Source organism: Bos mutus, unplaced genomic scaffold (assembly GCF_027580195.1).
Source record: "Bos mutus isolate GX-2022 unplaced genomic scaffold, NWIPB_WYAK_1.1 CTG255, whole genome shotgun sequence".
Taxonomy (NCBI): Eukaryota; Metazoa; Chordata; class Mammalia; order Artiodactyla; family Bovidae; genus Bos; species Bos mutus.
The window spans coordinates 7,372-151,550 of record NW_027219759.1 but is presented as its reverse complement, the minus strand read 5'-3'; the positions used below and the strand labels follow the sequence as shown (position 1 = coordinate 151,550).

At 36.7% G+C, this 144,179-nt stretch overlaps 1 protein-coding gene across 2 annotated transcripts; it reads left to right on the top strand.

The window, feature by feature from the left end:
* Positions 1-24,055: 24,055 nt before the first annotated feature.
* On the top strand, positions 24,056-131,792 carry KLHL4 (kelch like family member 4). Of its 2 annotated transcripts, XM_005910702.3 has the most exons (11): positions 24,056-24,625; positions 68,067-68,234; positions 68,598-68,734; positions 74,148-74,344; positions 77,898-78,110; positions 80,554-80,740; positions 87,488-87,712; positions 92,536-92,698; positions 96,677-96,889; positions 128,415-128,586; positions 129,806-131,791. In XM_005910702.3, the coding sequence occupies exons 1-11, from the start codon at positions 24,207-24,209 to the stop codon at positions 129,863-129,865; spliced, it is 2,154 nt and encodes a 717-aa protein (XP_005910764.2). In that variant the 5' UTR covers positions 24,056-24,206; the 3' UTR covers positions 129,866-131,791. The 2 variants fall into 2 exon arrangements, with proteins under 2 accessions (XP_005910764.2, XP_070223010.1); XM_070366909.1 differs by lacking the exon at positions 96,677-96,889 and having other exon boundaries at positions 129,806-131,792.
* The last annotated feature ends 12,387 nt before the right edge of the window (positions 131,793-144,179 follow it).

Here is a 144,179-nt window from a genome sequence, read left to right as displayed (position 1 = left end):
TCTGGAGAGTTTTTATCATAAATGGATGTTGAATTTTGTCAAAGGCTTCCTCTGCACCTATTCAGATAATCATATGGATTTTATTTTTCAATTTGTTACTGTAGTGTATTACATTGATTGATTTGTGGATATTGAAGAATCCTTGCATCCCTGGGATAAAGCCACTTGGTCATGATGTACGATCTTGTTAATGTGTTGTTGGATTCTGATTGCTAGAATTTTGTTAGGGATTTTTGCATCTATGTTCATCAGTGATATTAGCCTGTAGTTTTCTTTTATTGTGGCATCTTTGTCAGGTTTTGGTATTAGGGTGATAGTGGCCTCATATAATGAGTTTGGAAGTTTATCATCCTCTGAAATTTTCTGGAAGAGTTTGAGTAGGCTAGGTGTTAGCTCTTCTCTAAATTTTTGGTAGAATTCAGCTGTGAAGCCATCTGGACCTGGGCTTTTGTTTGCTGGAAGATTTCTGATTACAGGTTCAATTTCTGTGCTTGTAATGTGTCTGTTAAGATTTTCTATTTCTTCCTGGTTCAGTTTTGGAAAGTTGTACTTTTCTAAGGATTTCTCCATTTCTTCCAAGTTGTCCATTTTATTGGCATATAATTGCTGATAGTAGTCTCTTGTGATCCTTTGTATTTCTGTGTTGTCTGTTGTGATCTCTTCATTTTCATTTCTAATTTTATTGATTTGATTTTTCTCCCTTTGTTTCTTGATGAATCTGGCTAATGGTTTGTCAATTTTATTTATCGTCTCAAAGAACCAGCTTTTGGCTTTGTTGATTTTTGCTCTGGTCTCTTTTGTTTCTTTTGCATTTGTTTCTGCCCTAATTTTTAAGATTTCTTTCCTTCTACCAACCGTGTGGTTCTTCATTTATTCCCTTTCTAGTTGCTTTACGTGTAGAGTTAGGTTATTTATTTGACTTTTTTCTTGTTTCTTGATGTATGCCTGTATTGCTATGAACTTAACACTGCTTTTACTGCTTTTACAGTGAACTTAGCACTGCTTTTATAGTGTCCCACAGGTTTTGGGTTGTTGTGTTTACATTTTCATTCGTTTCTATGCATATTTTGATTTTTTTTTATTTCTTCTGTGATTTGTTGGTTCTTCAACAGCGTGTTTTTCAGTCTCCACATGTTGGAATTTTTAATAGTTTTTTTCCTGTAATTGAGATCTAATCTTACTGCATTGTGGTCAGAAAAGATGCTTGGAATGATTTCAATTTTTTTGAATTTACCAATGCTAGATTTATGGCCCAGGATGTGATCTATCCTGGAGAAGGTTCTGTGTGTGTTTGAGACAAAGGTGAAATTCATTGTTTTGGGGTGAAATGTTCTATAGATATCAATTAGGTGTAATTGGTCTATTGTATCATTTAAAGTTTGTGTTTCCTTGTTAATTTTCTGTTTAGTTGATCTATCCATAGGTGTGAGTGGGATATTAAAGTCTCCCACTATTATTGTGTTATTGTTAATTTCCCCTTTCATACTTGTTAGCATTTGTCTTACATATTGTGGTACTCCTATGTTGGGTGCATATATATTTATAATTGTTTTATCTTCTTCTTGGATTGATCCTTTGATCATGATGTAGTGTCCTTCTTTGTCTCTTTTCACAGCCTTTCTTTTAAAGTCTACTTTCTCTGATATGAGTATTGCTACTCCTGTTTTCTTTTGTTCTCTATTTGTGTGGAATATCTTTTCCAGCCCTTCACTTTCACTCTGTATATGTCCCCTGTTTTGAGGTGGGTCCCTTGTAGACAACACATTTAGGGGTCTTGTTTTTGTATCCATTCAGCCAGTCCTTGTCTTTTGGTTGGGGCATTCAACCCATTTACATTTAAAGTAATTACTGATAACTATGATCCCATTGCCATTTACTTTATTGTTTTGGGTTCGAGTTTATACACCCTGTTTGTGGTTCCTATCTAGAGAAGATCCTTTAGCATTTCTCGGATAGCTGGTTTGATGGTGCTGAATTCTCTCAGCTTTTGCTTGTTTGTAAAGCTTTTAATTTCTCCTTCATATTTGAATGAGATCCTTGCTACACACAGTAATCTGGGCTGTAGGTTATTTTCTTTCATCACTTTAAGTATGTCCTGCTGTTCCCTTCTGGCTTGAAGAGTTTCTATTGAAAGATCAGCTGTTATCCTTACGGGAATCCCCTTGTGTGTTATTTATTGTTTTTTCCTTGCTGCTTTTAATATTTGTTCTTTGTGTTTGATCTTGTTAATTTCATTAATATGTGTCTTGGGGTGTTTCGCCTTGGGTTTATCCTGTTTGGGACTCTCTGGGTTTCTTGGACTTGGGTGATTATTTCCTTCCCATTTTTAGGGAAATTTTCAACTATTGTCTCCTCAAGTATTTTCTCATGGTCTTTCTTTTTGTCTTCTTCTTCTGAGACTCCTATGATTCAAATGTTGTGGCATTTAACATTATCCCAGAGATCTCTGAGATTGTCCTCATTTCTTTTAATTTGTTTTTCTTTTTTCCTCTGATTCATTTATTTCTACCATTCTGTCTTCTACCTCACTAATCCTATCTTCTGCCTACGTTATTCTACTATTTGCTGCCTCCAGAATGTTTTTGATTTCATTTATTGCATTATTCATTATATATTGACTCCTTTTTATTTTTTCTAGGTCCTTTTTAAACCTTTCTTGCATCTTCTCAATCCTTGTCTCCAGGGTATTTATCTGTGATTCCATTTTGATTTCAAGATTTTTAGATCATTTTCACTGTCATTATTCGGAATTATTTATCAGATAGATTCCCTATCTCTTCCTCTTTTGTTTGGCTTGGTGGGCATTTATCCTGTTCCTTTACCTGCTGGGTATTCCTCTGTCTCTTCCTCTTGTTTATATTGTTGTCTTTGGGGTGGCCTTTCTGTATTCTGGCACTTTGTGGAATTCTCTTTATTGTGGAGTTTTCTTGCTGTGGGTGGGGTTTTATGGGTGGCTTCTCAATGTTTCCTGGTTAGGGAAGCTTGTGTCGGTGTTCTGGTGGGTGGAGCTGGATTTCTTCTCTCTGGTGTGCAATGAATTGTCCAGTAATGAGTTATGAGCAGTCAATGGTTTTGAGTGACTTTGGGAAGCCTGTATATTGAAGCTCAGGGATGTGTTCCTGTGTTGCTGGAGAATTTGCCTGATATGTCTTGCTCTGGAACTTGTTGGCCCTTGGGTGGTGCTTGGTTTCAGTGTAGGTATGGAGGTGTTTGATGAGCTCCTGTCGATTAATGTTCCCTGGAGTCAGGAGTTCTCTGATGTTCTCAGGATTTTGACTTAAGCCTCCTGTTTCTGATTCTCAGTCTTATTTTTACAGTAGCCTTAAGACTTCTCCTTCTATACAGCAACGTTGATAAAACATCTAGGTTAAAGATGAAAAGTTTCTCCACAGTGAGGGACGTGCAGAGAGGTTTACAGAGTTACATGGAGACAAGAAGAGGGAGGAGGAAGATAGAGGTGACCAGACTGAGATGAGGTGGACTCAAAAGAGGAGAGAGCAAGCTAGCCAGTATTCATTTCCTTATGTGTGATCCACAGTCTGGACCGCTCAGAGATGTTCATGGTATTATACATAGGAGAGAAGAGGGAGGAAGGAGACAGAGGTGGCCAGGAGGATAAAGGGGGGAATGAAAAGGAGAGAGACAGATCCAGCTAGTAATCAGTTCCCTAAGTGTTCTCCACTGTCCAGAACACACAAAGAAATTCACAGAGTTAGGTAGAGAAGAGAAAGGGGAGGGAGGAGATAGAGGTGACCTGGTGGAGAAAAAGGAGAGTCCAAAGGGGGAAACAGTGGTGAAGCCAGTAATCTCGCTCCCAAGTAAAAATGGGTACTGAAGATTGGGTTCTTACAGGTACAAAAGTGATAACAAATACCAAAAAGCAAAGATTAAAAATCTAGAGTAGAGGTTGGATTTTCAAAAATACAATATTAAAGGGAAAAAAGTCACAAAATTATAAAACATATATATATATGAAGTTTGCTTTAAAAAATAGGGTCTCTCTCTCTCTCATTTTTTTTGCTAAGTAATAGTAGCTTATAAAAAATGAAACTTAAAGGAGTAATAGAGGACTTAAAAATTTTAAAAAAAAATTAAAGAATGATTAAAAAAAAAAAAATCCCATGGACGGAGGAGCCTAGTAGGCTGCAGTTCATGGGGTCGCTAGGAGTCGGACATGACTGAGCGACTTCACTTTCACTTTTCACTTTCATGCACTGGAGAAGGAAATGGCAACCCACTCCAGTGTTCTTGCCTGGAGAATCCCAGGGATGTGGGAGCCTGGTGAGCTGCCTTCTCTGGGGTCGCACAGAGTCGGACACAACTGAAGTGACTCAGCAGCAGTAGCAGCAGTAAAAATATATCTAGGACTTTCTCTGATGGTGTTGTGGGCAGTGTGAGGTCAGTTCATTTTTGGATAGTTCCTTGATCCGGCTTATATTTATCAAGATCTATAGGCCCCTTCCTATGTAGTTGGTACTAACTACAGGATTTTAATCTATTGTACCTGTCACTTCCAAGGAGGGTCCCTCTGTTTTAGTTTCTTCTGTTTGCTCATCTCTTCAGTGTCTAATTTCTTCCTTGACACAAGGGGGAGGTGGGGGACACTTTTTTAGGCTCACTTGTTCAGTCGTGCTGTGGGGAGGGAGGGACTCTGCAAACAAATAACACTGGCATGTGATCGCAGTGTCTTGGCCACACTGGATATATTCTTTTCCTCTGGTCAGGTACTCCAGTCCACTCTCAACTGATTTTCTGCATGCACTTCTGTGTCTGAAGATATATTCCTTATGTATCCATAGAGAGAGGTATACTCTACATCCACCTACTCCTCTGCCATCTTGTTCCCACTCTCTTGCCACCTCTTTTAATATCTTTTGTTTCTGTTAAGTCCATACCATTTCTGTCCTTTATTGTCCCCATCTTTGCATGAAATGTTCCCTTGGTATCTCTAATTTTCTTGAAGAGATCTCTAGTCTTTCCCATTCTATTATTTTCCTCTATTTCTTTGCATTGATCACTGAGGAAGGCTTTCTTATCTTCCCTTGTTATTCTTTGGAACTCTTCATTCAATTAAGTATATCTTTCCCTTTCTCTTTTGCTTTTAGCTTCTCTTATTTTCTCAGCTATTTGTAAGGCCTCCTCAGACAACCATTTTGCCTTTTTGAATTTCTTTTTCTTGGGAATGTTCTTGATCCCTGCCTCCTGTACAATGTCAGGAACCTCCATCCATAGTTCTTCCAGCACTCCCTCTATCAGATCTAATCCCTGAAATCTATTTGTCACTTCCAATGTATAATCACAAGGTATTTGATTTAGGTCATGCCTGAATGGTCTAGTGGTTTTCCCTACTTTCTTCAATTTAAGTCTGAATTTGGCGATAAGGATTTCATGATCTGAGCCACAGTCAGCTCCCAGTCTTATTTTTGCTGACTGTATAAAGCTTCTCCATCTTTGGCTACAAAGAATATAATCAAACTGATTTCAGTCGATACTGACCATCTGGTGATATCCATGTGTAGTCTTCTCTTGTGTTGTTGGAAGAGAGTGTTTGCTATGACCAGTGAGTCCTCTTGGCAAAACTCTGTTAGCCTTTACTGTGCTTCATTTTGTACTCCAAGGCCAAATTTGCCTCTTACTCCAGGTATCTACTGACTTCCTACTTTTGTTTTCCAGTCCCTATAATGAAGAGGACATCTTTTTTGGGGGGTGTTAGTTCTAGAAAGTCTTGTAGGTCTTCACAGAAATGTTCATCTTCTTCACCATCACTGTGACTTAGATTACTGTGATACTGAATGATTTGCCTTGAAAATGAACAGAAATCATTCTGTCCTTTTTGAGATTGAATCCAAGTACTGCATTTCAGACTCTTTGGCTGACTATGAAGTCTACTCCATTTTTTCTAAGGTATTCTTGCACACAGTAGTAGATATAATAGTCATCTGAGTTAAAATCACCCATTCCAGTCCATTTTAGTTCACTGATTCCTTAAATGTCCATTCTTGCCATCTCTTGTGTGACCACTTCCAATTTACCTTGATTCATGGACCTAACTTTCCAGGTTCCTAAGAAATATTGTTCTTTACAGCATTGGACTTTACTTCCATCACCAGTCACATCCTCAACTGCATCTTTTTTTTTTTTTTTTTGCTTTGGCTCTGTCTCTTCATTCTTTTATGCCATAGTAAATTTTTATATTAAAATTTTATGCTACATGTCATGGAAAGCCTTTGTAATATGATGACCAATATTTCCAGGTATCTCAGCAAAATTTCTGGTTTCTTTACCATATATACCATTCCATCTGGACATGTTCCTGTTCATCATGTTCTTAAGAGAAATATACCTAAGTGTGGTCTGACGATTACAGAGTAAATTTAGAGTTCTGTGCTCTGTATCTGTATTTGAGATTCTTATTTATTCACCTAAGAGACGCTGTGAAAGTGCTGCACTCAATATGACAGCAAATTTGGAAAACTCAGTAGTGGCTACAGGACTGGAAAAGGTCAGTTTTCATTCCAATACAAAAGAAAGGCAACGCCAAAGAATGCTCAAACTAACACACAATTGCACACATCTCACATGCTAGTAAAGTAATACTCAAAATTCTCCAAGTCAGGCTTCAGCAGTACATGAACCATAAACTTCCAGATGTTTAGGCTGGTTTTAGAAAAGGCAGAGGAACCAGAGATCAAATTGCCAACATCCACTGAATCATTAAAAAAGCAAGAGAGTTCCAGAAAAACATCTATTTCTGCTTTATTGACTATGCCAAAGCCATTGACTGTGTGGATACAATAAACTGTGGAAAACTCTGAAAGAGATGGGAATACCACACCATCTGACCTGGCTCTTGAGAAACCTATATGCAGGTCAGGAAGCAACAGTTAGAACTGGACATGGAACAACAGACTGGTTCCAAATAGGAAAAGGAGTACGTCAAGGCTGTATATTGTCACCCTGCTTATTTAACTTCTGTGCAGAGTACATCATGAGAAACGCTGGGCTGGAAGAAGCACAAGCTGGAATCAAGATTTCCAGGAGAAATATCAATAACCTCAGATATGCAGATGACACCATCCTTATGGCAGAAAGTGAAGAGGGACTGAAAAGCCTCTTGATGAAAGTGAAAGTGGAGAGTGAAAAAGTTGGCTTAAATCTAAACATTCAGAAAATGAAGATCATGGCATTTGGTCCCATCACTTCATGGGAAATAGATGGGGAAACAGTGGAAACAGTGTCAGACTTTATTTTGGGGGGCTCCAAAATCACTACAGATGGTGACTGCAGCCATGAAATTAAAAGACGCTTACTCCTTGGAAGAAAAGTTATGACCAACCTAGATAGCATGTTGAAAAGCAGAGACATTACTGTGCCAACAAAGGTCTGTCTAGTCAAGGCTATGGTTTTTCCAGTGGTCAAGTATGGATGTGAGAGTTGGACTGTGAAGAAAGCTGAGTGCCGAATAATTGATGCTTTTGAACCGTGATGTTGGAGAAGACTCTTGAGAGTCCCTTGGACTGCAAGGAGATTCAACCAGTCCATTCTGAAAGAGATCAGCCCTGGGATTTCTTTGGAGGGAATGATGCTGAATCTGAAACTCCAGTACTTTGGCCACCTCATGTGAAGAGCTGACTCTTTGGAAAAGACTCTGATGCTGGGTGGGATTGGGGGCAGGAGGAGAAGGGGACGATGGAGGATGAGATGGCTGGATGGCATCACTGACTCGATGGACATGAGTCTGAGTGAACTCCGGGAGTTGGTGATGGACAGGGAGGCCTGGTGTGCTGTGATTCATGCGGTCGCAAAACGAGTTGGACACGACTGAGCGACTGAACTGAACTGAACTGAAGATCTCATTGGTTATTTCTGTAGTCATATTCAACTGTTGATGTGAAAAATCATAGAAAGTTAGAATTTCAGTGAACCACCAAAATATTTAATCCAGTCTCCTCAGTTTGCAAATAAAAAGACCAAAACTCAGAAAATAAAATTACAGTAAAATCCTGAAACAATTTTCATACTGTTATAAATATCTCACTGTATTTTGTTCTTATTTTATTAGAAGTATAAAATTTCTTCTTAGTAGGTTTGGTCATTTTTTTTCCCAGGCTGTTAAGAGATTTTTGCTCATTGAATATGTCAAATAATGTATTTGACCATCTCTAAACTTCACTGCATATCTGAATCACCATTTCTTCACCCAGTCAATGTTTTACAAAAACTTTAAAATAGAATAGGATAGAAGACCTCATTGCTACAACATGAGAACTGTTCCTCTAGTAAGACCTTCATGCCTTTACTATCTGTCTATTTAACTAGTTACAGATATTTCCCTGTCTTATTGATTTGCTTTTGCATGTTATGGGGCTTCCCTGATAGCTCAGTTGGTAAAGAATGTGCGTGCAATGCAGGAGACACTGATTTGATTCCTGGGTCAGAAAGATCCACTGGAGAAGGGGTAGGCTACACAATCCATTATTCTTGGGCTTCTTTGTGATTTAGCTGGTAAAGAATATGCTTGCAATGTGTGAGATCTGGGTTTGATCCCTGGGTTTGGAAGATCCCCTGGAGAAGAAAAAGGCTGCTCACTCCAGTATTCTTGCCTGGAGAATTCTACGGACTGTATAGTCTATGGGGTCACAAAAAGTCAGATACGACTGAGTGACTTTCACTTCACTCCTCATGTTATACCATCAACAGGCTAATTTCTTCACTGTATTCCACAATCCAGTAATTTCAACTCTGACTGCACATTCCGTTTGCTTAGCTTGGAATAACTTCACTCATCTATTAATTTCTTTATCCTTTAAGGCCTCTTTGTAGATTTCCTGGATGGCTTAAATCCCCAGTGACTTCTCTTTATAAGGGAAGTCCCTCTCCATTTCTGAAGTATATTACTTAATATATGTTTATATTTTCTTTTGTATTCTCTAATAATTTTCTATGTGAACATTGCATCACTAACATTTTTAATGACACTGAGTTGACTAGCCTTGCATTACAAACTATTATCTGACCACTAAAAACTATAGCTAACTTCATACTCAGTGATGAAATGCTGAAAGCATTTACTCTAAGATCAAAAACAAGACAAGAATGTCCTCTTTCAGGCTTTCCTGGTGGCTCAGTGGTAAAGTATATACTTGCTTCAATCCCTGATCTGGGAAGATCCCATATGCCATGGAGCAAATTAGTCCATGGCACCATAACTAATGAGCCTGTGCTCTAGAGCCCATACCCTGCAACAAGAGAAACCTACATAATGAGAAGCGACTAGAAAATAGTCCCTGATTGCTGCAACTAGATAAAAGCCTGGGCAGCAATGTGACCTAGCACAGCCAAAAATATAGATAAATAAATAAATAAAATTATTAAAAAGAATGTTCTTTTCACCATTTTTATTCAACATACTATTGGGAGTCCTAGTGACAGCAATCAGGCAAGAAATAAAAATAAAAATAATCCAAATTTGAAAGGAAAAGTAAAACTGTCACTGTAAATGGCATAATACTACATATAGATAATCTTAAAGATACCACCAAAACTACGATAACTCATCAAAGACTTTGGTAAAGTTTCAAGATACAAAACTAATGTACAGACATCTATTGTGTCTATATATTATTAACAAACAAAGAGAAAGACGAAGAAAAAGAACTCCTTTTAGAATTGTATCAAAAAGAATAGCAATCAGAGCAGAAAAAGAAATAAAAGGAATCCAGATGGAAAAGAAGTAAAACTCTCACTGTTTGCAGATGACATGATCCTCTGCATAGAAACCCTAAAGACTCCACCAGAAAATTACTAGAGCTAATCAATGAATATAGTAAATTTTCAAGATGTAAAATCAACACACAGAAATCTCTTGCATTCCCTTGCACTAATAATGAGAAAATATAAAGAGAAATTGAGGAAATAATTCCATTCACCATTGCAACGAAAAGAATAAAATACTTAGGAATATATCTACCTAAAGAAACAAAAGACCTATATATAGAAAACTATAAAACACTGCTGAAAGAAATCAAAGAGGACACTAATAGATGGAGAAATATACCATTTCCATGGATCAGAAGAATAAATATAGTGAAAATGAGTATTCTACCCAAAGCAATCTATAGATTCAATGCAATCCCTATCAAGCTACCAACGGTATTTTTCACAGAGCTAGAACAAATAATTTCACAATTTGTTCAGTTCAGTTCAGTTCAGTTCAGTCACTCAGTCGTGTTCGACTCTTTGCGACCCCATGAATCACAGCACGCCAGGCCTCCCTGTCCATCACAAACTCCCGGAGTTCACTCAGACTCACATCCATCGAGTCAGTGATGCCATCCAGCCATCTCATCCTCTGTTGTCCCTTTCTCCTCCTGCCCTCAATCCCTCCCAGCATCAGAGTCTTTTCCAATGAGTCAGCTCTTCGCATGAGGTGGCCAAAGTACTGGAGTATCAGCTTTAGCATCATTCCCTCCAAAGAAATCCCAGGGCTGATCTCCTTCAGAATGGACTGGTTGGATCTCCTTGCAGGCAAAGGGACTCTCAAGAGTCTTCTTCAACACCACAGTTCAAAAGCATCAATTCTTTGGTGCTCAGCTTTCTTCACAGTCCAACTCTCACATCCATACATGACCACAGGAAAAACCATAGCCTTGACTAGACGAACCTTTGTTGGCAAAATAATGTCTCTGCTTTTGAATATGCTATCTAGGTTGGTCATAACTTTCCTTCCAAGGAGTAAGCATCTTTTAATTTCATGGCTGCAATCACTATCTGCAGTGATTTTGGAGCCCAAAGAAATAAAGTCTGACACTGTTTCCACTGTTTCCCCATCTATTTCCCATGAAGTGATGGAACCAGATACCATGATCTACGTTTTCTGAATGTTGAGCTTTAAGCCAACTTTTTCAGTCTCCACTTTCACTTTCATCAAGAGGCTTTTCAGTCCCTCTTCACTTTCTGCCATAAGGACGGTGTCATCTGCATATCTGAGGTTATTGATATTTCTCCCAGCAATCTTGATTCCAGCCTGTGCTTCCTCCAGTCCAGCGTTTCTCATGATGTACTCTGCATATAAGTTAAATAAGCAGGGTGATAATATACAGCCTTGACGTACTCCTTTTCCTATTTGGAACCAGTCTGCGTTCCATGTCCAGTTCTAACTGTTGCTTCCTGACCTGCATACAGATTTCTCAAGAGGCAGATCAGGTGGTCTGGTATTCCCATCTCTTTCAGAATTACAATTTGTATGCAAATACAAAAAATCTCAAATAGCCAAAGCAATCTTGAGAAAGAAGAATGGAACTGGAGAAATCAACTTGCCTGACTTCAGGCTCTACTACAAAGCCACAGTCATCAAGACAGTATGGTACTGGCACAAAGACAGAAATATAGATCAAGGGAACAAAATAGAAAGACCAGAGATAAACCCATGCACCTATGGACACCTTATCTTTGACAAAGGAGGCAAGAATATAAAATGGAGAAAAGACTATCTCTTTAACAAGTAGTGCTGGGAAAACTGATCAACCACTTTTAAAAGAATGAAACTGGAACACTTTCTAACACCATACAGAAAATAAACTCAAAATGGATTAAAAATCTAAAAATAAGACCAGAAACTGTAAAACTCTTAGAGAAGAACATAGTCAAAACTCTCTCCAACATAAATCACAGCAGGATCCTCTATGACCCACCTCCCAGAATATTGGAAATAAAAGCAAAAATAAACAAATGGGATCTAATTAAAATTAAAAGCTTCTGCACAACAAAAGAAACTATAAGCAAGGTGAAAAGACAGCTTTAAGAATGGGAGAAAATAATAGCAAATGAATCAACTGACAAACAACTAATCTCAAAAATATACAAGCAACTCCTGCAGCTCAGTTCCAGAAAAATAAACGACCCAATCAAAAAATGGGCCAAAGAACTAAACAGATATTTCTCCAAAGAAGATTTACAGATGCCTAACAAACACATGAAAAAATGCTCAACATCACTCATTATCAGAGAAATGCAAATCAAAACCACAATGAGGTACCACTTAACGCCAGTCGGAATGGCTACTATCCAAAAGTCTACAAGCAATAAATACGGAGAAAAGGGAATCCCCTACTGTTGGTGAGAATGAAAACTAGTACAGCCACTATGGAGAACAGTGTGGGGATTACTTAAAAAACTGGAAGTAGAACTGCCACATGACCCAGCAATCCCACTACTGGGCAAACACACCGAGGAAGCCACAACTGAAAGAGACACGTGTACCCCACTGTTCATCACAGCACTGTTTATAATAGCCAGGACATGGAAGCAACCTAGATGTCCATCAGCAGATGAATGGATAAGAAAGCTGTGGTACATACACACAATGGAGTATTACTCAACCATTAAAAAGAATACATTTGAATCAGTTCTAATGAGGTGGATGAAACTGGAGCCTATTATACAAAGTGAAGTAAGCCAGAAAGAAAAAAAACACCAATACAGTATACTAACACATATATGTGGAATTTAGAAAGATGGTACTGATAACCCTGTATGTCATTTTATATAAAGGACTTGAGCATCCTTGGATTTTGATATCTGTGGGGGCTTCCTTGTACCAATCCCCTATGGATACCAAGAGATACACACATACAGATACATACATGAATGTGTCCTGTTAATACAACTAAGTAGTAAGTCTCCACATTTTACCTTCATTTCTCACTATCCTGCTTTGTTCTCTCCCCTACACTCTCAAATACCCTCCTGGGCTTCAGATATGTGCTATGATAAAGGGAAATTTCTCCCAGTGTATTATTTTTGTACAGAATTTATTCTATATAAGCAACTTATTCTATTTTTTTTACTTAATATTATGATTTTAAAATTATCTTCATAATGATTGGTTTATCTCTAATTTGTTTATTTTTCCTTTTGTGCATCAGTTCAGTTCAGTTTAGTTGCTCAGTCCTGTCCAACTCCTTGTGACCCCATGGACTGCAGCAAGCAAGGCATCACTGTCCATCACCAGCTCCCAGAATTTACTCAAACTTATGTCCATTGAGTCCGTGATGCCATCCAACCATCTAATCCTCTGCTGTCCCCTTCCCCTCCCACCTTCAATCTTTCCCAGCACCAGGGTCTTTTCAAATGAGTCAGCTCTTTGCATCATGTGGCCAAAGTATCAGAGTTTCAGCTTCAACATAGTCCTTCCAATGAATAATCAGAACTGATTTCCTTTAGGATTGACTGGTTGGATCTCCTTGCAGTCCAAGGTACCCTCAAGAGTCTTCTCTAACACCATAGTTCAAAAGCATAAATTCTTTGGTGCTCAGCTTTTTTTTTTTTAATACTCTCTCACATCCATACATGACTACTGGAAAAACCGTAGCCTTGACCAGATGGACCTTTGTTGGCAAAGTAACATCTCAGCTTTGTAGAATGCTATCCAAGATGGTCATAACTTTTCTCCCAGGGAGTAAGCATCTTTTAATTTCATGGCTGCTGTCACCATGGGCACTGATTTTGGAGCCCCCAAAATAAAGTCAGCCACTGTTTCCACTGTTTCTCCATCTATTTGCCATGAAGTGATGGGACCAGATGCCATGATCTTTGTTTTCTGAATGTTGAGCTTTAAGCCAACTTTTTCAGTCTCTTCTTTCACTTTCATTAAGAGTCTATTTAGTTCTTCTTCACTTTCTGCCATAAGGGTGGTGCCATCTGCATATCTGAGGTTATTGATATTTCTCCCAGCAATCATGATTCCAGCTTGTGCTTCCTCCAGCCCACGGTTTCTCATGATGTACTCTTAATATAAGTTAAATAAGCAGGGTGACAATATACAGCCTTGACATACTTCTTTTCCTATTTGGAACCAGTCTGTTGTTCAATGTCCAGTTCTAACTGTTGCTTCCTGACCTGCATACGGATTTCCCAAAAAGCAGGTCAGATGGTCTGGTATTCCCATCTCTTTCATAATTTTCCACAGTTTGTGGTAATCCATACAGTCCAAGGCTTTGGCATAGTCAATAAAGAAGAAAGAGAGGTTTTTCTGGAACTCCCTTGCTTTTGCGATGACCCTGCAGATGTTGGCAATCTGATCTCTGGTTCCTCTGCCTTTTCTAAATCCAACTTAAACATTTGGAAGTTCATGGTTCAGGTATTGTTGAAGCCTGGCTTGGAGAATTTTGAGCATTACCTTACTAGCATGTGAGATGAGTGCAATTGTGTAGTAGTTTGAGCATTCTTTGGCATTGCCATTCTTAGGGATTTGAATGAAAACTGACATTTTCAGGTCCTGTGGCCACTGCTGAGTTTTCCAAATTTGCTGGCATATTGAGTGCAACACTTTGACAGCATCATCCTTTAGGATTTGAAATAGCTCAACTGGAATTCCATCACCTCCCCTAGCTTTGTTAATAATGACACTTCCTATGGCCCACTTGACTTCACATTTTAGAATGTCTGGCTTTAGGTGAGTGAACACACCATTGTGATTATCGGGGTCATGAAGATCTTTTTTGCACAGTTCTGTGTATTCTTGCCACCTCTTCTTTGTATCTTCTGCTTCTGTTAGGTCTATATCATTTTTGTCTCTTATTGTCCCCATCTTTGCATGAAATGTTCCCTTGGTATCTCTAATTTTCTTGAAGAGATCTCTAGTCTTTCCCATTCTATTGTTTTCCTCTGATTCTTTGCACTGATCACTAAGGAAGGCTTTCTTATCTTTCCTTGCTATTCTTTGAAACTCTGCATTCAAATGAGTATATCTTTCCTTTTCTTCTTTTCACTTTTCTTCTTTTCACAGCTATTTGTAAGGCCTCCTCAGAGAGCTGTTTTGCTTTATTGCATTTCTTTTTTGGGGGGATGGTCTTGATCCCTGTCTACTGTATGTCACGAATTTCCATCCATAGTTCATCAGGCACTCTGTTTATCAGATCAAGTCCCTTAAATCTATTTCTCACTTACACTGCATAATCGTTAGGGATTTTATTTTTAGGTCATACTTGAATGGTCTAATGGTTTTCCCTACTTTCTTCAATTAAGTCTGAATTTGGCAATAAGGCGTTCAGGAGCTCAGCCACAGTCAGCTCCCGGTCTTGTTTTTGCTGATTGTATAAAGCTTCTCTATCTTTGGCTGCAAAGAACACAATCAATCTGGTTTCGGTTTTGATCATCTGGTGATGTCCATGTGTAGAGTCTTCTCTTGTGTTGTTGAAAGAGGGTGTTTTCTATGACCAGTGCATTCTTTTGACGAAACTCTATTAGCCTTTGTCCTTCTTCATTCTGTACTCCAAGGCCTCATTTGCCTGTTACACCACCTGTTTCTTGACTTCCTACTTTCACATTCCCACCCACTATAATGAAAAGGACATCTTTTTTGGGTATTGGAAGGTCTTGTAGGTCTTCATAGAACTGTTCAGCTTTCGCTTCTTCAGCATTCCGGGTCGGGGCATAGACTTGGATTACTGTGATATTGAATGGTTTGCCTTGGAAACAAACAGAGATCATTCTTTCGTTTTTGAGACTGCATCCAAGTACTGCATTTCAGACTCTTATGTTGACTCTGATGGCTACTCCATTTATTCTAAGGGATTCTTACCCACAGTAGTAGATATAATGGTTATCTGAGTGGAATTCACCCATTCCAGTCCATTTTAATTAGCTGATTCCTAAAATGTCTACCTTCACTCTTGCCATCTCCTGTTTGACTGCTTCCAATTTGCCTTGATTCATGGACCTAACATTCCAGGTTCCTATGCAATAATGCTCTTTGCAGCATCGGACCTTGCGTCCATCACCAGTCACATCCACAATTGGGCATTTATTTTGTTTTGGCTCCGTCCATTCATTCTTTCTGGAGCTATTTCTCCATGATCTCCCTAGCATATTGGGCACCTACCCACCTGGTGAGTTCATCTTTCAGTGTCTTATTTTTTTCCTTTTCATAGTTTTATTATATATCTGTATCAAAACATGTTTTTGTTACCAAATCCAGAGGCATATGTTTTTTGTTCCAGTTTCATTCTATTGCAAATAATTGCACAATGAACAGTTTTGTACATGTCTCCTAAGGTGTATATGTGAGAGTTTCTATTGGTCACATGTTTGGGAGTGGAATCCTTGCATTACTTTTATTGGGAATGTGCATTTAAAGTTTATTAAATGTTGGGGAAATTATTTTACTAATAATTTAAAGGTAACTCTTTTGACATAATCTCATATCCTTATTAATTACTGGTATTTTAAGTCTATTTAGTTTGTGCCAATGGACATGAAATATGAGATAACTTTCATATGTCATTTGTACTTTTCTGATCACACATGATTCTGAGCTTTCCTTCACATTTTGAGGGAACACACAGTTTTTTCCCTTTTCTTCTGGATTTCCTTTTCACATAAATTGTTCTCTTTTTATATTTCTTGCCTAAATTTACTGTATTTTCGCAAAATAATTGTGGACAATACCAATTTCCTACACAGGAACCTGTGTGTGTGTGTGTTGTGTACTGAGAGCAGTTTTATGAGAACAAAGTTTACATATTAAAACAAAATTCAGTAAAATATTTTGGCAGATCATAGGGTTTTCTTTGTAATGTAAACTAATGCAGTTTTAAAAATCAAGACTAAAATGTTAGCTTTCCTATATTGGGTTGGCCAAAAAGTTCATTCGAGATTTTCTGTAATGGGAACAAATGGTTTGGCCAGGCCCAATATTGTGTACTGAAAGAGGCTAGCATATTTTATTTTTTCTCTCTTTCCTTGGACAGCACATAGTGCACTTTTCCACATTTCTTTATTACTTTACTTTGATCATTCTAAACTGACAGTCATGTTTATAGACTTACATAGAAGAGACAAATGGCATCATTTAAGTGAACTGTTAACTGTTAAGAACATTTTGTTTACCGTTTTTATGAGAAAACAGTAACTCCTTTTAAGTCTTACAACTCTTAACCACCTTTCCAATCATCCCAATATGTTCTGTCCTTCCATTCACTAGCAATTTACTCAGTATTGAGGGCTATGACTTTTCTTGATTTTTTCATAGTATTCCATAAAACATAGGGATGTGTTCAAATAATTTTTTCCAGCAATAAAACCCTCTGAAATAATGGTTTTATAATGAGAAATTGTATTTTTACTTTGCCTATTTTTAGACACCTTATAGACTAAATTGCCTATTTTGCCCCCACAGTATCTCACAAACTAGGGAAAGGGCATATTTTCTTTACTTTCTTTTACAAAAACAACTTGAGGCACAAAGCAGTTTTCATGATTTTACTCACACAGAACAGATAAGGGAACTGAGAATAAGATCAGTTCAAAGATTTCTTTCTAGGAAATCTTTAGTGACCTCCCTCTAGTTACCTTTTGATGACTATGCTACTTTCATTTTATGTCTTATTTAATCCAGGGGGTCCTTGAAGCCACATGCCCTGGTAAACTTAAGCCATTCTTTTCGAATGGCATTTTATTCAAAACATTTTAACTATAAGCTAGGTATAACCATTTCATGAAGCTCATCATTTTTGCATGACCAAGGAGACATTAGCCAGATTTTAAAGAAATAAAACTGTTAAACAGAGCCCTTAAATTATTATAAATGTCAACATATACATGTTCACTCAGCCTTGATATTAATTAACATCTACAATTGCCTGTGGAAAGCTTCAGGTAAAATTTCACATTTGTGTGCACGGTTTCATTTGTCCTCACAATTCATAATTTGAGAAATGTGTTTTATATAATGTGTATTATAAGAATTTCCACAGCCTGCACCTCTGTTTTCTAGTAGGTAGTTAATATTAAAAAAAAAGACTCATGAAATTTTCTCTACTGTTACTAAGCAGATACCAAGCACAGAGTTATACTTAAAACTTCTGACTTGTAAACATGAGCTCAGTTTTCTGCTCTATATAATGTTGTTGTTTAGTAGCTAGGTCATATCTGACTCTTGCAACCCCATGGACTGTAGCCTGCCAGGCTCCTCTGTCCATGGGATTTCCCAGGAAAGATTCTATATTATATAACAATATAATTTAAGCTGTATTGAAATTACCTTGAATCTGGCTTATTATGCCAAATTCATTTAGATTTTGGAGTTACAATTTTAATCGACTTTCTCTTTCTGTATAGAATGTTGAGAACCTTGGGTTCTAACTAAAAATATTTCCTAAATTGTTTGCTCTGTCCCTCTCTTATTCTCTTCCCTCAAATCTACTTGACATCTTTACATAAACTGATCCACTTATAAGCCTTTTCATTTTTATATATATATATACATATCCCCTTCATTTTGGATTTCCTTTCATTTAAGTCACCACAGAGCATTGAGTAGAGTTCTCTGTGCTACAGAGTAGGTTCTCAATAGTTATCTGTTTTATATATAGTAGTGTATATATATAAATCCAAGTCCTCCAATTCATCCCACCACCTCCTTCCCCTCTTCTTGATATCCACATGTTTGCTCTCTCTATGTCTCTATTTCTGCTTTGCAAATAGCTTCATCTATACCATTTTTCTAGATTCCACATATATGCATTAATATATGATATTTGCTTTTTCTTTCTGACTTCCTTCACTCTGTATGACAATCTCTAAGTCCATCCATATCTCTGCAAATGTCACAATTTCATTCCTTTTTATGGCTGAATAATATTCAACTATATATATATATATATATGCCACATCTCTTAAAAATTAATTTATTTTTAATTGAAGGATAATTGCTTTATATAATTAATTTTGATGTTTTCTGTCAAACATCAACAAGAATCAGCCATAGGTACACCCATGTCCCCTCCCTACTGACCCTCCCTTCCATTTCACTCCCCATTGTGCCACATCTTTATTCATTATTCTGTTGATGGGCATTTAGGTTACTTCCACGTCCTGGATATTGTGCTGCAATGAACATTGGAGTGCATGTATCTTTTTGAATTATGGTTTTCACCAAGTATATGCCCAAGAGAGAAATAACTAGATCACCTATTTTTAGCTTTTTAATAGACTCCCATACTGTTCTCCATAGTGTTTGTATCAATTTACATTCCCACCAACAATGTAGGAGGGTTCCTTTCCTCTCCACACACTCTCTAGAATTTATTATTTGCAGACTTTTTGATGATGGCCATTTTAACCAGTGTGAGGTGGTACCTAATTGTGGTTTTGATGTTCATTTCTCTAATAATTAGTGATATTGAACTTCTTTCTATGTGCCTTTTGGACACCTATATGTCTTCTTGGAGAAATGTCTGTTTAGGTCTTCCCCAATTTTTGAGTTTTTAAAATATTCTAGGGATTTATATATTTTAGATATTAATCCCTTGTTAGTTGCTTAATTTGCAAATATTTTACCCATTCTGAAGGTTGTCTTGTTTATGGTTTCCTTTGCTTTGCAAAAGTTTTTGAGTTTAATTAGACCCCATTTGTTTATTTTAGTTTTTATTTTCATTAGTTTAGGAGGTAGATTAAAAAAGATATTGCTGTGATTTTATGTCAAAGTGTGTTCTCCCTAAGTTTTCCTTTAAGAGTTTTATGGTATCTGGCCTTACATTTAGGCCATTAATCCATTTTGAGTTTACTTTTGTGTATGGTGTTAGGGAGTGTTCTAATTTTATTCTTTTACATGTAGCTCTTCAGTTTTCACAGCACCACTTATTGAAGACACTTGTCTTTTATCCATTGTATATTGTTGCCTCCTTTGCTGTAGATTAGGTGACCATGGATAGATATATGGGTTTATCTCTGTGTTTTCTATCCTCTTCCTTGATCTGTATTTCTGTTTTTGTTCCTGTACCATATGGTCTTGATTACTGTAGCTATCTAGTATAGTCTCAAGTCATAAATTGAATTTTATTTTTTAAATTTCTTTTGATTCTGAACATAATTTTTTCTTTGGAGGAGCATTTTAGCTATTAGTATAATAAACAAAACAATAGAGATCCATTTCATATTTTTAAAAGATATTGAACACATTAAAATTTTATTGGGAACTTATTAGTAGAGACAGATGAGTCTACTTTTGTGCTAAGTTCAGGTAATAACAATGGCTATTACTTTTTAATGAAATGAGACAGATGTGAGCAAAATTTAGTCATATTTGTTATTATAGATATGAGCACTGAAGAAAGTTAGTTCATCTAAATAAGTGGATAAAATGAAGGAGTTTCCTTCAATTTATTATTCAATTATTTGATATTCTTTTGCAGAGTCAGGAAACTGATAGGGACTATGAGTCAATATTAATGTTTTTTAACCTTCTTCAATATTTCATAGTGATTTTGGGCACAGTGACTTAGGACAGGATTGGTTGAGAGCCATGTGCTTAGCATCCGACTTTCCCAATCAGATATTGCTTTTCTTTTCACCATAGTGCTACCTGTAGTGGTTTGTGTCAAATGAATAGTTCAATGTCAGGACCATGATAAGTTGTTGATATGTAGCCTTTATTGCACAGAAATCTATGACCATGTTACTTTAAGTCTTATAATCATATAATTACTGGAAAGAAGTAAAACTAATTATTCCTAAGTACATTTGGATAATGTTAACTATGGAGGTGCCCTAGTAGCTAACTAATTTAATTTGTTGGCCAGGATTTTACTCAGAATGCAGCATCATTAGTGCATATAGCTGCTAAGCTGGTGTGAGTTTTCAGTTGGTTTAAAGACTTGTTCCCCAACCTGTATAATTATTAATGATTTAGAAGGGTATTTTATTTTTTATTTTTTTAAAAATTTTTTAAAATTTTATATTTTTAAACTTTACATAATTGTATTAGTTTTGCAAACATCAAAATGAATCCGCCACAGGTATACATGTGCTCCCCATCCCGAACCCTCCTCCCTCCTCCCTCCCTACACCATCCCTCTGGGTCGTCCCAGTGCTCCAGCCCCAAGCATCCAGTATCGTGCATTGAACCTGGCCATAGCCATTTTTGCATTTTCTTTTTAAAATTCCAGCACTTATTGAGATAATAAATTCTGTGATAATAAAATAATTTAGAATCTTTCATTCATTAGTTCTACTTGGTAATTATGAATATTGACTATTTAATATTTCATTAATTTCATGTATATTAAATAGTATTAACAGATAGCAAGTAGATAATAAGGAAATGATTAATAAAATATAATTCCTATCTTCACATACAACTTTATTTTTGTTTGAATATGCTTAAACTTTCTTTTATAATCAGAAACTTCAAAGGGACCCTCATGCTTCATAATGTATTATTCTTTTTATTTTCTAGATGATTTATATACTTTTTAGTCATTCTAAAATTTTGTGTCCAAAAAAAAAAAATAAAATAAAATAAAAAATAAAATTTTGTGTCAATATCTAAGAAAATGGTCATAATCTACATACTTTAAACAAACAAACAAAAAAAAAAACTCTTGGTAGAATCATACAAAGTATTGTATTATCAGTGATTAGATTTTGACAAGTATTGTTTATAAAAGATACACAGGGAAATACACAATTATATCTGAATTGTTTACAAGCTCAGGAAATATATAAAAAATTAGGTTGCTGATTCTTAGTATCCAAGAAGATATTATTTAGAGCTACTTAGATGGCCAATGTAGTGATTCTTCTTGTGCTTACTACATACTGTTTGCACTTCTATTGTAATACTTTATACATTCTGCTTGGTATTTGCAGTTTGTTTACCCTTTGTCCAACATTGTGTTTTAGGCATACTGGGGAATACAAAGATCTTAAATATAAATCTTGACTCTAGGCATTTGTTTGGAATGTTATCTACCCAGATAAGAGAAAGGGAATTTATGTTTAGTTGTCAGGACTCACTGTGCCTGGGACTCATCAGAACTATTTGAGATTCCCTTCAATTATTTATATGTTAAATATCAGCAACTGACATTACACTCACCAAGAAGAGAGGATGATAGAACTGAAAATTGAGGTTTAAGGAGCCTATTGGAAAACGGATTGGGAAGTTGGAGAAAGGAGTAATGTGTTTGTAACTGGTACAAAAATCAGCTGTATATCTATCTGTGTATTTATTAATTTCTTAGTACTAGAAAAATGTAAATAAATAAATTAATAGATATTGATTTATTATAAGGAATTGACTTGATTATGGAAGCTGACAGGTCAGTTTATCTTAATCAATCTTAATCAGCTTAAGATTGTAGTCAGCAAGTTGGAGACCCAAAAGAGCTGATGGTATAGTTCTAATCCAAAGGCCTTGCAGGCGTTGAGACCCAAGAAGAGTCAATATTTCAGTTTGAGTCTGAAGTCAGGGAAAAAAGATAGTGTCCCAGCTTGATGGCAGTCAGGCAAGGGAAATTCCCTCTTGTTTGGGGAAGTGTCAGCATTCTGTTTATTCAGGCTTTCAGCTGATTAGAAGAGGTCCACCCACATTATAGAACTTCCCTGGTGGCTCAATCAGTAAAGAAACCACCTGTAATGCAGGAGATAGCCTGCAATATAGGACACCAGGGTTCGGTCCCTGGGTTGGGAAGTTCCCCTGGAGAAGGAAATGGCAACCCACTCCAGTATTCTTACCTGGAAAATCCCATGGACAGAGGAGCCTGGCAGACTACAATCCATGGGATCACAAAGAATTGGACATGACTGAGCGTCTAAACCACAACCACCCACATTAGGGAGGACAATCTATTAGTCTATTGATTTAAATGTTAAACTCATTCAAAAATATGCTCACAGAAACACCCAAAACAATACTTGACCAAATAGCTAGGTATCCTGTAGCCCATTTAAATTGACACAGAAATTTACCACTATACATACACAAAAAAGAGGGGAAAGGAAATGGTATATTAGATTTACAGAAAACTGCACGTAAATTTTCTATTTATAAATTTTTAAAAATTCATTGTAAGTATAAACTTGGAAATTTGTTCAGCCACTCCATATTATATATTAAGAAACAGATACAAACAAGTAAATGACTTGTTCAAGATAATACAGTTCATTAACCATAAAACCTGAACTAGAATCAAAACCTTATAATTTCAGCATTCTTTCTAAGGATACAGTGGTACAATTCCCCCTTATCACATGTGTGCATGACATGTAAGCTATAAAGTTCAAACTAAATTTCAAAATGGTATTGGTGAATATATTCTTTATACATTACTATTACAGAAACATTTACCCCTGTACAAAGTAGAGATTCTGAATCAGAGATCTCAAAGTACTTTGTGCACAGTTATTACTGAGATATGTGACAATTTGGAGTTACTTCAAAACATGCCTTTTGCGCATCCTCTCATACAAACTTTTGAACAAAGAAAATAGACCTTTAACACTGCCTGTGAGAGTAAAGAGCATGATAAGGAAATGTTTATACAGGCATGGAGCCAGAATAGACTATTCATTTTCAAATTTTGGTTCGTGAGAGAAGACATGTCTTCCTACCTATGAGCTTAGAAAAACACTGTTCTCTTCTTTCAGGTGTAGACTTAAAATACTGTTAATACATCCTTTAGTGTTTTTTAGCCTTAGGTAACCAACACGTTATGTTTCTGAAATTGTTCAGGTTTTCAAACAAATATCTCTATAAAGACAGTCACATTTTCAGACATTTTGTAAAGAATAACTATAAATGTGCATGAGGAGACTGGTGACAAGGTACTTTTTCTTAATGAACTACTTTCAAATTTTCCATAAGAACACCAAAATAGATCATAATGAATTCCTTGTTACAAATTCTCCTAGGACAAAATGTCACATTTTTAGAAGTGGGCTGCCAGGAAATAATATCTGACAGAGGGTGGGGTGAGTGAAATTTAGAAACAAGTGTTTTTAAACACTTTGCTTTTGTTCACTTGCTTGGACTTAAAAGCCAAAGCTACTATACTTCAGTTAGGAAAGAGCTGGGTTAGATATTTGCAAGTCCAGGCGGGAAGGCTGGGAGTTTGCAAATCTAGCAGCTGGAGTCTGTTGTGGTGGCTGCTTTCCTGTGCTAAGCTGATTTACTTGTTTAAGGTCTGACCTCATCATCCTGTCGGTATGGGGTCCCACCTACACTGTTAGCTGCCGCTTTCTGCTTCAGCTGGAAAGCTGGAAGTATTCGCAGTGTATCACAAACAGTGGGGGAGGGGGGAACAAGAAAGACTGCTCTCGACACTTGTGCTTTTGTTAGTCCTACAGAAGAGGCAGAGAAACAAGAGATAACAAAGGCTGTTTCCTTTCTGTGAGAGAAGGCTTTCGTCTTTCCTCCTGCAACAATGTCAGTGTCTGGCAAGAAAGAGTTTGATGTAAAACAGATCCTAAGGCTACGCTGGAGATGGTTTAGTCATCCTTCTCAAGGCTCACCCAACACTGGAAACTGCCTTCAGCAGGAAGGATATGAGCATAGAGAGACCCCGGTTCAGGGCAGATTGAAGAACCACTCTTGGGACAGAAATGGACTGAAAAAAAGCAACAGTCCTGTCCACCACAGCATACTACTACCAGAGCCAGAATTGGCCCCTGCCCATCAAAGAGCCCTTCAGAACTGGCACTCAGGAAAACTGATAGAACATCTTCGAGCAAATGAAGATACTCCTAAAGCAGTTTCATGGAATTTGTTCAAAGAAGCTTATAAGAAACACCCACACGATGTGGAGATGATGGCTGATGACAATACAGAAGATTCTACAGCAGGGTAGGAGTTTTTGAACACATAACAAAGTCATAGCTTAGATTAACTTATCCTCTAAAGTGCTCATTTAGTGTTTAAATAAAAGTTATAATAATTTCTGAATTTGTATTCAGCCAATCAGGGTGTTCAAGTAATCCCCTTATCTAAGTCTATAAAAGAATATAGTCATAGTACATACTTTTGGTAATTAAGGGGAACTATGCTTTAGAGTTGTGAGTTTAGTTTCTCTATTCCATTCTGATTCTGTTAAGAATTCTGTTTCAGTTTTTAGAGATTAGCAATTATTATAATTGTTACTTTTCTGTATATATCCTCTGTGGCTTGAATGTTCAGATTGTTGTGTTTCTTTCTTTCTTTGTAAAATTGTGATGAATTACCTAGAACTCTTTCTGACTTTGTCAGACCAGCTCTGACTGCTCAGCACATCCTTGTCTATTCCTTAGTACATAGTTGCCATACTGATGCTTGATAAATATTATCTTTATGTGAGAGTATGGAAAAGTTTCTTTTGGCATTTGAGATTTATTTCAAGTAGTATTAGGTTCCATAGCTAGTTTGCATTTATGAAAATATTTTACATAAAACAAGTAATGAAATGCTGCTTATGGCAGTGAGATCTTAAAGTAGGAAATGGAACATATCAACTATTTTAAAATATTAAAATATAATAAGAAATGATAAAGTATTGTGTAAGTATAGCTCATAAAATCTTTGACCTCATTTTTATTTTTGTGTCTACCAGTATTGTTTGATTCTATTTTATATTTTGTTTTTTTGGCCACAAGGCATGTGGGATCTTAGCTCCCAGACCAGGGATCAAATCCACACATCCTGCATTGAAAGGTGGAGTCTTAACCACTGGATCACCAGGGAAATCCCACACCAGTATTGTTTGAGTAGAAGAAAAGTATGTTCCCTCCTCTAATGCTGTCTGGCATAATTTAATCTAGTGTATTTTAACTTTATTTTCCTTTTTTCATTATCAGATTTTATTTCCTCAACATGTAGACACAACTAATGATTTTGATAATGTAATTACAGTGTAAAAGGCTATAGTAGAAAACGTATTTTTGAAATGGCTTAAATTTTATAGCAGTTTAACATGAAGGTATGCTAATTTATTTAGAAATCTAGATATTTTGTATACTGTCTATAAATGTGGGCTTCCCCTGTGGTTCAGATGGTAAAGAATCTGCTTGCAATGCAGGGGACCCAGGTTTGATCCCTGGATTGGGAAGATCCCCTGGAGAAGGGCATGGCTACCCACTGCAGTATTCTTGCCTGGAGAATTCCATGGACAGAGGAGCCTGGTGGACTATGGTCTATGGCGTCATAAGCGTAGATGAGAAAGACTGGCAAATTTGCTTCTAGATAAGTTTTTTCAGTACATCTACCTTGACAGTTCCGTGCTTCCATGATTTCTAAGTATAATGAATAGAAAAAACAACATAATAATATTATGACAAAAGGCAAAGCAACTGTGCAAAATGATGTTTTACAGGAACTCAGGCTTTCTATATGAAATGTAAATAATGAAATGTAAATAACTGTGGGGATTACAGGTTGTATTTAGTACAAATACTTAGACTTTGAAAATAATATGTAGTCCATACTTTAGATGAAGGGGGTTTTCAAATTATCTCTCCTTATCATGAACAGCAATTTTAAAAACTTCTAAATTTGGAAGTTAATATTAAATACATCTGACTGTTCTGTGGGCTACCCTTATAGCTCAGTCGGTAATCTGCCTGCAATGCAGGAGACCTGGATTTGATTCCTGGGTAGGGAAGATCCCCTAGAGAAGGAAATAGCAATCCACTCCATTATTCTTGCCTGGAAAATCCTATGGACAGAGGAGCCTGGAGGGCTACAGTCCATGGGGTCGCAAGAGTCAGATACGACTTAGTGACTGTTATAGGGAAATTAAATTATCCACTGTGAATTCCCGACAAAATTTTTTTGAGGATCCTTAAATTGATTTTCCAGCATGAGAATATATTTATTAAGTTAAGTTAGATGCTAAATGAAAATGATAGATAAAATGTCAAATATAAAGTGTCAGCAAGTAATATTTTAAAAATATATTTCTCCTTTTATTCTTTACAGTGTTCATATTCTAAAAACCATCCATTAAATATTCTATGGTTACAGTGTAAAGTTAATATTTTATTAAAATAAATACAGGAAGTGGTTTTATAGATGTGCCAAGAATATTTTAAGCTGAAGAGAAGAGGTAAATTGAGCACTTAATTAATTGAAAATGATGGTTTATTAATCTATAATTACCCATTCTGAATTATTTCATCTTGGGTAAAAAAAGTTTGATAAGGAACTTTCTTATTTACCACTTCTCTAATGCCTCTTTTTAAGCAAAATTGGGGAGCAGGAGGAAAAGATCCTGCAAAGTTGGCAGCAACCTACTATCCCCTCAGTAGAACTCTTGTGGTTAAATAACAAACAAAAACGGCAGTGTGGAGAACACAAGGTGAGTTCTAACACTTGGGCAAAAGTAAGGGTTCTTAAGTCAACCTGCTTTCTACAAATATTGCAGGGAATAGAGAATGGACTAATTTACTAAAATATAATATAGTTGAATAACCTATAATTAAAAACAGATAGTAAAGCCAAGATATTAAAGTTATATTAGTACATTGGCTAGGGGATTTTAAAACTCAAATACATTCTATGTAATTGAATTTTAAGTTTGTATTTCATTTAGGAGCAGCTCTGTATCATGGTCCCACACTGTGAGTATGCACGTATCAGTATGCCTGTCATCAGAGGCCTAGGCTCAATTACCATCTCCTTTTTGCCCTCAGTTCAGTCAGTTCAGTTGCTCAGTCATGTATGACTCTTTTTGCCCTAGTTATGTACTAACTCTGCATCTTTGCTTCCCATAATAAGCTTGCTTGATGTCCTTTCTTTTCTTATATCATCCTTAGAATTCAAAAAATTAAACTATTTTGACAGTGTATTATGATCATGATTTTATATGACAGAATATTGTTATACAGTTATATATATATATATAAACTGCTCATACAGAGATGATTGTGTAAGTACCCAGGAGTATAAAGTTGTTCAACTGCATTTGCTGAGACAAATGTGGTTATCTCTTCATTGTGCTTGAGAACATGGAATAAAATCCTGATGATCTGTGTATGGGCCCAGAACAACATGCCCTAGTACGAAGCTGAAGATTCACAAGGATGTTTAGTTTTAAGGAATTGACAGCAATCGGGATCCTACCCTCACCCTATATGTTTTTGTGTAATTTGTTATTTGTATGATCTATGATTTTGTGTATCTTTGGCAGTATTACTCTGTTAGACAAGCAACAAAATTCCCTCCATTTTACACCTTTTGGATTTTCAAGTGAGGTGTGCCTAAGGAACAACAAGAAAGATGTCACTATAAAATGTGATATCCTGAAGAAAGGGGGATTGAATGAATAAGACTTAGAATTCATTAATAATTCATTCCACAAATATTGAGCACCATTGTGTGTCAGGTATACTTCTACATACTGGAGATAAATCAGGATCAAAACAGAGAATATGTTTTCATAGAGTATACATTCTAATAAGGAGAGAAATAATAAAAACAAACCAAATGTAGTACTTTAGTAGTTGTAAGTAGTATGAGGAAAAAATAATTAGAAGGAAGAGAGAGAAGAAAGGATCCTACTTCAGATAGGGAAGGCCTTTCTGATGAGGTAACATTTGAGCAGAGATCTAAATGAAGTGAAAGGGCAGTCATGAGGATGTCTGACAGAAGTCAAAGCAAGTGAGAGGTTACTGCTGCTGTGCCACATGGGAGTCCATAACCTCCATTCATATTTTTACTTATTCAAATCAATACCACATTTCCTCACACAATCCACTGATTAATGTTTCAAACATTCTCAACTTAAGTGGTGAAATAAAAAATATGCCCTGCCTGCTGCTTATTACAGTGACTTTAAGATCACATGCATATCCTCATGGCCACAGAGGTGACTTTCCAGTCATCCTTTAACCATGGTGCCATTTTGTCCTCTGGGGATCTGGCTATTCAGCCAGTAGACTATATGCTTCAGGTACAGAGGTCCCATGCCCTTTGTGAAAATGGACACATGATGGTTTATTTGTTTTCTTCACAAAACAATCCAGATAGGTCCAAACTAAATGCATTATGTGTCTTCATCCTCAACACAAATCCACCTGTAATATGAAATATGCTTGGGGAATATTTATGCATAAGAGAAATCTTAAATAATGAAGCTTACTGTAATATCTTTTCTCATAAAGTAGGAAGTAAGGTATGTGAGTATTTACAGGGAGCACTTTTCAGAAAGACAGAACGGCAATTTCAAGAGCCTTGAAATGGAGTGTTCTTCATATGTTCAAACACAAGAAGGCTAGTGCAGCTGGAGGAGGGCTTTCAAATGGGAGGTTAATAGCAGATAGCTTTGAAAAAACAACAATAACACAGCGTTAAAAATAATAAGCGTCTTTTATAGACATTTACTATGTGCCAAGCACTAAATACATATATTTTCTCATGTTCCCAAGAAAATTTTTGAATGCAAAGAATGTTCACGTCTTTCTCTTGGGTACTATTTTATTGCATATCTGTTGTTGTTGCTTATCTTCTTTCAAGACAATATTATGTGGCTTTATAAAGTTCAGAGTTAGGCTTGCTTTACTTAATTTTACACTGCACTGCTGAGTAGAAACTGTTACTTCAAAGGAAAGAATAAGGAACAAACTACAATTTTATTGTTGTTTATATAAAGTTTAAGATTAAATCCCTTTGTCTATGGGTTAAAATGTACAAAACTACACAAGTTATTCAATTGCTTTATTGAACTAACAGCATTTTTAGAGCATGTTAACACATAATTTAAATATAGTGCAATGTTTCCTAATATTCCTAATTTCTAATGGAACTTGTGTTGGTTGATTTTGAATCCTTGCTAGGCACAGCCCGTTTACTGAGAGTGAGGCACCATGGTCTTCATAACTCATTCTTAGCAGTGTGGTATTGTGCATATATTTAAGTTAACATTAGTTAAAATGTATTTAATATTTGAGAAATTTGGGGCTCCTTTCTATCTAGGGATCTGGCAATATGTTAAGACCATGTTTCTTTAACTATTATGATTACACACCTATAGTTGTTATTTCTGATATTTGAAAGACAAGAATCAGTTTCCTTCTGCATTTGGAAATTTAAATAAAGAACTCAAAGTATCTGGTGCTACTTAATATGTGATTTCAAGAGCAACATACTGATTATATTGACCTGCTACACATTGCCTAAATGTTCAGACATTTAATACTTTTAGACTTAATTTTTTAAACTTGTATATCTCCTTTCTGACTTTCATTAAGACATTGACCCCTTAATACTTTTTTGGGGTCGATGTCTTAATACTAATAATATTTTTTTCTTCTTTCCTATGACCTTATAATTAAAAATAGTTTCAATGCTATATATATATATATATATATACACACACATACACACACACATACACATGTGTACACAAATATGTAATGTGTATGCGTGTATGAAAAGGAAAAGTGTTAGTCACTGTTGTGCCCAACTCTTTGTAACCCCATGGACTGTAGCCTACCAGGCTCCTCCGTCCAAGGAATTCTCCAGAGAAGAATACTGGAGTGGGTTGCCATTCCCTTCTCCAGGGGATCTCCCTGACCCAGGGATTGAATCCGGGTTTCCTGCACTGCAGGTAGATTCTGTACTGTCTGAGCCACCAAGGAATCCCTGTTTACATGTATGTTATTGACATATATGTATAATATACACATGCACATATAGGCAAACATATATACATATATACATGTATGTGTATATGTATATCAGTGTGAAATTCTGACATTTGAAGGAGATAAAAACTAAAACCAAGGTGAAGGATTGGGAAACATTGAGTCCTTAATAAAGAAACATAAGTCAGTGCTCTATAAGCTGAACCTGAAACATCATGTTCCATAAAGTAGAAAATCCTCAAAAAAAATAGTCATGGGATTATGTTGAAGGGACACAGGAGCCAACTGAAAAAGCTCTCAATGGCCAAAGCTGGAACAATTTTAACAAACAAAAAAAGCATTATAAACCTAAGTGGTAATAAACATTCATAAATCTGTATTGATATCGATCAATAACTAAATAAATTAATTAGAGAAAAAACAAATCTCTTACGCAGAAGAATTCCAAGTGATTTGTGTACATACTCTTCCTCAAGGAGGTGGAGCTGAATACTGTGCCTTACGTGTGGGCTGCACATAGTGATAGCTTTTTTTTTTTTTTTTTTTTTGAATATTCAACAAGTTTTAATAAAACAGGGAAACACTGGGATACAATAATAACTGCAAATTCCATAATATCATATTTCTATTCAGTGTGATTTTTTTAGTTCTTTTTTAAATATAAATTTATTTATTTTAATTGGAGGTTAATTACTTTACAATATTGTATTGGTTTTGCCATACATCAACATGCATCTGCCACAGGTATACACGTGTTCCCCCATCCTGAACCCCCCTCCCTCCTCCCTCCCCATACCATCCCTTTGGATCGTCCCAGTGCACCAGCCCCAAGCAACCAGTATCATGCATCGAACTTGGACTGGTGATTCATTTCATATATGATATTATACATGTTTCAATGTCATTCTCCCAAATCATCCCACCCTCTCCCTCTCCCACAGAGTCCAAAAGACCGTTCTATACTTCTGTGTCTCTTTTGCTGTCTCGCATACAGGGTTATCGTTACCATCTTTCTAAATTCCGTATATATGCGTTAGTATACTGTATTGGTGTTTTTCTTTCTGGCTTACTTCACTCTGTATAACAGGCTCCAGTTTCAGCTTTTAAAAAAGTGAATATGGTCTGGAAGCGTTGTAGGGGAAGAATGCATTTACAGTGAAGAAACCTGAAGAATACTTGTCTCAGCCAGGTAATCTAGGTTAACATGAAAACTGCTTAGTCATGTTGACAATATATACACTTGGTATGATGTGGTGAGAATGGCACTTAACTTCTGTCCTCTACCTCCAAAAACTCATCATTCCCATCCCAATCTAATCATGAGAATAACATTAGACAGACCCAAAAGAGAGGACCTTTAAAAAAAAAAAAATACCTGGTCTTTAGTACTTAAACTGTCAATGTCACCATAAACAAGGAAAGTCTGAGAAACAGAAACAACCAAGAGTAGCTTAGGAAGACATGGTGAATAAATGTGATATGGAACACAAAAAAGGACTTTAGATAAAAACTGAGGCAATATGAATAAAGAATGGACTTTAGATAATAATGATGTATGAAAATTTGTTAATTAATTGTAACAAATGTTCAGACTAGTGTAAGATGTTAATAATAGGGGAAATTTGGTGTGTGCTTTATATCATTATACTATCACATTGTTTTTTAAAAATGTACAATATTTTAGGAAAGGATATCCTGTAAGGTAAGGGAGTTAGAGAAGGTGAGGTTCAGAAAAAGAATGAGACCAGCACTTTACAGGAACAGATCACCCTTAATGAGGTGAGAAGGGGCAGCAGTCAGATTAGCGAGGTGCTACACTTAACCATGGAGAAGGCAACGGCACCCCACTCCAGTACTCTTGCCTGGAAAACCCCATGGATGGAGGAGCCTGGTAGGCTGCAGTCCGTGGGGTCGTGAAGAGTCGGACACGACTGAGCGACTTCACTTTCACTTTTCACTTTTCACTTTTCATACATTGGAGAAGGAAATGGCAACTCACTCCAGTGTTCTTGCCTGGAGAATCCCAGGGACGGGGGAGCCTGGTGGACTGCCATCTATGGGGTTGCACAGAGTTGAACACGACTGAAGCGACTTACCGGCAGCAGCAGCACTTACCCAAGAAAAGAGTAAGTATATATAGGCATGTATGTGGAAAGTTACTGTCTTAAGGGGGCCTGTTCTTCTCCAAGGTTGTCCAGAGTAGTTATCTCTTAAACAGCTGGGGCAAGGAATTTTGGAGATCAGCCAGAGTCTGGACTGGCTGGGAGCTGGACATAATCAACCTTAATGTTCATTTCTTTTTGGGGGGCGGGTTGAGAGAGTTCTTTGTTTTCTGTAGAATGGTGGGGAAGACCTGGAGGGGAGTTTTAACTCCAGGCTATTTGGAGCCCATGTAACTTTCCTTCATATCCAATAAATAGATTTCATAAATGAATACTAGGAGACCACCCAATTATAAGAATTTAATACGTGTTGTTATTTGTTTTGCTTATTTTTGTTCTTTGGCAACTGATTAGAAGGATATCAAATCAGAATCAGTGGGCTGTTATTAAGTTGGTGCAAAAGTAACAGCAGTTTTGGACCCTGAATTTTAAATCATTATAACTAGGCTCAGATGCATCTTTATTAATCAAAATAGGAATCATTACAATCAACATATTTTTTCAATAAGAAATGTTCATGTATTCCTGTAGCAAAAAAAAAAAAAAAAAAAAATCCATGCTTTGAAATTTGGTGAACTCTTGGAAAGCATTTTCTATGTCCTGCTGGTTGTGGAAGCATTTTACCTGCAAAAAAGTTGTCAAGATGCTTGAAGAAATGGTAGTCAATTAATGAGAGATCAGATGAATATGGCAGATGAGGTACATGAACACACATGTCATGGAGAAGAATTGGACCCTTTCTGTGGACCAGTGCCAGCTGCAGGTGTTACAGTTTTTGGTGCATCTCACCAATTTTCTCAGCGTACCTCTCAGATGTAATAGTTTCACTGGGATTCAGAAAGCTGTAGTGAATCAGGTGGGCAGCAGACCACCAAACAGTGACCATAATCTTTTTTTTGGTTCAAGTTTGGCTGGGAAGTGCTTTGGAGCTTCTTCTCAGTCCAGCCATTGAGCTGATTATTGCTGGGTTTTGTATAAAATCCACTTTTGGGCGCACATCACAATCTGATCGAGAAATGGTTCATTGTTGTGTAGAATAAGAGAAGATGACACTTCAAAATGACAGTTTTTTTTTATTTGCAGTCAGCTCAGGATGCACCCACTTTTTGATCTTTTTCACCTTTCCAATTTCCTTCAAATGCCAAATGACTGTAGAATGATCAACATTGAGTTCTTGGGCAACTTCTTGTGTAGTTGTAAGAGGATCAGCTTCAATGATGTTCTCAGTTGGTCATCGTCAACTTCTGATGGCCGACCAATGTGTTCCTCACCTTCAGGGCTTTGGTCTCCTTTGCAAAACTTCTTGAACCACCACTGAACTGTACATTCATTAGCAGTTCCTGAGCCAAATGCGTTGTTGATGTTGCAAGTTGTCTCCACAGCTTTATGACCCATTTTGAATTAGAATAAGAAAAATGTTTGAATTTGCTTTTTCCTGACATCATTTCAATAGTATAAAATGCATACAAAGTAAACAGAAAGTAATAATTCATTAGCAAAACCATAAAGCAAGAAATGTGCATAAAATGATGTATAACATAACCACAGTCATTTAAGAATGTATTCCAGTATCAAATGGCAAAGTTCAACAGTGCAAAACTAAAATTACTTTTGCACCAACATAATACCTCTTCTAAAGCCTCTTGATGAAAGTGAAAGTGGAGAAGCTTTTAAGGTTAATTAGGTCCCATTTGTTTATTTTTGATTTTATTTCCAATATTCTGGGAGGTGGGTCATAGAGGATCCTGCTGTGATGTATGTCAGAGAGTGTTTTGCCTATGTTCTCCTCTAGGAGTTTTATAGTTTCTGGTCTTACGTTTAGATCTTTAATCCATTTTGAGTTTATTTTGTGTATGGTGTTTTCTAACACCACTTTCTAGTGGTCTAGTTTCATTCTTTTACAAGTGGTTGACCAGATTTCCCAGCACCACTTGTTAAAGAGATTGTCTTTAACCCATTGTATATTCTTGCCTCCTTTGTCAAAGATAAGGTGTCCATATGTGCGTGGATTTATCTCTGGGCTTTCTATTTTATTCCATTGATCTATATTTTTGTCTTTGTGCCAGTACCATACTGTCTTGACAACTGTGGCTTTGTAGTAGAGCCTGAAGTCAGGTAGGTTGATTCCTCCAGTTCCATTCTTCTTTCTCAAGATCGCTTTGGCTATTTGAGGTTTTTTGTTTTTCCATACAAATTGTGAAATTATTTGTTCTAGCTCTGTGAAGAATACTGTTGGTAGCTTGATAGGGATTGCATTGAATCTATAAATTGCTTTGGGTAGTATACTCATTTTCACTATATTGATTCTTCCAATCCATGAACATGGTATATTTCTCCATCTATTAGTGTCCTCTTTGATTTCTTTCACCAGTGTTTTATAGTTTTCTATATATAGGTCTTTAGTTTCTTTAGGTAGATATATTCCTAAGTATTTTATTCTTTCCGTTGCAATGGTGAATGGAATTGTTTCCTTAATTTCTCTCTCTGTTTTCTCATTATTAGTGTATAGGAATGCAAGGGATTTCTGTGTGTTGATTTTATATCCTGCAACTTTACTATAGTCATTGATTATTTCTAGTAATTTTCTGGTGGAATCTTTAGGGTTTTCTATGTAGAGGATCATGTCATCTGCAAACAGTGAGAGTTTTACTTCCTCTTTTCCAATTTGGATTCCTTTTATTTCTTTTTCTGCTCTGATTGCTGTGGCCAAAACTTCCAAAACTATGTTGAATAGTAATGGTGAAAGTGGGCACCTTGTCTTGTTCCTGACTTTAGAGGAAATGCTTCAATTTTTCACCATTGAGGATAATGTTTGCTGTGGGTTTGTCATATATAGCTTTTATTATGTTGAGGTATGTTCCTTCTATTCCTGCTTTCTGGAGAGTTTTTATCATAAATGGATGTTGAATTTTGTCAAAGGCTTTCTCTGCATCTATTGAGATAATCATATGGTTTTTATTTTCAATTTGTTAATGTGGTGTATTACATTGATTGATTTTATGGATATTGAAGAATCCTTGCATCCCTGGGATAAAGCCCACTTGGTCATGGTGTATGATCTTTTTAATGTGTTGTTGGATTCTGATTGCTAGAATTTTGTTAAGGATTTTTGCATCTATGTTCATCAGTGATATTGGCCTGTAGTTTTCTTTTTTTGTGGCATCTTTGTCAGTTTTTGGTAAACAAATGGGACCTAATTAACCTTAAAAGCTTCTGCACATCAAAGGAAACTATTAGCAAGGTGAAAAGACAGCCTTCAGAATGGGAGAAAATAATTGCAAATGAAGCAACTGACAAACAACTAATCTCAAAAATATACAAGCAACTCCTACAGCTCAACTCCAGAAAAATAAATGACCCAATCAAAAAATGGGCCAAAGAACTAAATAGACATTTCTCCAAAGAAGACATACAGATGGCTAACAAACACAGGAAAAGATGCTCAACATCACTCATTATCAGAGAAATGCAAATCAAAACCACTATGAGGTACCATTTCACACCAGTCAGAATGGCTGCGATCCAAAAGTCTACAAATAATAAATGCTGGAGAGGGTGTGGAGAAAAGGGAACCCTCTTACACTGTTGGTGGGAATGCAAACTAGTACAGCCACTATGGAGAACAGTGTGGAGATTCCTTAAAAAACTGGAAACAGACCTGCCTTATGATCCAGCAATCCCACTGCTGGGCATACACACTGAGGAAACCAGAAGGGAAAGAGACACGTGTACCCCAATGTTCATCACAGCACTGTTTATAATAGCCAGGACATGGAAGCAACCTGGATGTCCATTAGCAGATGAATGGATAAGAAAGCTGTGGTACATATACACAATGGAGTATTACTCAGCCATTAAAAAGAATACATTTGTATCAGTTCTAATGAGGTGGATGAAACTGGAGCCTATTATACAGAGTGAAGTAAGCCAGAAGGAAAAACATAAATACAGTATACTAACGCATATATATGGAATTTAGAAAGATGGTAACAATAACCTGGTGTACGAGACAGCAAAAGAGACACTGATGTATAGAACAGTCTTATGGACTCTGTGGGAGAGGGAGAGGGTGGGAAGATTTGGGAGAGTGACATTGAAACATGTAGAATATCATATATGAAACGAGTCACCAGTCCAGGTTCGATGCACGATACTGGATGCTTGGGGCTGGTGCACTGGGACGACCCAGAGGGATGGTGTGGGGAGGGAGGAGGGAGGAGGGTTCAGGATGGGGAACACATGTATGCCTGTGGCGGATTCATTTTGATATTTGGCAAAACTAATACAATTATGTAAAGTTTAAAAATAAAATTAAAAAAAAAAAAGAAAGTGAAAGTGGAGAGTGAAAAATTTGGCTTAAAGCTCAACATTCAGAAAATGAAGATCATGACATCCAGTCCCATCACTTCATGGGAAATAGATGAAGAAACAGTGGGAACAGTGTCAGACTTTATTTTTTTGAGCTCTAAAATCACTGCAGATGGTGACTGCAGCCATGAAATTAAAGGACACTTACTCCTTGGAAGGAAAGTTATGACCAACCTAGATAGCATATTAAAAAGCAGAGACATTACTTTGCCAACAAAGGTCCGTCTAGTCAAGGCTATGGTTTTTCCTGTGGTCATGTATGGATGTGAGAGTTGGACTGTGAAGAAGGCTGAGCACCGAAGAATTGATGCTTTTGAACTGTGGTATTGGAGAAGACTCTTGAGAGTCTCTTGGACTGCAAGGAGATCCAACCAGTCCATTCTGAAGGAGATCAGCCCTGGGATTTCTTTGGAAGGAATGATGCTAAAGCTGAAACTCCAGTACTTTGGCCACCTCATGCGAAGACTTGACTCATTGGAAAAGACTCTGATGCTGGGAGGGATTGGGGGCAGGAGGAGAAGGGGATGACAGAGGATGAGATGGCTGGATGGCATCACTGACTCGATGGACGTGAGTCTGAGTGAACTCCGGGAGTTGGTGATGGATAGGGAGGCCTGGCGTGCTGCGATTCATGGGGTCGCAAAGAGTTGGACACGACTGAGTGACTGAACTGAACTGAATACCTCTTCTATGGAAAAATCCTATACATTGGCAACCAGATAATATTCTAAAGGCAATCCTAGGAAAATCAGCTAAAGTTATGATAAAAACTAAAAGAAATTTCAGTTCCTATCCCAATGATATTGATTATGTGTAACATTTGGTGTGGACCAACTTTTAAGGGCATCATAATTGATAAAGTCATAGTTGGAAACTCAGTCACTCCAGAATAAATGAATTAAAGTCAGTCAGTCAAGTCCAACTGTTTGTGACACCTTGGACTATCCAGTCCATGGAATTCTCCAGTCCAGAATACTGGAGGGGGCAGCCATTCCCTTCTCCAGGGGATCTTCCCAACTCAGGGATCAAACCCAGGTCTCCTGCACGGCAGGCAGATTCTTTACCAACTGAGCTACCAGGGAAGTCCTTGAATCACTCCAGAACACCGTGGATACTAATGAAGTGGCATACATTTTTTGGTGCTTTCAAATAAAAACATAGTCTTCTATGTTTTTTCTATTTCTTTGTATTGCTGTCTGTGGTTTATATTTCCAAAGGAAAATAATGGTACACATAAAACACACTTCTATACATAAAAATCTTTACTATTCCATGCTAAAATGAAAGATACAGCTATTGAGTATATTTTATTCATGGTGATTATATCCCATTAAGATTATAAGTTCATTAAAGAGAGTGAAAATGTATATCCATAGTGACTAATAATTAAGATTTTTAAAATAGACTTTAAAAGAACTATCTAATAAAATGTAACTAAAAGTGAGAAAATCTAAATCAAACAGTTTTCATTATCTAATGTTTTAGGATGGAACAAGTTATTACTGAAAATGTATCCCACATAAGCTTTTGCTCTGAAAACATTATAAAATATGCATTTCCAAAATCAATGTATAGATATAATACATACCACTAGCCTTTGCACTGACGGAGAACAATACCAGTGATCATATTATTGAAGATATCAGAAGTGAGTGCTTCATTACTCGTGGTTAATCTTTCTTAGCCTGTTGCTGCCACCTGCTGCCAAGTCGCTTCAATCGTGTCCGACTCTGTGTGACCCCATGGACTGCAGCCTACCAGGCTTCTCTGTCCATGGGATTCTCCAGGCAAGAACACTGGAGTGGGTTGCTATTTCCTTCTCCAATGCATGAAAGTGGAAAGTGAAAGTGAAGTCACTCAGTCGTGTCTGACTCTTAGCGACCCCATGGACTGCAGCCCACCAGGCTCCTCTATCCATGGGATTTTCCAGGCAACAGTACTGGAGTGGGGTGCCATTGCCTTCTCCCTCTTAGCCTGTTACTGTTAGTCAAAATGACTTATCCTTTGCATACTTTCAAATGTTGTTTGACAGAACGGAACTGTTGCCCTCCTCACATACTGTCTATTGCTGTTGTTTCTTCAAGAGCCATACTAAACGCCTTGTCAATTTTTTCAGCGGTTCTTTAACATAGGTGATTTGTTCTTGGTCATTCCAGTGCTAGCTCAGTCAATAGAAGCTATCTGTTAAATATTTTTGTCCACATTTTCCCTGTAAAACTATTAATAGATTGCTTCAACACAGTGGCATTTAAATGTCCTTTTTTGGTGAATGTTGATCATATTAGCTATAATAATTCCAATCAGCAATTACATGTTTAACAGATGATCACATAGCACTTTAGGGCAGCACAACTATTTAATTTGGCCTGAATTCTGTTGTAATGTTCAACAAATATTTGTTTAACTAAGATGTTGATATTTGTTTGTTTCCTCCATTCAGCAAGTGTTTATTGAACTGGCACTCTGAAGATGAAAGATAAGTAATAGAGGCTGACTCCCACTAGAGACTTACAATACTGTTGGGGAGATAAACTGCATCCACTTGGAAAGTTTTATGGCAATAAAAAAAGAGTGTATTGCAAAAATAGTTTAAGTTGATTTGTCATTAAGACCAATAGGCATTCAGAGACAAATAATTCTTTTCACCAGAGCAACTGTAGAAAGCTTCATGTAGGAACACCGTCTGATATCAGTCTTAAGGATGGATAGCATTTTGATGCAGATATGGAAAAGAATTAATTCTAGGTAGGAGGACAAACACAATGCCTTGAAACAGGAATTGAAACATGGTGTGCTCAAATGGCAGATTTCACTTCAGTTTGGCTGAAGTGAATGATATATTTTGGAGAATAGCATAAAATTAAACAAGAAAGGAAAGTTAGGCATAGATTATGGAAGATCTTAAAAGACAGAAAAAGAATCATCTGGACTTTATCTTAGAGGTCTGGGTTTATTAACCTCCAAGAATTTACTGAAGTCTTTTGCATCTGTGAATAATTTTGCAAAGAAATTCCACTTGCTTTCTTCAGATTCTCCAACGTTCCACTACACCAGGAAAAAAAAAAAAAAAAGAACAATTAAAACATCTCCAGCTGGCACTGGAGCTGCAGCTGCATGGTGCTGGAGAGATTTTGAGGAGATACCCCACCTCCAAGGGCAAAGGAGAAGCCCCAAAAAGATGGTAGGAGGGGTGAAATCACATTTAGAATGAAACCCCATACACGCCAGAGATGCTCAAAGCGCTCAAACAAACCTTGTTTGCACCAGGACCCAGAGACCCCATAGAGGCTGAGTTTGAGTGTTTTGTGTTTGAGTGTCTCCTGTGGAGGTACGGGTCAGCAGCAGACTGCTGCAGGGACAGGGAGTCTGGGTACAGCAGACCTGGGTATGGCATAAGCCCTTTTGGAGGAGATCGCCATTAACCCCACCATAGAGTTGCCAGAACTTACATAAGACTGGGAATACAGATTCTTGGAGGGCACAAACAAAATCTTGTGTTCACCAGGACCCAGGAAAAAGGAGCAGTGACCCCAAAAGAAATTGATGCAGATTTGCCTGTGAGTATCCAGGAGACTCTGGTGGAGGCTTGGGTTGGTGGTGGCCTGCTACAGGGGTGGGGACACTGAGTGTAGCAGTGCATGCATGGAACATTTTGAAGGAGGTCGCCTTTATCTTCATTACCTCCACTGTAGTTTGGCCTCAGGTCAAATAACAGGGAGGGAACACAGCCCCACCCATCAACAGAAAATTGGATAAAAGATTTACATCAGAGGGCAGACAGAATGGAAACAACAATCACAGAAAACTAACCAATCTTATCACATGGATCGCAGCCTTGTCTAACTAAATAAAACTATGAGCCATGCCCTGTAGGACCACCCAAGATGGATGGATCCTGGTGGAGAGTTCTTACAAAACGTGGTCCACTGGAAAAGGGAATGGCGAACCACTTCAGTATTCTTGCTTTGAGAAACCCATGAACAGTATGAAAAGGCAAAAAGATAGGACACTGAAAGATGAACTCCCCAGGTCGGAAGGTGCCCAATATGCTACTGGAGATCAGTGGAGAAATAACTCCAGAAAGAATGAAGAGAAGGAGCCAAAGCAAAAACAACACTCAGCTGTGGATGTGACTGGTGATGGAAGTAAAGTCCGATGCTCTGAAGAGCAATATTACATAGGAACCTGGAATGTTAGGTCCATGAATAAAGGCAAATTGGAAGTGATCAAACAGGAGATGGCAAGAGTAAACATCGATATTTTAGGAATCAGTGAACTGAACTGGACTGGAATGGATTAATTTAACTCAGATGACCGTTACATCTACTGTGGGCAAGAATTCCTTAGAAGATGTGGAGTAGCCATCAGAGTTAACAAGAGTTGGAAATGCAGTACTTGGATGAAGTCTCAAAGAGGAGAGAATGATCTTTGCTCCTTTCAAGGCAAACAATTCAATATCAGAATATTCCAAGTCTATGCCCCGATAAGTAATGCTGAAGAAGCTGAAGTTGATTGGTTCTATGAAGACCTACAAGACCTTCTAGAACTAATACCCAAAAAAGATGCCCTTTTCATTATAGGGGTGTGGAATACAAAAGTAGGAAGTCAAGAAATACGTGGAGTAACAGGCAAATTTGACCTTGGAGTACAGAAAGAAGCAGGGCAAAGGCTAAGAGAACACACCGGTCATTGCAAACACCCTCTTCCAACAACACAAGAGAAGACTCTACATATGGACATCACCAGATGGTCAATTCCAAAATCAGATTGATTATATTCTTTGCAGCCAAAGATGGAGAAGCTCTATACAGTCAGCAAAAACAAGACCAGAACCTGACTGTGGCTCAGATTATGAAATCCTTATTGCCAAATTCAGACTTAAATTGAAGAAAGTAGGGAAAACCACTAGACCATTCACATATGACCTAAATCAAATCCCTCATGATTATACAGTGGAAGTGAAAAATTAATTCAAGGAATAAGATCTGATAGACAGAGTGCCACTATAGACAGTGGAAGTGAAAAATTAATTCAAGGAATAAGATCTGATAGACAGAGTGCCTGAAGGACAGGGGTTCATGACATTGTACGGGAGGTAGTGATCAAGACCATCCCCAAGAAAAAGAAAGCAAAAAGGTCTGAAGAGGCCTTACAAATAGCTGTGTAAAGAAAAATGAAAGGCAAAGGAGTAAAGGAAAGATATACCCATTTGAATGCAGAGTTTCAAAGAATAGCAAGGAGAGATAAGAAAACCTCAGTGATCAATGCAAAGAAATAGAGGAAAACAATAGAATGGGAAAGACTAGAGATCTCTTCAAGAAAATTAGAGATACCAATAAAACATTTCATGCAAAGAGGGGCACAATGAAGGACAGAAATGGCATGGACCTAACAAAAGCAGACGATTTTAAGAAATGGTGGCAAGGATACAGAGAGGAACTATACAGAAAAATATCTTCATGACCCAGGTTATCACGATGGTGTGATCACTCACCTAGAGCCAGTCATCCTGGAATGTGATGTTAAGTGGTTGTTATGAAGTATCACTATGAACAAAGCTAGTGGAGGTGATGGAATTCCAGTTGAGCTATTTCAAATCCTAAATGATGATGTTGTGAAAGTTCTGCACTCAATATGCCAGCAAATTTGGAAAACTCATCAGTGGCCACAGGACAGGAAAAAGTCAGTTTTTATTCCAATCCCAAAGAAAGGCAATGCCAAAGAATTCTCAAACTACTACACATTTGCACTCATCTCACATGCTAGCAAAGTAATGCTCAAAATTCTCCAAACCAGGCTTCAACAGTTCGTGAACAATGAACTTCCAGACGTCCGAGCTGGATTTAGAAAATGCAGAGTAACAAGAGATCAAATTGCCAACATCCATTGGCCATTAAAAACAAACAAACAAACAAACAAGAGAGTTCCAGAAAAACATCTACTTCTGCTTTATGGACTATGCCAAAGCCTTTGATGGTGTCAATCATAACAAGCTGTGGAAAGTTCTTCAAGAGATGGGAATACCAGACCACCAGACGTGCCTCCCGAGAAATCTATATTCGGGTAAAGAAGCAACAGTCAGAACTGGATGTGTAACTACAGACTGGTTCCAAATAGGGAAAGGAGTACGTCAAGTCTGAATTTTGTCACCCTGCTTATTTAACTTATATGCAGAATACATCATGTGAAATGCCAGGCTGGATGAAGCACAAGCTAGAATTAAGTTTTCCAGGAGAAATAACAATAACCTCAGATATGCAGATGACACCACACTTATGGCAGAAAGAAAAAAAGAACTAAAGAGCCTCTTGATGAAAGAGAAAGAGGAAAGTGAAAAAATTAGCTTAAAACTTAACATTCAGAAAACTAAGATCATGTCATCTGGTCCCATCACTTCATGATAAATACATGGGGAAACAATGGAAATGGTGACAGACTTTATTTTGGGGGGCTCTAAAGTCACTGCAGGTGGTGACTGAAGCCATGAGATTAAAAGAGGCTTGCTCCTTGGAAGAAAAGCTATGACCAACCTAGCCAGCATGCTAAAAAGCAGAGGCATTAGTTTACCAACAAAGGTCCGTCTAGTCAAAGCTATGGTTTTTCCAGTAGTCATGTATGGATGTGAGATGTGAACTATAAAGAAAGCTGAGCATAGAAGAATTGATGCTTTTGAACTGTGGTGTTGGATAAGACTCTTGAGAGTCCCTTGGACTGCAAGGACATCCAACCAGTCTGTACTTAAAGGAGATCAATCCTGAGTATTCATTGGAAGGACTGATGCTGAACCTGAAACTCCAATACTTTGGCCTCCTGATGCAAAGAACTGACTCTTTTGAAAAGACCCTGATTCTGGGAAATATTGAAGGAGTGAGGAGAAGGGGAAAACAGAGGACGAGCTGGTTGGATGGCATGACTGACTCAATAGATATGAGTTTGAGTAAGCTCTGGGCGTTGGTGATGGCCAGGGAAGCCTGGCATGCTGCAGTACATGGGGTTGCAAAGAGTTGGACATGACTGAGCGACTGAACTAAACTGAACTGAGAACATAAAAACTATGATTTTTTTTTTTTTTAATCAAGATCTGGTTGAATGAAATTTCAGTACTCAACACTTCACTATACATTTGAGTTAGTGATTTTTAATTTCTAAAAATATCTTTTAGATTTATTTTATTTTTTATTGTGACAGGAACACAATATTGAGATCTATCTTTTAAGTACACAATAGAGTATAGACACAAAGTTGTACAGCAGATCTCTAGAACCTATTCTTGTTGTATTATTGAAACCATACCCACTGAACAGCACCTTTCCATTTCCTACTCCCTTCCAAATACCATTCTACTCTATATTTATGAGTTTGATTGTTTTTTGTACCTCATAAATTTGAAATAATAGTTTTGTCCTTTTGTGACTGGCTTATTTCACTTAGCATGATGTGCTCCTGATTTACTCATGTTGTTATATAAAGCCCAATTTCTCCAAGGTGAATAATACTCTATTGTGTGTCTATACATAATACAACACAGTAATACTCTACTACAATAATACTCTGTTGTATTGTATATAACACATTGTCTTTATGCTTTAATCCATCAGTGGACACTTAGGTTGTTTCCATGTCTTGGATATTGTGACTAATGATGCAATGAACACTGTAGTGAGGATACCTCCACAAGAAAGTAATTTCAATTTTTTTAAAGATATATATCCAGAAGTAGAATTGCTGGATCATGTGGTAGTTCTATTATTAATTTTGAGGGGGAAGTTCCAGACTGTTTTCTGTAACAGCTGCACCATTTTACATCTCCACCAACATTGTACAAAAGTTCCGATTTCTTCACATCCTCATCAACACTTGTTATCACTTTTGTTGTTGTTGTTCTTTTTATCATAATAGTCCTTCTAACAGATTTGAGATAGCTCATTGTGAGTTTGATTTATATTTCCCTGATGATTAGTAATGTTGAGCACCTTTTTATATACATGTTGGCCATTTGTATGTCTCCTTTGATGAAATGTCTATTTAAGTTCTTTGCCGATTTTTAAATTAGGTTATTTCTTTGCTATTGACATGTGAGTCACTTATATAATTTAGATATTAACCCTTATCAAATAGATGGTTTATAAATATTTTCTTCCCTTATGTAGGTTACCTTTTGAGTCTTATTTCCTTTGCTATGTAGACACTTTTTAGTTTAATGTATTCCCACCCATCTTTTTTTTGGGTTTTGCTGGTGTTTTGGTATTATATCCACGAAATTATTGCCAATACCATTGTCATGAAGCTTTTCCTCCATGTTTTCTGCTAGCAATTTTATAGTTTCAGGTTTTCATTAAAATGTTTAATCCATTGAGATTTGATTTTTGTGTTTGGCATAAGGTCCAGTTTCATTATTTTGCAGGAAGATATCCAGTTTTTCCAACACCATTGTTAAAGAGGCTAGCCTTTTCCCAATGTAGGTTGCTGGCAGCCTTGTCAAAGATTAGTTAACCATATATGCATGAATTTGTTTTCTTGGCTCTCCATTCTGTTTCATTGGCCTATAAGTCTGTTTATGCCAAAACCTATGCTGTTTTAATTGATGTTGCTTTGTAGTGTATTCTCAAATCAGGATGTGTGTTGCCTCCAGGTTTTGTTATTTCTCAAGATCTCTTTGGCTATTTGAGGTCTTTTGTAGTTCCATATGAATTTTAGGATTTTTTCCTATTCCTGTTAAAAAATTCCACTGGGATTTTGATAGAGATTGTACTGAATTTGTAGATAGCTTTGGATTTTATTGGCATTTTAACAGTTATTAATTTTTTTCCAATCTGTGAACATGGGATGTCCTTCCATTTCTTTGTCTTTAATTTGTTTCACTAATGTTTTATAATTCTCACTTTATTAATCTTTCATCTTCTTGATTAAATTTATTCCTAAATGTTTTATTCTTTTTGATATTTTCATAAGTGGAATTATTTCTTAATTTACTTTTTAGGTAAGCTTTTGTTAGTGTAGAAACAAAGGACTTTTATATATTAATTTTTTATCCTGCAACTTTACTGAATTTGTTGATTAGTTCTACCAGTTGTTTTTTTGTTTTGTTTTGTTTTGTAAGAGTCTTTAGGTTTCTCTACATTTAAGAGCATGTTGTCTGCAAACATAAATAATTTTTCTTCTTCCTTTCTAATTGTGATTAATTTTATTTATTTTTCTTCTTAATTGCTCTGGCTAGGACTTCCAGTATTATGTTGATTTTAATGGAGTGTGGGAGGCAAATCATTTTCAGAGATACTAGTTAAATGAGCTGTTCCTGAAGCAATTCTCTTTCCTCATAGTGCAAATAAGATATTGGACTTAACTGTGCCTAAGAATCTTCTGGGGAGCTTGTTAAAAATGTAGTTACTCAGTACCTACTATCAGAGTATTTAACTTACTTATTTCAATTGAGATTTAAGATTCTGAATTTTAACAAACTTCTGAACCAAACTTAAAAAAAAAAAAAGACACTTGGTCAGCTCCTGCAAGCCCAATTTGTCAGAATTCCTACAGGATCCTAATATTTGATATATTAATAAACATGTAATAAACAAAAATGTTGACCAAGAAAATGTCTTTAAAATAGCCAACAGCATTAATTTAACCTTTTGTTCTTAATGTGTAATAAACTTTATTAATTTCTGTGAAAGGATGTCAAAGAAATAAAAACATAGATCCTACCCCTACAGAGTTTACAGTTGGAGTGAAAAAGTACACCCCCTCAATAAAAATGTTAAAAGCAATTACAAGGCAGCAGCTCAGTTCAGATCTCCTAGTGTTTAATATTGAAACTATGCAGGATAATGAAGATGGAAGTAGGATTGATGACTCAGGACATGTTGAAATGCAAACACAAAGTTTAATCCAAGAATAGAAACAAATTTCAACCACATGGAAATTTTTTTATTATTGTTAAGTTTTCAACCCAGAAACAAAATAACCAGTCACAATTTAACATCACTGTGGTCCCTCAACTCAGGTGAGCAATTTTGAAGGCTGGACAATGATTACTAATATAATGCTATATATACTATAGATACTTATTGAAAATACTGATTATATTTTGGAACATTACCTGCAGACTTGCCATCACCTGCTCATTCCCATAATTAATTCACTGCTCTTCTCTTTCTTTCTCCTCACATTTTTTTGGTACTTGAGAGTTGCTCTCTTCACCTTCTCTGTTACCTTTGCTCTCTGTATAAGCTAATACACTAAAAGTATGTAAGTCTAAAATTGTAACCCAAATTAAAGCAGTAAAAGGGAGAAATAAGGTTTTGTCATTTTAAATTATCTAGGAAATGAGATGAAAAATTAAGCATTTCTTCACAAATTATGAATCTGATTAAGATAATTTTAATAATAGATTTAGTAATCACCATTCAGACTATTTGGCTGATCTAAATATTTGGCTTGCTTAAGGATAAAGCAAATTTGATAGCAATTACCATACATCTTGATAATATATCAAGATAATTTTATTTCTATATTAAAGTGCTACATATGATCAAAACAAGTATATATGCTATAATTATTTTCATTTGTTATTTTCATAACAATTTCATAATTACTTCATAACCATTTTCTGGAGAAAAAGGAAATTTATGCTCTGATTATTTTTATCCATTTTCAGCTGACTTAAGTGTCTATAATAATTGCACATTTATGTATATCAGGATTTTGGTTAGAAAGATCTTTAAATAAATGGACACTGTGAGAAAAACCTAAAACATAGAATGACTACAGCTCATTAGGGGCAAAATTGAAACAAGAAGTAAAATTTTCTGACTTCTGTATTTTAACCATTCTATTCTCTCATCAGCTTATTCAACCCCTTTCTTCTGGTAAATCTGTGAGTGTCCAAACATCATTATAACTGATGTTTAAAAGTGTCAATGTAGTTTAAAGTGATTAGCCTCCAATTAAAATAAATAAATTTATATTAAAAAAAGTGTCAAGGTAAGGCTGATTACAGAATTTCTTATAATTAAATATGTGAAATAACAGTTACATTTTAAATCAGATAACTGCCACATCAAATACATCAGTTCAGTTCAGTCACTCAGTCATCTCCGACTTTTTGTAACCTCATGGACTGCATGCAGCAGGCCAGGCTTCCCTGTCCATCACCAACTCCCAAAGCTTGCTAAAATTCATATCCATTGAGTCGGTGATGCCATCCAACCATCTCATCCTCTGTCGTCCCTTTCTCCTCCTGCCTTCAACATTTCCCAGCATCAGGGTCTTTTGCAGTGAGTCAGTTCTTCACATCAGGTGGCCAAAGTATTGGAGTTTCAGCTTCAACATCAGTCCTTCCAATGAATATTCAGGACTGCTTTCCTTTAGGATGAACTGGCTGGATCTCCTTGCAGTCCAAGGGACTCTCAAGAGTCTTCTCCAACATCACATTCAAAAGCATCAATTTTTCAGCACTTATCTTTTTTTGTAGTCCAACTCTCACAACTATACATGACTACTGGAAAAAACATAGCTTTGACTAGACAGACATTTTTTGGCAAAGTAATATCTCTGCTTTTTATTATGCTAAGTTGGTCATAGCTTTTCTTCTAAGGAGCAAGTGCCTTTTAATTTCATGGCTGCAGTCACTATCTGCAGTGATTTTGGAGCCCCCCAAAAATAAAATGTGTCACTATTTCCATTGTTTCCCCATATATTTGGCATACAATGATGGGACTGGATGCAATGATTTTGATTTTACTTTTCTGAATATTGAGTTTTAAGCCAACTTTTTCCACTCTGCTTTTTCATTTTCATCAGGAGGCTCTTTAGTTCTTCTTCTCTTTCTGCTATAAGGGTGACATCATTTGTGTGTCTGAGGCTATTGATATTTCTCCTGGCAGTCTTGATTCCAGCTTGTGCTTCATCCAGCCTGGCATTTTGCATGATGTGCTCTGCATATAAGTTAAATAAGCAGGGTGACAACATACAGCCTTGACATAATCCTTTCCTAGTTTTGACCCAGTCTATTGTTCCATGTCTGGTTCTGTCACTTCTTGGCCTGAATAAAGTTTTCTAAGGGAGTAGGTAATGTGGTCTGGTATTTTCACCTCTTTAAGAATTTTCCAGGTTGCTGTGATTCACACAGTCAAGGGCTTTAGCATACTCAATGAAGGAGAGGTAGATGTTTTCCTGGAATTCCCTTGCTTTTTCTATGATCCAACATATGTTGGCAATTTGACCTCTGGTTCCTCTGCATTTTCTAAATCCAGCTTGAACATACGGAATTTCTTGGTTCATGTACTATTGAAGCCTGGCTTGGAGAATTTGAGCATTACTTTGCTAGCATGTGAGATGAGTGCAAATGTGTGGTAGTTTGAACATTCTTTGGCATTGCCTTTCTTTGGGATTGAAATGAAAACTGACTTTTTCCAGCCCTGTGGCCACTGTTGGGTTTTCCAAATTTGTTGACATATTGAGTGCAGCACTTTCATAGCATCATCTTTTAGGATTTGAAATAGCTCAACTGGAATTCCATCACCTCCACTAGCTTTGTTCGTAGTGATGCTTCCTAAGGCCCACCTAACTTCACAATCCAGGATGTCTGGCTCTAGGTTAGTGATCACACCATCATGATTATCTGGGTCATGAAGATCTTTTTTTGTATAGTTCTGTGTATTCTTGCCACCTCTTCTTAATATCTTCTGCTTCTGTTAGGTCCATACCATTTCTGTCCTTTATTGTGCTCATCTTTGTATGAAATATTCCCTTGGTATCTCTAATTTTCTCAAGGAGATCTCTTGTCTTTCCTATTGTGTTGTTTTCCACTAGTTCTTTGCATTTATCCCTAAGGAAGACTTATTTCTGAGTTGTTTTATTGTGCAATCATCAGCTCTGGGCTTAAAGAAAAAAAGTTTGTCCTTTTCTCCCTTTTAAGAAGCCAAGACTCCTTTCTCCTCTAGGGCTCTGGACCCCTTTCTCCTCCTTGGGGACTTCTTATCAACTTACCAAGGAATTGAGCCTGTCATTCCTCCCCTTTTGTTTTAGGAGAATTATGTTGCCAAGGGAAAGGGTCATCGTTTTCATTCCATAACTACTTCCTGTTGTGATGTGGCACTGTCTCTGAACTGTTGAGGCAACATATCCTCCTAACACTCAAATTGAGGGGCCCCAAGTAATCGTTTGAGAAGGCTGTGGCACTTGTAGGAGCCTGGACAACCATTTGTAATCTAAAACCTTTCACATTGTTAGAAACAAACCCCATTATACAGTTAAAGATGTAAGGCAAAATAGTCATTAAAACAACTTAAAATCTAATCAAAATTAAAAGTCACATTATATCCATAGTTAAGGTACAATGTGCTATATCAGTCTATCTTAGTATTGTTAGATGTCATCAGATCAAGAAGAGGCATCACATATGATTGTTGTTGGTGAAAGTATTCACAAAGTTGGAAAAAGTCCTTTTCTTGAAGTGGAGAAACCAGCCATGCAAAGCCTTTCCCTGAGGGGGAGGTTGAAAAGCTGAACACTGAGTCACATAGTTATTTCTAAGGTTTTAAGATCTATGACAATATTTGTGCACAAAAACGGTCTGACACTGAGACAGTCCCTTCTTCTTAGGGTCAGTTTGAGCCCTCATTAAAGCTATGGGGAAAACTTTAAACCCCAACTGTCTTGTGTTTCCTTAGTTAGCTTATGTAGATGCCTCTTAATAATATCGTTAGACTTTTTTAACTTTTTCTAAGATTGGGGTCTCCAAGAACAGTGTAAGTGATATTCTATTCCTAGAGCTTTCAACACCCCTTGGGTTACAGCAGCTTTGAAGACAGAGCCATTGTCACTCTGAACTTTAGGGTTTAAGATCCCAGTTATATAATGAGAAGTCAGTACAGTAAGATTTTGCACATTAGTAAACTTATGAGCTTTAGGCATTAGCAAAACAATGGTAGTAATTACCCTCAAGCAATGTGGTGGCCATAGCTTTTTTTTTTTTTTTTTTTTAGTAACAAACAAACTAAACTCTGATCCTGCAGGCAAGCTCAAAGTTGGAGCCTGCAGGAGTTTGAAGAGCCTTTTGAGTCTCTGAGGACCAAACCAGCTTGTCAATTTAGGCCTGTTGAGTTTCAGTTATAAGTTTATATGACGGCCAGGCAAGTTCCCCATAACCCAGAATCCAAATGCTGCAATAGCCTGTAATGCCAAGAATCCTCTCAATTGTCTTAAAGTCATAGGTAGAGGATGATTTAGTATAAGTTTAACTCTAAAAAGTATCCTTCAAATTAATGAGTGAAAAATATTTGGTTTATTCAGGAATTTCAGACAATAAAGTATAAGAATTAAGTATTTATTATTTGTATATTTTGAACAAGTGTCCATTTACCATTTGACTATTTTACACCCAGAATAGGAGTTAGGACATTTTACATACCTTTGTACTATAAAACATAGTTAAATCATCTTGTTCATTCTGTTTGCAGAAAATATCTAAAACATTCAGTCAGTTCAAGAATAGATGTTTGCTTTATATAATAAATTGTCTATCATCACACAGAGGCTTCACAGAACACTCAGTTGTGCAAAAACAAGACAAAGAGTATCTCTGGTCAAAGAATCATCTACTCTTTTGGCTTCTGCCCATTAGTAGTATGGGTAATCAAGAACTGAGATCATATTTATGTTGTTATTCTAAAGTACATCAATGTTGCAACTTTATTCAAAAATGAGGAGGTAATTAAAATAACAGTTTATCTGAAAGCTAACCAACAAATACACTAAAACAATTAGGTCTTATTCTCTTATTTTCCTCTGAGCAATATAAAATTTGTGATAAATATATCTATGTAAAACTTTCAAGATAATTTTTAAAGTTACACTGTAACTTTTTCTTCTTTAAGCCCAATTGTCAGAATTGACATAAAAGTCTTACAATACCCTTTCTTATCCTCTAGATAATTTAGTTAGTCTTCTGTTGATGGCCATACAATTAGTAAGAGTTTGGTCATCACAGATTTTGTTTACTTTTGTATTGAAAGTGGCTTGCAAAAATAAATGGATAAAAATTGCTGGCTGTACTCAAAATTCTCTGCCAATAAAATGAGAAGAAAATACTGGGAAAAATATGAAAATTCATGAAACATCAGGTATTGCTTCCAGTCAAGCTCAAATAATAGGTATTTACCCTTAATAAAATTATTTCCTTTTATATTTACAGCATAACATGGATTTTTACATATGCATGAAAATTCCAGTCATCATTTAGCTAAAACATCAATCTGCTGAAGAGTGTGAAAAAGGCTCATGTGGGGGATATACTTGACAAAATTATTAAGCAGCATTTCTTTGTCTTTCATTTTGAATGATACACTGAGAGTCTTTCTAAGGTTCTATTACTCAGCCATTAAAAAGAATAAAATAATGCCATAAAAAAACTGTATAGACAGTTAATTAAGTCATTCTTAAATAGATTGATCACTTCATACTTTAAAAACATAGTTTAAAAGTATATGTAAAAGAATTTAAGCATATATGTACATATTTATTAAAATTTTATACCAAATCACTTCTATTTTTTATAAGTAAATAGAAACAATTTCTTTTGCTTGTTGAATGATGATTGCTTAATTCTGAAAGTGTACCTAAGAAGCACTTATAAACTAATGGACTATTAATCATTTGTGATGATTAGACCATTTAAATCTTTAGTACTTTTAAGGTATTTCTTATTTTGTACTGATGTATGCAGTACCATTAGTGAAGGACACTGAAGGCTTGGGATACATGAGATGATTTACTGAGAATAGTGAGAACAGTATGCATTGTGACATCAAAACACACTCTACTTATTGAATTCAAGACAGTTATTTAATTTCTTTGATTTGTAAAATATCTTTATGTTGAGAAATATCTTAATTATTCATCTTTGCTCCCACTGCTATAGTGCTAGACCCCAGAAGGCATGCTTTGACCCTTGTGTGCACACACACACACAAAAAGAAACTTATTATATCTAACACAATAGTATGTCTTCTCCTCCCTACCTCCATCGCCCTAAAAATAAGAATAGCTCTTGAATTTATAATAGCAGTGTTCAGATTAAAAAAAAAAAAAAGAGCCATTAAGGTCAAGGTCTTACCTACACTGCTGAAAAATAGTCAAGTGAATATGTGTGTAACAGAGTAAATTAAATATTTCTAGATATTTTCCCAATTTTGCTGCTTTAGTTGATTTGTGGGAACCAGGACACCATTGATTTGGTGCAAGTTGTCCTTTAAAAATACAACTGTTTGACTACAAAAGAAAGATACAATAAAACAAGATAGTTTTTATATATAATATTAATTGAGTTAGAAATAATATTTTTACCAGTGATTTGGGTTTTTTTTAATATATTGTATATGATTTTCTAGTTTTTCAAATTTAAATGGAAATCCATGAATGACTATGATTTTCATCTCAAAGGTCCAATAATAGTGTTCAACTTACACACACACACACACTCACTCTCTCTCTCATACAAACACAAAAACACATGCACTCTTCCCAGAAAAGGTCAAGCTTTCAAAAACTGTACCTCTTTTCAATATACAATTGAATAATATGATTTGTTTTACTCATAAATATTTAAATAAATCTTAACTAATTTCAGATTTTACTTGTCTTTTTAAAAAGTTGTTCAATATCTAATTATTTTTTCAATAGCTACAATCACTTTCTTCTCATTTAATGGAAACTAGAAGCACATTGCCAGAAAAAGAGAGCCATAGAAACATTTATAGTTTTTTGGTTTTTATGATTAATTCAAGTTTTCTAAGAATTGACTCCAGAGTGCTACAAAAGTCATCATGAATTAGAAAGACACTCTAATATGAGCCCCCAAATGTTCTGTCTGACTATATTATAAAGTCAGGGTTGGGTTTGGAACCAACTATGTAAAAAAGATAAAGCTTACCTGATTAGGTATGAATGGTGAGTAGTATTGGTAATGGCTAATTACCCATTATAATGAGTAAGTAATATTGATGTTAATTTCTGGAAACTACTGCATTTTGTTACTGTTCAGTCACTAAGTTATGTTCGAATCTGTGACCCCGTGGAATGCATCACCAAAGCTTCCCTGTCCTTCACTCTCTCCCAGAGTTTGCTCAAATTCATGTCCATTAAGTTGGTAATGCTTTCTAACCGCCTCATCCCCTGCTGCCACCTTCTCCTTTTGGCTTAAATATTTGTGACTCTTTGGAAAAGACCCTGATACTGGGAAAGATTGAAGGCAGAAGGAGAAGGGGACAACAGAGGATGAATGGTTGGATGGCATCACCGACTCATTGGACATGAGTTTGAGCAGGCTCCAGGAGTTCGTGATGGACAGGGAAGCCTGGTGTGCATGGGGTTGCAAAGACTCTGACACAACTGAGCTACTGAACTGAACTGAACTTTCCAGTATCAGGGTCTTTTCCAGAGTTAGCACTTCAAATTAGGTGGCCTAAATACTGGAGCTTCAGATTCAGCATTCAGTTCAGTTCAGTTCAGTCGCTCAGTCATGTCCGACTCCTTGCAACCCCATGAATCGCAGCACGCCAGGCCTCACTGTCTATCACCAACTCCCGGAGTTTACACAAACTCATGTCCATGGAGTCAGTGATGCCATCCAGCCATCTCATCCTCTGTCGTCCCCTTCTCCTCCTGCCCCCAATCTCTCCCAGCATCAGGGTCCTTTCCAATGAGTCAACTCTTCGCATGAGATGGCCAAAGTATTGGAGTTTCAGCTTCAGCATCAGTCCTTCCAATGAACACCCAGGACTGATATCCCCCAGGATGGACTGGTTGGATCTCCTTGCAGTCCAAGGGACTCGCAAGAGTCTTCTCCAACACCACAGTTCAAAAGCATCAATTCTTCGGTGCTCAGCTTTCTTCACAGTCCAACTCTCATATCCATACATGACCACTAGAAAAACCATAGCCTTGACTAGATGGACCTTTGTTGACAAAGTAATGTCTGCTTTTTAATATGCTATCTAAATTGGTCATAACTTTCCTTCCAAGGAGTAAGCATATTTTAATTTCATGGCTGCAGTCACCATCCACAGTGATTTTGGAGCCCCCAAAAAGAAAGTCTGACACTGTTTCCACTGTTTCCTCATCTATTTCCCATGAAGTGATGGGACCAGATGCCATGATCTTCATTTTCTGAATGTTGAGCTTTAAGCCAACTTTTTCACTCTCCTCTTTCACTTTCATCAAGAGGCTTTTTAGTTCCTCTTCACTTTCTGCCATAACGTGTCATCTGCATATCTGAAGTTATTGATATTTCTCCTGGCAGTCTTGATTCCAGCTTGTGCTTCTTCCAGCCCAGCGTTTCTCATGATGTACTCTGCGTGTAAGTTAAATAAGCAGGGTGACAATATACAGCCTTGACATACTCCTTTTTGTATTTGGAACCAGTCTATTGTTCCATGCATAAGTCCTTCCAATGAATATCCAGGGTTGATTTCCTTTAGAATTGACTGATTTTCTGTCCTTGTATACCAAGGAACTCTCAAGACTTCTCCAGTACCACAGTTTGAAAGCATCAATTCTTTTACTCTCAGTCTTCTTTATGGTCCAAATCTCACATCAATACATGACTACTGGAAAAACCATATCTTTGACTGTATGGACCTTTGTTGGCTGAGTGATGTCTCTGCTTTTTAATATGCTGTCTAGGTTTGTGATAGCTTTCCTTCCAAGGAGTAAACATCCTTTAATTTCATGGCTTCAGCCACAGTCTGCAGTGATTTTGGAGCCCCCAAAATTAAAATCTATCACCTCTTCCATTTTTTCCCCTTCTATTTGCCATGAAGTGATGGGATCAAATTCCATAGTCTTTATTTTTTTATTGTTGAGTTTTAAGTCAGCTTTTTAACTCTCATCTTTCACCTTCATCAAGAGGGGTGTTTAGTTCTTATTCATTTTCTGCCATTAGCGTGGTACTACCTGCATATCTGAGGTCCTTGATATTTTTCCAAGCAATCATGATTCCAGCTTGTGATTCATTCAGCTCAGCATTTCACATGAGGTCCTTCCTCTGCATAGAAGTAAAATAAACAGGGTGACAATATACAGTCTTGACATATTCAGTTCCAAATTTTGAACCAGTTCATTGTTCTATGTCCCTTCTGTTGCTTCTTGACCCATATAAAAGTTTCTCAGGAGGCAGGTAAGGTGGTCTGGTATTCCCATCTCTTTAAGAATTTTCCAGTTTGCTGTGATCCACACAGTCAAAGGCTTTAGTGTAGTCAATGAAGCAAAAGTACATTTTTTTTTTCTGGAATTCCCTTTCTTTTTCTATGATCCAAAGAATGTTGGCAACTTGATCTCTGGTTCCTCTGCCTTTTCTAAACCCAATTGTACATCTGTAAGTTATTGGTTTACATACTGCTGAAGTCTACCTTGAAGGAGTTGAATACAACTTCGCTAGCATGTGAAATGAGAGCAACTGTATGGTAGTTTGAACATTTTTTTGGCATTGCCCTTCTTTGGGAATGGCACGAAAACTGAAGCTTTCCAATCACAAGGCCACTGCTGAGTTTTCTAAATTTGCTGAAATATTCAGTGCATCACTTTAACAGCATTATCTTTTAGGATTTGAAATAGCTCAGCTGGAATTCCATCACCTTCACTAGCTTTGTTCATAGCAATGCTTCTTAAAGCCCACTTGACACTCCAGAATGTTTGTCTGACTCTAGGTGAGTGGCCACACTGTTGTGATTATCCTAGTAATTAAGATCCTTTTTTATTTATTTATTTTTGTATAGTTGTTCTGTGTATTCTTGGGCTCCCCGGATGGCTCAAATAGTAAAGAATCTGCCTGCAATGCAGGAGACCCAGGGCTAATCCCTGAATTGGAGAAGATCTCCTGGAGCCAGAAATGGCTACTCACTCCAGTATTCTTGCCTGGAGAATTCCTTGAAGAGAGGAGTCTGGTGGACTACAATCCATGGGGTGGCAAGAAGTTGGACATGACTGAGTGACTAACACTTTAACTTTTTTTTTTTTCTTGTGTATTCTTGCCACCTCTTCTTAGTCTCTTCTGATTCTGCTAGGTCCTTACTGTTTCTGTCCTTTATCTTGCATGAAATATTCCGTTGATCTCTCCAATTTTCTTGAAAATATGTATTGTCTTTCCCACTGTATTGTTTTCCTCAGTTTCCTTGCATTGTTCACTTAAGAAATCCTCCTTATCTTTCCTTGCTATTCTCAGGAACTTTACATTAAGTTGGGTTATATTTATCCCTTTCTCCCTTGCTTTTCACTTCTCTTCTTTTCTCAGCTATTTGTAAGGCATCCTCAGACAACCACTTTGACTTCTTGCATTTCTTTTTCTTTTGGATGGTTTTTATCACTGCCTCCTGTACAATGTTATGAACCTCTGCCCATAGTTCTTCAGGTACTGTTTACCAGATCTAATCTCCTGAATCTATTCGTCACATCTACTCGATAATAATAAAGATTTACTTTAGATCACACTTGAATGGTTGAATGGCCTAGTGGTTTTCCCTACTTTCTTCGATTTGAGCCTGAATTTTGCAATAATGAGTTCATGATCTGAGCCACAGTCAGCTCCCGGTCTTGTTTTGGCTGACTGTATAGAGCTTCTCCATCTTTGGCTGCAAAGAAGATGATCAATCTGATTTTGGAATTGGCCATCTGGTGATGTCCATGTGTAGAGTCTTCTCTTGTGTTGTTGGAAGAGGGTGTTTCCTATGACCAGTGTGCTCTCTTGACACATATATTTCGAACCTAGAAAGATGGTATTGATGAAATTATTTGCAGAGCAACAATGGAGATGCAGACAGAGAACCAACTTGTCAACATAGTAGAAGAAGAGGGTAGCATGAATAGAGAGTAGCATTGAAACATATACTTTACCATATGTGAAATAGATAGCTGGTGGGAATTTGCTGTATGACTTAGGGAGCTCAAAGCTGGTGCTTTGTGACATTCTAGAGGGGTGGGATGGGATGAGAGGTGGGAGACAGGTTCAAGAAGGAGGGGGCATATGTGTACTTATGGCTGATTCATGTTGATGCATGGAAGAAACCAGCCCAATATGTAAAGTAATTAAAAATAAAATTTTTATTTTTAAATAAAATTAAATTAATGATAAATTTTTATTTATTTAATTTATCAATTAAAAATAAAAAGATTTTAAAAAATCAGTGAATGTTAATTATTGCTTTCACTTTTGTTTCATATGTAATCTGTATATCCCAATGAAGGTAGTCAAATGCTAGTGCTGAACATGCTGTGCACTTTTCTACTGCCAGGCTTCTGGCTCAAAATTGCTATTACTTCACTCAGGGAAGACCTTCAAAAAGGGTCTCACTATAACCAAATGCTAACTACTTTCATTTTCTTTGTCAAGTCACTGTCAGGTGAAGTCTAGAACTGCCCTTCAGACTAACTCTGAGCAACTTCTTCCCAATGACTCAGTTCCCAAGTGCAGATTTCTCTTTTCTCAGTTTTCATTCCCCATACCAGGTTTTGTAAATGGCCTATGATTTTACTGGTGTTTAACTTTTATTCCTAGTCTACATTTTACTTTGCTACTTCTACCTTCCTTCTAACATGTTATGAGAAGTTTAGCTGGGCAAAATAACAGCAGTACAACACTTACAAACTTTTGTTCACCTTGTTCTCCATTCCTAAAATGTCTTTCTCATTCTTTTCTGTTCAGCCAGGCCATGTCCATCCTTCAAGGCTAAGCTCACCTGTATTCTTACTGTATCCTTCTAAAGCTATCCTATTTTTTTTTTTTTCTGCTGCTTTCAGTGATCATTGTAGTACTAGATAGTGATTATCATAATGAAATTATTATGATTGTAGTGTCAGTGCTGGTGCTTTTGGTGACTATGATAGCTAATATTTAATGAGTACTTCCTGTTGCATCATTTTAAGAAAATCTTTGGAGTTGGCACTATTTTACAGATAAGAGGAGTTGGATGACCCAGAGGAATGGTATGGGAAGGGAGGTGGGAGAGGGGTTCAGGATGGGGAACACGTGTACACCCATGGCGGATGCATGTTGATGTATGGCAAAACCAATAAAATATTGTAAAGTAAAAAAAAAATAATAAGTAAATAAAATAAATAAATAAATAAAATAAAAAAATTAAAAAAAGAAGAGTTGAGCATTAGGGAAGATTAGTAACTTTCTTAAAGTAATTAATTAAGTATTGGAATGGAAATTAAGACTTTATCTGAGTAAAAGGTCTAAGTTCTTAATGACTACACTACATTGCTTCCTCTCAAATTTTATTAATTTTTAAAACGAAATTGATGTAATTAATATTTAATAAGTTGTTGACATCTCTTGTGATTTTGTCATTTATTATTATTAAATGCATGTAGTTTCTTTCAGCAAATGTTTATAAGCTAATGGCGAAAAGAACCTGACATTATCATATTCAATTTTATATATGGCTTATATTACTTTTCTAGGACTGCCATAATGAAATACCACAGACTTGGTTATTTAAACAATACAAGTGTCAGTTCAGTTCAGTTCAGTCACTCAGTAATGTCCGACTCTTTGCAACCCCATGAATCACAGCACACCAGGCCTCCCTGTCCGTCACCAACTCCTGGAGTTCACTCAAACTCACGTCCATCGAGTCGGTGATGACATCCAGCCATCTCATCCTCTGTCGTTCCCTTTTCTTCCTGCCCCCAATCCCTCCCAGCATCAGAATACTTTTTCATAATTCTGAAAGCTAGAAATCCAAGAGCAAATAAATTTTAGAATCTCAGATGAAAGTGATTTCGACTTTGATGCATCATTTATAATAATTAAATAACAACAAAATTTTGAAATATATTGTCTGAAATATTAACAACTGATAAGCCTTCATATATGGCAAATGTTTTGGATTGAATGGAAATATTTTAGTCTCTTGTTTTATATGATCTATATATAATATTTCTTTATAAATAACAATTTCAGTAATTTACAACAGATAATATCTTAAAATATGATCACATATGATATTGGGCTCACCAAAAATTCGTTCAGGTTTTCCCATAACATTGTACAAAAACCTGAATGAACTTTTGGGCCAACCCAATATATTAAAAGACTTATTTGACTTGACACAAAAGAATGCATCATTTCTCCAGAGAAAAATCTACTACTTACTACAGATTTAAAATTTTGCTTAATTTACATCACTCAAAATTATGATATCTGCATGACTACAAGGTTATATAATGTGCATAGCTATCTTAGAAATAAGAAGTTTTAAGTTTGTGATTTGCTGTTGAGATTTAATTTATCCACTTCCAAGACTCCAAATGTAGTAAAGTTCAAGCTGTGTTTGTGCTCAGTCACTTCAGGTATGTCAGATTCTTTGTGATCCTATGGACTGTAGCCTGCCAGGCTCCTCTATCCATAGGATTCTCCAGGAAAGAATACTGGAGCGGGTTGCCGTGCCCTCCTTCAGGGGATCTTTCCGACCTAGGGACTGAACCTGTGTCTCTTACGTCTTCTGCATTGGCAGGTGGGTTCTTTAATCACTAGAAAGTTCAAGCTACAATAGCATTTAAAAAGTGCATAAATTATACCTTCATCAGACATTTACTGAATGCCTTCTATTTGCCAGGAAAAGCACATGGATGAAGCTTTAAAGCTCTCTAAAAGAGTCAGTACAAATATTTTATTTAAGGAATAAGGTTGTCCCCTGGATATAAGAGAACAACTTTTAGTATGTACAAGCATTACCATATACAGAAAAATATAGAAGTTAATTTTTCTCTGCAGTTTTATATTACCTCAGTATGAAAATGACCTTTTCTATGATGAGTTTTAGGAACTAAAGCAACACCATTAGAAGACATTTTAGGAGCTAAGGCAGCACCATTATAAGAAGGCTAAGTTGCCATTTAATTTCCATGGCTCACTTGAAAAGTAGAACTTACAAAAGAAAAACAAAAAGTATGAAGATACTTGTGAAATACTTAAATATTAATTTATGCGCTGTGTTAGCACCACCTGGTTCTTTTTTTTTAAACCTTTTTTTTTTTTAATGTGGATCATTTTTAAAGCTTTTATTGAATTTGTTGCAATTTGGTTTTTGTTTTATGTTCTGGTTTCTTGGCTGTAATCGAACCCATACCCCTTGCATTGTAAGGCAAAGTCGTAACCATTGGACCACTAGGGAAGTTCCTTGCTCTGTGTTATCACAGCATTTGAACTATAGTAAAAGACACATTCTCTAAAATAACTACATTCAGATTTTCAACTTAAAACTCAGAAGCTTGCCAATAATGTCTTTACAAAGTATACTTTCATTTTTTAAAGTTTATATTTCCAAACAGCCTTTCAAAGTGGCCACCAAAATTATCACACCCTCACCATTTTTTAAGATACTGCTTTTCATTTGCTCTTAAAGTAATATTTTACAAAAGAGCTTTGCAGCAAAAATCTCAAAGTTTTATTTTTCTGATATCTATTTTACTGCTAATCAGAAAAATAGGGAATTAAAGTATTCTTTTTAAAATATAAATTTATTTATTTTAATTGGAGGCTAATTACTTAACAATATTGTATTGGTTTTGCCATACATCAACATGAATCTGCCACGGGTGTACACATGTTCTGCATCCTGAAATTAAATAAAAATCATATTGTAAAGCTTCTGTGATGTCAGCACAATGATGAGTTAAGAAGCTCCAGACCTTTGTCCTCTATGTAAATATCAAGTAAACAATTACAGATTGATTTAAAAGGCTTTTGGGGAGCTTTGGAAGGAAATCAAGGATATACAGCAGTCAAGCACATCCATAAAAAGTCATATTCAAATCAATAGGAAATTTCATTGCATTTACGCTTGCTCTTGTACCAGGGTGGCACAACACAACTGGACATAGGCAGCTTATTTCTTGATTTCTCCCTCAAGTTACAAGAAATGTGTGAACTTTTTTGCTACATTCTTCCCTATCCACAAGATATGCAACAAACTGATTTCAGTATTGCCTAACTCAGTGTTCAGATGAGAATACCAGTGTGGTTTGAATTCCAGGTTAGAAGTCACAGAAAGTAGTGGCAGATACCCATCTCACATGCATGTGAAAAATGTAGAAAGACTATAGACCCGTGGAAACCTGGGGGCAAGAGATTATAGGCAAAGGAATATGGTAGAATATTTAAGGCCCAACAAAGAAGCAGAGATGAGACTTAGAGAAATTAAGACATGTATAAGCAGGTGTGTGTATGCGAGATTGGTATTAAACTGCGCATATGCAAGTCCACAGATATACATTCTCAAAAAAGGCCTGAAAAGACTTCATCCTTCATGCTGGGCAGATTAGTGAAAGACATTCCACACACTGAACCATCATGCAAAGATTAGGAAAAGTGGCTGTTTTTCCAAACACCCAGTTTTAACAAAAGATCATAAGACATGCAAAGAAACATGGAAACATAGCTGATTCAAAAGGAGCAAAATAAATATCCAGAAACTGACCTTAAAAAGTCACATGTTTTAAAATTTCTAGACAAATAACTTAAACAACTTTCTTAAGTATCTTCAAAGAGCTAAAGGAAAACACAGAAAAATAATTTAAAGTCAGAAAAGCAATATATAAACAAAATAAGGATATCAAGAAAGAAATAGAAATTAACAAAAAAAAGCAAACAAACAGAAATTCTGGACCTGAAAAATACAATACTGAATTGGAGAATTTACTAGAGAACTTCAGTAACAGACTTGAACTTGCAGGAAAAAGATCTGTGAATTTGAAGAGAATTTATATGAACTTGTGATCATAAGACAAGTTAAATGGACAAGTTATATGAATTTGTGAGTCCTTACAATTATACAGTGGAAGTGACAAATAGATTCAAGGAATTAGATCTGATAGAGTGCCTAGAAATATGGACAGAGGTTCATGACATTGTACATGAGGCGGTGATCAAGACCATATCCAAGAAAAAGAAATGCAAAAAGGCAAAATGGTTGTCTGTGGAGGTTGTCTGAGGAGGTCTTTCAAAAAGCTGAGAAAAGAAGAGAAGCTAAAGGTAAAGGAGAAAAGGAAAGATACATCCATGTGAATGCCGAGTTCCAAAGAATAGCATGAAAAGATAAGAAAAGCTTCCTAAGTGATCAATGCAAAGAAATAGAGGAAAACAATAGAATGGGAAAGACTAGAGATCACTTTAAGCGAATTAGAGATACCAAGGGAACATTTCATGTAAAGATGGGCACAATAAAGGACAGAAATGGTATAGACCTAACAAAAGCAAAAAATATTAGTAAAATGTGGTGAAAATACACAGAAGAATTACACAAAAAATATCTTCATGACCCAGATAACCATGACGATGTGGTCACTCACCTAGAGCTAGACATCATAGAACCCAAAGTCAAGTGGGCCTTAGGAAGAATCACTACAAGCAAAGCTATTGGAGGTGATGGAACTCCAGTTGAGCTATTTTGAATCCTGAAAGATGATGCTGTTAAGGTGTTGTGCTCAATATGCCAGCAAATTTGGAAAACTCAGCAGTGGCCACAGGACTGGAAAAGGTCAGTTTTCATTCCAATCCCAAAGAAGGGCAATACCAAATAATGTTCAAATTACCACACAATGGCACCCATCTCACATGCTAGTTAAGTAATGCTCAAAATTCCCCAAGCCAGGCTTCAACAGCACTTGGACCAAGAACTTCCAGATGTTCAACTTGGATTTAGAAAAGGCAGAAGAACCAGAGATCATATTGCCAACATCCACTGGGTCCTAGGTAAAGCAAGAGAGCTCCAGAAAAACATCTACTTCTGCCTTATTAACTATGCCAAAGCCATTGGCTGTGTGGATCACAACAAATTGTGGAAAATTCTTCAAGAGATTTGAATACCAGATCATCTGACCTGTCTTCTGAGAAATCTATACGCAGGTCAAGAAGCAACAGTTAGGTTCCAAATTGGGAAAGAAGTTTGTCAAGGATGTATATTGTCACCCTCCTTATTTAACTTATATTCAGAGTACATCATGCGAAATGCTGGGCTGGGTGAAGCACAAGCTGGAATCAAGGTTGTCAGGAGAAATATCAATAACCTCAGATATGCAGATGACACCACCCTTATGGCAGAAAGTGAAGAGGAACTGAAGAGCTTCTTGATGAAAGTATAAGAGGAAAGTGAAAGGGCTGGCTTAAGATGCAACCTCCAAAAAGACTAAGATCATGACATTTGGTCCCATTACTTCATGGCAAATAGATGGTGAAATAATGGAAACAGTGAGAGACTTTATTTTCTTGGGCTCCAAAATCACTACAGATGGTGACTGCAGCCATAAAATTAAGACACTTTTCCTTGGAAGAAAAGCTATGACCAACCTAGACAGCATATTAAAAGGTAGAAACATTACTTCGCTGACAAAGATCCTTCTAGTCAAAGTTATGGTTTTTGCAGTAGTCATGTATGGATGTGAGAGTTGGACCATAATGAAAGCTGAGCACCAAAGAACTGAGGCTTTTGAACTGTGGTGTTGGAGAAGACTCTTGAGAATCCCTTGGACTTCAAGGGATCAAACCAGACAATCCTGAAGGAAATCAATCCTGAACATTCATTGGAAGGACTGATGCTGAAGCTGCAGCTCCAATACTTTTGGCTACCTAATGTGAAGAACTGACTCATTGGAAAAGACCCTGATGCTGGGAAAGATCGAAGGCAGGAGGAGAAGGTGATGACAGAGGATGAGATTGTTGGATGGCATTACTGACTCGATGGATATGAGTTTGAGAAAGTTCCTGGAGTTGATAATGGACAGGGAAGCCTGGCGTGCTGCAGTCAATTGTGTCACAAAGAGTCAGACATGACTGAGCAACTGAAGTGAATTGAACTGATATGAACTTATCAAATCTCAGAAACACAAAGAAAAAAGTGAAAACTGTGAATGGAACCTTAGAGAATTAAGACTATCATCAAACAGAACAATATATTCAGAACTAAAATCCCAGATGGAGAAAAGAGAGAAAATGGGCAGAAAGTTTCTTAGAACACTTAATAGGGTCTTGGACATATGTTATCAATGAATACTTGAATGGAAAGGTGTTTAAAATGTTTCACAGTATCATACCATATATTGTTCATTTACAAAAAAAAAATGTACTTTAAGTAAACAAAAATCTGGCAGTTACCATCTTAAACAAGTAATCAATCATCTTAGCATCACCAGCAGTGGGGCAGCTTGACATTCTGTATCTCTACTGATGCACTAAGAGATGCACCACAGAGTGAGAAATTGTAATTTAAATCTACTAAGAAAAGAAAAACAAACAAACAGAAAAATCCAAGTTTTAGGACATTATACAAGAATTCAGAATGGTTGAAAAAGCTAAAGGTCATAATGGAAAAAAATGCCAGAAAGAAGTATTCCTTATTAAATTAAGAGGAAAGACAAAATAAAAAAGAAAGAAAGAAAGAGAGACAGAGAGAAAAGACATAGCCTGATGGATGTATAAATTTTGACTAGATCCTCGATGAGGAAAAAAAAGTTTTAAAAGACATATTAGAACTATAGGGGAAATTATTCCATATAAATCTATCATATTAGATTTTACTGAGCTATTCATCTCAGGTGTTGCAATGGCACACCTTAAGATGTGAAGTGAAGTGAAGTGACTCAGTCGTGTCCGACTCTTTGTGACCCTGAGGGCTGTAGCCCACCAGGCTCCTCCATAATATGTAGAATATTCTTATTCCTAGTAATAGCTATGGTGAATGATGTTGGATTTGTGATCCCTGAAGAAGATTTAGCTTTGGGACCAGGGACCAGGCTTGATCACTCAAAAGCTTTTTTGTAGCAGAGTTTTATTAAAGTATAAAAAGAGATAGAGAAAGCTTCTGACATAGACATCAGAAGGGGGATGAAAAGTGCCTCCAGTCACTAGTCTTATCAAAACCTTATATACTTATATCAGACCCACTCCCACAACATACATCTTAAATTATCAAGATTAGAACTAACAACAGAAAGGTCTTACCAGACCCACTCCCACAATATAATTTTAAGATAACAGGATTAGTCAGAATGTTCTTAAGAAGGAGAAACATGTCCTTGAGCAGGATACATTGTTGCGATATAGTTTAAGATGAGTTGTTGTGTTGTGTAATCATTAGCTCTGAGCTGAGAGAAAATAATGTCTTATGTGACTAAGACAAAGCAATGTGGAAAAATTGTCCTTTTCCCCTCCTTGAGAGCACTGTGCCCCTTTCTCCTCCTCAGGGACCCTGGACTTCTTATCAACCTACCTAAGAATTTACTCTTTCACTAGGAGATAAATGCTTATATATTCAGGGATGAAGTGTCATATTGTCATAACTTACTTTCAAATGATTCAGTAAAACAGATAAAGTACTTGTGGTAACAGTTAAAAGTTTGTGGGTCTTGGGGGACATTATATTTTCATTCTTTCCCTTCAATTTTTCTGCATATTTAAAAATTTCAGTGTCAAATGTTTTCTAAATTCTTGACATTCGTCAAAACCATTAGCATAAATTCATCTCTTCTATGATTGTGATTTGTGAAAATACAAAGTTGTAACCAGTCAATTAGTAAATATTTATTGTGCTCCTACTTATATACTTAAAAAAGAAGAAATAATGGTAGTGAATTCCCAAAATTTGAGGAGAGATATAGATTTGAAATACAAGTATCTAAATGAACTTTTTTTAGGATAAACCAAAGAGACCCAGACACACTATAATGAAACTGTAAAGGACAGAGTTGTCTAGAAAGCAGCAAGAAAGAAGTGACTCAGTACATACAAGGAATTATCAATAATAAATTATCAATAATTTTCTGAGAAGAAACCTTGCAAGACAGAAGGCAGTGGTATGATATACATTTGTCCCTCAGTATCCATGGAGAATTGATTCCAGGACCCACCACAGATACAAAAATCTGTGGATGGGTTCAATCCATGGATATGAAGGGCTTACTCTAAATAAAGTGCTGAAAGAAAAAAAAAATCTTGAATATTCTGTATCTGTAAAAGTGGTCCCTTTTACATGTGGCTCAGTGGTAAAGAATCCACCTTCCAATGCAGGAGACACAGCACATGGTTCCATCCCTGGGTCATGAAGGTCAGCTGGAGGAGGAAATGGCTACCCACTCCAGTATACTTGTCTTGAAAAATCCCATGGACAGAGGAGCCTAGCAGGTCACAGTCCATAGGGTCACAAAAAGTCAGATATAACTGAGTGACTGAGCGTGCAAGCAACCTTATCATGGTAATCATTTCACAATATATATGAATATCATCATCACATGGCACATCTAAAATTTATTCAATGTAATATGTCAATTATATCTCAGTAAAACAGAAACAATATAAAAGATGGAAATATGTTTATTTTCTTGATGGGAAACAATTGTAAACAATATCATGGAACTCTCAGGCTTGAGATTCTCCAGGAAATATCTCTGATGTGCAATGAATACTTCATGGAGCAGCTCCAGAACATAACAAATTTGAAAAAATATTTCAAATTATGCCTACAATTCTACCATATCATGCCTAATGATTTAACTGTGATGTCAATAAAATTTTTTAAATGTGGTTTGTATTTTGAAATTTATGTTTGTGCATATAAAATTAGCATGACGTCTGCAGCTGTACTACACATAACTACATCCATGGTTACATTCCAGATATAAATACTAACCATGACACTTCACTTTAATGGAGGTTGCTGCTAAGTCACTTCAGTCGTGTCCAACTCTGTGCGACCCCATAGATAGCAGCCCACCAGGTTCCCCCGTCCCTGTGATTCTCCAGGCAAGAACACTGGAGTGGGTTGCCATTTCCTTCTCCAATGCATGAAAGTGAAAAGTGAAAGTGAAGTCGCTCAGTCGTGTCTGACCCTCAGCGACCCCATGGACTGCAGCCCACCAGGCTCCTCCATCCATGGGATTTTCCAGGCAAGAGTACTGGAGTGGGGTGCCATTGCCTTCTCCATAATGGAAGTTATGGAGCAATAATAGTAAAATATTTAGAATTGGTGGGCAAATATTGTTTACTTTAATTCAATTTATTTCTTTTAGGAGTGATGTACCTAAATTTCCACTGGATATTTGCACACTCACTAGGAGAAACAAACCATATTCTCACACTTATCCCCCTTTCAGACTGGCTACACAGCATGCTGAAGACATGAGTGTTAGCAGATTTGAGGAGCAGTTCCATGCTGTAAACCATGCACAACAAACTCTTCAAAAAATGGAGAACTACTTGAAAGAGAAACAACTGTGTGATGTGTTACTCATTGCTGGACATCTCCGGATTCCAGCCCATCGGTAAGTATACTGAGTATAGCAAGTATGAATGAGAAAGTATCAGTCCATTGATTACAAATTGGAGCTTTGAGGAAAATAGATTTTTATGTCATTATATTAAAAATGCACTAGCCCATATGATCCATGTCACCCTGTGATATTTAGAAGAGCTAAACATAGAGAAATTAATGAAGAAAAGCAGCACAAATTATCTACAGAAAATAAACTTAATTTACTTTTCTAATTTCACTATAATTTGCTGAAATATGAAATATATACACAGAAAGCATTCTTAACAGTATTACACATTTACTGACTGTATTTCATGCTTTTCAGTGAGATTATGGACTGTTTTAAGTTCCTATGAAACATTCCTATTTCTAGGTTGGTTCTTAGTGCAGTGTCTGATTATTTTGCTGCGATGTTTACTAATGATGTGCTTGAAGCCAAACAAAAAGAGGTCAAGATGGAAGGAATTGATCCTAATGCACTTAATTCCTTGGTGCAGTATGCTTACACAGGTAAGTGCTTGGTATGTATTAACTCATTCAATCCTCACAATATCTCTATATCTTATAACTCACATTATTATTAGCCTGTGAGTCTATTATCAGTTAGTGAGAAAACTGAAGGATAGACCAGTTAAGTAAATTTCCTAAGATAGTAAGTGACAGAGTCAGCATTTAAATTCAATAGTATAAAAGAGGAAGAGGTAAATAATATGCTATAAAATTTGGGGCCATGAGAAAATATAGCTATATTAACACAAAGAGCATGTCTGTCTGTCTCTCTCTGTGTCTCATGTTGTGGATACATTCTCATTTGTAAAACTAAGAGTGGAAATGGAATATTCTACCTCTATAGATTTAGTTTCATTTCTTGAAATAATAATGTCATATTTACTCAAACCATAAAACAAAGGTAACAGGAACAGTTTGGGGGCCAAGAAACATTTATTCATTCATTCATTCCAAATTTATTGAGGAATGATTGACAAATATAATCATATATATTTAAAGTATACAACTTGATGATTATATATACATAGGGCTTCCCTGGTGGCTCAGACAGAAAAGAATCCACCTGCAAAGTGGGAATCCCAGGTTTAATCCCTGGGTTAGGAAGATCCCTGGAGAAGGGAATGGCTACCCACTCCAGTATTCTTTTCTGGAGAATCCCATAGACAGAGGAGCCTGGCATGCTATAGTCCATGGGATTTCAGAGTCGAATATGACAGAGCAACAAATACATGCACACACATATACATCAATTCAGTTCAGTTCAGTTCAGTCACTCAGTCGTGTCCGACTCTGTGACCCCATGAAGTGCAGCACACCAGGCGTCCCTGTCCATCACCAACCCCCGGTGTCCACACAAACCCAGGTCCATTGAGTTGGTGATCCCATCCAACCATCTCATCCTCTGTGATTCCCTTCTCCTCCTGCCCTCAATATTTCCCAGCATAAGGGTCTTTTCAAATGAGTCAGATCTGGTGGCCAAAATATTGGAGTTTCAGTTTCAACATCAGTCCTTCCAATGAACATCCAGGACTGATCTCCTGGTTGGATCTCCTTGCAGTCCAAGGGACTCTCAAGCATCTTCTCCAACACCACAGTACAAAAGCATCAATTCTTCAGCACTAAGCTTTCTTTACAGTCGAACTCTCACATCCATACATGAGCACTGGAAAAATCATAGCCTTTTTAGACAGACCTTTGTTGACAATGTAATGTCTCTGCTTTTTAATATGCTGTCTATGTTGGTCATAACTTTCCTTCCAAGGAGTAAGGGTCTTTTAATTTCATGGCTGCAATCACCATCTGCAGTGATTTTGGAGCCCAAAAAGCAAAGTCAGTGGCTGTTTCCACTGTTTCCCCATCTATTTGCCATGAAGTGATGGGACCAGATGCCATGGTCTTCGTTTTCTGAATGTTGAGCTTTAAGCCAATTTTTTCACTCTTCTCTTTCACTTTCATCAAGAGGCTTTTTAGTTCCTCTTCACTTTCTGCCATAAGGGTGGTGTCATCTGCATATCTGAGGTTATTGATATTTCTCCCGGCAATCTTGATTCCAGCTTGTGCGTCTTCCAGTCCAGCATTTCTCATGATGTACTCTGCATAGAAGTTAAATAAACAGGGTGACAATATACAGCCTTGACATACTTCTTTTCCTATTTGGAACCAGTCTGTTGTTCCATGTCCAGTTCTAACTGTTGCTTCCTGACCTCCATATAGGTTTCTCAAGAGGCAGGTCAGGTGGTCTGGTATTCCCATCTCTTTCAGAATCCTCCACATTTTATTGTGATCAACTCAATCAAAGGCTTTGGCATAGTCAATAAAGCAGATATAGAGGCTTTTCTGGAACTTTCTTGCTTTTTTGATGATCCAGCAGATGTTGGCAATTTGATCTCTTGTTCTTCTGCCTTTTCTAAAACCAGCTTGAACATCTGGAAGTTCACGGTTCACATATTGCTGAAGCCTGGCTTGGAGAATTTTGAGCATTACTTTACTAGCATGTGAGATGAGTGCAATTGTGCGGTAGTTTGAGCATTCCTTGACATTGCCTTTCTTTGGGATTGGAATGAAAACGGACCTTTTCCAGTCCTGTGGCCACTGTTGAGTTTTCCAAATTTGCTGGCATATTGAGTGCAGCACTTTCACAGCATCATCTTTCAGGATTTGAAATAGCTCAACTGGAATTCCATCACCTCCACTAGCTTTGTTTGTAGAGATGCTTCCTAAGGCCGACTTGACTTCACATTCCAGGATATCTGCCTCTAGGTGAGTGATCAAACCATCGTGATTATCTTGGTCATGAAGATCTTTTTTGTACAGTTCTTCTGTGTATTCTTTCCACCTCTTCTTAATATCTTCTGCTTCTGTTAGGTCCATACCATTTCTGTCCTTTATTGATCTCTTCAAGAATGATGGGCTCAATAAAGGACAGAAATGGTATGGACCTAACACATATACACACCTACCCATATAATGGAATGATTATCAAGATCAAGGTAATTCACACATCTCATATAGTTAACCCTTTTTCTGTTGTTTTGTTGGTGAGATCACTTAATATACACTTTTACCAACTTTCAAGTATGCTGTACCCAATGCTAAGTTGCTTCAGTTGTGTCCAACTCTTTGCAACCTTAGGGACTGTAGCCTTGCAGGCTCCTCTTGTCCCTGGGATTCTCCAGGCAAGAATACTGTAGTGGGTTGTGTGCCCCCTTCCAGGGGATCTTTGTGATCCAGGGATCAAACCTTCATATTCTATGTCTCCTGCATTGTCTGATGGATTCTTTACCACTAGCAACACCTGGGAAGCCCGTAGTACCCAATACCATACTATTAACTATAATCACCATGCTGTACTTCATATCCTAGAACTTGTTATAACTGAAAGTTTGTACCCATTAATCTACATTTCCCCATCTTCCCTTCATACCTCTATTTCATATACAAGTGATACCATATAGTATTTTTCTTTCTTTATCTTATTTCAGTTAGCATAATGTTCTCCAGTTTTATCCATGTTGTCACAAATGGCAGAATTTCCATCTTTCTCATGGTTGAATATTATTCTTGAGTGTGTGTATCACTTTGTATTAATTCACTAATCTGTCAATGGACATTTAAGTCATTTCCATATTTTGTGAATGATGCTGAATAAACATAGCAGTTCATGGGGTCGCAAAGAGTCAGACACGATTTAGTGACTAAAGAAAAACAACAAAACATGGGAGAGCAGCTACCCCTTTAAGACCCAGTTTTTCTTTCCTTTGGAGTGGAATTACTGGACCCCCATGGTAGTTATTTGGCCACCTGATGCGAAGAACTGACTCATTTGAAAAGACCCTAATGCTGGGAAAGCTTGAAGGCGAGACAAGAAGGAGATGACAGAGGATGAGATGGTTGGATGGCATCACCAACTCAATGGACATGAGTTTGAGTAAGCTCTGGGAGTTGGTGATGGACAGGGAGGCCTGGTGTGCTGCAGTCCATGTGGTCACAAAGAGTTGGACATGACTAAGCGACTGAACTGAACTGAACTGATGGTAGTTCTAATCTTTATTTTTTTTTAAAAGAGCCTCCTTACTGTTTACCATAATGGTTGACCCAGTTTATATTTTCACCAACAATGTACGAGGGTTCTCTTTTCTCCAAAGCCTCACCAACATTAACTGTCTCCTCTCATTTTGATAATAGCCATCCTAACAGGTGTGAGGTGATATCTCATTGTGGTTTTAATTTGCATTTCCCTGATGCTTAGTGATGTTAAGCATCTTTTAATGTATCTGTTTGTTATTTGTATGTCTTCTTTGGGGAAAAAAAATGTCTATCCAGATTCTTTGCCCATTTTTAATTGTATTATTTGCTTTTGTGCTATTGAGTTGCAGATATTTTCTCTCATTCTGCATGTTTCTTCTCAGTTTATTTTTGTATCCTTTATTGTGGAGAAGTTCTCTAGTTTGATGTAGTGTCACTTGTTTGTTTTAGCTTTTTCCCCTGTGCTTATGGTCTCTTACCCAGGAAATTATAGTCAAGACCAAGGAGCTTTTATGCTGTTTTCTTCTATGGGTTTTATGGTTTCACTCATTGAGAAATGAATATCATTCTTCATAACCAGGCCAAGTTTCAATGTCTATGACAGGTGAAACTTTATATCTGATTCAGAGAATAGTTTGTACTTCTGAGTTTCATGAGATAGAGGCAGGGCTCTCCTTTCAAAATCCAGATAGGAAACAATACAAGAAAGTCTGCTAATGGACTGGATCCTTTTACAACATATTTTAAAGGCTGAACCAAATACTGTAATATTATATTTTATAGTTATGCAAATAGATAGCATCCATATTATGGTATTTTATAAAGCAAAATTATAAAATAATAATTCATAGTTTATATAACTCATATGAAATATTATTTACAACTTCTCTAAGCATGGCTAAAACAAAAATATAGAAATATAACCTATCAAAATAGTATAACATTTACAATGATTCATCAGTAATTCTTGCTTAAAAATAATGATACATCAATAAAAATTAAACAGCTTAAATTGCTCTGATCTAGATTTTTAAAAATCTTTATGGGTATTTTAGCAGAATCTGTTTTTGTACCTAAGAAAATAATCATATAAGCAGTTCTTTATCTGAGGACACTTGGCAGCATTTTCTTTCTTTTAAAGAAGTGCTAGTGATTAATTCCAGGCATAATATTTGAGCAAAGTCACCCTAATAGGCTAATAAATGCAGATGCAAAAAAATTGACATATAAGCTTAATGTTCTTATATACCAAGACATTTTCCCACACAAATGACAGATACCGGTATAGTCCATCATATGATCCTTATGTGAAAGTGAAAGTTTAGTATCTCAGTCGTGTCCAACTCTTTGCCACACCATGGACTGCAGTCCACCAGGCTCCTCCATCCATGGGATTCTCCAGGCAAGTGTACTGGAGTGGGTTGCCATGTCCTTCTCCAGGGTATCTTTCCGACCCAGAGATTGAACCCAGGTCTCCCACATTGCAGGCAGATGCTTTACTGTCTGAGCACCAGGGAAGCCCCATGATCCTTATTTAATGTATCATAAAGTTTCTTGAGTCCTAGTGTAGACAATATTTGATATTAGATTTATATACAGGTCTAAGATGGTATATAAACCAGAAATTGCTGTTCTTTGCAATGATGATACTCACAGTTCATTTGCTCCTGTTGTTTTTTATAATCTTGCTCCTTTCAGCCATCTTGTTAGTGTTTGTACAGACTCACTTGCATATATTCACCTCAAAAGGCATTCCCTAAATAGTCACTGTACGCTAGAAAAAAAATAACCCTATTAATGAGATAAATTGAAATTTTTAGCTCTCTAGCATATTTGTGTCTTTCTTTATGGAATATATAATCATTCTTTAACTTTTCAAACAATCTAGGTATCCTGCAATTGAAAGAAGATACTATTGAAAGTTTGCTGGCTGCAGCTTGTCTCCTGCAGCTGACTCAAGTCATTGAAGTCTGCTCCAATTTTCTTATAAAGCAGCTCCACCCTTCAAACTGCTTAGGGATTCTATCATTTGGAGATGCCCAAGGCTGTACAAAGCTCCTAAATGTGGCATATAGATACACAATGGTAACATCAATTGATTCATGTTGTATTTATAATATATTAACACAATATCTAACCTAATGAAATGTTTACTGATATGCATGTTTAGAACCATTCCAAGGTAAAGATTATAAGGTTGGGATAACATTAAAAAGCAATATAGATTTATATAATTTTCAAATTACTTGCATATAATAAATATTAGGTAAAAATATCGGTCTGGTTGATCTGTATACAAACAAATTTCACATTTTTTAAGCTAAAAAGATTTAATTAAACCTCACAACTTTGAGAAGTGAAAATATTAGCAATAATTAAACTGGACAAGTATATATTTCAAGTAGAATCCACAGTAATAAGATTAATAATTTCTGTGATGTTTTTATATTATTAGAACTTCATAAAGTTGTACAAATTATTGTTTCTAATGAAATTTATATATCATTCAATATGTAAAAAGGAAATTTTAATGGCTCAGTGTTAACTGGAGGAGCTTAAAAACTGTCTAAATTAGTAAGTCAGACCATCCTATTGAATGAACTTTTTATTTTCCAATTAAAACATGTATTTTGGCTTAAAACAATTCACAGTTCAATTCCTTAATTAACTTAAAGTCCCTCTCAATTCTACTAGTAATTATAATAAACTAAATCAACATGTTTAATGTTAATTCTTTAAAAGTTGCATTGGATAAGACTACCTTTATTCAGTCAAGTGACAGTGACATGAAATATAGATTATCTGTAGGGAGACAAGTAGACAGAGGATATTAAATAAATCCTTACCATTCATGCTAAATCAAATTAAAAGATAAAATTTCAAGCTAAGAAATAGCTACATTTATTTAAGATTCAAAAATAAAAGACAAGTACATAAAAGTGAACAATAAAGAATCACAACTAAAAGCAACAATAAAATTAATATTACAATTCTATAATTCAGATATATATAATTAAAAAGTATTTCTAGAGTTTTATATAGACCTTAAAATTTTCAAACTTGCAATATTTAGATTCTCTAAAAAAGTTCTTGTAAAACTTCCCCACTGGTGTTCCCACCCTTGGTCATTTTTCAATATTTGAAGTTTTAAACATGTTCCTGAAATGATACCTTTATATCGAGAATCATATTATAAAGGATTGACATTTTAACATGTTATTTAATTATGCTATTTATATTCATATGTCCTAAATAGAGATGCCACATAAACTATAGAACAGCAGTTCAAAGGTTAATCCTACTACAAAAGCCAAACATGAAAACTTCCTGTTAAATTACTTAAATTCTTGAACTATGTATTAACAGTTTCCTGTCTGGTGTCTTACTCTTGCTGACAAAACACATTCTGATAAACAGCTTGAATTATTTTTGTTGCTCAAAATGAACTTGTCTTCCTTTGCCTATTATGTGACTGAAACTGAATGCTAAAGCAGGATGTACATAAAAATGCAATAATGTTGTCTCCTTTAATCCCTCTTTAGTTATTTTAGTGTCTATTATAAATTTGGTAAAATATGCCAAGATCATGCTATAATAATGATTTTATAATACTGTATTGATAATATAAAATGCAAATAACTTTAATGTCTAAGAATAATATTAACTTCTAAGAATTTAGTCATTTGAACCATAGACTGAATAAACAGATCGTCTTCTCTAATGTGAGTGGGCCTCATCCAGAAATATCCTCACAGACACACCTAGAATAATGTTTGGCCAGAAGACTCCAGGGCTGAGTCAAGTCGACACATAAAATTGACCATCACAGTCATATAAATAGTAGTCTGCATTGATGAAACATTCAGGAAATAGGCTATATTAATTTAATATGATTTAACACAATGTAATTGTGGATTTTAAAAGATGAATACCAAATCAAGGGCACACACATACACACACAAAAGACACTTTGGAATGTGATTAGAAGAAAGCATTTACCTTGAAATTAGGAGTAAAATAAAACAATTTAAAATTAATCTTTAAGCTTGACTAAATATCTGTTTTATAGTACTGGATATTTCAGTGCCATATGTATATCATTTAATTAGCCACTGAGGTTTTATATACTAGGCTAATCTTCCCCTTTTTTTTTCTCTCTCTCTCTATTTTTATTTTCTTTCATCAGACAGTAGATAGAAAGGAGAACGAGATATGGGATCATGCATAATAGTTATACAACTTCAAAGTTTACATACACTACCAGTAATAGGTAGCCATAAGTTTTGGAGTGTTTTATCTTTTTCTTAACCCTTTCATAAAAATTATGTCATTTATGAAAGTCAGTTGCAGTATCAAATAAAATGAAGTAGACCTGAAGGCATAGATATGAGTCCACACTTAGCCATTTACTGTGCAGGAGATCAAACCAATTCACAGCCTGTTATCTCATCACAGTAATTACACTTTCCACAAGATTGCATTGGTGATGACTTAATGTTTCTAAAAGAAATTTGTAAAGTATGAAGTGCTGTACAAGTGTAATGAATTATTAGTTTTAGTACTAAAGTCACCACTGTGCTATAGGTGAGAAGGTTTTCAACAAGGAACATCTGCTATAGTAAAATCACCAGTTCTCCCCCTGGTGCTTGCCTTAGTCACAAGGAGGATCTTTGTCGAAAAAGGCAAGTCAACTTGGAATTTAAGGTCTTAGAGCCTCCTGTTGGGACTATCAAGCTTGATGATTGATGTATGGAGAATTTTGTTATTAGGTTAACTAAGTTTCACAATGAATAAACTCAAGGGGATAAGTGGTTCATTGGCAGAAGTCTCATCTCCCACAATGACTAAACTCAGAATGGAGATGAAAGAGTGATCTGGTTTATCCAGATCCCCCAGTTATAAAGAGACTGTCTTAAGCTGCTTCCAAAATATCAATGTACTAGGCAATATAAGTTACCAACTAAACAGCTACATGCAAAATAATGAGATAAGAATATTCCTTCATATCAATTTCAAAAATATATTTTACTGCATTTAAACTTAAGATCTTCATGATGAAAAATATTCAAAATGGTAATTGTGTTGTCAAATAAATATGTATGATATTATAAATAGGAAAAACATAGTAGTGTTTTTATTTAAAAAGTTGAAACATAACTGCCTGAGATTTGATACTTGACAAAAATACAGCACAAATGACAGAAGAGAGAATTAAGGTAAAATATATAAAAATTGAAAGATAGCCCCACTATCCCTCAACAAACAACTTCATAAGAGTCACTTTCAGATAAACCTTAACTTGTAGATCTTTATTCATTGTAAAATATACCTTTTCCTTGATTAATCGTGTTTTTTTCACAAGAGGAAGGAGTTTTTAATTGACCTCTTTTTCTCATCATGAAATAATTCAGTATGTTGCCCCATCAAATGCACAGCCTCCCCCAGGCCTTCTTTGGTTCTTCAGCTTCAGAAGGCACATCCGACCCCCCTCTCATGGCCGGCAATAGCATCTATTTTTTTATAAATGCGTATATCTGTCTCTCTGATTTTTCTGAAGTTTAACAAAGTAAAATGCTTTGATAAGCTTATTTTGTTAAGAAGTTAAAGTACAAAATTTCAGTAGATCTCTCTTTTCTAGGAACACTTCATCGAGGTAATACAGAACCAAGAATTCCTCCTCCTTCCAGCTAATGAGATTTCAAAACTTTTGTGCAGTGATGACATTAATGTGCCCGATGAAGAAACCATTTTCCATGCTCTAATGCTGTGGGTGGGGCATGATGTGCAGGCTAGGCAACAAGACCTAGCAATGCTGCTTTCTTACATCAGATTGCCGTTACTTCCACCACAGGTATGGAAACTTACCCAGGTAATGGAAATTATAGTTCTAAATGACAACTGGACATTAATCTATTCCTTATCTGTTTTATATGGAGAATTTCTAGTACAGGATTTGTTTCACAGAAGGACAAATACAGCCTTCAGTTAGCAATATTAATAATGATAGGAAAGAGGGGAAAGAAGTTTTAATGAAAGACCTACAAATAGTCTCCAAACTTCAGTGTACTCATTAGTTTCAGTTTTCTCTCACCAAACAGCACTTGTAACAAACAGGAGAAATGACTAAAGCTAACTCTTTTTCTTTTCCTACCACCCTCTAGGAAAGGTGATAGTAATTATTACAGTAGCATCCCAGAGGAGACTCTAGGAAGGAGTTATTTTCTGGATAAAACCTACTAACTAATATGAGCAATTAACTGCTATGATTGAAACCATATTAAAGAGTTTCAGATGCACTAGAGCATCATTATAGTCAGTAATCAACTTTTATTGAAATACATAACAATGCTATGTTAGTTTCAAGTGTATAGCAGATTATATATATATATGTATAAACTGAGCATAACACACTCCAGGACCATCCATGTTATTGCAAATGGGAATTTTTTTAATGGCTGAATAGTATTCCAGTGTGTGTGTGTGTATACACCACATCTTCTGGTGAGTAGGCTTATGTCTCTTCTCAGTTAGTTGTTTCACCTGAGGCATCCCAGGATTAGTGCCTATAGTCTATTTGATAGGGGCAGGTCTGGCTGCTATTAAGCTAAAGGGAAGTTTCCAAAATGGCCCTTGCTAGCACCAGTGTCCACATGGTAGAATGAACTCTCACAACGGTTGCTGCCCATGTCTGATTCTAAGGTGAGCTGTCTATTGCCTTTCCTGGTGACTCTAAAATCAGCTAGTAGCTCCTTTCAAGTTCCTGTTTTTTCCCTGGATCCCAAACCATGTGAAATTTTGTGTGTTCCCTTTAAGTATAGAGTCACTATTTTCCACAGCCCTCTGAGTTTCCTGAATGTAAACCTTGCTGACCTTCAAAGCTAAATAGTCTGGAGTCTTCTTGGTACAGGACACCTGGACTAGGGAGCCCAATGTGGGCTTAGAGCCCTCACTCTTTTGAGGGGTTGTAATTATTTTCTTGTTTGTGAGTCACCCACCATAGGATTCTGGGTCTTGACTGTACCAAGATTTTATCTCTCCTATCCAACTTGTGGTTCCTTCTTTACATCTTTAGTTGTAAATGATCTTTACTGGTAGGTTCTGGTCTTTTTTTAAATCAATAGTTATCCTGGAAATAGTTGTAATTTTCATGTGCCCGGGAGAAGAGATGAGTTCAGAGTCTTTATTCTCTACCATCTTTGGAACTCCCAGTATATATTTACTTTTAAGACTGGAAGCTTGTTTGAAACTCAGCTTCTCAGGCCCCCACCACAAACCTACTGAAGCAATTTATGCAGCTGAAGCCAAGGAATCTGTATTTTAGCAAGTTTCTCAGATGACTCTTAAAAATTTGAGGTGCCCTGGTATACAGGTTCAGAAGCCCTTAATTTTATACTTCATAAAGAGGTACCTGGAATCTCACCAGCCAAGTCAAAACAGTGATCCATCAGAGATAACAAGTGGGGTGAGAACACAGCTGAGGTTAACCAGTGCAGCACAGGAAACTTCAGGGAAGTTTTATGGGGTAAGATTAGTTCCTCCTTTCCAACAACCTGCTTGCTGTTCCTGACAATGCCCTATGATAATGTGGGCTCCAAACTTCTAAGAACCAATCTAAATGACCCTTGGAAAAATTCTAAAAAGGCTAGTAACTTCTCCTCAACTAGTCTCAGGAAGAATACTTTACCTAGATTTTATTTCATTCAATTGGGATCATATTACCTGTCAGGCAACATTGGTTAGAAAAGATGGATATCATATACTACTGACGATGAATCACCTAATTACTAATACATGTACTTTACCTGTGTATACATGTACATATATAGATAAAAAACACCTGCTTTGTGCTTTGATTTGATGATAAAGATGCAGCCCCCATGGTGATATTACTTTAATTGGTCATGTTTGCTCTACCTCCCTTAAATCAACCAAAAATTTGATTGTTTCTCTAGCTACATGCAGTAGGACAGGAGATGCTTGCTTTGTGCAGACACAGCCATTAACTTCACTTTCAGTAACACATTTTATGAGTGCTTTTTCACTTTTACTCCTGGAGATTGTATGCAAAATACATATTCAAATGAGGAATGGTATGTCAAATAAATTTTCATTAATAAATTAGTTGCTACCATGAGGGTTTTAGTCATAAAATATGTTACTTAAGTAACTTAAAATATTAAATAATAACACATGCATTAGAATTAGCTTGAGTTTCCTCCAAAATTATATAAGTGAAGATGTTACTTCTAATGATCTGCTCTTTACTTCATATACCATGTATCATTACTTTTCAGTTACTGGCTGATCTTGAAAACAGCTCCATGTTTACTGGTGATCTTGAATGTCAGAAACTCCTGATGGAAGCTATGAAGTATCATCTCTTACCTGAGAGAAGACCCATGATGCAAAGTCCTAGGACAAGGCCTAGAAAATCAACGATGGGAGCACTTTATGCTGTAGGAGGCATGGATGCTATGAAAGGTAACAGAAGCAAATTAATTACTCTTGCTGCTGCTAAGTCACGTCAGTCGTGTCTGACTCTGTGCGACCCCATAGATGGCAGCCCACCAGGCTCCCCCGTCCCTGGGATTCTCCAGGCAAGAACACTGGAGTGGGTTGCCATTTCCTTCTCCAATGCATGAAAAAGGGAAGTCGCTCAGTCATGTCCGACTCTTAGCGACCCCAGGGACTGCAGCCTACCAGGCTCCTCTGTCCATGGGACTCATAATTACTCTTAACACCCTCCAAATTGTGAGGGTGGTATTAAAGCCATGTTGAAATGTGTGCATCTAAAGCTAATTTTTATAAATAAAGTAATATAAATTTTCTGATACTTTTTTTTTTTTACAATTGCCTTATGGGATATAAGCCTTTCATTAGATTTCATTAACTGTTAAAAATGTACTTTTTCTCTTATGAGGGCAATTTTTTTTCTATGATAAATTTAATTTCTTTATATTGAAGTATAGACTTATTATATTAGTTTCAGGTGTACACCATGGTGATTCAGTATTTTTTTAGATGATATTCTAAGTTATTACAAGATAATGGCTCTGATCCTTGCTACTTGTCCATTTTATTAACAGTAGGTTGTATCTGTTAATCCCATACCCCTAATTTGTCCCTCCCTCCTTCCCTCTCATTTTTAGTAACCACAAAAATGTTTTCTATAATGTATGTGTGTATCTCTTTCTGTATTCGATATACATTCATTTTTGGGGGGATTTCACATATAAGTGATATCATGTACAGATTTATATTTGTCTGACTTACTTCACTAAGCGTAATATGTCTAGGCCCATCAGTGTTACTGTAAATGGCAGAATTTCCCTCTTTTTTGGCAGAATAATATTTTACTGTGTGTGTGTGTGTGACACACACAATGAAATATTATGCTAAAGAATGCTCAAACTACCCCACAATTACATTCATCTCACACGCCAGTAAAGTAATGCTCAAAATTCTCCAAGCCAGGCTTCAGCAGTATGTGAACCATGAACTTCCAGACGTTCAAGCTGGTTTTAGAAAAGGCAGAGGAATCAGAGATCAAATTGCCAACATCCGCTGGATCATTGAAAAAGCAAGAGAGTTCCAGAAAAATATCTATTTCTGCTTTATTGACTATGTCAAAGCCTTTGACTGTGTGGATCACAATAAACTGTGGAAAATTCTGAAAGAGATGGGAATACCAGACCACCTGATCTGCCTCTTGAGAAACCTATATGCGGGCCAGGAAGCAACAGTTAGAACTGGACATGGAACAACAGACTGGTTCCAAATAGGAAAAGGAGTATGTCAAGGCTATATATTGTCACCCTGTTTATTTAACTTATATGCAGAGTACATCATGAGAAACGCTGGTCTGGAAGAATCACAAGCTGGCATCAAGACTTCTGGGAGAAATATCAATAACCTCAGATATGCAGATGACACTATCCTTATGGCAGAAAGTGAAAAGGAACTAAAAAGCCTCTTGGTGAAAGTGCAAGAAGAGAGTGAAAAAGTTGGCTTAAAGCTCAACATTCAGAAAACGAAGATCATGGCATCTGGTCCCATTAATTCATGGCAAATAGATGGGGAAACAATGGAAACAGTGTCAGACTTTATTTTTCTGGGGCTCCAAAATCAGTGCAGATGGTGATTGCAGCCATGAAATTAAAAGACGCTTACTCTGTAGAAAGAAAGGTATGACCAACCTAGATAGCATATTCAAAAGCAGAGACATTACTTTGTCAACAAAGGTCCATCTAGTCAAGGCTATGGTTTTTCCAATGGTCATGTATGGATGTGAGAGTTGGACTGTGAAGAAAGCTGAGCACCAAAGAATTGATGCTTTTGAACTGTGGTGTTGGAGAAGACTCTTGAGAGTCCCTTGGACTGCAAGGAGGTCCAACCAGTCCATTCCAAAGGTGATCTGTCCTGGGTGTTCTTTGAAAAGAATGATGGTCAAGCTGAAACTCCAGTACTTTGGCCACCTCATGCGAAGAGTTGACTCATTGGAAAAGACTCTGATGCTGGGAGGGATTGGGGGCAGGAGGAGAAGGGTACAACAGAGGATGAGAAAGCTGGATGGCATCACCGACTCAATGGATGGGAGTTTGAGTACACTCCGGGAGCTGGTGATGGACAGGGAGGACTGGCGTGCTGCAATTCATGGGGTCGAAAAGAGTCGGACACAACTCAGTGACTGAACTGAACTGATAGCATCTTTTTCATCCATTTGTTTGTTGATGACACTTCGGTTGCTTCCATGTCTTGAGTATTGTGTATGGTTCTCCTGTGAACATTGTGCTGCCAAGTCGCTTCAGTCGTGTCTGACTCTGTGCGACCCCATGGACTGCAGCCTACCAGGCTTCTTCATCCATGGGATTCTCCAGGCAAGAACACTGGAGTGGGTTGCCATTTCCTTCTCCATGAACATTGTAGTGGATATATAATTTTGATTTAGCATTTTGGTTTTTTGGTATATACACCCCAATAGTGGGATTTCTGGATCATATGATAGTTATATTTTTAGTTTTTGAGGAACCTTCATACCGTTTTCCATAGTGGTTATACCGATTTATATTCCGAACAGTAGCATACAAGGGTTCCCTTTTATCCACATCCTTTCCATCATTTGTTATTTGGAAACTTTTTGATGATAGTTAACTGATAGGTGTGAAGTGATATCTCATTGTGTTTTTTATTACCTTTCTTTAATAATTAGCAATGCTAAGCATCTTTTCATTTGCCAGTTACCTATTTGTCTTCTTTAGAAAAATGTCTATTCTGTTCTTCTACCCATTTTTTATTTTTTTTATATTGAATGTATGGGCTATTTACATATTTTGGATATTGACCTCTTGTATTTCACATCATTTGCAAACATTTTCTTTATTCCATAGGATGCCTTTTCATTTTGTTGGTATTTTCCTAATTATTTTTCTAATTAAGCTTTTAAATTTAATTAGACCCCCTTGTTTATTTTTTGCTTTTATTTATTTTGCCTTAAGAGATGGAACCAAAAATTATTGCTGTGATTTATGTCAAGTAGTGTTTTGCTTTTTTTTTCCTAGGAGTTTTATGGTATCAGATCTTACATTTAGGTCTTTAAACCATTTTGATTTTATTTTTGTATATGGTATGAAGGAATGTTCTTTCTCATTATTTTGCATGTAGCTGTTTAGTTTTCTAAGCACCACTTGTTGAAGACTATATTTTCTCCATTGTATATGCTTGCCTCCTTTGTCATAGATTAATTGACCGTGTGTGGGGGCTTATTTCTGTACTTTCTATTCTGTACCATTGATCTTTGTATGTGTTTTGGTGCTAGTTCCATGCTCTTTTGATGACTTTAGCTTTGTGGTATAGTCTGAAGTCTGGGAAGGTGATACATCCAGCTTTGCTTCCTTTTTCCACAAGGTTGTGTTGGCAATTTGGGGTATTTTGTGACTCTTATGGCAGCATTTTTTTTTTTTTTATTTGAGTATTTGCTTTGCAACCTAAGATCTTTTCAGGGAGAACTTACAGCTTTATCATAAGTGGAAGGGATGAAGTCCTCCAAATTTGCTTTTTGACAGAAATAGGAGAATGACTTCTAATTTCTTGCTGTCAGTTTCCTGATAGATGACCAAAGACCATTTACAAATAAACTTGAAGCATTGATAACAAGATCAGCAATTCAATTCTGGAATAAAAATAGTGATTTTACAAAAGAATTGTTTTCAGTAGGAATAGGGAAAAATTTCTGAAGCCATCATGTCTACCTTGAATACTTCTTAAAATATTTTTTTCCCACAGTTCTGTTTCTTTACATTGATTTCTACCTATAGAACCATGTTGCCAAAACAATGAGGCAAGGATTTTGTAATTAAGAATTGGCTGTGTAGGAACTAAAATCAACTCACTTAAAAAATACATGGAAATGTTTTGACACCTTGTAGACAATGATGCAAAAATCAAAGTTCTATGCTTCTGGAAAACTATTTTTTCTTTTGGTATGTGTAATTGGAAATTGGAAGACCATATAGGAGATATGTCAATTAATAATAAACCTGTATAACAGGAGTTTGCAACTGCAATTATTTTCCAAAGTTGTAGAGTAACTTCACAGAACTAGTGTTCTTCAGAAAATAACAAATACAGTAAAATGTTATAATAGATTTTAAGTCTAGCAACTTGATATTTTACTGCATTTTGTTGAATAGAAAGAACAGGCACAGAATTTAAAAGGTGTATTGTTTGATATTAAATCAAAAGGGTATTAAGTATAAAATGTAAACATGGCTATCTATAATATTTGATTTTAAAAATATCCAACTAGCGGAGTGAGAAATGGGAAAATTTGTGTTTATTTGTTTGGTTTTTGTGTTTATTTACTGTTTTTGTTATTTTTTCAGGTTCTTGTCTTTCACGTTAACATTACACAAATGAATATATTACACAAGATGGTAATATGTATCTTCAACTCCTTAATAGCTTACAAAAATGAATGAAATGTGAGCCTATAATCCTTGACTCTGCTACCACAGTTTGATATGGAAAGAAGTAAAGCCATCATTTTGAGACTCTTGAAATACCTAGTATATGAAAATATAAAAAGCTTTATGGGAAATTACAGAAAACTACAATAATAGTAAATATAATTATTTTTGAATACTTGATCCTTGATTGGCATTTTGCAGACATCATTTCTAATCCTCACAGTAATGCTACAAGATAGATTTTTATTACCTTAATTTTGGAGATGAGGAAACTAAGGCTCTTAAGGTTAGATAGCCATGCCAAGGGCAAGCATCGTAGAACTACTGGACTGGGAATTATTACTCAAATTTTGTGTTCTTTGTTGCTATATTGCCACTATCTTAGATGAAAGAGCAGCAACAACAAAACTGACCCCTCTCTTTGAGGGTCTTAGAATTGAAAAACCAGATTGAACACATAGGAGCAAAAAAAGAAAGAAAAAAAAAAAACCTACATAAAGCAAAAATATTGAGGTGATAACATTTATCTATGTGAATCAGTATTGCATTTAAAAACATACCAATTTACATTCTTAAAATGTTTTCTATATGCATGCCTTTTCTTACAATGTGTAGTTTTATTTATCTTTTTAAGATACTTTTTGAACTTTCACCTTTTGATATTTAGGAAATATAGTACTTCCTCAGTCTTTAATTTCCTTTTGACTCATACAATTAACTTGGAATTAGTTGCTAAATATAGATACCACACAAGTGGCTGTAATTAACTATAACCCCTACCGTGTATATTAAAAGAGTCATCAAAAAGTTGTCAGTACGATCACACAGTCAAAATTTTTAAATGGTTGAATGCTAAACTTCAGGCTTTTGTGTATGCCACGTATTCAGTAAATTTTAACTTACTAAAATAATGAATTCTGAGAGACAGTATGGCAGGGAACAAATAAGGGCTAATATAGTGATTTTTAAGTTCATTTAAAAAAGATGGAGGAAATAACTAAATTATATATGTTCATGACTGCAGGAACTATTGTTCTAAACAATACCACAAAGTTTAGTTGATTTTGTTCACCCTTGAATAGATCATAAGTGAGAGCTGAATAGGAACTTTGAAATGAAGTAAGAAGCAATATTTGCCACATTTTAGGGCAGAAAATTAATAAACACAGAAAAAAATGTGAAGTGAGTCCCAAAGAAAAAGATTAGTTAAAAAAAGGAAAACTCTTTTTCTTTTTTTTTTTTTCCTCTAAATTTATTTTATTTTTAAACTTTACATAATTGTATTAGTTTTTGCAAATATCAAAATGAATCCATACAGAAAACTCTTTTTCAATCAAATACAGAGTTGCCATAATAAGCCAGCTAGATGATCTACATTTTGATTAGTAGGAAAATGGGCTAAAGACATTTCAGAATTAAAGATACAAAACTATCAGTCATATATGTTCATAGATGCAGATAAGAGATATAGAGTAAATCCATCTTTTATATTTTATTTAATGTTTGGAAAAAATAACTTGGCTTTAAGCAGATTTCTACATCATTTTAATGTAAGTCTTCTATATATAGTTGATTAATGTAGCTTGGTATAATTTTCTACTTACTTCATCATTAATACCTCTATAATTTTAGTAATCAGTGCAGCCTAGCTTTCATTTCAAGAAGATCTCTTCAAGAAAATTAAAGATATCAAGGGAACATTTCATGCAAAGATGGGCACAATAAAGGACAAAAATGTTATTATGTGAATAATGTGAATTAACACTGAAGGCCCATTTAAAAGGAATTTTCTTTTCTGTTCCTTTAGTCATTTGTTTTTTAAATAAACACACACATACAGACCAAACTGAGTAAAATAAAAGGGCGTAAATTAGTACATTGAATGTTCATAGTCAAGTAAAACTATAATGGGTGTGTAAACAGTTAGTAATACATTCCAAAGCAGTTTTTGTTGTAAAATATGGTGTCTGGAACCTGTGTTAGTACTAACAATAGCATATTATAGCCAAAGAAGTCATTATAAACATATAAACCATATATATTAAATAAACTATTTTATTCTCACTTTTCCATTTGGATTCAGAAGTGGTGAAATATTATCCTTGCCTTGTCATACAGGTTGGAGAATTATCTGGACTACTTATTTTAATTTGAACTGCAATCACTGATTCTATACTATAAATATAGATACATAAATATAATATAAATGATTAAAACATTTTGCACAAGTAGTTTTTAGCATTGTTTAATATCCCTTTAACAGGTACCACTACAATTGAAAAATATGACCTCCGAACCAACCGCTGGCTACATATTGGCACCATGAATGGGCGTAGGCTTCAGTTTGGAGTTGCTGTTATTGATAACAAACTCTATGTTGTGGGAGGAAGAGATGGTTTAAAAACTTTGAATACTGTGGAATGTTTTAATCCAGTTGGCAAAATCTGGACAGTGATGCCTCCCATGTCAACACACAGGCATGGTTTAGGTAAGAGCTTAATGTTGTATAGTCTAAAGACTGTACATTTACTAGAGCTTAAATAAGTGCATATCATTGAGATTTAGTCATACTCATATTCAAAATGTCTGAAAATTCTGAAAAGCTTAAATAAATGGTAAAAGCATGTGAAGTTTTTCCTTGTTTCATGTGTCATACTTGTTGTAACTGTACCTCCATTCCAATGGTATTTTAAAGGGGTCCCACTTCAGGAAGGATAAAACCTTTTAGAAAGAATATATTGTTGAGGAGCATGCAACTACAAGTTTTCTTCTAAGGTCAGTTTAGAGAAAAGAACACTTGCTAATGGAGAGACACTGTGTTTCTAGTTACTAGTGTCCCTTCCCATAAGAATCAAATCTATATTTAGGCAAAAGCCTTTGGATGCAGTTTGAAGGCAGGGCTATTTAGAAAACCACTTTCCTTGAGAGCAGCCCTAATTTATACTTAAGTCAGAGGTTCCCAAGAAGCTTAAGAAAGAATAGAGACTTCTTGAACAGTGAAGAACTTTGATTCTCCTGATGGCTTGTCAAGATCTGCTTCTCTTAGTGCTAGACTCCATATGTTTCAATACTACAGAGTTTGTTTTTTAAGAAAAGAATAATTGCATTGCTTTTAAAGAACCAAATTTTACACAGCTGAAGTGTGACATATCCAAGATGGGTATTGTTTGCCTCAATGTAACTGATAAATTATATCAAATGATAGACTATGTAATTATTCAGCTCAGTTCTGTATGTGTGATTTTTTAGAAAACATATCTTACAGAGACACTGAAGCAAATTTTAAAACTCTTAATTGCTATTGCTAAAGAGATAGGAGAGGTAGTGTGGATGGCAAATTGAGATGGTGAAGAAGGCAGCAGGAGGAACCAGTAACGTGAATTCCCAGAGCAGATGAGAAACACAAAGGAGCTATTCATAGAATCCAATAGAAAAAATAAGATTTATTATATTCTTGCAGCCAAACATGGAGAAGCCCTATACAGTCAGTAAAAACAAAACTGGGGGCATACTATGGTTCAGACCATGAACTCATTATTGCCAAATTCAGACTTAATTGAAGAAAGTAGGGAAACCCACTAGCCCATTCAGGCACAACCTAAATAAAATCCCTTATGATTATACAGTGGAAGAGACAAATAAATTCAAGGGATTACATCTGATAGAGTGCCTGAAGAACAAAGGATGGAGGTTCATGACATTGTACAGGAGGCAAGGATCAAGACAATCCCCAAGAAAGAGAAATGCAAAAAGGCAACATGGTTGTCTGATGAAGCCTTACAAATAGCTATGAAAAGAAGAGATCAGATCAGATCAGATCAGTCACTCAGTCGTGTCCGACTCTTTGTAACCCCATGAATCACAGCACGCCAGGCCTCCCTGTCCATTACCAAATCCCGGAGTTCACTCAAATTCACAACCGTCGAGTCAGTGATGCCATCCAGCCATCTCATCCTCTGTCGTCCCCTTCTCCTCCTGCCCCCAATCCCTCCCAGCATCAGAATCTTTTCCAATGAGTCAATTCTTCTCATGAGGTGGCCAAAGTACTGGAGTTTCAGCTTTAGCATCATTCCTTCCAAAGAAATCCCAGGGCTGATCTTCAGAGTGGACTGGTTGGATCTCCTTGCAGTCCAAGGGACTCTCAAGAGTCTTCTCCAACACCACAGTTCAAAAGCATCAGTTCTTCAGCACTCAGCCTTCACAGTCCAACTCTCACATCCATACATGACCACAGGAAAAAACATAGCCTAGACTAGATGAGTCTTTGTTGGCAAAGTAATGGCTCCGCTTTTGAATATGCTATCTAGGTTGGTCATAACTTTCCATCCAAGGAGTAAGCATCTTTTAATTTCATGGCTGCAGTCACCATCTGCAGTGATTTTGGAGCCCAGAAAAATAAAGCCTGACACTGTTTCCACTGTTTCCCCATCTATTTCCCATGAAGTGATGGGACCAGATGCCATGGTCTTCGTTTTCTGAATGTTGAGCTTTAAGCCAACTTTTTCACTCTGCACTTTCACTTTCATCAAGAGGTTTTTTAGTTCCTCTTCACTTTCTGCCATAAGGGTGGTGTCATCTACATATCTGAGGTTATTGATATTTCTCCCAGAAATCTTGATTCCAGCTTGTGTTTCTTCCAGTCCAGCATTTCTCATGATGTACTCTGCATATAAGTTAAATAAACAGGGTGACAAAATACAGCCTTGACGTACTCCTTTTCCTATTTGGAACCAGTCTGTTGTTCCATGTCCAGTTCTAACTGTTGCTTCGTGACCTGCATACAAATTTCTCAAGAGGCAGATCAGGTGGTCTGGTATTCCCATCTCTTTCAGAATTTTCCACGGTTTATTGTGATCCACACAGTCAAAGGCTTTGGCAGAAAAGAAGAGAAGGGAAAGACAAAGGAGAAAAGGAAAGATATACCCATTTGGATGAAGAGTAGCAAAGAAGAGCAAGGAGAGATAAGAAAGCCTTCCTCAGTAATCAATGCAAAGGAATAGAGGAAAATAATAGAATAAGAAAGACTAGAGATCTCTTCAAGAAAATGAGAGATACCAAGTGGAGGGCAGAAGATATTAAGAAAAGGTGGCAAGAATACACAGAAGAACTACACAAAAAGATCTTTATGACCCAGATAATCATCATGGTGTGATCACTCTCCTAGAGCCAGACATTCTAGAATGTGAAGTCAAGGGGGCCTTAGGAAGCATCACTTCGAACAAAGCTAGTAGAGGTTATGGAATTCCAGTTGAGTTATTTCAAATCCTAAAGACAATGCTGTGAAATGGCTGCACTCAATATGCCAGCAAATTTTGAAAACGCAGCCTGGCCACAGGACTGGAAAAGTTTGGTTTTCATTCCAATCCCAAAGAAAGGCAATGACAAAGAATGCTCAAACTACCTCATCATTGCACTCATCTCACATGCTAATAAAGTAATGCTCAAAATTCTCCAAGCCAGGCTTCAACAATACGTGAACCATGAACTTCCAGATGTTCAAGCTGGATTTAGAAAAGGCAGAGGAATCAGAGATCAAATTGCCAACATCCGCTGTATCATAGAAAAAGCAAAAGAGTTCCAGAAAAACACCTACTTCTGCTTTATTGATTATACCAGAGCCTTTGACTCTGTGGATCACAATAATCTGTGGAAAATTCCTCAAGAGATGGGAATAGCAGACCATCTGACCTGCCTCTTGAGAAATCTACATGCAGGTTAAGAAGCAACAGTTAGAACCGGATATGGAACAACAAACTGATTCCAAATCGGGAAAGGGGTATGACAAAGCTGCATATTGTCATCCTGCTTATTGAACTTATATTCAGAGTACATCATGAGAAATGCTGAGCTGGATGAAGCACAGGCTGGAATCAAGATTTACAGGAGAAATATCAATAACCTCAGATATGCAGCTGACACCACCCTTATGGCAGAAATTGAAGAAGAACTAAAGAGCCTCTTGATGAAAGTGAAAGAGGAGAGTGAAAAAGTTGGCTTAAAACTCAACATTCGAAAAACTAAAATCATGGCATCTGGTCGCATCACTTCATGGCAAATAGATGGGGAAACAGTGGAAACAGTGACAGATTTTATTTTGGGGAGCTCCAAAATCACTGCAGATGGTGACTGCAGCATGAAATTAAAAGATGCTTGCTCTTGGAAGCAAAGTTATGACCAACCTAGACAGCGTATTAAAAACCAGAGACATTACTTTGCCAACAAAGGTCTGTCTAGTCAAAGCTATGGTTTTTCCCATAGTCATGTATGATATGAGAGTTGGAATATAATGAAAGCTGAGCATGGAAGAACTGATACTTTTGAACTGTGGTATTGCTGAAGACTCTTGAGAGTCTCTTGGACAGCATGGAGATCCAACCAGTCCATCCTAAAGGAAATCAATCCTGAATATTCATTGGAACGACTGATGCTGAAGCTGAAACTTCCAGTACTTGGCCAACTGATTTGAACCACTGACACATTTGAAAAGACCCTGATGCTGGGAAAGATTTAAAGGTGGGTGGAGAAGGGGACGACAGAGGACGAGATAGTTGGATGTCATCACCAACTCAATGGACATGAGTTTGAGTAAACTCCAGAGTTGGTGATGGACAGGGAGGCCTGGCTTGCTGCAGTCCATGGGGTTGCAAAGAGCTGGACATGACTGAGCAACTGAACTGAATAGAACAAATTTCTAACTAAACTTCAAAAACCCCTGTTTACTGAGATGTCTTATGGGAATCATTTGTATCCCTTTAATAAAAATAAAGGATTAAAAAGATTATCAGACTTAGCCAACAGTTCTGCTGCTGCTGCTGCTAAGTCGCTTCAGTCCTGTCCGACTCTGTGCGACCCCATAGACGGCAGCCCACCAGGCTCCCCCGTCCCTGGGATTCTCCAGGCAAGAACACTGGAGTGGGGTGCCATTGCCTTCTCCGAGCCAACAGTTCTAGTATTTATCTAAGATTCAGTATCATATCTCATCTACCTTTTATATTTGAAAAATGACATTGAAACTGTGACAGAGAAAAATCATCTTCCCATTTCTGTTAATTGCAAGAAATGGTGTGTTCATCTACTTTCTATGTCTTTAGCATTATAACCATGATACCCTTCCATGATATTTTCTAGGATTAAAAGACCATATTTAGTTTTAGTTTCAAATCACGATTGGCAAATTATTCACTAAATGGCTATTTACAAAACCATTAATAGATAAAAATCAAGTTTTTAAGTAGTCACTTCCTTGTAAAATGAAATATCTATTATATATGCCCTACCTAGGTGAGCTCTCATGCTATTTTTATCCTTTAGGTGTAGCCACACTTGAAGGACCAATGTATGCTGTTGGTGGCCATGATGGATGGAGTTATCTAAATACTGTAGAAAGATGGGACCCTGAAGGACGTCAGTGGAATTACGTGGCCAGTATGTCAACTCCTAGAAGCACAGTTGGTGTAGTCACATTAAACAATAAGTGAGTAGAGCCAAACATGCATGCTTTTGCTCGCATTTCTTGTAGTACAGCACTTCAGTGATGTGATACACCTGACAATAAGCATTCCCAGTGACTAGGACATCCTACTAATGGATTGTAAAAGGCCTTTGTTGGAACTCTCCTTTCATTATGATGGAAAATATTTATCTAAAATGAATAATTAATTAAATATCCTGAGATCAGCAGTAACATTACTAACTGAGGTCTATTTAGAAATGCTGAATCTTAACCCCGTCCCAGATCAGATCAGATCACATCAGTCGCTCAGTCATGTCCGACTCTTTGCAACCCCGTGAATCACAGCATGCCAGGCCTCCCTGTCCATCACCAACTCCCGGAGTTCACCTAGACTCATGTCCATCGAGTCAGTGATGCCATCCAGCCATCTCATCCTCTGTCGTCCCCTTCTCCTTCTGCTCCCAATCCCTCCCAGCATCAGAGTCTTTTCCAATGAGTCAACCCTTCGCTTGAGGTGGCCAAAGTACTGGAGTCTCAGCCTTAGCATCATTCCTTCCAAAGAAATCCCAGGGCTGATCTCCTTCAGAATGGACTGGTTGGATCTCCTTGCAGTCCAAGGGACTCGCAAGAGTCTTCTCCAACATCACAGTTCAAAAGCATCAATTCTTCGGTGCTCAGCCTTCTTCACAGTCCAACTCTCACATCCATACATGACCACAGGAAAAACCATAGCCTTGACTAGACGAACCTTTATTGGCAAAGTAATGTCTCTGCTTTTGAATATGCTATCTAGGTTGGTCATAACTTTCCTTCCAAGGAGTAAGCGTCTTTTAATTTCATGGCTGCAGTCACCATCTGTAGTGATTTTGGAGCCCAGAAAAATAAAGTCTGACACTGAATAAACCCGATCCCAGACCTCCTGAATCAGAATAGACATTTAAAGAAGATCCTCAAGTAACTTGTATTACACATTAAATTTGAGAAGCACTTTTGTAGGCAAGCCAGTTTCAATCTTACCCTCAAGAAGCTACCATTTTTTGGTTATAACTTTTTCTTGACTTATCAAAACTTCAGTCTTTTTTTGTAATTTGCCAAGTCTTTTTTTCTCTTTAAACGCACTCTCCTAAGTGTTCTAGAATTATAGCTAGTCTCATCTTTCTGAATCTTTCTTACTTTCTGATCACTTTCTTATGAGAGAAAATAATAGATTGAAACTTGATATTATTAGAGGTTTCTACAAGCTTGAATTATTCTTCTTGCAGGTAACTTGTAATTGTGTTCTTTCTGAAAAGGGATCTTTGGAGATAATGACAAGCATATAGGAGGAACATGAATGATGAAAATTTCAGACACCAGGATGACAGTCTTGTGTGTCTGTATTGATTATTCATAAAATCAGTATCTCATCATATAACTGGGTTCAATATAAATTTTTATGCAGCTGTTTTTTAGCACCTTGTGCATAAAGTAAGTGGAGAAAGCAATGGCAACCCACTCCAGTACTCTTGCCTGGAAAATCCCATGGGTGGAGGAGCCTGGTAGCCTGCAGTCCACGGGGTTGTGAAGAGTCAGACATGACTGAGCAACTTCACTTTCACTTCTCACCTTCATGCATTGGAGAAAGAAATGGCAACCCATTCCAGTGTTCTTGCCTGGAGAATCCCAGGGATGGTGGAGCCTGGTAGGCTGCTGTCTATGGGGTCGCACAAAGTCAGACACGACTGAAGAGACTTAGCAGCAACAGCATAAAGTAAGAAGTGTCTGTTGGTTAACAGGAAACCCAGACTTACAGTGTTTTCGGGTTTAAAATTCTCCTAAATCTGATTATCTCTAGCCTAACCTTAATGATATCCAGTGACTGAGTAGTGATCTCCTATCTATTACAGAAGAGGCTGAAATAATTGAATTTAAATAATTTAATTTTGTCTTGCTTAACTTGCTATTGTTCACAGCTGAGTGTGAAGGGCAGTTATAGGCATATAGTTTAATAAATGTTGATCTTCTCTATTGATTGGGATTAAATTTAAATTAGGCTAAAAATAATGTCAGAAAAACATCTATTTCTGATTCATTGGCTACACAAAAGTCTTTGTGTGGATCACAACAACTGTAGACAATTCTTAAAGAGGTAAGAATACCAGACCACCTTACCTGCCTCCTGAGAAACCTGTATGCAGGTCAAGAAGCAACAGTTAGAACAGACATGGAACAATGGACTGGTTCAAAATTGAGAAAGGAGTATGTCAAGGCTGTGTATTGTCACCCTGCTTATTTGACTTCTGTGCAGAGTGAAGTGAAAGTCGTTCAGTCATGTCTGACTTTTTGTGACCCTGTGGAATGTAGCCTGTCAGGCTCCTCTGTCTATAGAATTCTCCAGGCAATTCTACTGGAGTGGGTCTCCTGCATTGCAGGATGATTCTTACAAGCTGAGCTATCAGGAAAGCCCCCTCTATACAGAGTATGTCATGCAAAATGCTGGGCTGGATGAATCACAAGCTGGAATCAAGATTGCTGGGAGAAATATCAACAACCTCAGATGTGCAGATGATAGCACTCTAATGGCAGAAAGCAAACAGGAACTAAAGGGCCTCTTGATGAGGGTGAAAGAGGAGATTGAAAAACTGGCTTAAAACTCCACATTTAAAGAATGAAGATCATGGCATCTGATCCCATCACTTCATGGCAAATAGGTGAGGAAAAAATGGAAACAGTGACAAACTTCATTTTGGGGGGCTCCAAAGTCACTATGGATGGTGACTGCAGCCACGAAATTAAAAGAAACTTGCTCCTTGAAAGGAAAGCTATGACACAACTAGACAGCATATTAAAAAACAGAGACATCATTTTGCTGACAAAGATCTGTATAGTCAAAGCTATGGTTTTTCCAGCAATCATATACGGTTGTGAGAGTTGGTACATAAAAAAGGCTGAGTACCAAAGAATTGATGCTTTTGAACTGTGGGGCTGGAGAAGAGTGTCCCTTGGACATCAAGGAGATCCAACCAAGCCTAAAAGAAATCAACCCCGAATACTCATTGGAAGAACTGATGCTGAAGCTGAAACTCCAATACTTTGGCCACCTGATGTGAAGAGCCGGCTCACTGGAAAAGACCCTGATGCTGGGAAAGATTGAAGGCAGGAGGAGAAGGGAACGACAGAGGAGGAGATGGTTGGATGGCATCAGTGACTCAATGGACATGAGTTTGAGTGGACTCCAGGAGATAGTGAAGGACAGGGAAGCCTGGTGTACTACAGTCCATAGAGTCACAAAGAGTAGGCCACAAAAGAGTTGAACAACAATAACAAATTAAAAACACTGCTAATCCACCCGTGGTGGATTCATATTAATGTATGGCAAAACCAATACAATATTGTAAAGTAATTAGCCTCCAATTAAAATAAATTTATATTAAAAAAATAAATACATACAAAAAAAATTGGCATTTTAAAATTTATGAGAAATGTTATAGATAATACATCTTCCTAGGAAAAAAATCTGGTTTTTAGGTTTTATCCTATTCCCGTAGTTATTTGTTAAATTAACATCTTCTTAGTTACAAATGTTTTTTACACTAAATAAAATAGTTCACTAAAGCAATAGAGAGTTTAATGCTAGGCAATTAAATCTAGCTAAAATTGTAAGGTTCCTGGATTTGGGTTTTGGAAAGATCTTACCATCTTTAAAAATGTTCAGCTTTATTGTGGTTTAGTAGACAAATACTACCAATGCTTTTGTTATCTCTTTCCTTTCTCTGTAGTTTATTTCCCATATAAACCTTTAATCTATTATATAAAAGAAACTTTCAAAAAAAATTATGAAGCAGGTAGGCTTGGGGTAAGGTAGACTTTAACAAATGCCTTCACAAATTCAGGCCTTTTGCTATAAAATCCTGAGGGAGTAGAATACACAGTTCAATGCTGTGTGTGGTGTATTTTCACTTTCATTCTATGCACAAATATACACACACACACACACACATACTTCTGTCTTTATTCTAGGCTATATGCTATTGGTGGACGTGATGGAAGTTCCTGCCTCAAATCTATGGAATATTTTGACCCACACACTAACAGATGGAGTCTGTGTGCTCCAATGTCCAAAAGACGTGGAGGTGTAGGAGTTGCAACATACAATGGATTTTTATATGTGGTTGGGGGTCATGATGCCCCTGCTTCTAACCATTGCTCCAGACTTTCTGCCTGTGTCGAACGGTAAAATATTTTTATTTATTCATTATTTATTCCGTTATTTGTTTTTTTCAGAAATGAGAAGGATTTTTAAGCTGCCAAATGTAGTCTTCCAAATAAGTGTTAATTCTTTCAGAGGTTTAATTTTTTTTTAACTTTATCCTTACTCCTAGGCTCAAAATATTTTGAAGAAATCTTGCATATGCATTACAGATTCATCATGAGAATTGTATGAAAAGAATACATTGTTTTATCATTTAATAGTCACTCTATAAAGTGAGACAGAGTAAGAATAAATGTATTTTTATTACAAGCTATATCACTCAACTATTCACTGGCTCAAATCACAACTTCACTGTTTCAAAAACCGAATCAGTTCTCTAAGAAAAAAGGCTTCAGTTCAGTTCAGTTCAGTCACTCAGTCATGTCTGACTCTTTGCAACTCCATGAATTGCAGCATGCCAGGCCTCCCTGTCCATCACCAACTCCAAGGCTTATCACTGCAAAATAAACAGAGAAAAATATCCCAAAGAGAGGTGTTTATGATGTTCTGAACAATGACTGTATTGCATTGAGTATTTAATTCCTCACAGGTAGCTTCTTTGAATGGGAGACATTAATCTGGATGAACAAAGTGTGCTACATTTTTTGTCAGTCATATTACTTTGTAGCTTTATCACTCATGTTCTATTCCTAAATTGGGAAGATCCCTTAGAGAAGGGAATGGCTATACACCCCAGTATTCTTGCCTGGAAAATTCCATGGACAAAGGAGACTGGCAGGCTACAGTTCACTGGATCACAAAGTCAGACACGACTGAGCAACTAACATTTTCACTTTTCCCTTTCAAGATAGAATGCATGCACACACACACACTATATATGTATGTGTGTGTGTATATATATATATACACACACACACATATATACATATGTATAAAGTGAAGTGAAGTCACTCACTAATGTTTGACTCTTTGTGACCCCATAGACTGTAGCCTACCACGCTCCTCTGTCCATGAGGTTTTCCAAGCAAGAGTACTGGAGTGGGTTGGCATTTCTTTCTCCAGAGGATCTTCCTGACCCAGGGATCGAACCTGGGTCTCCTACATTATAGGCAGATGCTTTACTGTCTGAGCCACCAGGGAAGTCCTATATATATGTATATATACACACACACACAGCAGTTGATAATAGCCTAAGTCCAAGTGACAAATTTTCGGTCAGTTAAGTTATCAGAATTCAAAAGACAGATCAGTATGGATGGCATCTTTCAAGAGAAATTCATGAACCAGGTAGAATGTGAACTTTGTAGGCATAAAAAAGAATGGAGAGAATTTCAGGTCTAGGAAAAAAACACAACCCAAACCATGAAAGTAAAGGAGAAAGCTTCATAAATATGAGCAGAGACATTAAACTTAAAGGTATTTGGAAGAGCAATTAAAAACTCAATTACATACCAGATTTTTGATAGCCAAAAATGTCAAGATGAAAACTTTTGGATTTTATCTCGCAGACAAAAGGGTAATTAAATTTTGGAGAAATGGAATATTACAATGAAAAATAGTTTGGAGAAAATTGATTTAACAGTGATATATAGTTTGCATTCCCACCAACAGTGAAAGAGGGTTCCCTTTTCTCCACACCCTCTCCAGCATTTATTATTTGTAGACTTTTGGATCGCAGCCATTCTGACTGGTGTGAAATGGTACCTCATAGTGGTTTTGATTTGCATTTCTCTGATAATGAGTGATGTTGAGCATCTTTTCATGTGTTTGTTAGCCATCTGTATATCTTCTTTGGAGAAATGTCTATTTAGTTCTTTGGCCCATTTTTTGATTGGGTCGTTTATTTTTCTGGCGTTGAGCTGTAGGAGTTGCTTGTATATTTTTGAGATTAGTTGTTTGTCAGTTGCTTCATTTGCTATTATTTTCTCCCATTCTGAAGGCTGTCTTTTCACCTTGCTAATAGTTTCCTTTGATGTGCAGAAGCTTTTAAGGTTAATTAGGTCCCATTTGTTAACAGTGTGGAGATTCCTTAAAAAACTGGAAATAGAACTGCCTTATGATCCAGCAATCCCACTGCTGGGCATACACACTGAGGAAACCAGAAGGGAAAGAGACATGTGTACCCCAATGTTCATCGCAGCACTGTTGATAATAGCCAGGACATGGAAGCAACCTAGATGTCCATCAGCAGATGAATGGATAAGAAAGCTGTGGTACATATACACAATGGAGTATTACTCAGCCATTAAAAAGAATACATTTGAATCAGTTCTAATGAGGTGGATGAAACTGGAGCCTATTATACAGAGTGAAGTAAGCCAGAAGGAAAAACATCAATACAGTATACTAACGCATATATATGGAATTTAGAAAGATGGTAAATAATAACCCGTGTACGAGACAGCAAAAGAGACACTGATGTATAGAACAGTCTTATGGACTCTGTGGGAGAGGGAGAGGGTGGGAAGATTTGAGAGAATGACATTGAAACATGTAAAATATCATGTAAGAAACGAGTTGCCAGTCCAGGTTCGATATACGATACTGGATGCTTGGGGCTGGTGCACTGGGACGACCCAGAGGGATGGTGTGGGGGGGAGGAGGGGAGGAGGGTTCAGGATGGGGAACACATGTATGCCTGTGGCGGATTCATTTTGATATTTGGCAAAACTAATACAATTATGTAAAGTTTAAAAATAAAATAAAATTTAAAAAATAAATAAAACTAAAAAAAAAAAAAAACAAAAACAGTGATATATAGGATAAAATGTAGGCAGAAAAGACTAAAGGAAAGCATACAAATACTATTATTTTTCTTCTGAAAGGCATAATTGATAGTGATAATACTTTGTTTCTTACAGGGAATAATTGATTTTTGGTAGTTTTTTTTTTTTTTTCCCTTAAGTTTAATCCTAAATGATTAGCTCCCTGCTACTCAGTGTATATCTGGAATGCTTTTCAAGAGATTGGTTCCTAACAGATGCAAACAAATTTTAAGAATTATGCAAAACATAAAGAAGGTCAATTACTGTCTCAAATGTTCAGTTCAGTTCAGTCACTCAGCCATGTACCACTCTTTGAGACCCCATGGACTGCAGCATGCCAAGCTTCCCTGTCCATCACCAACTCCTGGAGCTTGCTCAACCTCAGGTCCATGGAATTGGTGATGCCATCCAACCATCGTATTCTCTGTTATCCCCTTCTCCTCCTACCTTCGATCTTTCCCAGCATTAGGGTCTTTTCCAATGAGTCAGTTCTTCACATCAGGTGGCCAAAGTATTGGATATTATAGTTAAATATATGTGGGCTTTCCTGGTTGCTCAGAAGGTAAAGTTTCTGCCTGCAATGTGGGATACCTGGGTTCGATCCCTGGGTCAGGAAGATCCCCTGGAGAAGGAAATGGCAACCCACTGGAGTACTCTTGCCTGGAAAATTCCACAGATAGAGGAACTTGTTAGGCTACAGTTCATGGCATCGCAAAGAGTCAGACATGACTGAGTGACTCAAATGAGTCAGTTCTTCACATCTGGCGGCCAAAGTATTGGATATTATAGTTAGACATATGTAAAAGGGAGCTTTTTCATATCAGTTTTCTCCAGAGTTAGCAAAGTAATAATTGATCACCTGTTCATTACGCCAGATTATTTTTTTAGTTTGGCAAAATATATATAACATAAAATTTATCATTTTAAGCATTTTTAAGTGCACAGTTCAGTATCATTAAGTACATTCACATTGTTGTGAAACATTATCATCATCCACCTCCAGAACTTTTTTCACTTCCTCAGATTGAAACTCTATCCTCATTAAACAATAAATCCCCATTCCTTCCTCACCTCAGTCCCTGGCAACCACCATTTTACTTTTTCTATGAATTTCATAATTCTAGGTACCTAATAAAAGTGGAGTCATAAATAATCCTTTTGTGTCTGGCTTATTTTACTGAGCCTTATAATTCTTCAAGTTTCATAGAAGTTATAGCATTTATCTGAATTTCCTTTCCTTTTGAAAGCTGAAAAATATGACATTATATGTACATACCACATCATTTTCTTTATCCACTCATTCATCAATTTACAATTGGAGTCGCTTCACTTTTTGACTAATATGAAAAATGCTGCTAGAATATAGGTGTACAGATATCTGTTTGAACCTCTGCTTTCAATTATTTTGGGTATACATAGAAGCAGAGTTTCTTTATCATAAATTCTATTTTTAAATGTTTAAGGAACCTCCATACTGTTTTCCACTGAAGCTGTACTATTTTATATTCCCACCAGCAAAGCAAAAGGAATTCTATTACTGTACATCCTCACCAACACTGATTTGTTTTTCATAGCTATCCCAATAGATTTGAAGTGGTATCTCTTTGTGTTTGTGATTTAGGTTTCTCTATTGGTTAGCTTTGTTGAGCATCTTAACGTGTGCTATTAGTCATTTGTACATCTTCTTTATAGAAATGTCTATTGCAGTTCTTTGCCCATTTTTATTTGGGTTGTTTGTCTTTTTGCTGTCAAGTTATAGGAGTTCCTTATATATTCTGTATATTAACCTCTAGTCAAATATGTGATTTGCACATCATTACTTTCATTCCATGGGTTGCTTTTGCACTCTGATAATAGTACCCTTTGATGTGCAAATGTTTTTAATATTGAATCCAATTTTTCTTCATAGTTTGTGCTTTTGGGGTCATATCCAAAAGATCTTTGCCAAATTCAATGTCATAAAACATTTCCCCTATGTTTTCTTATAAGAGTTCCATAGTTCTAGCTCTTATGTTCAGGCCTTTGATCCATTTGAGTTAATTTTTGTATATGGAGTAAGGTAAAAATACAACTTCATTATTTTACAGGTGGATATCCATTTTTCCTATGAATATTTGTTGAAAAGACTGTCCTTTCCTCATTGAATGGTCTTGGCCTCATTCACAAAAATTATTTTACAATGTATGTGAGGGTATATTTCTGGCTCTGTATTCTATATCGTTTGTAATTACATCTGTCACTGTGCCAGCACCACACTCTTTATTATTGTAGCTTTCTAGTAAGTTTTGAAATCAAGATGTATTAAACCTCAATCTTTGTTCATCTTTTTTCAAAATTATTTTGGCTGCTCTGGATCCCCAAGATTCGATATAGGTTTATAATGGATATCTCTATTCCTGCAAAAAAAGTTGCTGGGGTTTTCATAGACATTGCATAGATTCTGTAGATCACTTTGGTGATATTGACATCTTAATAATATTGTGTCTGCTAATCCAGGAACATGAGATATTTTTCTCCCTCATGGTATCTTCTTTAATTTCTTCTTTTCCAGTGTGTTTGCATTTTATTTCTCTATGTTGAATAGAAGTGGTGAAAATTCCTATTATTGTCTTGTTCTTGATCTCAGAGAGAAAGCCTTCAGTCTTTCCTCATTAAGTATGATAGATTTGGGTTTTCTATATCTGGCCTTTATTATGTTAAGTTGGTTTTATTCTGTTCCTACTTTGGTTACTGCTTTTATCATTAAAAGATGATTGAAAGTATTTTGTTACATACTTTTTGTGCATTAGGTGAGAGAATATGTGTTTTTTTCCTCTTCTTTCTGCCAGTGTAGTGTATTCAGTTCAGTTCAGTTTAGTCCAGTGGCTCAGTCGTGTCTGACTCTTTGTGACCCCATGGACTGAAGCACGCCAGGCTTCCCTGTCCATCACCAACTCCAGGAGCTTGCTCAAACTCAGGTCCATCGAGTTGGTGATGCCATCCAACCATCTCATCCTCTGTTGTTCCCTTGTCGTCCTGCCTTCAATCTTTCACAACATTAGGGTCTTTTGCAATGAGTCAGCTCTTCGCATCAGATGGCCAAAGTATTGGAGTTTCAGCTTCAGCATCAGTCCTTCCAATAAATATTAAGGACTGGTTTCCTTTAGGATTGACTGGTTTGATCTCCTTGCAGTCCAAGGGACTCTCAAGAGTCTTCTGCAACACGACAGTTCAAAAGCCTCAGTTGTTCAGCTCTCAGCTTTCCTTATGGTCCAACTCTCATATCCATAGATGACTACTGGAAAAACCATAGCTTTAACTAGATGGAATTCTGTTGGCAAAGTAATGTCTCTGCCCTTTAATATGTTGTCTAGGTTTGTCATAGCTTTTCTTCCAAGGAGCAAGCATATTTTAATTTCATGGCTGCAGTCACCATCTGCAGTGATTTTGGAGCCCCCCAAAATAAAGTCTCTTGCTGTTTCCATTGTTTAACCATCTATTTTCCATGAAGTGATAGGGCCAGATGCCATGATCTAAATTTTTTGAATGTTGAGTTTTAAGCCAACATTTTCACTCTCCTCTTTCACTTTCATCAAGAAGCTCTTTAGTTCTTCAATTTCTGCCATAAGGGTAGTGTCAGCTGTCTCTCTGAGGTTATTGATACTTCTCCAGGCAGTCTTGATTCCAGCTTGTGTTTCATCCAACCTGGAATTTTGCATGATGTACTCTGCATATAAGTTAAATAAGCAGGGTGACAATATACAGCCTTGATGTACTCCTTTCCCAATTTGGAACCAGGCCCTTGTTCCATGTCCATTTCTAACTGCTGCTTCTTGATCTGCATACCAATTTCTCAGGAGGCAAGTAAGGTGGTCTGGTATTCCCATCTCTTGAAGAATTTTCCATGGTATGCTGTGATCTACACAGTCAAAGGCTTTGGTGTAGTCAATAAAGCAGAAGTAGATGTTTTTCAGAAACTCTCTTGCTTTTTCTATGATCCAATGGATGTTGGCAATTTGATCTCTTGTTCTTCTGCCTTTTCCAAAACCAGCTTGAATATCTGGAAGTTCTTGGTTCATGTATAGTATATAGTGTATTACTTGGATTGATTTTTATATGATAACCCATTGTTTCATTCCAGGAAGAAATCCCACTTTATTATGATATATAATCATATTAATAATCTGATGAATTCAATTTGCTAGTATTATGTTGAAAATTTTTGCATTCAGTATTTATTAGGAATATCGGTGTGTAGTTTTTTTTTATAGTGTCATTGTGTGTTTTTTGTTACTTCTTCAATATTTTGAAAGATTTTGAGAAGGATTAGTGTTAATTCTTCTCTAAATATATGAGAAAATTCACCAGTGAAGCCATCTGACCTTTGTCTTTTCTTTGTTGTGAGATTTTTCACTACAGTTGATCCTAAGGCAACATCAGTATGAACTGCACAAATCCACTTGTGTGGATTTTTTTTTCAATAAATATGTACTACAGTACTACTGGGTTCAGTGAAGCACAGGCTGGAATCAAGATTGCTGGGAGAAGTATCAACAACCTCAGATATGCAGATGACATCATCCTTATGCCAGAAAGTGAAGAGGAACTAAAGAGCCTGTTAATGAAGGTGAAATAGGAATGTGAAAAATCTGGCTTAAAACTCAACATTCAAAAAACAAAGATCATGGCATCTGGTCCTACCAGTTCATGGCAAACAGATGATCAAACAATGGAAACAGTGAGAGACCTTATTTTCTTGGACTCCAAAATCACTGCAGATGGTGACTGCAACTATGAAATTAAAAGATGCTTGCTCCTTGGTAGAAAAGTTATGACATGCCTCTTAAAAAGGCATATGACATGGCATATTAAAAAGCAGAGATATCACTTTGCCAACAAAGGTCTGTATAGTCAATGCTATGATTTTTCCAAAGGTCATGTGTGGGTGTGAGTGTTGGACCATATAGAAGGCTAAGCACTGAAGAATTGATGCTTTCAAACTGTTGTGCTGGAGAAGACACTTGAGAGTCCCATGGACTGCAAGGAGAACAAATCAGTTAATCCTAAAGGAAATCAGTCCTGAATATTCATTGGAAGGACTGATGATGAACCTGAAGTTCCAATGCTTTGGCCACCTGATGTGAAGCACCAACTCATTGGAAAAGACCCTGATGCTGGGAAAGATTGAAGGCAGGAGGAGAACGGGATGGCAGAGGAAAAGATTGTTAGATAGCATCACTGACTCAGTGGACATGACTTTGAGCAAGGTCCAGGAAATGGTGAAAGACTGCCAAGCCTTGCATACTGCATTCCATGGTATGGCAAAGAGTCAGACATGACTGAGCAACTGAAAAACTGTTCTATAGTAAATACATGAATCCACTGATACAGAACCATGGATATGGAGGGATGACTGTAAAGTTTTACACAAACTTTCAACTGTACAGGGATCCTCTATCACTCACACCGTTCAAGGATCAACTGTAATTTGTTAGGAAACCTTTGATTTCCTTACAATTATAGATTTATAATGGTTTAATCTTGATGAGTTGTGAGTTTCTAGAAATGTGTCCATTTCATCAAGGTTAATCAAATTGTTAGTGAACAATTTTTCATAGTACTTTTATCATCTTCTCTTTTTCATAAAAGCAGTATTAATTTCCACATCATTTGATTTTATATGTGTTTTGTCCTTTTCTCAAACTCAATCTACCTAAAGGTTTATCAATTTCGATATTTTGCAGAACCAACTCTTGATTTCATTGTTTTTTTTCTATTGTCTTTATATCTTTGTATTATTTATTTATGCTATAATCTCTATTATTTCCTACCTTATGCTAACTTTGGGTTTAGTTACTCTTCCTTTTCAAAGTGTAAAGTTAGGTTTTTGATTTGCAATTTTTTTCCTTTCATATGTAAACTTTTACAGTTATAGACTCCTATCATTGTTTTCTTTGCATTCCATAAGACACTTGTGAGTCATGTTTTCATTTTCACTTGCTTCAAGATATTTTCTAATTTCCCTTATAATGTATTCTTTGACTTGTTTAAATGTGTATTCTTTCACTTCTATCTATGTGCAGACATATCACTTTTCCTTCTGTTGTTGATTTAGAGTTTCATTCCACTGTGAAAAGACTGCATGTTTTCAGTCTTTTGAATTTATTAAGACTTGTTTTATGGCCTAAAATATGCTTTATCTTGGATAATGTTTCTTGCTTGCTCATGAAAAATGTATCTTCTGAGTTTTAGAGGAGTAGGTCCAATTGGCCTATAATTGTTCATCTTTCATGTACTTACTGATCTTCTGTCTAGTTTATTCTATTCATTATTGTAAGTGGGGAATTGAATTCTACTAGTACTATAGAACCATATCTTCTTGATCTTCCACACCTCCTCTTCCTTCCTTTCTTCTTCTTCTCTTTCTGTTTCCACTTCTTCTCCTAGAATGTGTGTATTAACTCACTTGATGTCATCTCAGAATGCCCTTAGACTTAGTTCACTTTTCTTCATTTTTTTTTTCCTCCTCACACTTGATCATTTTCAAAAGACTTGTCTTCAAGTTCACTTATTCTTCCTTCTGCTTGCTCAAGTCTCCAATTAAACCTTCTAGTAAGGTTTTAAATTCAGTCATTTCATCTTTCAGAGCCAGAATTTCTATTTTTTCTTCTTTATAAGTTATTTCCTCTGTTGACATTCTTATTTTGTTCATTTATCATTTTCCTGTTTCCTTTAGTTTTTTGCCTGTTTTTCTTTTTGCTTTTTGAGAATATATGGCAGTTCTTTTAATATCTTTCTCTAGTAAGACAGATGCCTATATTTTTAACAAAAATGGCTCTGGAGGTTTATTTTGTTCTTTGGAGTAATATTCATTTTCCTATTTATTTGTATGTTTTGGGATGTTTGTTGAAAACTGGATATTTTTAAATATCCTTGCCGATTGGCTCCATGCATAGGAAGACTGTCACTAATTAATCACTAATTATGTTCTGTGCTTGAGATCAACCTAGCATTAAGACTTGAGGTCTTCTCAGACCTTTACTAAATTCGTCTTTTTCCTGTGTGTGTGTGTGTGTGATTCTCTGTGTACATGGCTGCTTTTAAATGCCTTACTTTTCTTTAAAAAAAAAATATTTATTTTAATTGGAGGATAATTACTTTACAATATTGTATTGGTTTTGCCATTCATCTTTCTAAGAGTCTTGGCCCTGCTGTCTTTCAGGGCCTTAGCTTTCTATTGGAACAATCAGCAGTTTTGTAATATCAGTAATCTCTTTTCTAAGTTGTCAGTGCATCTGTAATCTCCCCGCAATTTTCACGAACTATGTGCACTACTTCTCATGGCTTTTCCTAGCCTGATATCTGAACTATGCCACATAAGACTGTCTGAGCTCTGAGCTAGGTAACACAGAAAATAACCTCTTTGGGAACAATTGAGATGGGTTAGATTGTAGATTATTAGCTTTGCTCTTCTCTCTCTGATTCAGGAAAAGGAACTGAAGGAGCTGGGGCTGAGCTACTGCTTTCTCAAATCCAAACCATGTCTTTCTAGGAGGGAGTGGGGTAATAGCAAGTAAGAATTTCACAAAATTGCCTACTTATTTTTCTTTTTTTTTTAAATTTTATTTTTAAACTTTACAATATTGTATTAGTTTTGCCAAATATAGAAATGAATCCGCCATAGGTATACCCGTGTTCCCCATCCTGAACCCTCCTCCCTCCTCCCTCCCCTCCCTCTGGGTCGTCCCAGTGCACCAGCCCCAAGCATCCAGTACCGTGCATCGAACCTAGACTGGCGACTCATTTCATACATGATATTATACATGTTTCAACGCTATTCTCCCAAATCTCCCCACCCTCTCCCTCGCCCACAGAGTCCATAAGACTGATCTATACATCAGTGTCTCTTTTGCTGTCTTGTACACAGGGTTATTGTTACCATCTTTCTAAATTCCATATATATGCGTTAGTATACTGTATTGGTGTTTTTCCTTCTGGCTTACTTCACTCTGTATAATAGGGTCCAGTTTCATCCATCTCATTAGAACTGATTCAAATGTATTCTTTTTAATGGCTGAGTAATACTCCATTGTGTATATGTACCACAGCTTTCTTATCCATTCATCTGCAGATGGGCATCTAGGTTGCTTCCATGTCCTGGCTATTATCAACAGTGCTGCGATGAACATTGGGGTACACATGTCTCTTTCCCTTCTGGTTTCCTCAGTGTGTATGCCCAGCAGTGGGATTGCTGGATCATAAGGCAGTTCTGTTTCCAGTTTTTTAAGGAATCTCCACACTGTTCTCCATAGTGGCTGTACTAGTTTGCATTCCCACCAACAGTGTAAGAGAGTTCCCTTTTCTCCACACCCTCTCCAGCATTTATTGCTTGTAGACTTTTGGATCGCAGCCATTCTGACTGGCGTGAAATGGTACCTCATAGTGGTTTTGATTTGCATTTCTCTGATAATGAGTGATGTTGAGCATCTTTTCATGTGTTTGTTAGCCATCTGTATGTCTTCTTTGGAGAAATGTCTATTTAGTTCTTTGGCCCATTTTTTGATTGGGTCATTTATTTTTCTGGAGTTGAGCTGTAGGAGTTGCTTGTATATTTTTGAGATTAGTTGTTTGTCCATTGCTTCATTTGCTATTATTTTCTCCCATTCTGAAGGCTGCCTTTTCACCTTGCTAATAGTTTCCTTTGTTGTGCAGAAGCTTTTAAGTTTAATTAGGTCCCATTTGTTTATTTTTGCTTTTATTTCCAATATTCTGGGAGGTGGGTCATAGAGGATCCTGCTGTGATTTATGTCAGAGAGTGTTTTGCCTATGTTCTCCTCTGGGAGTTTTCTAGTTTCTGGTCTTACGTTTAGATCTTTAATCCATTTTGAGTTTATTTTTGTGTAAGGTGTTTGTTAGAAAGTGTTCTAGTTTCATTCTTTTACAAGTGGTTGACCAGTTTTCCCAGCACCACTTGTTAAAGAGATTGTCTTTAATCCATTGTATATTCTTGCCTCCTTTGTCAAAGATAAGGTGTCCATATGTGTGTGGATTTATCTCTGGGCTTTCTATTTTGTTCCATTGATCAATATTTCTGTCTTTGTGCCAGTACCATACTGTCTTGACAACTGTGGCTTTGTAATAGAGCCTGAAGTCAGGCAGGTTGATTCCTCCAGTTCCATTCTTCTTTCTCAAGATAGCTTTGGCTATTGGAGGTTTTTTGTATTTTCATACAAATTGTGAAATTATTTGTTCTAGCTCTGTGAAGAATACCGTTGGTAGCTTGATAGGGATTTCATTGAATCTATAAATTGCTTTGGGTAAAATACTCATTTTCACTATATTGATTCTTCCAATCCATGAACATGGTATATTTCTCCATCTATTAGTGTCCTCTTTGATTTCTTTCACCAGCGTTTTATAGTTTTCTATATATAGGTCTTTAGTTTCTTTAGGTAGATATATTCCTAAGTATTTTATTCTTTCCGTTGCAATGGTGAATGGAATTGTTTCCTTAATTTCTCTTTCAGTTTTCTCATTATTAGTGTATAGGAATGCAAGGGATTTCTGTGTGTTGATTTTATATCCAGAAACTTTACTATAATCATTGATTAGTTCTAGAAATTTTCTGGTGGAGTCTTTAGGGTTTTCTATGTAAAGGATCATGTCATCTGCAAACAGTGAGAGTTTTACTTCTTCTTTTCCAATTTGGATTCCTTTTATTTCTTTTTCTGCTCTGATTGCTGTGGCCAAACTTCCAAAACTATGTTGAATAGTAATGGTGAAAGTGGGCACCCTTGTCTTGTTCCTGACTTTATAGAGGAAATGCTTTCAATTTTTCACCATTGAGGATAATGTTTGCTGTGGGTTTGTCATATATAGCTTTTATTATGTTGAGGTATGTTCCTTCTATTCCTGCTTTCTGGAGAGTTCTTATCATAAATGGATGTTGAATTTTGTCAAAGGCTTTCTCTGCATCTATTGAGATAATCATATGGTTTTTGTTTTTCAATTTGTTAATGTGGTGTATAACATTGATTGATTTATGGATATTGAAGAATCCTTGCATCCCTGGGATAAAGCCCACTTGGTCATGGTGTATGATCTTTTAATGTGTTGTTGGATTCTGATTGCTAGAATTTTGTTAAGGATTTTTGCATCTATGTTCATCAGTGATATTGGCCTGTAGTTTTCTTTTTTTTTTGTGGATCTTTGTCAGGTTTTGGTATTAGGGTGATGGTGGCCTCATAGAATGAGTTTGGAAGTTTACCTTCCTCTGCAATTTTCTGGAAGAGTTTGAGCAGGATAGGTGTTAGCCCTTCTCCAAATTTTTGATAGAATTCAGCTGTGAAGCCGTCTGGACCTGGGCTTTTGTTTGCTGGAAGATTTTTGATTACAGTTTCAATTTCCGTGCTTGTGATGGGTCTGTTAAGATTTTCTATTTCTTCCTGGTCCCATTTTGGAAAGTTGTACTTTTCTAGGAACTTGTCCATTTCTTCCACGTTGTCCATTTTATTGGCATATAATTGTTGATAGTAGTGTCTTATGATCCTTTGTATTTCTGTGTTGTCTGTTGTGATCTCTCCATTTTCATTTCTAATTTTATTGATTTGATTTTTCTCCCTTTGTTTCTTGATGAGTCTGGCTAATGGTTTGTCAATTTTATTTATCCTTTCAAAGAACCAGCTTTTGGCTTTGTTGATTTTTGGTATGGTCTCTTTTGTTTCTTTTGCATTTATTTCTGCCCTAATTTTAAGATTTCTTTCCTTCTACTAACCCTGGGGTTCTTCATTTCTTCCTTTTCTAGTTGCTTTTAGGTGTAGGGTTAGGTTATTTATTTGACTTTTTCTTGTTTCTTGAGGTATGCCTGTATTGCTATGAACTTTCCCCTTAGGACTGCTTTTAAAGTGTCCCACAGGTTTTGAGTTGTTGTGCTTTCATTTTCATTAGTTTCTATGCAAATTTTGATTTCTTTTTTGATTTCTTCTGTGATTTGTTGGTTATTCAGCAGGGTGTTGTTCATCCTCCATATGTTGGAATTTTTAATAGTTTTTCTCCTGTAATTGAGATCTAATCTTACTGCATTGTGGTCAGAAAAGATGCTTGGAATGATTTCTATTTTTTTGAATTTACCAAGGCTAGATTTATGGCCCAGGATGTGATCTATCCTGGAGAAGGTTCCATGTGCGCTTGAGAAAAAGGTGAAATTCATTGTTTTGGGATGAAATGTCCTATAGATATCAATTAGGTCTAACTGGTCTATTGTATTGTTTAATGTTTGTGTTTCCTTGTTAATTTTCTGTTTAGTTGGTCTATCCATAGTTGTGAGTGGAGTATTAAAGTCTCCCACTATTATTGTGTTGTTGTTAATTTCTCCTTTCATACTTGTTAGCATTTGTCTTACATATTGTGGCGCTCCCATGTTGGGTGCATATAAATTTATAATTGTTATATCTTCTTCTTGGATTGATCCTTTGATCATTAGGTAATGACCATCTTTGTCTCTTTTCACAGCCTTTGTTTTAAAGTCTATTTTATCTGATATAAGTATTGCTACTCCTGCTTTCTTTTGGTCCCTATTTGCATGGAAAATCTTTTTCCAGCCCTTCACTTTCAGTCTGTATGCATCCCCTGTTTTGAGGTGGGTCTTTTGTAGACAACATATGTAGGGGTCTTGTTTTTGTATCCATTCAGCCAGTCTTTGTCTTTTGGTTGGGGCATTCAACCCATTTACATTTAAGGTAATTACTGATAAGTATGATCCCGTTGCCATTTACTTTATTGTTTTGGGTTCAAGTTTATACACCCTTTTTGTGTTTCCTGTCTAGAGAATATCCTTTAGTATTTGTTGGAGAGCTGGTTTGATGGTGCTGAATTCTCTCAGCTTTTGCTTGTCTGAGAAGCTTTTGATTTCTCCTTCATATTTGAATGAGATCCTTGCTGGGTACAATAATCTGGGCTGTAGGTTATTTTCTTTCATCACTTTAAGTATGTCTTGCCATTCCCTCCTGGCTTGAAGAGTTTCTATTGAAAGATCAGCTGTTATCCTAATGGGAATTCCCTTGTATGTTATTTGTTGTTTTTCCCTTGCTGCTTTTAATATTTGTTCTTTGTGTTTGATCTTTGTTAATTTGATTAATATGTGTCTTGGGGTGTTTCGCCTTGGGTTTATCCTGTTTGGGACTCTCTGGGTTTCTTGGACTTGGGTGATTATTTCTTTCCCCATTTTAGGGAAGTTTTCAACTATTATCTCCTCAAGTATTTTCTCATCGTCTTTCTTTTTGTCTTCTTCTTCTGGAAACCCTATGATTCGAATGTTGTAGCGTTTAATATTGTCCTGGAGGTCCCTGAGATTGTCCTCATTTCTTTTAATTCGTTTTTCTTTTATCCTCTCTGATTCATTTATTTCTAGCATTCTATCTTCTAATTCACTAATCCTATCTTCTGCCTCTGTTAGTCTACTATTTGTTGCCTCCAGAGTGTTTTTAATTTCATTTATTGCATTATTCATTTTATATTGACTCTCTTTTATTTCTTCTAGGTCCTTGTTAAACCTTTCTTGCATCTTCTCAATCTTTGTCTCCAAGCTATTTATCTGTGATTCCATTTTGATTTCAAGATTTTGGATCAATTTCACTATCATTATTCGGAATTCTTTATCAGGTAGATTCCCTATCTCTTCCTCTTTTGTTTGGCTTGGTGGGCTTTTATCCTGTTCCTTTATCTGCTGGGTATTCCTCTGTCTGTTCATCTTGTTTAAATTGCTGAATTTGGGGTGTCCTTTCTGTATTCTGGCAGTTTGTGGAGTTCTCTTTATTGTGGCATTTCCTCACTCTGTGTGGGTTTGTACAGGTGGCTTGTCAAGGTTTCTTGGTTAGGGAAGCTTGTGTCGGTGTTCTGGGGGGGGGGGGGTGTAGCTGTATTTCTTCTCTCTGGAGTGCAATGAAATGTCCAGTAATGAGTTACGGGATGTCTATGGTTTTGGGGTGACTTTGGGCTGTCTGTATCTTGGAGATTAGGGCTGTGTTCCTTGCTGCTGGAGAATTTGCTTGGTATGTCTTGCCCTGAAACTTGTTTCGCCCAGAGAGGTTTACAGCGTTATATGGAGAAGAGAAGAGTGAGGAGGGAGTTAGAGGTGACCCGAATGAGATGAGGTGGAGTCAATAGAGGAGAGAGTGGGCTATTCAGTAATCTCTTCCTTATGTGCACTCCACAACTGGACCACTCAGAGTTGTTCACAGAGTTATACAGAGAAGAGAAGAAGGAAGAAGGTGGCAGAGGTGGCCAGGAGGATAAATGGGGGGAATGAAAAGGAGGGATACAGATCCAGCAAGTAATCAGTTCCCTAAGTGTTCTCCACCATCTGGGACACACAGAAATTCACAGAGTTGGGTAGAGTAGAGAGGGGTTAGGGAGGAGACACAGGCGACCTAGTGGAGAAAAAGGAGAGTTCAAAGGGAGAGAGAGCAGTTAAGCCAGTAATCTCGCTCCCTAGTGAAAAATGGGTACTGAAGATTGGGTTCTTAAAGGTACAAAATTGGTAACAAATACATAAAAGCAAAAATTAAAAATCTAGAGTAGAGTTTGGAATTTCAAAAATACGATGTTAAAGAAAAGAAGAAGGAAAAGAAAGAGAGAAAAAATGAACATACAAAAACAAACAAGGTCGCAAAAATTATAAAGAAAATATAGGTACAAAATTGATAACTAATACCAAAAAGCAAAGTAGAGTGTGGAATTACAAAAATACAGTGTTAAAAAAAGAAGAAAAAAAAAAAGAGAGAGAAAAAAAAAAACAAACAAGAACAAACAAGGTCACATAAATTATATATATATTAAAAAAATACAGGAACAAATTTGATAACAAATACCAAAAAGCATAAATTAAAAATCTAGAATAGAGTTTGGAATTTCAGATATACAATGTTATTTAAAAGAAGAAGAGAAAGAAACAGAGAAAAAGAAAAAGAAAAAAAAAAAAGGGTCACAGAAATTATATATAAAAAAAAAACTATAGGTACAAAATTGATAACAAATACTAAAAAGCTAAAATTAAAAATCTAGAGTAGAGTTTGGAATTTCAAAAATACAATGTTAAAGAAAAGAAGGAAAAAGAAAAAAAAAAGGTCAAAAAATTATTTAAAAAATAGGATGGGGAACACATGTATACCTGTGGCGGATTCATTTTGATGTTTGGCAAAACTAATACAATTATATAAAGTTTAAAAAATATATATATATATATAAAGTTTGCTTTAAAAAAATAGGGTCTTTTTTTTTTTTTGCAAAGTAATCGGTTATAAAAGTGGAAATTAAAGGAATAATAGAGGACTTAAATTTTTTTTTTTTTATAGGCTCACTTGTTCAGTCACACTGAGGGGAGGTAGGGAGGGATGATGCAAACAAATAACACTGGCGTGTGCTCGCAGTGCCTCAGCCACACTGGGTCTGCCACCAGTTCACGGCACGTGTAGCCTCTCTGCCCATGCTGCTCAGGCTCTAGGTTGCTCCCCCGCGAACCATCCGCGGCCCGCCCTGGCCTGTCTGTACTTCCCAGGTCCAAGCCGCTCAAGTTCAGGCACTCGGGTAGTCCTCAGAGGCGCAGACTCTCAGTTGGGCCTGCGTTTTGTGCTCTTCTCAGATCCGAGCAGCTCAGGTGATGTGTTTTGCGCGTGCGATTGCTGCGACTTATCGCCTCCCCGCAGCTCGGTTATCTAGTTGTGCACCGGCACACCTTCTCAGGCAGATGTTGACCGTCCAGACCCCCAAGAAGTTTTAGTTAGCAAAGAAGCCTGCTTACAGTTTTATAGATAATGTCTCTCTGGGGCTGCGATTGTCCCCTTCTGGCTCTGGCTGCCTATCACCGGAGGGGGATGGTCTGCCGCCGGCTATCTCTGTTCAGTCCTTTATTCCGTGCGCGGGCCTGACGGTGTCATAAGTTAGGGCTGGCTTTTCGCGTGGTAGATATCCCACAGTCTGGTTTGCTAGCCCAAATTATTTCGCTCAGATAGTGCTCGGGGTATTCAGGCCAGATTCTTGCGATGCAGCCCGCACCGCGCCGTGCCTCCCTGCCCAGCCCCCGCTTGCTAATGGCGTATGCAGGCGTCTGCACTGCTTCTCCGCTGGGGGAGTTACCGTACGGCTTGCAATGTGCGGGTTTTAATTATTTATTTTTCCTCCCTGTTATGTTGCCCTCTGTGTTTCCAAGGCTCCGCACAGATTCGGCAGTGAGAAGGTTTCCTGGTGTTTGGAAACTTCTCTCTTTTTAAGACTCCCTTCCCAGGACGGAACTCCGTCCCTCCCTCTTTTGTCCCTTTTTTTGTCTTTTATATTTTTCCCTACCTCCTTTCGAAGACTTGGGTTGCTTTTCTGGGTGCCTGATGTCCTCTGCCGGCTTTCAGAAGTTATTTTGTGGAATTTACTCAGTGTTTAAATGTTCTTTTGATGAATTTGTGGGGGAGAAAGTGTTCTCCCCGTCCTACTCCTCCGCCATCTTAGCTCCTCCTGCTACTTCTTTTTCTTAAATGAGCATGGAATTTATTTCTTTGGATCTTGACTGGTTTCCAAAACTGCTGCAAAGTTATCTGGGCCCGTTTCTGTTGGTTTATTCCATAACTTTTTGTGCTAGAATAAGATACTAGAACTTACTAGCCTACTATCTTGCTGGTATTACTCCCTAGTTATGCAACATTGAAAACAAAATAAAAAAAACACATGAAAATCACCTTGAGTTGGTTGTATATTTAAAAAGTAGAGCTGAACTTGTTCTTCCCTTTAAATAAATGTCCAGAAGGACAATAATGAAATTACATGTAACTACAAATGGAAAGGACCTTGAAAATCTAGTATATTCCTGTCATCTTACAGAAGTGAAAGTTGAAACCCTCTATGGTTAACTGACAAATAGTGGCTAAAGGATTTTTTTGTCATATAAGTGGAGTTTGTAAAAGATTGGAAACCTGTCATATTTGACTTTCCAATTTATTATAAAACCAAAAGTTCACTATAGTACACTCAGTACTATCAGTAGGATTAAACGTCAATATTTCCTGTTTTATTAATACAGAATTTCATTGTGTATACCAAATTCTAAGCATTTACTCAGCACTTGTGTATATATACTTGATGGGAATCATGTTTCACTTTTAGAAAGGCCAAAGGAATATGGTACATGCAAGACTTGTTAAAGTTCACTGTAAGAAGTTGAGAAAATTATAGATTTTATTGGAGTTTTAAATTGCCTAGATAATTTATTGATGCTTTCTAGAGAACACCAAAAATTATGGAGAGCACACAATTCACAAAAGATTAGACTCACCTGTCTGTGAATGTATATATACTCTCAACTCATATTTGTATTCAAAAAAAGTAAGTGTAATACCAGAAACTATAAAACTCAGAGGAAAACATACACAGAACACTCTTTGACATAAACCACAGCAAGATCCTCTATGACCCACCTCCTACAATAATGGAAATTAAAAACAAAAGTAAATAAATGGGACCTAATTAAACTTAAAAGCTTTTGCACAGCAAAGGAAACCATAAACGAGATGAAAAAAATCCTCAGAATGGGAGAAATTAATTGCAAATGTTCATATTATTCATGAGGTTCTCAAGGCAAGAATACCGAAGTGATTTGCCATTCCCTTCTCCAATGGACCACATTTGTCAGAATTCTCCACCATGACCTGTCTGTCTTGGGTGGCCCTATAGGGCATGGCTCATAGTTTCATTGAGTTAGACAAGGCTGTGGTCCGTGTGATTAGATTGGTTATTTTACTGTGACAGTGGTTTTCATTCTGCCCTCTGATGGAGAAGGATAAAAGGCTTATGAAAGCTTCCTGATGGGAGAGACTGACTAGGGGGAAACTGAGTCTTATTCTGATGAGTGGGGCCATCCTCAGTAAATCTTTAATCCAATTATCTGTTGATGGGTGGGGCTGTGTTCCCTCCCTGTTGTGTGACTTGAGACCAAACTATGGTGGAGGTAATGAAGGTAATGGCGACCTTCTTCAAAAGGTCCCATACAGGTACTGCTGCACTCAGTGCCTCCAACCCTGCAGCAGGCCACTGCTGAACAGTATGAAAAGGCAAAAAGATACAATACTGAAAGATGAACTCCGCAGGAGGGTAGGTGGAGATCAGTGGAGAAATAACTTCAGAAAGAATGAAGATATGGAGAAAAGAAAAAAAAGCACAGAGTTGTGGATGTGACTGGTGATGGCAGTAAAGTCCGATGTTGTAAAGAGCAATACTGCATAGGAACACGGAATGTTAGGTCCATGAATCAAGCAAATTGGAAGTGGTCAAACAGGAGATGGCAGGAGTGAATATTGACATTTTAGGAATCAGCAAACTAAAATGGATGGGAATATGTGAATTTAACTCAGATGACCATTATATCTACTACTGTGGGCAGGAATCCCTTAGAAGAAATGGAGTAGCCATCATGGTCAACAAAAGAGTCTAAAATACAATACTTGGATGCAATCTCAAAAATGACAGAGTAATCTATGTTTGTTTCCAAGACAAACCATACAGTATCACAGTAATCCAAGTCTATTCCCCGACCAGTAATGCAGAAGTTAAATGATTCTCTAGAACTAACACCGAAAAAAGATGTCCTTTTCAATATAGGATGCTGGAATGCAAAAGTAGGTAGTCAAGAGACACCTGGAATAACAGACAAATTTGGCCTTGGAGTACAAAACAAAGCAGGTCAAAGGCTAATAGAGTTTTCCCAAAAGAATTCACTGGTCATAGCAAACACCCTCATCCAACAACATAAGAGAAGACTCTACAGATGGACATCACCAGATGGTGAATACCAAAATCATATTGATTATATTCTCTGCAGCCAAAGATGGAGAAGCTCTATACAGTCAGCAAAATCAAGACTGGGAGCTGACTGTGGCTCAAATAATGAACTTCTTTTTGCCAAATACAGACTTCAACTGACAAAAATAGAGAAAACCACTAGACCTTTCAGGCGTGATCTAAATCAAATCCTTACAATGATACAGTGGAAGTGCCAAATAGATTCCCGGGATTAGATCTGATAGATACAGTGCCTGAAGAACTATGGATGGAGGTTCGTGACATTGTACAGGAGACAGTGATAAAGATCATCCCCCCCAAAAAAGAAATACAAAAAGGCGAAATGGTTGTTCAAGGAGGCCTTACAAATAGTTGAGAAAAGAAAAAATGTGAAATCAAAGGGAAAATGAAATACATACCCATTTGAATGGAGAGTTCCAAAGAATAGCAAGGAGAGAGAAGAAAGACTGCCTCAACGATCAGTGCAAAGAAGTAGAGGAAAACAGTAGAATTGGAAAGACTAGAGAATGCTTCAAGAAAATTAGAGATACCAAGGGAAATTTTCATGCAAAGATGGGCACATCTGTTAGGTTCACTGGACCTAACAGAAGCAAAAGATATTAAGAAGAAGTGGCAAGAATACACAGAAGAACTATATAAAAAAAAATCTTCATGACCCAGATAACCATGATGGTGTTATCACTCACCTAGAGCCAAGCATACTGGAGTGTGAAGTCAAGTGGGCCTTAGGAAGCATCACTATGAACAAAGCTAGTGGATGGACTTCCAGTTGAGCTATTTCAAATCTTAAAAGATGATGCTGTGAAAGTGCTACACTCAATACACCAGCAAATTTGGAAAACTCAGCAGTGGCCACAAGACTGGAAAAGATCACTGTTCATTCCAATCCCAAAGAAAGGCAATGCCAAAGAATGTTCAAACTACTGCACAATTGCACTCATCTCACATGCGAGTAAAGTAAGGCTCAAAATTTGCCAAGCCACCCTTCAATAGTACATGAACCATGAACTTCCAGGTGTTCAAGCTTGTTTTAGAAAAGACAGAGGAACCAGAGATGAAATTGCTGACATCTGCTGGATCATAGAGAGAGTTTCAGAAAAACATCTACTTCTGCTTTAATGACTATGTTAGAGCCTTTGACTGTGTGGATCACAAAAAACTGGAAAATTCTACAAGGGATGGGAATACAAGACTACCTGACCTGCCTCTTGAGAAATCTATATTCAGGTCAAGAAGTAATGATTAGAACTTGACATGTAACAATGGACGGGTTCCAAATCGGGAAAGGAGTACGTCAAGGCTGTATATTGTCACCGTGCTTATTTAACTTATATGCAGAGTACATCATGAGAAACGCTGGGCTGGATGAAGCACAAGCTGGAATCAAGATTGCATGGAGAAATATCAATAACCGCAGATATGCAAATAACACCACTCTTATGGCAGAAAGTGAAGAGAACTAAAGCGCCTCTTGATGAAAGTGAAAGAGGAGAGTGAAAAACTTGGCTTAAAACTCAACATTCAGAAGGCTAAGATCATGGCATCTGGTCCCATCATTTCATTGCAAATGATAGAGAAACAGTGGAAACAGTGACATACTTTATTTGGGGGGCTCCAATATCACTGCAGATGGTGACTGCAGTCATGAAATTAAAAGATGCTTGCTCCTTAGAAGAAAAGTTAAGGCCAACCTAGACAACGTATTAAAAAGCAGAGACATTACTTTGCCAACAAAAGTCTGTCTAGTCAAAGCTATGGTTTTCCCAGTAGTCATGTATGGATGTGAGAATTGGACTATAAAGAAAGCTGAGATCCAAAGAGTTGATGCTCTTGAACTGTGGTGTTGGGGAAGACTCTAGAGAGTCCCTTGGACTGCAAGGAGATCCAACAGTCAATCCTAAAGGAAATCAGTCCTGAATATTCATTGGAAGGGCTGATGCTCATGGTGAGACTCCAATACTTTGGACCCTGATGTAAAGAACTGACTCATTGGACAAGACCCTGATGCTGGGAAAGATTGAAAGTGGGAAGAAAAGGGGACGACAGAGGATATGATGGTTGGATGACATCACTGACTCAATGGACATGAGTTTTTTTTTTTTTAATTTTATATAATTTTTAAACTTTACATAATTGTATTAGTTTTGCCAAATATCAAAATGAATCCACCACAGGCATACATGTGTTCCCCATCCCGAACCCTCCTCCCTCCTCCCTCCCCATACCATCCCTCTGGGTCGTCCCAGTGCACTAGCCCCAAGCATCCAGTATTGTGCATCGAACCTGGTCTGGCATCTCGTTTCATACATGATATTTTACATGTTTCAATGCCATTCTCTCAAATCTTCCCACCCTCTCCCTCTCCCACAGAGTCCATGAGACTGTTCTATACATCACTGTCTCTTTTGCTGTCTCGTACACAGGGTTATTGTTACCATCTTTCTAAATTCCATATATATGCGTTAGTATACTGTATTGGTGTTTTTCCTTCTGGCTTACTTCACTCTGTATAATAGGCTCCAGTTTCATCCACCTCACCAGAACTGATTCAAATGTATTCTTTTTAATGGCTGAATAATACTCCATTGTGTATATGTACCACAGCTTTCTTATCCATTCATCTGCTGATGGGCATCTAGGTTGCTTCCATGTCCTGGCTATTATAAACAGTGCTGCGATGAACATTGGGGTACACGTGTCTCTTTCCCTTCTGGTTTCCTCAGTGTGTATGCCCAGCAGTGGGATTGCTGGATCATGGACATGAGTTTGAATAATCTCCAGCAGTTGGTGATGGACAGGAAGCCTGGTGTTCATGGGTTCACAAAGTGTACCACATGACTGATTGAACGGAATTGGAAATAAAGTAACTGACAAATGATTAATCTCCAAAATACACAAACGCCTCATGGAGCTGAATATCACAAAAACAGAAACCCCAATCAAAAATTGGGCAGAAAACCTAAACAGGTATTTCTCCAAAGAAGACCTTCAAATGGATAACAAATATATGAAAAAAAGTGCTCAAAATTGTTTATTATTAGAGAAATGCAAAACAGAACTATGATGTTTCATTTCACACTGGTCAGAATGGCCATCAGCAGAAATCTACTAACAATAAATTATGGAGAGAATAGGGAGAAAAGGGAATCCACTTGCAATATTTTGGGGAATGCAAATTGATACTGCCTCTGTGGAGAAATGTATGGATATTTCTCTTAAAAAATAGGACTAAAACTACCATATGACCCAGAGAATCCCACTATTGGGCATATACCCTGAGGAAACCATAATTGAAAAGACACATGTACCCCCACTATTCATTGTAGCACTATTTACAATAGCCAGGACATGGAAGAAACCTATATGCCCATCAACAAATGAATAAATAAAGAAGACGTGGTACATATATACAATGGCATATTACCCAAACATAAAAAGGGATGAATTTGAGTAAATTCTAGTCAGATATGTGAACCTAGAGTTGTTATACGAGTAAAGTAAGTTAGAAATAAAAAAACAAGTATTGTATATTAATACATGTGTGTGTGTATATATATATATATATATATATATATATATATAAAAATCTAGAGAAATGTTACGATGAAACTATTTGCAAGGCAGGAATAGAAACTCAGGTAGAGAACAGCCTTATGGACACAGTGGTATAAGGAGAGGGTGGGTTGAATTGAGAGAATAGCACTGAAATATATATATTCAGTTCAGTTCAGTCACTCAGAAGTGTCTGACTCTTTGCGACTCCATGAACTGCAGCACGCCAGGCCTCCCTGACCATCATCAACTCCCGGAACCTACCCAAACTCATGTCCATGGAGTTAGTGATGCCATCCAACCATCTCATCCTCTGTCGTCCTCTTCTCCTACCCTCAGTCTTTCCCAGCATCAGGGTCTTTTCAAATGAGTCAGTTCTTCGCATCAGGTAGCCAAAGTATTGGAGTTTCATCTTCAACATCAGTCCTTCCAATGTACACCCAGAACTGATCTCCTGACTGGTTGGATCTCCTTGCAGTCCAAGAGACTTTCAAAAGTCTTCTCCAACACCACTGTTCAAAAGCATCAATTCTTCGGCGCTAAGCTTTCTTTAGACTCCAACAGTCACATCCATACATGACTACTTGAAAAACCATAGCCTTGACTAAACACACCTTTGTTGGCAAAGTAATGTCTCTGCTTTTGAATATGCTATCTAGGTTGGTCATAACTTTCCTTGCAAGGAGTAAGCATCTTTTAATTTCATGGCTGCAATCACCATCTGCAGTGATTTTGGAGCCAAAATTAAATAAATAAATAAAGTAAGTAAGCAAGCCACTGTTTCCACTGTATCCTATCTATTTGTCATGAAGTGCTGGGACAAGTTGCCGTGATCTTAGTCTTCTGAATGTTGAGCTTTAAGCCAAATTTTTCACTCTCCTCTTTCACTTACATCAAGAGGCGCTTTAGTTCTCTTCACTTTCGGCCATAAGGGTGGTGTCATCTGCATATCTGAGCTTATTGATATTTCTCCATGCAATCTTGATTCCAGTTTGTGCTTTATCCAGCCCAGCATTTCTAATGATATATCCTGCATATAAGTTAAATAAGCATGGTGACAATATACAGCCTTGACGTACTCCTTTTCCTATTTGGAACCTGTCTGTTGTTCCATGTCCAGTTCTAACTGTTGCTTCCTGACATGCATACAGGTTTTTCAAGAAGCAGGTCAGGTGATCTGGTATTCCCATCTCTTTCAGAATTTTCTACAGTTTATTGTGATCCACACAGTCAAAGGATTTGGCATAGTCAATAAAGCAGAAATAAATGTTTTTCTGGAACTCTCTTGCTGTTTTAATGATCCAGCAGATGTTGGAAATTTGATGTCTGATTCCTCAGCCTTTTCTAAAACAAGCTTGAACATCTGCAAATGCACAGTTCATGTATTATTGAAGCCTGGCTTGGAGAATTTTGAGGATTACTTTATTAGCATGTGAGATGAGTACAATTGTGTGGGAGTGTGAACATTCCTTGGTATTTCCTTTCTTAGGGATTGGAATGAAAACTGACCTTTTCCAGTCCTGTGGCCACTGCTGAGTTTTCCAAATTTGCTGACATATTGAGTGCAGCACTTTCACAGCATCATCTTTCAGGATTTGAATTAGCTCAACTGGAGTTCCATCACCTCCACTAGCTTTGTTCATAGTGGTGCTTCCTAAGGCCTAGTTGACTTCACATTCCAGAATGTTTGACTCTAGGTCAGGGATCTCACCATCGTGGTTAACTGGGTCTTGAATATCTTTTTTGTATAGTTCTTCTATGTATTTTTGCCACCTCTTCTTAATATCTTATGCTTCTATCAGGCCCATACCATTTCTGTCCTTTATTGAGCCCATCTTTGCATGAAAAGTTCCCTTGGTCTCTCTAATTTTTTTGAAGAGATCTCTAGTCTTTCCCATTCTATTGCTTTCCCCTATTTCTTTACACTGATTACTGAGGAAGCCTTTCTTATCTCTCCTTGCTATTTTTTGCAACTCTGCATTCAAATGATTATATCTTTCCTTTTCTTCTTTGTTTTTGGCTTCTTTTCACAGCTATTTGTAAGGCTTCCTCAGAGAGCCATCTTAATTTTTTGCATTTTTTTTCCTTGGGGATGGTCTTGACCCCTGTCTCCTGTACAATGTCACGAACTTCTGTCCATAGTTCATCAGGCACCTTGTCTATCAGATCTAGTCTCTTAAATCTATTTCTCATTTCCACTGTATAATCTGTATACACTGTATAAGGGATTTGATTTAGGTCATACCTGAATGGCTTATTGGTTTTCTCCACTTTCTTCAATTTAAGTCCAAATGTGGCAATAAGGAGTTCATCATCTGAGCCACAGTCCACTCCCAGTCTTGTTTTTGCTGACTGTATAGAGCTTCTCTATTTTGGCTGCAAAAATATGATCAATCTGATTTTGGTGTTGGCCTTCTGGTGATGTCCATGTGCAGAGTCTTCTCTTGTGTTGTTGGAAGAAGGTCTTTGCTATAACGAGTGTGTTCTCTTGGCAAAACTCTATTAGTCTTTGTCCTGCTTCATTCTGTTCTCCAAGGCCAAATTTGCCTGTTTTTCCATGTTTTTCTTGACTTCCTACTTTTGCGTCCCAATACCCTATAATGGGAGAAGATGATGGCACCCCACTCCAGTACTCTTGCCTGGCAAATCCCATGGATGTAGGAGCCTGATGGGCTGTAGTCCATGGGATCGCTGGAAGTCGGACACGACTGAACGACTTCACTTTCACTTTTCACTTTCATGCATTGGAGAAGGAAATGGCAACCCACTCCAGTGTTCTTGCCTGGAGAATCCCAGGGACGGGGGAGCCCGGTGGGCTGCCATCTATGGGGTCGCACAGAGTTGGACATGACTGAAGCGACTTAGCAGCAGCAGCAGCAGCACCCTATAATGAAAAGGACATCTTTTTGGGGTGTTAGTTCTCAAAGGTCTTGCGGGTCTTCATAGAACCATTCAACTTCAGCTTCTTCAGTGTTACTGGTTGGGGCATAGATGTGGATTACTGTGATAATGGTTTGCCTTGTAATGGAGATCATTCTTCATTTTTGAGATTACCGTGTGTAAAATAGATAGATAATAGGAAGTTGCTATACAACACAGGAGGAGCTCAGCCTGGTGCTTTGTGACAGCTTAGAAGACTGGGATGGGGTGGGAGGTCGGAGGGAGATTCAAGATGGAGGGGACATGTGGCTGATTCATTTTGATGTATGACAGAAGTCAAGTCAGTATTGTAAAGCAATTTTCCTTCAATTAAAAACAAATAAATTTTAAAGAAATAAAAATTTTAGTAAAGGTAAGTTTACCTAAGTGTAGCTTTCATTTTAAGGAAGAGTATCTAGGCATTGAATTTTATCCTTACAGTTGTAAAACTATGTATTTTTCTGTATCTAAGAATAAACATAGCTTCTTCTTTACATGACAGTTGATAATATGAAAGACTATATCACCTCCTATATGATAGACAGTGTCAGTAATTATTATATTTGGGAAAACTTGGTTTAATCAAATGTACAAAGAAACCCATGTAAAAGTAATTATTCTTTCTCAAATTCCATTAATACTTAAGTTATATTGAAGTAGTAAATTCACAAGGAGAGGTCAAATAGTGATACTGATATAATAAATTCATACTGTTCTTTACCATAGTATGAAAAGTTGTCTAGAAGGGTTTTATACAAAATAAGCAATACTATGCAAAATTATATCTAGTAAATAAAAAGTAATGAAGGTTTGTCACTACAAAAATCAAACCTGACTTCACAAAAATTTCATCTGAAATGAAAGTTAAATCATATATAATTGTATATATGTACATATATTGTATATATGTACATATATATGTATATTGTATATATGATTATACAATTATATACAAGTACAAGTAATACTCCCAGCTCTTATAATAGCCATTTTCTCTTAATAAATTCAAATTAGTGAGATATTTTCTTTCTGGAATACTAAAGTCTTATGTTTTTGTCTATTTCAGTGTTGGAGGCTTTTTGTTTTCACTTAGTGGTTTAGCTTGTGTTGCACTTACTTGGTTTCTTATATTTAAAGGTATTGGATTATGAAATTAGCTTTAGTCTATAAAGCATACATTTCATAAGGAAAAAAAATTTAGAATACATAAAAAAGTTTAATTAAATCACCTTCCTCTCTTTCATTATTATGCCAGCGTTTTCCTGGCTTTACTTAGAATGCCTGTGACTGTGTAATTCTATGTTGAGACCTGAAAAAGAGAGTAATTTGTCTGCATTTTAGCACTGTAGAGTGTTCACCATGAAATTAGCCTTACAATAATATGAGGTGTCTAAACCAATTTCAATAGGCATTTACACATACAACTAGGAAAATATAAACTCATGGGAGGAAGCTGATTATCCAGTTCATAATTCAGGCTACAAAATTAGTTACCAACATATCCTAATAACTAATTTTTATTTATTGATATAATTATATTTCCAAATATACCACTTTTAATTTAATGTTTAATGGGAAAAAAGCACTTCATGCATATCAAAACTTGTATAGTATACTAGTTAAAAGCACCAAATTTGGAGTCAGAAAAATCTGGGTGTAAATCCCAGATCTGTTATTTGCAAGTTATGGGACTTTGACCCAGTTACTTTATACCTCTAAACAGTTTCCTCATGTGAAAAGTGGGAATAATCAACTTCATAGGGTATAGAATAATAAGTGTGTTGCCTGGAACATATTAAGTACTTAATGGTAGCTAGTTGCTGGTGTTATTTTGTTTGTATTATTTTATAATAATAATTATTATTATTATCATTATCCCCTTATTGACATTTTCTTTGTAAAGATATTGAAGAAATAATTAGTGCTAAAGTATAATTTTTGAAAAGTTATGCCTTTGATACAAATATGAGTAACATGTCAAATGTTTTGTGTAATTCATTAATTAATGTGGTAACTCATAAGGTATTAAAATTATTTCAAAAAACCTTTGAAGAAAATACATAAAAACAGTTAGGAAAATGCTGAAAAATGCTGTAAAAATTGTTCATAGATGCAAGAGTAGTTAGTATCCTATAGAGAATAAAACAATACTTGGGAAGGTCATCATTTGGGGTTAGAAATTAATTCTATCTCTATCAAGCAAAATTTATTTTATTGTTATGTATAGGAATCACAAGAAAATTCAGTTTTCTACAACTTAATTTCTACACTTATAGAGTTGTAAAATAGTGTTGTCAGTAGAAAGTCAAAGATGCACATTCTATGGAATTAGATAATTCTCATTTCCATGTCCTAGACAACATTCCTGAAACTCTTTTTCTACTCAAACATCAACAGCTTACCATAGGAGTCTCATCCAGTTAATTAAGATAATCATTTAAAGTTTTCTAAAACCATCACATAAACTTATGATGGCTGGGTCAGGGATTATCATTTCTATAATGTTGATGAGAAAATTGTGGCAAAGAAGTCAAGCAAATTATCCGTAATTACACCAAGTGGAGGAATAATTATATACTTATAACCAAAGTAAGAAGAAACCAAAAAGCAAAAGAGAAACAGAATGGGAGAAACAGGTGCTGTTTAATTTGAAGGTGATGTAGTGGTTAACTTTTTTTTTTAATAACTGCCCCTGTGTGTCCTTACAGATAATAACCAAGGTGACAATTTTCTTTCTTCAAAAGATTCTACATTCTCCAAACCTCTCTTGTTAATCAAGCAGTGTCCAGATATTATTAACATTAACCAGATTTTTGAACATTTATTATCATGTATATGCAGAAAAAATCTTGGGCTCTGGATGCCAATCTATAAAAGAACCCTGTGAGCCCTGGTTCACCAGTCATACGTGTGTGTACTTGTATGAGTGTACTCTGTTAGCTGAATGCAGCATCAATTAATAATAGCAATTGTGTTGAAGATTCAATTTAGCTAAAACACATAGCTGTGGATCTTCTGGTTGTGGGTTTCAGTATAACATCATAATTTAAGGTGAAATCCTTCATGACATTCAACAATATGTGATGGATATTAAGGATATCTTAATTATTGTTGATTTCAGATATTATTGAAAATATTACTGGATGTGAAGACCAAGTTCAAGTGAAAGCTGGGGTTTATGATTTAGATTATGATTAAACAAAGAAAAACAGAAATCAGATGAGTAATACAAATATAAGGAAATTAACAGGTGGTAATAAATGAAAATATCTTTTGTAAAATAAATGTTTTCATTGGAATTTACAAATAAGACAGTATAAGATCAGAGAGAATTTACACATATATCTGTATAAGTTTTTTTGTTCACTGTTTTTTAAAACTATTTAAAATTTTTTTCTATAATAGAGAACCTTTTTTAAAATTTAGTTTAATTTGTTTATTTAATTTTAGCTGTATTGGGTCTTCTTTGTTGAACACAAGCTAGTTGTGGAGATTGGGAGTTGCTCTTCATTGTGGTGCGCTGGCTTCTCGTTGCAGTAGTTTCTCTTGTGTGGAAGCACAGGCTCCAGTCTCGAGGGCTTCAGTAGTTGCAGCATGTGAATTTCAGTAGTTGTGGCTCCTGGGTCCTAGAGCTCAAGCTCCGTAGTTGTGTACCATGAGCTTGATTGCCCCGTGTCATGTGAAATCTTCCCAGACTTGGAGATCAAACCGGTGTCCCCTACACTGGCAGGTGGATTCTTAACCACTGGGACCATGAGGGAAGTTCTGTTCTCTTCTTTTAGATTTTATTATTATGTATTTGGTTCAAATTTTAGTAAATAATTCCTGGAGAAGATTTTAATTAATACTGATTACTGAGTGCCCTGTCATTTTGCTTACAAAATATATTTGGAGATGAGGAATCAACTTCAAATTAAAATGTAAATAAAAATCCCAGGGTCCTGTGAAGATGAATAAGAACTTTCATGGAAGAAAGAATAAGAATAAGAAAAATAATAAGACTGTGGTCACTGTAACCACAAAGAGTATTAAAACCATGGTAACCATAGTTTATTTAACAAAAAGGCAATTATATTCTGATTTACTTAAAATTTGAGCTCTCATAAACAAGATCAGGCATCACATGTATAACTTTGATAAAGAATAAGAGAAAAATGCGTTCCAACCATCATACTAAATGGCAAAGAGGGCATTTTTCACATAACGTTAAGATGCCAATGTGTGAAATTTCCTCAGAAAATCTGAGAACTGATCAAAGAAATGCATGGCATTTTTTAAAGGAAATTCACTTTCACTATGCTTTGAGTGTCCTCTGGTGGCTGAAGAGAATTCTGTCATAGCCTTAATATTTATTACTCTGATTACATTTGCTATTTATAAGGTATTTTTAAATTTCTTTTTATTAGATAAGTATATATTTTATTAATTTATATTATTTTTAATTTTAACACTGTATAACTTTCTTTTCAATTGTCTGCCTGAACTTCTTAAGGTATGATCCAAAAAATGATTCATGGTCAACTGTGGCACCTCTGAGTGTTCCTCGAGATGCTGTTGCTGTATGTCCCCTTGGAGACAGACTCTATGTGGTTGGAGGATATGATGGACATACTTATTTGCACACTGTTGAATCGTATGATGCACAGAAAGATGAATGGAGAGAGGTACTCTTAATTTAAGTATCCAAATTGATATATTTCAGGGTTTAACTCAAAAATTAAAATATATATTTGGAATTCATCCCATTCTCTTCCACTCTAGGGCTGAATCAAATTACTTTAGTGAAATTTATTGCATGTGCTTTATTTAGCTATATAGAATTATTAATTGAGCTGTTTGATCATTAGTAGAATCCATCAGTATTTATATAAAGTGAGGACAAGACATTTTTTAAGCTTCATGGACTCATTCCTTTTATAGAAAAGTGAATCAGATTCAATAATCCAAGAGCTTTACTCTCTAACCAACTTTTTATGTATGTATTTTGACTTGAGAAGCAAGGAATAATATCTTTATCTACAAGTGTCTGTCCCTTCTTATCAACTGGTGCCCAGGAGAAAAATCTTTCAGTCTCCTCCTTATAGAGATTCTACAAATTGCAACACTCTTAAGTACTAATAAGTTATTCATGGATTTGGTGCACAGTAAAAGACTGGAATTAAACCCTATAAAGAGTTCTGGGTATCAACAGAAGAAATTCTAAGGAAAATATTAATATAAGAAGTGGCACAGAAAGAACATGGGTTTCTATCTCTTTACTCCAACAATATGATTCATTATGACCCTCAGAAATACTCAAGTTCTGCCATATAGTTAGCTCTTAAATTTACAATGATTAAAACCAGCTTAGTAATGGAAAGAAATATTTGGCAAACAAGGATATTGGTCAAATATGATAAAAAATGTTTTTCTAACATTGTGTAAATTATTTTTCGGAAAATTTTAGACAAGTAGTTAAGAGATATAGATTATATTCCAGGTATTTCACTGTTTCATTGTGTGACCTTGCAAAGGGTGAAAGAGAACAACTAGATAAACAGATTATAACTCCTATATCCCTAATTATTTTCATTCATTTTCTTGCTTACCCCTAACAAAAACATTGAAGGATAAGTATTATTAGTTTCAATTTTTTAAGTGAGAAATTACAAAAGCGGTGAAACTTAACCAAGATCAGCTGTCCTTCAAACTCAGATCTACTGCATCTTAAAGACTATGCTGTCTCCACATTGGAATGTTATCTGGGCTGCATTTTCCATTATCTTTATACAAGATGAAGGCTGGGCCAGAATAGCTGAGGATTTTTTCAGCTCCAATATATTATGCCAAAGACAGAGTTCATTCAAACAGCATTTCTTTCTTTATTTTTGTTTTCTGCATTAGGAAGTTCCTGTTAACATTGGAAGAGCTGGTACATGTGTTGTGGTGGTGAAGCTACCATAAACTATCTTTATCAAAGGGGAGAAAACCGTATAATTTCAAGAAATGAAGTAGGGAGAGAAGAGGAAGAAGAAACATGTCCTTTCCTTCGATTAGTAATCAACATGAAAATTCTTGTGTCATTTTAATGTATAGTTATAAATGCTCTCATTTGTGAAGCCAAAGTAAGTTTTTGAACATAAATTACATATGGGTGTTTAGTGTATATGTTGTTACAGTTAATATAAATGAAAAGCCAGTAGTCTAGGTTTAGCCTTATTATTTTAAAATGTTAAAAATGCTTCAGGGAAATTGATAGTGACCAAAGTATTAAAGGTTATAAAAGTATGGATAATTTTAAGTTAAGAGTCTGATAAGTTAAGAATATTTTCTATTTCCAAAAAAAAAAAAAAAAGAAGCATCCTATCATTTGGAACATAACTAATATAAAAGATCTAAAGCTTAAATTATAACATTTGATTTTTAGTAAAACATCATCCTCATATTCAAATAGTATCCCAAATAGCTAAATAGTACCTCACATTTACCAAGAGGTAAAAAATAGGTTAAAAAAAAAGCTCAGACATTATTTGTTATGCTGATCACAGCATGTTAAAATTTTCACAGACATTCTTTTTACAGTACCATCTTTAAAAGCACACATACAGATTTGGTAATTCCTTAACATGTTGTCATGTTAGATTTCTTACCAGTAAAATATTATTGTAATTTCATATACACAATCTATACAATATAGTGGTGACTATCTATCATAATGATACAAACTTTGACGTTAGCTTTTGAGTGTCAGGGCCTCACTTATATACACATTAATATTAGCCTTAAATATTTCTGCAAACTCTTGTAACACCTGTCATTGTAAACAAGTTTTCAAAATCAAAGCAATTTTTAAACAGTAGTAAAATTGAGGTGTTCTGCAATATTAACACATGGAAACACCAAAATATTCAGCATCCGTGGTTAATTCTATATCTTTTATGTACAAGTACATGCTTTTGTGTTAATTTTGTATTTATCCCATAAAGAATGTTAAGGATATATGTACTCAAAAAGTATTTAAATTAAAAAACAACAAAAAAACCTAACTGGGTAGTATTTTACTTTTAAATTCTTACTTCCATGTTCAATTATAAAAAAATATTTAAGAAAATATTTTAAAAAAAAACCTTCTTTATGACAGTAACTTTTCAAGTAAATTACAATTTTAGAATTTCTGCAATATGTTCTTTTAAATGGACTTTGTATTGTAGTATGTGAAACCAACAAATAAAATCCAGAGATGCTTATAAAATGTACTACCTTTTAAGTTTTTTTAAATATAAATTTATTTATTTTAATTGGAGGTTAATTACTTTACAATATTGTATTGGTTTTGCCATACATCAACATGAATCTGCCACAGGTATACACGTGTTCCCCATCCCGAACCCCCCTCCCTCCTTCCTCCCCATACCATCCCTCTGGGTCGTCCCAGTGCACCGGCCCCAAGCAACCAATATCATGCATCAAACTTGGACTGGTGATTCGTTTCATATATGATATTATACATGTTTCAATTCCATTCTCCCAAATCATCCCACCCTCTCCCTCTCCAACAGAGTCCAAAAGACTGTTCTATACATCTGTGTCTCTTTTGCTGTCTCACATACAGGGTTATTGTCACCATCTTTCTAAGTTCCATATATATGCATTAGTATATTGTATTGGTGTTTTTCTTTCTGGCTTACTTCACTCTGTATAATAGGCTCCAGTTTCATCCACCTCGTTGGAGCAACATAAATGTATGAAGATATTTGCGCTTTGACAAACTGAATTTAAATAAAATCTATTTCCTCTGGTTATAAAGAGTGTGGCTTTAAATTATGTCAAATGCACCTTTAATTGGCCTTTTAATATTTAAAGTTCCAATAGCTAAAATATTTAAATATGAAAATAAAATTCTCCTGTTTTGTTTCTTATTCCTGCCATTCAGTGTCTTTAATTCTAAATAAAGAGCTATAGACATCTTGAGTTCTAAGGGTAGAGATGGAAGCACAGAGATGCTATAAAACACACACACACCACAGAGTTCTGTTGGATTTTAAATTCATACCTTATCAAAATCAATGCAGAGGTAGAGTTACTTTTATCTGCAGAGCAAAGTTTAACCTGTCAAGTTAAATTGTAATATGAGCCAGAGGGGGAAAAAAAAAAGATCAAAGGACCTATCATAGCCAGTGGTGATGCTCCACTTCTGGGACTATATTCAAAGGAAATGAAAACTTTAACTTGAAAAGGTATCTGCATCCTCATGTTCAGAGCAGCATTAATTACAATGGCCAAGATATGGAAACAACCTAAGTGTCCATTGATGGATGAATGGATAAAGACACTGGGGTCTGTCTACCTACCCCACTGGAATATTATTTTGCCATAACAATGAGGAAATCCTACCATTTCAATAACATGGATAAATCTAGAAAGCATTATGCTGAGTGAAATAAGTCAGAGAAAAACAAATATTACTTTATGATCTCACGTGTGGAATCTAAGAAAAAAGAGACAAAAAAGCCAAACTTATAGGAAAATATATCAGATATGTGGTTACTAAAGGCAGAGGGTGGATGAAAGAGGAATTGGAGGAAGGTGGTCAAAAAGTACAATTTTCCAGTTAAGATGCGTTTGTATGTTAGATACTCATTTGTGTCCGACTCTTTGTTTCCCTGTGGAATGTAGCTTGCCAAGCTCCTCTGTACATGGAATTCTCCAAGTAAGAATACTGGAGTGGGTAGCCATTCCCTTCTTCAGGGGATCTTCCCAACCCAGAGATTGAGCTTGCATCTCCTGCATTGCAGGCGAATTCTTCATGAGCTACCAGGGAAGTCCCAGTTATAATATAAATAAGTACTAAGACTATAATGTACAATGCAATGATTATAGTTAACACTTTTTAATGTAATACATAGGAAAGTTTTTAAGAAGTTAAGTCCTGTGTTCTCACACAAGGAAAAAAAATTTTTCTTTTTCTTCTTTATTTTCTCTTTATTATATTTATTTGAAATGATGGATGTTAGCTGAGCCATTGCAATAATCATTTCACAATATATATAAATTAAGTCATCATGCAGTATGCCTTAAACTTATACAGTGATGTATTCATTATGTATCAATAAGACTAGAAAAAATATTGTGCTTGGGCCTCTATGGCTTAGTTGGGTTGCTAAAATGTGAGCAGATCTGAGCAGTCAGAATGGAGAGCTGCAGAGGCTCAGAGTACTAAGGCGCAAATTCACCTGCTTCAGTCAAATCTAGTTGGAGAAGGGAGTCACAGCGGCAGCCTCTTGCTACCATGACATGATGGAAATGACCTATCAGTCTGGTTTAAGGTAACACAGATAAGAAAGGGAATTACTAATTTATAAACCCTTTCAGGAAGTGTAAGCACTGATACATTTAGATATTATACTCATATTGGAAAGAAAATATTGATTTTTCTTTAATCACTATAACCTTACTCTCAGGTTACCACATTCTGCAGCTCTCAGCCTATATTATGATGACTCTCCAGACAGCTACTTTCTCATTATTTCTACAAGGAATGCATGAACTTCTAAATATCTTCTATATTGCACAGGAGCTGAAGGAGACTCTAGGGCACTAAACTCAGGTCCTCTCTCTGCATAACTATGCCATCCATCAACTTGATTCAGATTTGGTTGCTGGTACAATTTAATATCGAGGGAACACTGAAAAGAAGTCTTTCCCATAGTCCCAAACGGAGTAGAGAACTAAAACTCTAATTTCGGATTTTCTCTTAAACTCTCTAACAAGTTTCTCACCCCAAGATCCTATTCTGAGAAAAGAAAAGAAGACTATAAAACATACATTTCTTCAGCTGTCATCTTTGTCTTACCACAGGTACCTGAAGTAAGTTAGCTGAAGAAGAGGGACAGATTTTTCAGTTACTTTTGCATTCCTGTTATAATCCTAATCTGCTCCCTTTACAGACACACACGCACACACACACACATTGCATATACAAACAATGGGAGAAATGAGTATATCTAGCAAAATACTGGAATCTCACACATGATAAATGTTAAAAGGTAAAACACATTAATAGCCTTCAAAAATAATACTCCAGTGTCACAAATATTTATTAAGGATCTACTGTGTCTTAGGCCCTAGTAATATACATATTAATTAGGACTAAGTAAATGGCAGCCCACTTCAGTATTCTTGCCTGGAAAATCCCATGGACCATGGAGCCTGGTAGGTTACAGTCGATGGGGTCGCAAAGAGTCGGACATGATGGAGTGACTTCACTTTCACTTTCTATGAAATCTCTACCAAATCCAGGTCCATATAATTTATATTATATTCTAAGTAATGGACAATCAGTATTTGATGGTCTTTCCTCTACAAAGGCAACTGAAATTTCCAAATTCACGTATCATCTAAGGTCATGGAGATCCTCATACCAACAGCCTGATTCCACAAGGTATATTCAGTATCTATCTGAGTGGTTAAATAATCCTATCTGTATCATAATTAACTAGACCTTGCCAGAATATGTGCAGGCTCTGGCTCTTGGAGAACAACTAGTCTTACTGAAGAACAGCCCTGAAAATACATAATCAGAAGATTTTGAGAAAATGATGTAAATAAAATGGTGGCATAGGAATATCTGCTACGTCCAAGGAGTGGTAGCTGCATGGGCGCAGGAGGGCCTAGAGGAGCTATCCCACGTTGAAGGTCAGGAAGGGTGGCAGTGAGGAGATACCCCTCGTCCAAGGTAAGGAGCAGCGGCTGTGCTTTGCTGGAGCAGGTGTGAAGAGATACCCCACACCCAAGGTAAGAGAAACCCAAGTAAGACGGTAGGTATTGCAAGAGGGCATCAGAGGGTAGACACACTGAAACAATACTCACAGAAAACTAGTCAATCTAATCACACTAGGACCACAGGCTAGTCTAACTCAATGAAACTAAGCCATGCCTGTGGGGCAACTCAAGATGGGCGGGTCATGGTGAAGAGATCTGACAGAATGTGGTCCACTGGAGAAGGGAATGGCAAACCACTTCAGTATTCTTGCCTTGAGAACCCCATGAACAGTATGAAAAGGCAAAATGATAGGATACTGAAAGATGAACTCCCCAGGTCGGAAGGTGCCCAATATGCTACTGGAGATCAGTGGAGAAATGACTCCAGAAAGAATGAAGGGATGGAGCCAAAGCAAAAACAGTACCCAGCTGTGGATGTGACTGGTGACAGAAGCAAGGTCCGATGCTGTAAAGAGCAATATTGCATAGGAAACTGGAATGTCAGGTCCATGAATCAAGGCAAATTGGAAGTGGTCAAACAAGAGATGGCAAGAGTGAATGTCGACATTCTAGGAATCCGCAAACTCAAATGGACTGGAACGGGTGAATTTAACTCATATGACCATTATATCTACTACTGCGGGCAGGAATCCCTCAGAAGAAATGGAGTAGCCATCATGGTCAACAAAAGAGTCCGAAATTCAGTATTTGGATGCAATCTCAAAAACGACAGAATGATCTCTGTTCGTTTCCAAGGCAAACCATTCAATATCACAGTAATCCAAGTCTATGCCCCAACCAGTAATGCTGAAGAAGCTGAAGTTGAACTATGAAGACCTACAAGACCTTTTAGAACTAACACCCCAAAAAGATGTCCTTTTCATTATAGGGGACTGGATTGCAAAAGTAGGTAGTCAAGAAACATCTGGAGTATCAGGCAAATTTGGCCTTGGAATACAGAATGAAGCAGGGCAAAGACTAATAGAGTTTTGCCAAGAAAATGCACTGGTCATAGCAAACACCCTCTCCCAACAACACAAGAGAAGACTCTACCCATGGACATCACCACATGGTCAACACCAAAATCAGATTTATTATATTCTTTACAGCCAAAGATGGAGAAGCTCTATACAGTCAACAACAACAACAACAAAAAGACCAGGAGCTGACTGTGGCTCAGATCATGAACTCCTCATTGCCAAATTCAGACTGAAATTGAAGAAAGTAGGGAAAACCACTAGACCATTCAGGTATGACCTTAATCAAATCCCTTATGATTAAACAGTGGAAGTGAGAAGTAGATTTAAGGGCCTAGATCTGATAGATAGAGTGCCTGATGAACTATGGAATGAGGTTCGTGACATTGTACAGGAGACAGGGATCAAGACCATCCCCATGGAAAAGAAATGCAAAAATGCAAAATGGCTGTCTGGGGAGGTCTTACAAATAGCTGTGAAAAGAAGAGAGGCAAAAAGCAAAGGAGAAAAGGAAAGATATAAGCATCTGAATGCAGAGTTCCAAAGAATAGCAAGAAGAGATAAGAAAGCCTTCCTTAGCGATCAATGCAAAGAAATAGAGAAGGGGAAAGACTAGAGATCTCTTCAAGAAAATTAGAGATACCAAGGGAATATTTCATGCAAAGACGGGCTCGATAAAGGACAGAAATGGTATGGACCTAACAGAAGCAGAAGATATTAAGAAGAGGTGGAAAGAATACACAGAAGAACTGTACAAAAAAATCTTCACGACCCCGATAATCACAATGGTGTGATCACTCATCTAGAGCCATACATCCTGAAATATGAAGTCAAGGGGCCTTAGAAGGCATCACTACGAACAAAGCTAGTGGAGGTGATGGAATTCCAGTTGAGCTATTTCAAATCCTGAAAGATGATGCTGTGAAAGTGCTGCACTCAATATGACAGCAAATTTGGAAAACTCAGCAGTGGCCACAGGACTGGAAAAAGTCCATTTTCATTCCAATCCCAAAGAAAGGCAATACCAAAGAACGCTCAGACTACTGCACAATTGCACTCATCTCACATGCCAGTAAAGTAATGCTCAAGATTCTCCAAGCCAGGCTTCAGCAATACATGAACCATGAACTTCCTGATGTTCAAGATGGTTTTAGAAAAGGCAGAGGAACCAGATATCAAATTGCCAACATCCACTGGATCATGAAAACAGCAAGAGAGTTCCAGAAAAACATCTATTTCTGTTTTATTGACTATGCCAAAGCCTTTGACTGTGTGGATCACAATAAACTGTGGAAAATTCTGAAGGAGATGGGAATACCAGACCACCTGATCTGCCTCTTGAGAAATCTGTATGCAGGTCAGGAAGCAAAAGTTAGAACTGGACATGGAATAACAGACTGGTTCCAAATAGGAAAAGGAATACGTCAAGGCTGTATATTATCACCCTGCTTATTTAACTTATATGCAGAGTACATCATGAGAAACGCTGGACTGAAAGAAGCACAAGCTGGCATCAAGATTGCTGGGAGAAATATCAATAAGCTCAGATATGCAGATGACACCACCCTTATGTCAGAAAGTGAAGAGGAACTCAAAAGCCTCTTGATGAAAGTGAAAGTGGAGAGTGAAAAAGTTGGCTTAAAGCTCAACATTCAGAAAACGAAGATCATGGCATCTGGTCCCATTAATTCATGGGAAGTAGATGGGGAAACAGTAGAAACTGTGTCAGACTTTATTTTTTGGGGCTCCAAAATCACTGCAGATGGTGACTGCAGCCATGAAATTAAAATATGCTTACTCCTTGGAAGGAAAGTTATGACCAATCTAGATAGCATATTCAAAAGCAGAGACATTACTTTACCAACAAAAATCCGTGTAGTCAAAGCCACGGTTTCTTTAGTAGTCATGTATGGATGTGAAAGTTGGATCATAAATAAAGCTGAACCCTGAAGAATTGATGCTTTTGAACTGTGATGTTGCAAAAGACTTGAGAATCCCTTGGACTGCAATGACGTCCAACCAGTCCTTCCTAAAGGAAATCAGACCTGAATATTCTTTGGGTGGACTGATTTTGAATTGAAACTCTAATACTTTGGCCACCTGATGTGAAGAGCTGACTCATTTGAAAAGACCCTGATGATGGGAAAAATTGAAGGCAGGAGGAGAAAGGTATGACAGAGGATGAGATGGTTGGATCACATCACCGACTTAATGGACATGAGTTTGATTAAACTCTGGCAGTTGGTGATGGACAGGAAGGCCTGGCATGCTGCAGTCCATGGGGTCGCAAAGAGTTGGACACGACTGATCGACTGAACTCAACTGAACTGTGTCCAGCAGTCCCAGACAGCATCCATTACCTCAGGCAGCTTTTTTTGGCTCCCGGTTACTAGAAGGCCCTTTTGAACTCAGTTCTCTACCAGGAAACTGGTCAGTTCCAGTGGTTCCAGGTGACTGGTGGCCACAAGTGATTGTTTCTCTCCAGGAAGCTTCTTTGTCTTCATGCTTCCACATGCTTCCATGAATCAAAGCCCTCAATGCACTCTGGCACCTGCTGGCTCCCACAGACTTAGGCATCTCCAGTGTGGATCTGGGGACACCAAGATCTGGGGACAACCCACCAAGGTGACAGCTGAATCTCTTGGAACCAAATTCCTAACAAACTGTCGTGAATACATGCTCTCAGCTTACCCCAGCATAAGTTGGCTCCTATGGCATCAGGTAGCTCATGTAGCAACAGATTTCAATTGTGCCCCAGTATATTCCAGTAGTGGCTGGATTCTACTGCCCTGCGTGGCTCTTGTAGCCTCAGGTTCCCAATCAGTGCCAGAGACAAAGGATTAAGAGAGAATCCAGCAGGGACCATTGCCAAACTAATTACCCTACCAGAGGCTTTCATAACCCATTTCAGCACCATGGAATTCAAGGTCTCCAGCAAGGAGGAGAAAACAATCCCAAACTCATTTTACAAGACCATCTTTACCCAGATACCAAATCCAGATAAGAATCCCACAAGACAAGAGAAATACAGGCCAATATTACTATGAATATAAACACACACACACACACACACAATCAGCCTTAAAGAAGAAGTAAATTCTGATACTTGCTACAACATGGATGAAACTATGCTAAGTCGGCTTACAAAAACACAAACGCTGCATGATTCCACTTATATGAAGTATTTAAAATAACAGAATTCATAAAGACAGAAAGTAGAGTAGTGGTTAGCAGGGATTTGGAGCCAGGGATAATAGAAAATTAATGTTTAATGGGCACAGAGTTTCAGTTTAGGATGAAGAAAATGTTCTGGTAGTGATGATGGCTACACAACAAAGTAAATATAGTCAGTGCTGCTAAATTGTTGTTATTTTTCAGTCACTAAGGTCCTGTCCAACTTTTTGCAATCCCATGGACTGTAGCATGCCAGGCTCCTCTGTTCTCCACTATATCCCGGAATTTGCCAATTACACTTAATTTTTAATGTTAACTTTATGTCATGCATATTTTACTACAATAAAAACAGAAAAGTTAATAGATCATAGACCTTAATGTAAGACCCTAATCCAAGAGGGTTGTGTAAAACATTATTAACCCTCTTAGATTAAAATCTAAGAGTTAATTTGCATGAACTCTGATAATGTTTTCTTAGAAATGGCTCCAAAGGCATGGTGATAAAAGACAAAATAAATAAATTATACTTTATCAAAATTAAAAGTATTGGTGTTTTAAAAGACACTATCAAAAAACTAAATGGGATAAACTTGATATCTGGTAAGTGGTTTGCATCCAGAAGTTTTTAAAAAATAACTCATTAATTAAATGATACATAATCCAATTTTAAAATGTACAAAGAATTTTAATAGGTATTTCTCCAAAAAAAGATACATGGATGTCCAATAAACACATGAAAACAAGCTCAAAATCATTAACTATCAGAAAGGGTGCACACAGAGTCACAGAAGATACTGAGTTAGACTGGCTCACTGAAGATACCACAATTCAAATATCCCAGTCAATTAGCCTTGGATGTGACCCAAGAGGGAAAAACATAAAAAACTTTCATAAGACTCTGCACAATTTGTTCTAACTATATATGACATTCAAAGTAGGTAGAAAGTTTTAATTTAGACAATTAAGAGATTAAAGAAATTTCAATTGTACATCAAAAAAGAGCCTTTGTAGAGCAGGGTCACAAGGTATTCAAAAGGAATATCCTAATTCAGTTCAACCCTTCTTATGTACCTTACACTTTTCCTCAGTGTTAATAGTCTATAGTAAATCAAATCCCTTACAATTATACAGTGGAAGTAACAAATAGATTCAAGGGCTTACATCTGATAGACAGAGTGCCTGAAGAACTATGGATGGAGGTTTGTGACACTGTACAGGAGACAGGGATCAAGACCATTCCCAAGGAAAAGAAATGCAAAAAGGCAGAATGGTTGTCTGAGGAGGCCTTACAAATAGCTGTGAATAGAAGAGAAGCAAAAGGCAAAGGAGAAAAAGAAAGATATACCCATTTAAATGTAGAATTCTAAAGAATAACAAGGAGAGATAAGAAAGCCTTAGTGATCAATGCAAACAAATAGAGGAAGACAATAGAATGGGGAAATCTAGAGATCTCTTCAAAAAAAATTAGAGATACCAAGGGAACATTTCATGCAAAGATGGGCCCAATAAAAGACAGAAATGGTATGGATGAAACAGAAGATGATATTAAGAAGAGGTGACAAGAATACATAGAAGAACTATACAAAAAAAGATCTTCATGACCTAGATAATCAAGATGGTGTGATCACTCACCTAGAGCCAGATATCCTGGAATATGAAGTCAAGTGGGCCTTAGGAAGCATCACAATGAACAAAGCTAGTGGAGGTGATGAAATTCCAGTTGAGCTATTTCAAATACTAAAAGAAGATGCTGTGAAAGTGTTGCACTTATGTGCCAGCAAGTTTGGAAAACTCCGCAGTGGTCACAGGACAGGAAAAGGTCAGATTTCATTCCAATTCCAAAGAAAGGCATTGCCAAAGAATGTTCAAACTACTGCACAATTGCACATATCTCACACACTAGCAAAGTAATGATCAAAATTCTCCAAGGCAGGCTTCAACAGTTCGTGAACTATGAACTTTCAAATGTTCAAGCTGTATTTAGAAAAGGCATAGGAACCAGAGATCAAATTGCCAACATCTGTTGGATCATCATAAAAGCAAGAGAGTTCCAGAAAAACATCTATTTCTACTTTATTGACTATGCCAAAGCCTTTGACTGCATGGATCACAACAAACTAAGGGAAATTCTTAAAGAGATGAAAATACCAGGCCACCTGACCTGCCTGTTGAGAAACCTGTATGCAAGTCAGGAGGCAACAGTTAGAACTGGACATGGAACAACAGACTGGTTCCAAATAGGAAAAGGAGTACGTCAAGGCTGTATATTATCACCCTGCTTATTTAACTTATATGCAGAATACATCATGAGAAACGCTGGGCTGGAAGAAGCACAAGTTGGCATCAAGATTGCTGGGAGAAATATCAATAACCTCAGATATGCAGATGACACCACCCTTATGGCAGAAAGTGAAGAGGAACTCAAAAGCCTCTTGATGAAAGTGAAAGTGGAGAGTGAAAAAGTTGGCTTAAAGCTCAACATTCAAAAAACGAAGATCATGGCATTTGGTCCCATCACTTCATGGGAAATATATGGGGAAATAGTGGAAACATTGGCTGACTTTATTTTTTGGGGTTCCAAAATCACAGCAGATGGTGATTGCAGCCATGAAATTAAAAGACGCTTGCTCCTTGGAAACAAAAAAGTCATGACCAACCTAGACAGTATATTAAAAAGTAATATAAAGTATATTAAAAGTATACAATGTATACTTAAATAATGTATATTAAAAGTATTTAATATATATTAAAAAGTAATATAATTACTTTGCCAACAAACATCTGACCAATCAAAGCTATGGTTTTTCCCGTAGTCATGTATGGATATGAGAGTTGGACTACAAAGAAAACTGAGTTCCAAAGACTTGATACTTTTGAACTGTGATGTTGGAGAAGACTCTTCAGATCCAACCTGTCCATCTTAAAGGAAATCTGTCCTGAGTATTCACTGGAAAGACTGATGCTGAAGCTGAAACTCCAATACTTTGGTCGCTTGATTCAAAGAACTGACTCATCTGAAAAGACCCTGATGTTAGGAAAATAGAAGGTGGGAGGAGAAGGGGATGACAGAGGATGAGATGGTTGGATGGCATCACCGACAAGATGGATGTGAGTTTGAGTAAACTCCAGGAGTTGGTGATGGACAGGGAGGCCTGTCATGCTGCAGTCTATGGGGTCGCAAAGAGTTGGACACGACTGAGCGACTGAGTGAACTGAATAGTCTATGGATCTATGATACTTTGAAATCATCAAACTAATATGTGATAAAGCTAATAAGGATGAAATACATTTTACCTGACACTATTCTAATGCTTTTCCTACAAGGTCACAGAAAGAGTTGGCAAAATAAGGGATATAGGAGTAAAATTAAGAGAGGAAGAGCCTATTGAGATAAAGCTTACATGTGGTTTTAATCCCGTAAAGATTTTATATTTTTCTCTTAAATACAATTTAAACTCACTAAAATATGCTAGTTTAAGTGTAAAAGTTTATTGGACTTTTAAATTTTAATTTATTTTTTATTGAAGCATAGTTGCTTTATGTTAATTAGATTTTAAAAATTGAACTATAGCCCTAGTAAAAGTACAGAAAATTTCCAACACCCAGCAAACTTCCATTTTCCTGCTTTTACTAAATCTCAACTCACATAGGCAAACACTCATCTTATTTCTTTTTTAAATTTTATTTTTATTTTTATTTTATTTTATTTTTTAAATTTACAATATTGTATTGGTTTTGCCATATATCACCATGAATCCGCCACAGGTATACACGTGTTCCCTGTCCTGAACCTTCCTCCCTCCTTTCTCCCTCTGTACATTCCTCTGGGTCGTCCCAGTGCACGAGCCCCTAGCATCCAGTATTGTGCATTGAACCTGGACTGGTGACTCGTTTCATATATGATATTATACATGTTTCAATGCCATTCTCCTAAATCATCCCACCCTCTCCCTCTCCCACAGAGTCCAAAAGACTGTTCTATACATCTGTGTCTCTTTTGCTGTCTTGTATACAGGGTTACTGTTACCATCTTTCTGAATTCCATATATATGCATTAGTATACTGTACTGGTGTTTTTCTTTCTGCCTTACTTCACTCTGTATAATAGGGTCCAGTTTCATCCACCTCATTAGAACTGATTCAAATGTATTCTTTTTAATGGCTGAGTAATACTCCATTGTGTATATGTACCACAGCTTTCTTATCCATTCATCTGCTGATGGACATCTAGGTTGTTTCCATGTCCTGGCTATTATAAACAGTGCTGTGATGAACATTGGGGTACACGTGTCTCTTTCAATTCTGGTTTCCTCGGTGTGTATGCCCAGCAGTGGGATTGCTGGGTCATAAGGCAGTTCTATTTCCAGTTTTTTAAGGAATTGCCACACTTCTCCATAGTGGCTGTACTAGTTTTCATTCCCACCAACAGTGTAAGAATGTTCCCTTTTCTTCACACCCTCTCCAGCATTTATTGCTTGTAGACTTTTGGGTCGCAGCCATTCTGACTGGTGTGAAATGGTACCTCATAGTGGTTTTGATGTGCATTTCTCTGATAATTAGTGATGCTGAGCATCTTTTAAGAGCAGGGAGAGGTTTTACTTATTCCTGAGTTTCATAAAAGTGAAGTCATTTAGTGCGTAGAATTTTGTACCTTGCTTTATTCACTCAGCATAATGTTCAAATAGCTGTGAAAAGAAGAGAAGTGAAAAGCAAAGGACAAAAGAAAAAATATATCCATGTGAATGCAGAGTTACAAAGAATAACAAAGATAAGAAAGCATTTCTCAGCAATCAATGCAAAGAAATAGAGGAAAACAACAGAATGGGAAAGACTAGAGATCTCTTCAAGAAAATTAGAGATACCAAGGGAACATTTCATGCAAAGATGGGCTCAATAAAAGACAGAAATGGTATAGACCTAAAAGAAGCAGAAGATATTAAGAAGAGGTGGCAAGAATACACAGAAGAACTGTACAAAAAAGATCTTTATGACCCAGTTAATTATGAGGCTCTGATCACTCACCTAGAGCCAGACATCCTGGAATGTGAAATCAAGTGGGCCTTAGGAAACATCACTACGGACAAAGCTAGTGGAGGTGGTAGAATTCCAGCTAAGCTATTTCAAATCCTAAAAGATGATGCTGTGAAAGTGCTGCACTCAATATGCCAGCAAATTTGGAAAACTCAGCAGTGGCCACAGGGCTGTAAAATGTCAGTTTTCATTCCAATCTCAAAGAAAGGCAATGCCAAAGAATACTCAAACTACCACTACTATAATTGCACTCATCTCACATGCTAGTAAAGTAATGCTTAAAACTCTCCAATCCAGGCTTCAGCAATATGTGAACCGTGAACTTCCTGATGTTC

Coding starts and splice junctions, on each gene's coding strand:
- KLHL4 (XM_005910702.3), top strand. CDS start 24,207: ATGTCAGTGTCTGGCAAGAAAGAGTTTGATGTAAAACAGATCCTAAGG. Junction 96,890..128,414: donor CTTTCTGCCTGTGTCGAACG/GTAAAATATTTT, acceptor GAACTTCTTAAG/GTATGATCCAAAAAATGATT. Junction 128,587..129,805: donor AGAAAGATGAATGGAGAGAG/GTACTCTTAATT, acceptor TTTCTGCATTAG/GAAGTTCCTGTTAACATTGG.